This window comes from Gossypium arboreum, chromosome 9, assembly GCF_025698485.1.
Source record: "Gossypium arboreum isolate Shixiya-1 chromosome 9, ASM2569848v2, whole genome shotgun sequence".
In the NCBI taxonomy this organism is placed as follows: Eukaryota; Viridiplantae; Streptophyta; class Magnoliopsida; order Malvales; family Malvaceae; genus Gossypium; species Gossypium arboreum.
In genome coordinates, this window is record NC_069078.1 from 57,726,190 (window position 1) to 57,870,368 (window position 144,179).

General features: G+C 33.9%; 1 protein-coding gene, 1 long non-coding RNA gene and 1 other non-coding gene across 4 annotated transcripts; all 3 read left to right on the forward strand.

Annotated features, from left to right (window-relative positions):
• The first annotated feature begins 9,670 nt into the window (after nucleotides 1–9,670).
• Nucleotides 9,671–120,383, forward strand: LOC128280753 (uncharacterized). The gene is made up of 3 exons (XR_008270885.1): nucleotides 9,671–9,823; nucleotides 50,955–50,996; nucleotides 120,122–120,383. It is a non-coding gene; the product is annotated as an uncharacterized LOC128280753 (long non-coding RNA).
• LOC128281198 (small nucleolar RNA R71) lies at nucleotides 48,444–48,550 on the forward strand. Its single transcript, XR_008271411.1, has one exon. It is a non-coding gene; the product is annotated as a small nucleolar RNA R71 (small nucleolar RNA).
• On the forward strand, nucleotides 98,759–110,569 carry LOC108457177 (putative ion channel POLLUX-like 2). 2 transcript variants are annotated; one of them, XM_017756079.2, is made up of 24 exons: nucleotides 98,759–99,099; nucleotides 100,068–100,183; nucleotides 100,566–100,669; nucleotides 101,908–102,197; nucleotides 102,885–102,956; nucleotides 103,944–104,019; nucleotides 104,136–104,234; nucleotides 104,343–104,497; nucleotides 104,764–104,868; nucleotides 105,102–105,188; nucleotides 105,817–105,901; nucleotides 105,990–106,137; nucleotides 106,609–106,685; nucleotides 106,759–106,839; nucleotides 107,442–107,612; nucleotides 107,704–107,817; nucleotides 108,003–108,095; nucleotides 108,175–108,301; nucleotides 108,494–108,570; nucleotides 108,658–108,705; nucleotides 108,800–108,869; nucleotides 108,950–109,023; nucleotides 109,467–109,577; nucleotides 109,987–110,569. In XM_017756079.2, the coding sequence occupies exons 1-24, from the start codon at nucleotides 99,011–99,013 to the stop codon at nucleotides 110,086–110,088; spliced, it is 2,571 nt and encodes an 856-aa protein (XP_017611568.1). In that variant the 5' UTR covers nucleotides 98,759–99,010; the 3' UTR covers nucleotides 110,089–110,569. The 2 variants fall into 2 exon arrangements, with proteins under 2 accessions (XP_017611568.1, XP_017611569.1); XM_017756080.2 differs by lacking the exon at nucleotides 100,068–100,183 and having other exon boundaries at nucleotides 98,978–99,099.
• Nucleotides 120,384–144,179: the final 23,796 nt, after the last annotated feature.

Below are 144,179 nucleotides of genomic sequence, written 5' to 3' on the forward strand. Positions count from 1 at the left end.
TCATCTAATTATATCTCTACTATTTTTAATGATTTTTTAAACTCACGTCACTGCTGCTGTCTTAATCTATTTTATGGTAAATTTTACCTATTTCATGATTTCCATGGAATAACTAGCATTTAGGCATACATAACACCAAATATGTCCTTGATTAGCCATTCCAACAGCTAATCATTATCAAGCATTTCCATACCACTCAATAACCATATCATAAGACTATATACACAAAATGATTATAATGCTATACATGCCATGCTCAAAATATACAAACCGTTATACCAAGATGATACACGGATAGTGTGAGCGAGCCTCCGACCGTTCCTAATTTCCGAGCTGGCTTGTCAAAACTAAAAGGAATGAAAAGGAGGGAGTAAGCATAAATGCTTAGTAAGTTCACATGCAAATAGCAAGTAACACAACTATATAAGCAAACATAAAACATCATTTTCATAATCATCACCGAGACATTCATATCACATTTTCATTTACAATCTTATCATATTGTTGTTATGTCGAGTTTTCAACCCGAGGGTTAAGTACAAACCTGTTCAAAGTATTCATTTCACGACACTTACCAATACGTCCCTTTCATCTCTAGTATTTCTCCATTTGAGTAGAATTTTACCCGTTGAACACATCGGAATATAATTCGGATACATGGAAAGTTTGCACATAAGTGCCACATATGTAGCCAAGCTACCATGTAACCCGCCCATAAGCGAACTTGGACTCAACTCAATGAGCTCGGGCGTTCGCATCCATAAGTGAACTCGGACTTAACTCAACGAGTTCAGACATTCGCATCCATAAGTGAACTTGGATTCAACTCAACGAGTTCGGATGCCCAAATATCCTAGTGACATGTCACTTGTATCCTAATTCATTCCTAAGGTTCAACGGGACCTTTTTCCCAATCATGTGTCTCAACTATCTCCTACGGAATGCTGATACCGATACTCGGTAGTATTTTACATTTTCTAAGTATATCACATAATTTGACATATTATCAAACAATTATCACGAGTATAATATTTCATAATAATTATCATATCATTTAAATAACATAAAAATATTTAAAATAATAACTATGTTACCAACATTTACATATGAACTTACAGGTGATTTGTAGAAGATATTGAAATTTAGGGACTATTCCACAACTTTTTCTTTTCTCGTTCTTCTTTGGATTCTTGATCTATAATATAAAGTATTTCTACTCATTAGCATTTATTTGACTTCTATTTCACTTCACAATTTATGCTGGTCAAATTTCAAAATTGCACTTTTACCCCAAAATTTGAGTTTTACAATTTAGTCCTGCTCATTTCACCCATCAATTGAACTAATTTTTTCTCAATTAACATTTTATTTTATCATTATAAATTATTTCAAAACCTTTGATATTCTGAATTTCAACACTAACATTTAATTCACAACTTTTTTCACAATTAGGTCCTAAATACCATTTTCTATCAAAATGACTTAATAAAACAACCTTAATATGAAATTAGAACTTCAATTTAATAATAATTCATCATATACTACCCTTACTCAGCCAGGGTAACTTCCAATTTCACCCACCAAATCAAAAACTAATGAATTAGATGATTGGACCTAATTGCAAAAGTCTTAAAAATACAAAAATATAAGAAAAGGGCAAGAAATAAACTCACATGCAGTGAAATTGTGCAAAACCAGCTTAAAAGCTCTCTCCCATGGCTGTCTGCAGAAATTATGAGAAGAATGGCCTAGAAATCTCTTTCAATTTCAATTTATTTGTTGAATTTTGTAAAATTTACCATTTTACCCTCGGTTCACGATTCCGATTTTTTCTTGCTTATACCGCCTCACCCATTCCCTTTAGGCTAATTTGCCTTTTAAGTCCTCCTCATTTAACACTTGAGCCATTTAATCATTTTATCAAGTTTTGTACCTTTTTCAATTTAGTCATTTTAATTAATTGACTATCCAAACGTTAAAATTTTCTAACGAAAACTTAATACTAACTTATTTACACTCCATAAATATTTTTAAAAATATTTATGGCTCGATTATGAATTTGAGGTCTCGATACCTCGTTTTTATTCTATTTTATCTACAACTTCCTATACTACATAATTTCATTTAATTCAAAATTATTTCTAAAACCACACTTAACATTTACTTACTAATATCTAAACTCACATGTCAGATTTAGTGATTTCAAATCACTGTTCCGATATCACTGAAATTTGGGCCGTTACATCATAAGTCAAATCAGATTGAATTTCAATATCTTTAGTGGGAAAACATGAGAAGGATCCGATCTATATCTTCGAAGCATCAAAACATGAAAAGCATCGTGAATATTCTGTAAGTCTGAAGGCAAAGCTAATCGGTAGGCAACCGGTCCAATTCTTTCCACTATTTCATACAACCCAATAAAATGTGGACTACCTTTTCGAAAAAATCTCAAGACTTTCTTCCATAGAGAAACTTTAAGAAATACCTTATCCCCAACTGAATATTCAATGTCTTGATGTTTTAAATCAGCATAAGACTTTTTCCTGTCGAAAGCTGCCTTCAAGCTATCTTTGATCTCTTTAACTGTTTCCTCTGTCTCTTGAATCAATTCCGGCCCAATCACTTTTCTTTCATTCAATTCTATCCAACATATCGGTGATCTACACCTTTGACCATATAAAGCTTCATATAGGGCCATTTGAATACTAGATTGGAAACTATTATTGTAGACAAATTCAACTAATGGCAAATAACGTTCCCAACCTAATTCAAAATCAATGATGCAAGCTCGAAGCATGTCTTCTAATATCTAAATTACCCGTTCAGATTTTCCGTCAGTTTGAGGATGGAAAGCTGTACTTAAACTAAGTCGAGTACCCAATGATTTATATAGCTGCCTCCAAAATCTTGATGTGAACCGAGGATCCCGATCTGAAATTATTGATATTGGAATTCCATGCAATCTAACAATTTCTCAAATGTACACCTCCATAAGTTTCTACAATGACCAATCGGTCCTAACTGCTATAAAGTGAGTAGACTTGGTAAGCCGATCAACAATCACCCAAATAGCATTCTTTTTACTTGCAGACAATGATAATCCCGTAACAAAATCCATCGTGATACGATCCCATTTCCATTCGAGAATATTAATAGGCTGAAGTAATCCAGTAGGAACTTGATGTTCTGCTTTTACTTGCTAACAAGTCAAACATTTACTCATAAATTCAACTATATCTCTTTTCATCCCTGGCCACTAATATAGTTCTCGTAAATCACGATACATCTTCTTGCCTCTGGGGTGCAAAGCAAATGAACTGTCGTGAGCTTCTTGAAGATTCAATTTCTTCAACTTAGAATTAATTGGAACACAAATCCGATTTTGATATCTCAAACATCCATAATCATCAATGCTAAAACTTCCTGCCGTACCATTCTGTATCATCTCTCTTTTCTTTAACAATTTGTCGTCTTCCAACTGTGCTAATCAAATTTGATCAAACATTACTGGCTTTACTCTCAACTCAGCCAAAAGACTCCCATTATCACTGATTCTAAGTCGTGCAAACATCGCTCTCAATTCAATTGCAGCTTTTCTACTTAATGCATCAGCTACAACATTAGCTTTTCCTGGATGGTAGTCTATAACACAGTCATAATCCTTTAGAAGCTCTATCCACCGTCTTTGTCTAAAGTTCAATTCTTTTTGAGAAATAAGATATTTCAAACTTTTATGATCGGTATAGATGTATCATTTCTTACCGTACAAATAATGTCTCCAAATCTTTAGAGGCAAAATCACAGCTGCTACTTCCAAATCATGAGTCGGATAGTTACGTTCCTGTGGCTTCAATTGACGATATGCATAGGCTATTACTTTTTCATCCTGCATTAGTACACAACCCAGACCACTCAAAGAAGCATCACTATACACTACAAAATCTTTCCCTGACTCTGTTAATGTCAGAACTAGTGCCTCTGTTAACATTTGCTTCAACTTTTCAAAACTTTCTTGGCACTAATCATCCCACACAAACGATACATTCTTTTGTAGCAACTTGGTCATCGGTAAAGTTATATTTGAAAATCCATTTACAAATCTTCTATAATAGCCATCTAAACTAAGAAAACTACATACCTTTGATACGTTTCTTGGTAGTTTCCATTGAACAATCGCTTCAATCTTCTTTGGATTAACTCGGATTCCATCTGCAAATACCACATGTCCCAGAACTTCTAATAACCAAAACTCACATTTGCTGAGCTTTCCATACAACTACTTCTCCCGTAATATCTGTAGTACAATCCTGAGATGCTAATCATGCTTTTACTTTGACTTTGAATAAACCAATATATCATCAATAAAAACTACTACAAACTGGTCTAAATATGGCTGAAAGATACAATTCATGAGATCCATAAAAGCAATTGGAGCATTTTTCAACTCGAATGACATTTCTAATATGTAACGCCCTAAAATTTTAATTTTTGATTTCGTGTATGTGTGACATACAAGTGTGTATCTTCTTCAGTGGTTAAGTGTTCTGGGTGTGTGTGAGAGGTCCCAAGTTCAAGCCTTACTTGGGGAAATTTTGGTATTTTTATAAATAAAGCATTAACCTTGTGCAAAGGACTTAAGTTTAATTGTTGGTAAGTTCATATTAGAATGGGCCTGCTGGTCTGGTGGTTTAGTGGAGTGTTGGAGTGTTGGAGGTCCCGTGTCCAATTTTCTGTAATGGCGTGGAGATAGTATTTTTGATCCAACTTTAGCTAAGAGTTGTGTTGGGGAAAAATTCTGAGTAGTTGTCTTTTAGTGGGTTAATAAGGAGTGATTTTAGGAGATAAGTGGGGAGAGGTTATCAAAAAATAATTTGATTATCTTTTTGTTGCAAAAATAATAATAATAATAATAGAGTTTCGATTTTCTCTCCAATTCCCCGAACTTTTTTTGACGTTTTCTTCTTCTTTTTTACTCTCTTCTGCCGATTCTTTCCTCTAGTTACTGCCGAAATTTCCATTATTTTTTCCCTTTCCGTTTCTTTCCTTTTTTTTTCCAATTGATTCGATTGTTCATCGTTGGTTGCGCGTGTTCAGTACGTAACAATTTTGTCTATTGTTAATCGGTCTTGGTTAATCTCTAAAAAGAGATTCCTTTTTGGTATTTAGGAGTTAATCAAGGGGCTGGTGGTTTTGAATCGACGCAGTGATTGCGCGAAGTCGAGGTTACTCAAGTGAGGTAAGGGTTTTGTTAGGTTTTTAGTCTATTTCCTTCCGAAATTGGCTGATTAAAAACTAATTAAGTGATTAATCTGGAGATATGTTGGTCGATTTTTAGGTTCTGGAGGCTTAAGAATGCTTACGCATCAGAAATGATACTAGGTGTGTACCCGAAATGCAGAGGGATTCGATGAAAAGCTGATATTGCTTGCTATCGAGAAATAAGAGAAAATGATGTGAAAAAAATTGTAGAGAAAGGAAATAAAGGTGTTATAAACTTGGAAATCAACATTTTGCACTAAAATAGTTTTGGACAGAAGCACTAGTCTAAATTTGAAAAATCATCAAAAATATTGGAAATTGAGTTAGAGGTTTAATAAAATATTAAATTAAATTTTATTGAGTCTAGTTTTTCATGGAAGAAACAGTTTAAGCAATGGAATTGTAAATTATTAGATATAATAAATTTTGTGAGACAAGGTCAGAATGATTTCGGGTTCCCCTGGCCTGACTTTGGAAAATCATCAAAAATTGTAAAAAAATAATTATATGTTTAAATCCTTAATGAGTCTATTTTCAAGAGAAAGAAACAGAAACTTCATCCAAATTCCATATTAAAAGATAAAAAATTTTTAGTAAGGAAAGGTTGAAGCTGTCAAATAATAGAATAGGGATAAATTTGAAGATTTTACTGTACTTATTTAATAAACTATAAATTCTAAAAAATTTATGGTAGAAAGGTATTTGAGTCTAGTTTCAAAAACATCAAGCGGATCTTAATTTAGAATTCTGTAGCTCAAGATATAAATAATTTAGTGACAATGACTCAAGTAGACAACTTTGAATGAACATATAAGTAAATAGTGAAAACATATATGAATATTTAGCTAGCATAGGTTACATTAAAAATGGATCACAAGGCCATAACCAATTTGGGCCGAGTGGACCACATGGGCAGATCACATGGGCGTGTGAGCCCATTTTTACCAAAATGTTTCTAAGGTTGCACGGGTCGCCCAAGTCGAATGTAAACCCACTGTAAGGTCGGTAAGCGCTACTTAGACCCATAAATGTGTGAAATTGACTGAATGATATCTGTACTTAGCATGTTAAGATATGAACTGAATAAATGTACTGAAATTTCATAATAACATATCATCCATTGTATGTTGCATTGTATTGGGTTGGGGGTTGTTATTCGGAGGAAGTGTACAGAAAGGCTTTAAGCCTAATTTATTGGCAACTCAGCTGCAAACTATTGTTTTGTGCCGCATTCGGTACTACTTGGAGTGTAGGGATGGGTGGGTTGATTATATCCCCACATGGAGTGTAGGGTTAGACGGAGATGGTGTATAGAGGCTAGTTGGGTAGGATTTTGCTACTGCATAACTGTTACTACTACAGATACTGTGATGGGCTAAGGCCCTACTACATTTTTGACATTGTACTGAGATGGGCTAAGGCCCAAACTGTCACTGATACTGAAAAGGGCTTAGGCCCAAGACTGTTCAACTGTGCACTGTGAATACTGATTGTTTGTTTGTTTCTACAAGATTACACACTAAGTTTACATAAACTCACCCTTTTTGTTTAATGTGCACAGGTAATCCCTAGACTTAGATGGATCGGTGCGACAGAGGACTCAGCGGTGACCACAATAATTTTTGGACTTTATGGTTTTCAATTTACGATTTATAATTTGATTATTATTGATTATTTGGGTTGTAATTTAAGGACCCTCTGGGACTTTGGTTTTAAATTTGGCTTTTTATTTATTTATTTTACTTTACGGATTTATACCTACTAGTCGTAGGAAATTCAATTTTCAAAAATTTAAAAGTATTTTTTAAACGTATGATCACTTAAACTGTTTTATTAAAGCTTCTGCAACAAAGGATGTTTCAAAACAAATGTTTTAAATGAATAAAGATGACTTCTAAGTTCTAAAAAAGGTTTACTAAAGATAATAACATGGAATGTTTTGACCGTAACAACGAGGTTTCAAAAACACTATCGTGTGACATTGCCAAATATGACCATAACGTCTAGGTCGGGTTTGGGGTGTTATATAAGAACTCATAGTCACCATACCTCGTATGGAAAGTTGTCTTCGGTACATCACTTTCTTTTACCTACAACTGATAGTAACCTGATCTTAAGTTAATCTTCGAGAATATAGAAGCTCCTCTCAACTGATCAAACAAATTGTCAATGCGAGGCAATGGATATTTGTTTTTAATTGTTACCTTATTCAGCTGCCGGTAATCAATACAAAGTCGCATATAGTCATATTTCTTCTTAACAAATAATACTGGAGCTCCACACGGTGATATGCTCGGTCGAATAAAACCACGATCTAATAAGTCTTGCAACTGTATCTTCAGCTCCTTTAACTCTGTAGGTGACATTTGGTACTGGGGTATGGATATTGTAACTGTACCCGGATAAACCTCTATTGCAAATTCAACCTCTTTGTCAGGTGGTAAACCCAGTAATTCTTCGGGAAATACATCAAGAAACTCGCAAACTATCCGAATTTTACTGCACTGGCTTCCAACTGAATCTGAATTAATAACATATGCCAAATTTGCTGAACAACCCTGCTGCAGTAATTTATTAGCCTTTATTACTGAAATAGTACATGCTGGCCCATTAGTACGGATGCCATTTACTTCAATTCGATTTCCACCTTCTGTCTGAATACTGAATTTCTTTATATAGCAATTCAAAATCATTCCATATTTAGATAATCAATCCATCCCCAGTATTATATCAAAATCTCCAAACAGTATAATCAACAAGTCAACAGGGAAAGTTTCATTCTATATATTCAACGGGCATCTCGAACATACTTGATTTACTAATACTGTTTACCCCAATAGACTCGACACCTCTATAGACACTCTAGACATCTTAGATTTTAATTTCCCCAATTCAACTAGTTTTGAATTTATATAGGAGTGTGAAGATCTGGGATCAATCAAAGTATAAACAGGCTCAGAATACAATAAAAATATGCCTGTTACTACGTCGTGGGCATTGCTTTCTTCACAAGTTTTGACCACATAGGCTCTGGCTGGTACTCTGGCCTCAGACTACTGGGTAACAATGTCACTGCTCCTTCGAATGCCTCCTCATCTGGATACCGAACCACCTCTGCCTGAACCTTTGCCTCTAGCAGTAGACACTGATCTCTGTGATACAAGAGGAGTAACATTTTTATTCTTCGGACAGTCCTTAACAAAATGCTCTATCGACCCGCAACTAAAACAGCTTCCAGTCACTTTCCAACAATCACCCAAATGTTTCTTCCCGCAATGTCCACATTCTGGAATGTCTACATCCTGGGGTAGACCTCTTACACTAGTAGTAGATACCATCGTCTGTTTTCCCCGGCTTCTACCACCTCTGTCCGATCTAAAACTGGATCTCCATCCACCTTGAGATTCCTTTGATCTTTTTGGCTGAGGATTCAAACCGGTAATTCCCATACGTTTCCCGGTTGGTCTAACAACTTTAATCTTTTTGTCGAGGCCCAGAACTTATTCCACCATTTTGGCTCGTTCAATCAAATCTACAAAATTAGTAATACGGTGAGATACCAACTGTACCTTGATCTCGTCTCGCAAACCCTGTAAAAATCTTTTGCAACTATCAACTTTTGTTGGTATAAATTTTAAGGTGTATCTATTGAGTCTCGAGAATTCCCTCTCATAATCTATTACTGACATATCACCCTGTTGTAGTATTAAAAACTCCTGCTTCTTGTCTTCGATATACATCTCTCCGATATATTTCTTTTGAAACTCTTTCTGAAATAGGTCCCATGTTATCTCATCGTCCAGTAAATGTCGAACCACTGGTTCCCACCATAAATAAGTTTCCCCTTATAGCAATGATACAGCACAAATCAAACACTCCTTGGGGGTACAATCAATTTGCTATAAAATTCTTTTAGGCTGCCTTTGGTTCACCGTTTAATGCCAGTGAGATGCACTTGGGCTACCAACCTCACTGGCAACCTGTTTGGTTGAGCATTTCTGTAACGCCCCAATTTTCGGGAATACTGTGAATGTTGACAAAATTTCATGCTTTAATTTTGTCATTTGTGAGTGAAATTATGAAATAGGACCTATGTGAAAATGTTTGAAAATGCTATAGGCTAAATTGAAGTGACCAAATAAATAGGAGTGCAAAATAGGAGGATTTGCATGACAAACCTCCCATTTTACATGAAGTGGCCAGCCATCATGTTGTTGTAGACAAAATGTGCACTTGATATCCATAATTTATAGTACAAATTGATACAAATTGATAATAGGTTAGGTAAATGTTCCATGATAATAGGTTAGGTAAATGTTCCATGATAATGGGTTAGGTAAATGTTTCATGATAATGGGTTAGGTAAATGTTTCATGATAAGAATTTCATGTCTTTTGTACTAAAGAATTAAATGGATGAAATATGAAGTTTTATTAAAAGAAAAAGGGGTGAAAAGAACAAAGTTTTGTCCATCTTTGTTCATCATAGCTGAAAGTTAGAGAAGAGAAAGGAGAGGAGAAAGCTCTTGAGTATTCGGTCATTAGGAGGAGGAAAATTGAAGGTAAGTTCTTGGTATCTTGCTTCTATCTTGATGTTCATGAGTTCTTCTTGATTCTACCTTATCTCTTGAAGCATATTTTGGTTTTTAGTTGTGTTGTGAGCATTTAGTCATGAATTAAAATGAAGGAAATGGTTGTTGTTTCATGTTCTTTTGATGAAAAAAAATGGAAGATAGGTGAAGTTGAGCCAAACAAATGAGCATGCATGTGCCTTAGATGTTAAAGGGAAAAATCAGCTAACATGTTGTGCTTTAAAATGATGAAATGGAGATTATTCTTAAGTAAAATCATAGATATGTGATGATTTATTGGTGATATACATGTTTAAATAACATACATGCAAGGTATGTGTGAAAGAGTGATTTGGTAATAAATCTGCTTGGGACAGCAGCAGTAACGTAACTTTGGAAAATCACCATAAATTGTGGGAGATGAATTAGAAGCTGAATAAATTATGTAATTAAAGCTTATTGAGTCTAGTTTCTAATGAAATAAATAAGAACATATTTTGAATTCTGTACAATGAGAAATTTGATTCGTAATGAAGAGTGGTCAGATTAGTCAAACAGTGAAACATAGGAAACTTTGAGAAAAATCTGGTATTGATTGGCTAAACCAAAAATTCTGAAAATTTTATGGATAGAAGATATATGAGTCTATTTTCAGGGAAAATTAATGGAACTTGATTTGGAGTTTCGTAGCTCCAGTTATAAATAATTTAGTGACTGTTGCTCAGGAAGACAGCTTGCAGTGAAATTATGATTATGTGGTAAACATTGACAAAAATTTGTTAATGAGTTGCTTATTGATTTCTTATAAGCTTACTATGATCTGTAGGTGTGGTTGGGCAAATATTGTAAGGGGTTAATACGTAGTTTGTATTTGAATAGTTAGATTAACGTGTTAGTATTCCAATTGTAGACGGTTCGTATGTGGATCTCGTCAGCATAACGTCACAAACAGGTGTGTAACTAACACCCTCTTTCTTAGTCTAGATCGGCAAAAGCCGAAAAGTCGAAATGCCGAAAACCGGTATTTTGTAGATTTGCGAGTGTGCGAATGCTCGTGAGGTAAATCGATTAATGTTTTTGGTAAGCTGCAATGTTTGGACTGCAAAGTGCATGATTTACGTGCCCTCGATATTTTTGGGCTTAATGGGCCAAAATTGGAATGATGGGCCAACGGGCCCAATTCGGTAAGAACCCTCGGTATGTGATTCTGTTAGTACGTGAAAAGTAAGAATATGCATGAAAAACCCTAAAATAGATAAATTACTAAAATACCTTTAAAAGTGGAAAATTTACGTTTACCCTAAGAGATAAATTACCGAAATCTAGGGTTAAATTGACCTAAATGCATGTTTGACTGTTGTTATTTACTGCATGCCATGTTGTTATTATCTGATGCATGGGATGGGATATTGACGGAGGAAGTACTGAAAGTGGCTTGTCCACATCTTGGAGGCTTTGCCTCAATTTATCGTTAACCCGACCGGCAAGGTCGCAACTATGGAGTGTTAATGGGTGGGTTAAGCTATTCCCACATGGAGTGTATGGCTGGTACGGTGGAGTGTAGTGGTTGGTGGGTTGAGTAGTCTCCCAAATGGGCTTGCATATGCTTACTGATGTTGCATGTATTTTGAAATGGGCCTATGGGCCATCTGTTATCTAAATAAGGGCTAAGGCCCGGTTTATTGTAATGAAAAGGGCTCGGTCCGATTACCATGTTACTTGAATGGGCTTAGGCCCAATAGGCTTGAGTGACTTAGGCTTTGAATGGGTTTTCCTTACACACTGAGTTTCACCCTTTTATTTTCATCCACGCAGAAATCCCCAACCATAGTGGGCTTGGAGTCGTGAGGGAATTTGAGTGGCCACCGTTCGAAAGTTTGATTTTCTTCGGTGAACTAGACATCCTTTTATTTACGTTTGAAGTTTTGGGCTTTTAAATGTAATAAGGCCGCTTAATTATTTTGATGGTTTTAATATGTATTACTAAGATAGGTAATACTTATTTTAACTGTTGAAATTGGATAGCTTTAGGCGTTTTCAAAAAAACAACAATTGATTTCAAAATAACACGACAACAAGCAAAGCTTACGCAATGAAAGTATTTTCCAAAATTAATCACTTTTCCTAAAATGACTTAATCAAATCGGTTTTCTAGAAATATCCATGACGTTAAGGTGTGGCAATGGCGATATGCATGTCTAGGATTGGATCCGAAGGAGCTTGGTACTTAAGCGATCGATGGACTCACCACCTATTTTTCGGTTTCCTACACGGTGCGACTTCCATTCACTTTAACCTTTAATGAATTAATCTTTTGAACATCAAATACGATTTTACGGACTTAGAATGGAAATTTTTTTTTACGTTTTTGATGTGGCATGCCGGATCCGGCCATAACTTCTGGGCCGGGTTTGGGGTGCTACAATTTCAGTGCAACCAAAATTAATTTTCACCATACTGATATCCCAAAAACCAACTGGAGCTGAAAGCAGTCGTAAGTTCACTGGTGCAGCGGAGGTATTACTTTTATTTATTAATTTACCATTTTATCCTTGAAAGTTTCTTTATCAATCTTATTTTTTTCTAGATTTGGCAGCCAAATTTTGCTGATAACAGGGAAGAAAAACCTCTGCTGCAAGCTGTGTCAACTCCTCCTCAATCGAGGACCGATAAGCCTGTGATTGTAAGTGTTAAGCTCAAATTTATCCCTTTGGTTTCTTCTTGATGCTTTCTGTATGTCATTTCTTTTCATTCTTTCATTTCTTTACCCTTTTTTATGTTTTTATTTCTACTGGAATGTTGGGGGTCTATACCTAACTTTGAGATTTCTACTTGTATGGGTTGCAAGCTGAGATTTCTACTTGTATGGGTCTGTACTTAACAGTGAGATTTCTACTTGTATAGGTATCAAACCCCCCTTGTCTCCCAATCTACTTTCTCCCCTATGGCTTATGCTTTTATGTAAAAATCCCTCATTTTTTCCATCCTTAAGACAGACTTCATTTATTGAGCCAACTTCATCATCTTTCTTTGACCATGGCATCGGTTAGTTCTTCTTCTTCTTTTTCTTTCTTTTTTTAATTGATTTCTCCATTTGCAATATGATTTTTGTTCATAGTTTCTTTTCTGCTGTTTCTTTTGTTCCAAACTTTGGGTTTTCTTCATTTCTTTGTTGATCCAACAATTGGTGTAACTTTCTGCTTATTCTAAGACTGAGGTTAATTGGATCCTTGGGAAGTACTTAATTAGAGATGGATTTTTTTATTAATGAGCTAATACTGCAGAAAAAATTGAATGGAGACTTGAATTTATGGGAATAAAGACAAAGAAAATTGATTGTAGTTTGCCAACATTAATAGCAAATTAGCAATTATAGCTTTTAATCCTTTAGGTGTTTCATCTTTCGCTTAGGCAGCAGTGTTGTTGAGGCTTAAGGGTGTTGCGTATGTATAACTTTTAGTTTAGTCTCCCATTTTAGGGTTTTAATAAAACTTTTAATTTGCCAAAAAAAATCAAGGTTTTTGCTTCCATTATAAATTAATGCAATTTTGAAACTTTAAGGAATACTCCTGTTGTCTGTTGCAAGGCTGGAAATCAATAGAGACCTTTGAAACTCCCCTTTTTCTGATTTTGAGAAACTATCGATATCTGAATCGTCCCAAAGAGGTATTTCTTTTCCCGATTAAATTATGTTAAGAATAGATTGCATGTTCATTCCTGGACTTTATGCTAAGCGTCTAGCTTAAAGTTGATGTTGAAACAAAAACAAAATCCAAGTATATAATGTGATTAAGCCCATGTGCATTGGATTATTACAAGCAATAAGTTATAAGCATGAATAACTAGAGTTTCGAACCCCATCTTTGGGCCTAGGCACTATATTCACCCCAAAAACCCATTTTGTGGTGAATCACAGAGGCAGTAGTCATGTTTGTGGTGTGTGAGTTGGTAGTGGTTTACTTACTGGTATCACTATTTCTCCATAACTACATCTTTCTACTGATGATATATTTTCTAAAGTTTATGCCATACTTGGCTTATATCTTATAATCCATCAATACATCAACATGTTCATTGGGCTAGTTTGGAGCTAAATGAACTCAGGTAACTAGATTGGTATGCAATCTTAGATATGATATGCAATCTTAGAAGATATGATTTTGTAATCTTAGAGATTTAATTTGTAGATACCTTTTAATCTTAACCGTTGATGTAATTGATCTGTACCGTTGGATTTGAGGAGGTTTAACTATAAATAGAGGCCTCTCCCTTCATTGTAAACACACTTGAGTTTTGGGAAGCAATAAGAATTCTTGAGAGCATTCACTCAAATTTCTCTTCCTCTTGCGTTCTTACTCTCTGTGGTTTGTTCTTATTTTATTCTTCGTCTATCTTAGTTTTTCAACCTTTTTTTATTTTAATTTCTTCATTTTTCAAATATGTATATTTATTCCTATCTTTTATACATTTGATTATGTATTTTATATATTATAATATTTAACCTTTTTATATAGTTTATTTTCAAATATATATTTTCTATGCATGTATATATACTATATTATCATTTCATGTATTTTGAACTATTGCATTATATTTTTATAATTTGTAAATGTTCTATTTATTCATTTTTTAGTGTATGTCATTTATCTTATTTGTGCATAGTTCCATTTTTTTATATGCTATGTTTAATTATTTCTTTTATGTGCTATTTTATGATATATATTGTTGTATAATTTTGCATGTATTATGTTTTTCTTTTAGTTTACTCATGTTTTTATTTGTTTATTATCTTATATTTACCTAGTATGATTTTTTTATTAAACGTATGTTCATGTAATTTAGTTTTGTCTTCATGATATTATTTATGTTTGTATGGAAATGTTAGAATATTTTGTACATCTATGCTTCATGATGCATTAATATGTCATCCTAAAATGTCATTTAAAATAATATTCCAAGGTTTTTTAAAAAAATAAAAGGCAATGCTTGATGTTTGGAAACTTTGAGAAAGGTAGTGCCTAACTTCATTGGGTTGCGACTTTTCTCGTTGAATTGAATAGTCAAGCACCCTTCTAAGTGATTTTGAGTTTTCAAAACTTAAACAATTATTTCAAGATTTCAAAACATAGTGTCCTAACTTACTGGATATGGCGTTTTGTTGTTTCGAGATAGAAATTTTCGAAAGACGAGCTTAGTTTCAAAGGTTTTAAAATGTTGCGTCCTAACTTACTGGATGTGATGTTTTGACTCGTTTGAAATAAGTGAGCCTTAGTTTTCAAAATTGAAACATTCTAATTAAAAGAGGTTTACATCTTAAAACTTTCAAATTTCCAACATTAAAGACACTTGATAATCAATTAGGTACCAATTTTTGGGCGTTACGAGGGTGCTAACCCTTCCTCGTACATAATCGACTCCTGAATCCATTTTCTCGACTTTCGTAGACCAAAATTAATGTTTTAAAACAAAACATTTTATAAGGTGATCCAATCACACCTAAAAAGATTGGTGGCGACTCCCGTTTTCGTTTTTCTTAAAGTCGATTCCCATTTTCCAAAACTCGATTTAAAAATGGTTTTAAAAATGGTTTCGACAGCTTGGCGACTCCACTGGGGACTAATAAGAGAGTCATGCCGTGTAATTGATTATCTCTTGTCTTAATGTCGGAAATTAAAAATTTTAAAATTTAATCCTCTTTGCATTACATGTGTTTGTATTATTGCATGTGTTGCTATATTCTGATATGCATTGCATTTGCATGACTGTTGTGGTCACACCCTTAAGTGGGAGTGAGAAGCTACGCCTTCGTGAGGTTTTCGCCTCCGTGCAGGATAGTGGATCACTTTCAGGATACATCCGTACCTATGGTTTCGTGAGATTTTCATCTCCGTGTAGCCATAGGGAAATGTATTCCCTTGAACTGAACTCGATTCAAATGAGCCTATAATGGGTAAGGATCGAGGAATTTGCTGGTTCGGGTACCTCAAACTTTAGAAACAAACCACATATAGAAAAACTGTAAGAGATCAATATAGATAGAATTATACTTAGGTTATCTTTGTGTTTATTAATATCATATGATACTGACTGTTTTCTTTCTTTTGTGCATGTCATTTTGCATTTAAAAGGTATCGATTCACGGTCAGTTTCTAAGTTAGAAAGTTTTATTATGGAGAACAGACTTCTTGATAGAATGGAGGGCAACGCTAACGTCCATAAATGGTCAAAGGAAACGCTGAAGGATACACATCAGAATTATGGGATTACACTCGCATCAGCGTGACGCAAAATAATCTCCAGGAGTTAAAGGAAATATGGGATCAATGGAGTAATGAAGCCAAGCAGTTATTCTACAATAACTAAGGGGACTTGCAGTATTTGCTTGACAAGAGGATAGATGAGCAATTCAAAGTGAGTGTGGGAGTATTGATGGACACTTCTACCATTATAGCATTTCTCTTTCATATGAAGACGGTTGCCATGTGGATGGTAAGGGTATTGGAAGAAAAGTGATTGATAGAGTGCATGAAACCTACAAAAATGAGTTGGATGGAAAGAATTTTGCCTATGATGGTAAAAAGCTCATTTACTATAGGACCGCTACCAAACAACAAGCTTGAGTTTACTGTTGTACTTATCAGAAACAATGGAAATGCAAGCCCCGATGGCCTGGATAGCTCAAGTAAGTGTGAAAGAAAGCGATTAAAGAAGACCGTATCATACAAAGACCTTTAGAGATTAGCTATGCTGCGAAGGTACCGAGGCAGGATGCTCTGCGTGGGTAGAAATCTGAAAGCTCTCGAGAAACATTGAGGATATAGGATATTATTTTAAGGTAGCACACTGCAGAATGGGATACCTACCTGTTCGCTAATCTATCTCAAAATAATCAGAACAACTTCATAGGTATTGGAGGAGGTGCCCTTAGCTGCACGGATTACCCCATGGGTGAGGTCGTAGCTCAAACTCAGGAGGCAGCTGATTATTTACAGACATTGGCAGCACAGGCTGACATATTGAGCACCAATATGAGCTACAATCTGATCGTGGCCAAGAGTTTGTTTTGTTGTTAAAACTTTAGGCATTAGGGCGAAAGCGTATTTGTAATCCATTTATATGTAAAGATATTCTTTTTCTAAATAAAGTTTTCTAAATAAGATTGAATCGAGATCGATACCTTTTGCATTCATTTGCATCTTATAGCATTTCATTGCATCATTTGCATTCAAAATTAAAAAAAGACCCTAATTAGTTAAAGTTATTAAAAAGAGAAAGAAAAAGAGAGAGAGAGAAGAGGGTCACGGCTGAGTGAAAAAAAAGTTGAATGGGAATTAACGACATCCCCTTACATATCCCCGACTTTTGTGTCAGGAGGGATAGCTTACTCGGAGAATAGGGTGTTTGGAAATGAAAATCATCCCATCAATGTCATACATGAAGAAGGGACTGAACAAAGAAACCTTGAGGGCATTCGCCCTTACGAACCGGGAAGTTCTTTAAACAATTAGACTGCAGAAGAACTTCCTGTAATCTTTAGAAGTTTTACGGAGTAATATTCAGAACACTCTTGTTGCTCTAAAGCCTAGGAGTAATGAGATTTCTTTTGAGAAGTGAGCTCATGTTCAGACATTTTTATTTTCAATAAAACATACTTTTATTATTTATACGAGTAAATATTCTTTCATTCTGATTCTTTTGACCTTTGACATTCTTTATAAATTTTCATTTCATGTAAATAGTCATTCTTGAATTCATTTATTCCTTGTATATTCTTTTGTGTGCCTATCATAGATCCCTAGATATCAATGACACGAACAACGATACTCTGATTCGAGTTCCTTTTGAGTGCGATATGTGTTTAGAGGAATCTCAAGACTTTGAAGGTGAAATTGTGACTTGTTTCGAATTTGTTGAAAATGGTTTTACCCCATGAAGTGGTGGTAGGAAATATAGCCTTAGAGGAAGGAAAGATTACGAAATTGGAATTAGGCGAGGAGACAAAACAAGACCTTGTTGAGACTATTATGGGAATTCAAAAATGTGGTCCAAAGACGCATGCAGGAGGATTTGCAATTGCCAGGATAAACATGAGGTTTTGGGGCACTGTTGGTCCACCATGGAAAGCGATCGCATCAGTTGTACAATGAATGCCAAATTTAAAGGAGTCAAGACTTATGGGGCATGTATGTTATAGACCCGAGCTCGTCAAAAGTTTCAAGCTGACAATGACTTATCTTTGTGGACATCAACTACTCCATTAAGAGGGGGAGATAGCTTCATATGCCAATATTACAAAGTCAAAAGTCATCCATTTCAAAAAAAAAGATTATATATAACTGTACAATGCCAAAAGTTTGCAGTCTTTTCAAAGATAATGCGCCATACCACAGTATAACAAAGGTTGCCAAAAGAAAAGAAAAAGAAGAAAAAAACAAATTACAGAAGATGACCGAGACTGGTAAAAATTGGCATAAGAAACTACCGCCTACTCTCTATGCTTACGCTGGGGCAAACACCTTTAATTCCAGTTGTTTCAAAGGTTCCAACCATCATCCTTGGAATGGGTGCATTGTTTGGCTTTCCTGAGCAGTCTGATGTGCCGTCAATAGCCGCGATGGTTAGCTCCAGGCGGTGGCCATTGATTTCCAACTATGAGGCATCAGGCTGTACATAGTCTCTGAAGCTTAAAATGATAGATTCTTTCTTCAAAACCAGTTTCTGACAAAGTGGATGACGGTATCATGAAGGAAGCTCTCTTAGACTTCTATACAAGTTCAGGGAAGAGGAAACTTGATCAAATCATTATTTTTAGGGATGGGGTTAGCAAGTCTCAATTCAATCAAGTTTTGATCAAGTTATTGAGGCTTGCAAGTTCCTTGACAAGAAGTGGAACCCTAAAGATTGTGGTTATTGTTGTACGAAAAACCATCATACCAAGTTTTTTCAGCAGGGATCTCCTGACAATGTGCTACATGGTACTGTCATTGACAACAAAGTATGCCATCCAAAGAACAATGATTTTTACCTTGGTACCCATGCTGGAATGATTGGAATCACGAGGCAGACCCACTATCATGTTCTCTTAGACCAGGCTGGGTTTTCAGCTGATGATCTGCAAGAGTTTGTTCATTCTCTATCCTATATGTATCAAAGAAGCACCGCAGCCCTATTTTTTGTGGCTCCTATTTGCTACGCTTATTTGGCAGCTTCACAGTTGGGGGCAATTTATGAAGATTAGGGATGCTTCAGAAACATCATCGAGTCATGGTGGGATGTATGCTCCGGGAGTAATCTCTGTACCTCAGCTTTCCAAGTTGAAGGATAAATTCAGCAACTTCATTCTTGTCTGCTGAGAATCATTGAACCATCTTTTTGTAGGGTTTGACAAACAATAGCCAGGACTACCGCTCGGGCAATCCCTTTCTCATGGGTTTATGAATCAAGATTTTTCCTCCAAGCTTTGATGGAGTCAAGAATTGAACACCTCTAGTAAACTTAACTTGAAAGTATTCATCCTAAGAAAATGTACCAAGAATGGATGACACAGACTTATGACAAAGAAGGTTCGTCCAAAAGAATTTCATAAAGGAAACCTTGTGCTGAAAGAGATCCTTCCCATGCAAAAGGATGCAGAATTGGGAAGGGCCATATGTTGTGAAGAGGGCTTTCTCTAGAGGTGCACTGATTTTGACAAGAAATTGATAGGAAGAATTTATCAGATCCAGTGAATTCGGACTCGGTCAAGAAGTACTTTGTCCGAAGGAGAAGGAAGCCAAGGTGAAAACCATAAAGGGCACTTTGGGACTTCTATTTCAAAAAAAGAGGAAAAAGAAAAGAAAAGAGAAAAATAAATAAAAGAAAAATAGAGAGGCCAAGGTGAAAACCCGCAAAGGGCGCCTTGAGACCAAAAGGGTTTTGACTTGAAAACCCGAAAGGGCAGCTCAAATTTGGAAAGTCATGCAGTGGCCTTGCTATACTGGATTCGACGAGAAGTGAAGTATGTTACATATCGAGGCATCAGCGAATTACTTTGGATCTTTTAAACACATGTTGAACTCAAGAAAGTCTTCATGGAGCTGGTGTATAGACGCTCAAGCGGCGGTATCTGGGGCATTTGATTTCTATCCTATTTACTATCTTTGGATTCTTTTTCTTCGTAAAGATATGTTCTCAAGTTAATCTTTTTGCATTCCTTCCAATAATTTGTCCAAATCTAATTATCCTCATGATCAATTTATTTGTCTCCCATTATTCATAAAGCATGTTGCATTGAAATAATGATAGATGAACTAAAATATCTTCACAAATGAAGTTTTGCTTATTACTCTGGAAATTTCTAGATAATACAAGAAACTGAAACAAGACAATTGTTTAAGGAATTTCCATATGTATGGGTTGGAAATACTCAAGAGATTTTCTTCTTCAGTCCAAAAGGTGGTTGGACGTTTTAAGCAATATTGATCTTGAGAAAGGATCATTTCATAAACATCTTCAGTGGGTCGTAACATTTGGGGAATGGTACAGTAAACTAAATTGATGGAGAAGATTCGAAGCATACGAGCAGAGTATGATTGATATGTCGAGAAGAACGAGGTGGAAAGCTCGATAGATGAATGAGTGATGACGTCAGAAATAGGAGTTATTTTCATAAACATTTTGCATCATAATATGTCTAATTAGGAGCATTTGACTCATTTCGATCATGGCATCTTAATTTTTTGGAATAAGCATAAATTCCAGAAAATCAATTCTCTGTGGATTCCCCATTGGACAATGTAGCAAGATTGATTGAAAATTACAAAATTCAGCGTCTTAATCCCCTAGCAAGAGGGTAACAAAGTTAAATTTGCAGATCTTATCTCCTAAGCAGTAGTGGAGAAGATCAAGACTCGCCTTAATCCCTAAGCGGTAGGGTAATGAGTTAAATTTGTAGATCTTATCTCCCTAAGCAAGAGTGGAGCGGATCGAAGACTCGCCTTAATCCCTAAGCGGTAGGGTAACAGAGTTAAATTTGCAGATCTTATCTCCTAGCAAGTAGTGGAGTAGATCAAGACTCGCCTTAATCCCCTAAGCAAGAGAGTGAGTTCGCAGATCTTATCTCCTAGCGATGCAGAGCAGATCGACGACGACTCGCCTTAATCCCCTAAGCAGTAGGGTAACAGGTTAAATTTGCAGATCTTATCTCCCTAAGCAGTAGTGGAATAGATCGAAGACCCGCCTTAATCCCCTAAGTAATAGGGTAACAGGTTAAATTTACAGATCTTATCCTTAAGCAGTAGCAGAGCAGATCGAAGACGATGCACCTTAACCCCCTAAGCAGTAGGGTCCAAGATGATTTGGTATCTCTGTAATGACAGGGAACAAGTCGAAGATAGCAAATCGGGCATCTCTATATTCGACGGAGAGCAGATCGAAGACATAGCAGATCTAACCTTCGGATGTTTTCGCATCGAAGCAGATCCAAAATGATTTGGCATCCCTGTGTTTACAGGGAACAGATCGAAGGCATAGCAGATCTAATATTCTTGTGCTTACAGCGAAGCAGATCAAAGATTTTAACATGGCATCCCTGTGTTTATAGGGAACAAGTTGAAGATAGCAGATTTGGCATCCTTGTGTTTACAGGGAACAGATCGAAGACATAGCAGATCTGACATTCCTGTGCTTACAACGAAGCAGATCGAAGATTTCAGCATGGCATCCCTGTGTTTATAGGGAACAAATCGAAGAAATAGATTTGGCATCTCCATATTCGACAAAGAGCAGATCGAAGACATAGCAGATCTAACCTTCGGATGTTTTCACATCGAAGTAGATCCAAGATGATTTGGCATCCTTGCATTGACAAGGAGCAGATCAAAGACATAGCAGATTTACCTTTTACGTGTTTACGCTGAAGCAGATCTAAGATGATTTGGCATCTCTGTACTGTCAGAGAACAAATCGAAGAAACAGATTTGGCATCTCCATATTCAACAGAGAGTAGATCGAAGACATAGTAGATCTGACCTTCATTGAAGCAGATCCAAGATGATTTGGCATCTCTGTATTAGACGAGGAGCAGATCGAAGACACAGTAGATCTGACCTTCATTGAAGCAGATCAAAGATGATTTGGCATCTCTGTATTAGACGGAGAGTAGATCGAAGACATAATAGATTGGACCTTCATTGAAGCAGATCCAAGATGATTTGGCATCTCTGTATTATATGGGGAGCAGATCGAAGACACAGCAGATCTGACCTTCATTGAAGCAGATCCAAGATGATTTGGCATCTCTATATTAGACGGGGAGCAGATCGAAGACATAACAGATTGGACCTTCATTGAAGCAAATCCAAGATGATTTGGCATCTCTGTATTAGACGAGGAGCAAATCGGAGATAACAGATTTGGCATCTCTGTATTAGACGGGGAGCAGATTGAAGAAGTAGATTTCGCGTCTCTGTATTAGACGGGGAGCAGATCGAAGATAACAGATTTGGCGTCTCTGTATTAGACGAGGAGCAGATCAAATATAGCAGATATCGCCTTCCTAAGTTGCAGTGAAGCAGATTGAAGCCGTCAAGAGGCCATTTAAAGAAGATCAAGGATCAAGAACTCAAGACTCGGCGAGCCCGGGCAAAATTGGTCCTTTTATAGTCTTTGCTCTATTCCTGTTACACAAAGAATGAGCAAAGAGGGCAGTATGAGACACTCAATTTTTCACGGCCCGAAATAAGTCCAAAAACCAAAATAATAAACCCAAAAAAAAAAACAAAGTCCAAGTCCAAAATTACAAATATAATTTGGCCCGATCAGAATGGCCCATTACTTGAAAAGATTTAAGGTCCATCTACAAGCTTGACTCATATGGAAATATAATCTTCAATGATATGCAACCTTAGATATGTTATGCAATCTTAGATATGATATGCAATCTTAGATATGATACAATCTTAGATATGATATGCAATCTTAGAAGATATGATTTTGTAATCTTACAGATTTAATTTGTAGATACCTTTTAATCTTAACCGTTGATGTAATTGATCTGTACCATTGGATTTGAGGAGGTTTAACTATAAATAGAGGCCTCTCCCTTCATTGTAAACACACTTGAGTTTTGGGAAGCAATAAGAATTCTTGAGAGCATTCACTCAAATTTCTCTCCCTCTTGCGTTCTTACTCTCTGTGGTTTGTTCTTATTTTATTCTTCGTCTATCTTAGTTTTTCAACCTTTTTTTATTTTAATTTCTTCATTTTTCAAATATGTATATTTATTCCTATCTTTTATACATTTGATTATGTATTTTATATATTATAATATTTAACCTTTTTATATAGTTTATTTTCAAATATATATTTTCTATGCATGTATATATATTATATTATCATTTCATGTATTTTGAACTATTGCATTATATTTTTATAATTTGTAAATGTTCTATTTATTCATTTTTTAGTGTATGTCATTTATCTTATTTGTGCATAGTTTCATTTTTTATATGCTATGTTTAATTATTTCTTTTATGTGTTATTTTATGATATATATTGTTTTATAATTTTTCATGTATTATGCTTTTCTTTTAGTTTACTCATGTTTTTATTTGTTTATTATCTTATATTTACCTAGTATGATTTTTTTATTAAATGTATGTTCATGTTATTTAGTTTTGTCTTAATGATATTATTTATGTTTGTATGGAAATGTTAAAATATTTTGTACATCTATGCTTCATGATGCATTAATATGTCATCCTAAAACTTCATTTAAAATAATATTCCAAGGTTTTTTTTAAAAAAAAATAAAAGGCAATGCTTGATGTTTGGAAACTTCGAGAAAGGTAGTGCCCTAACTTACTGGGTTGCGACTTTTCTCGTTGAATTCGAATAGTCAAGCACCCTTCTAAGTGATTTTGAGTTTTCAAAACTTAAACAATTATTTCGAGATTTCAAAACATAGTGTCCTAACTTACTGGACATGGCGTTTTGTTGTTTCGAGATAGAAATTTTCGAAAGACGAGCTTAGTTTCGAAGGTTTTTAAATGTTGCATCCTAACTTACTGGATGTGATGTTTTGACTCGTTTGAAATAAGTGAGCCTTAGTTTTCAAAATTGAGACATTCTAATTAAAAGAGGTTTGCATCTTAAAACTTTCAAATTAAAGACACTTCATAATCAATTAGGTACCAATTTTTGGGTGTTACGAGGGTGCTAACCCTTCCTCATACGTAACTGACTCCCGAATCTGTTTTCTCGACTTTCGTAGACCAAAATTAATGTTTTAAAACAAAACATTTTATAAGGTGATCCAATCACACCTAAAAAGATTGGTGGCGACTCTCGTTTTCGTTTTTCTTAAAGTCGATTCTCATTTTCCAAAACTCGATTTAAAAATAGTTTTAAAAATGGTTTCGACAACTATCATTAAAGAAAAAGCTTCTTTTAGGAATTTTATGGCTCTTGATCAGGACTACCAGAAAAATAAAAGGGGGGGAGTATAACATTCAAAGAGAAAGCAATGGGTAGATAAAACAAGATGGCTATAATTAATAGTCATATTGAGAATCCAAATCTTGAGTTGATTCTGGTGACGCGAGCCAGCCAGCAAATGGCTACAATTAAAGGGAATATAAAGAATCCAGATCCTAATTTTATCACTATAGAATGCTGATCAGGGTGAGACCCTAAAATCTAATCAAAGTAGCTGATAGGAATAGATAGGAAGTTGTTCAGTTTTTTATTTAAGAACATCAGAAATCAACCTCTGCTACATGAAAATTGAATTAAATATGAAATGAAAATTGATTGCAGAGATTTTAGATAAACATCTAATCTAATCTAATCTAATCTAATCTAATCTAATGATTGTAGCTTAAGAATTGAATTGAATATTCCAGGTTTCAATTAATAAACAATCCCAGCATTGTATCTTCCTGTGCTAAATGATCAAGAAAATAATAAAGGGATCAAGAAAATAATCTATTTACCATGGAATATTCCCTGAAAATAATAAACAATCCCAGCATTGTACTTAAACCATCTTTCTTTTGATACAATATAATTTTTTCCACTACAAATTATATTAAATATAGAGTGTTGAAATAAATTTATAAACAATAGTTATATTAGCTCATGAAAATATAATTGCATCACCAACTATAATTGCAACTATAATCATAATCAACATGCTTAAATGTAATAATTTTAATTTTAATGTATGACCTCTATTGTTTCATTATTAAAAAATAGAGGTTTATGTTTTTTATTATACTTCTATTTTATTTGGTAAAAAATAAAGACTAAACTAATTAAAATAATAAAACAAAAATTAAATCGATCCAAAATTTAAGATTACTCAAAGAATGAGTTAATTGCACTAGAAATCTTTAGACCATGACATTTATTCTAAGTTGGTCCTCAAATTTTAAAATATTCTAATTACATGTTTAAATTATTTATATTATATAAATCAAATCTTTTCGTTACTAAAATTAAATGTGACATAATTTAAAATAAAAGCTTTAAAGAAGATTGATATTATAAAAGTGAATGTTATGAAAATCTTGATTATGAGGTTTTTGAAGTTTTTACTGAAAGCATATTTCACTCTCTTTTCTTAACTTCATTTTTAGTTATAAATTTTAAAAATTAAGCAACATTTTACTTTTATGTCATATGATTTTGCATGTCATTTAATGATTAAATTAAAAATAAAAAAATGAAAATACCTAATTGATATAACATAAATAGTTTGAGAATATAATTAAAATGTTTTGAAATTTAAGAACCAATTTAAAGAATGCTTTGGTGCAATTAGGTCTTTAAAGAAAATTGTCTGAAACCCTATATGTTAAATACTATATTTTAACTTTCTTTTTTTGTCTGAAACCCTCCTGTATCTAGTAAATTGAATCAAGTTGAACCTTTAAACGAGATAAATATTTTTTTTTTCTACAGTCTCCACCTATCTCCCAAATACCAATCATCCATTGAGTAATAAATTCAATTATTAGCTCAATAACAATTGACACTTAAAACATAGCGCTCAAATAGATTATAGGTCATAGCTCATAATCAGTTATCTGTTGGTCATCACAGTTGTTTCAAGAAAAGAAATCAAGACTTTATCTTTGGTTATAGTTTTATCACATTGATGTATTGGACAAAGCAATTCTTGATGACTAATGTTGCTAAGAAAAACATAAGGAATGAAGTTTGCTTACACTTTTGAAAAGATAGTCATAATCAATTATCTTTTCTATATCCTCGTTATTGTTTACCATGGATCTTTGAGAATTTTTTCTTTAGTGTTCATCTTATGGCTTTCATCTTTTTGTGATGTGTTATTCTTAAATTTTATGAAACTATATTATTTCATCTAATTATATATTTATGGTTTTATGCCGGTTGACATTTAAAATCAAAATAATAAAAATAGATGGTAAAGACATAAAAATTTGTGGAGGGAGATAGTACCTTAGCAACAAAAGCTGTTTGGGATGATGAGCTGACGTTGATATTTTGTGAACTTTATGTGAATGAAGTCAATGCTGGTAATAGACCGACAACTCATCTGAACTCAAAAGGATGGGAAAATGTCGTTGCTCCTTTTCAAGCAAAAACACAAAAAAATTATGGAAAACCTCAATTGAAAAATAAGTGGGATACATTAAAAAAGGAATAGAGGTTATGGAGGGAGTTGCTTAAGGAATCTACAGGTATTGGATGGTGTCCATCTAAAAAGATGGTCGATGCTACCGAAGAATGGTGGGTTGAAAAAATACAGGTTAGTGTTAACTTTATCATTATTTTAATGCATAAAGTTTATTGAAATTAATAATTTACAAATATAAAAATATGAGTATAACATTTAACATTTAACATGTTTTGTAGGAAAATCCTGATTTTAAAGGATTTAAGAAGAAAGGAATTGAACCATGATTGAATGATTTAATGTGGTAAATATTTGGTGGCATTGTAGCCACTGGAGAGAATGCATGGGCACCTTCGTCTGGTGTTCTTCCAAGTGGGGTTCCTATGGGAGATGATACACCTAATGAGGGATTTGGTGATTTAGATGAAAATAGTAATGAGAATGAAGGTATCCCTCCTAATGAGGTACCATCAAACCCTTCTCATGAAACTCCTAATCGAAGAACGGAAACACTTGGGGTTGTACACGGTAAAGGAAAAAAATCAAGTTCAAGTAGAAAATCATCAAGAAATTTATTAGCTACTCATATTGAGAAATTGTGTAAGAGTATGGCTAGTCCAAGGAAGTCAGTGAATGAAATTATTTTTCCTCACACTCAATATACTATTTCAGGATGCTTTGTGTGATTTGGGAGATGAAATTCCAAAAAAAGATGAACTGTACTATTTTGCCATCAAAATGTTCCAAATACTAGTGAAACGAAGAGTGTTTTTGAACTTAGATCCAGATGTTAGGGTTTGGTGGCTTCAACGTGAGTATGCTAAACAAAATCCAATTGCATCATTTTCATCCTTGGTAGCAACATCCTCATATCCCTTCCAACCGTACCATCCACCACCTCCACCATAAGCTCCTTAGAATTATCATTATAATATAACTATACTACTTTTTTATATGTAAAACTAATGTATGATCTACTTTTTTATATGTAAAACTAATGTATGATATTTTTTATGTTTGGTATTTTTATGCTATGCTTTTATTCAATTTTTTGTGTTGTATAAAATGTCACAAGTTATTAATTTATTTTATTTGATTACTTTTTCAGGTTATGGATGAATTTAACAATATGTATAATAGTTTTTATCTGAATTATGATACCCCTGAATTAAGTGAAGAAGCTCAACGAAGAATAGCCACAATTGTTATACAAGTTGAGCACAACAATTATCATGAAGAGGAATAACAAGTGTTAAGCAGTGTATTGGTACACCATGGAACTTATTTCACTATGCAACCGTGTATGGATTCAAATTATACAGGTCAAATGTGGGTGGACTAAGTATTAAATGGGCATGATGATCGTTGCATGAATAGTTTTAGGATGCCAAAAAATATATTTCACAGCTTGTTGCATAAATTGCAAACAAATTATGGATTAACGCATGGGAAGGTATCTGCGATGGAGAAGTTAGCATTATCATTGTATATTCTTGGAAATAGAGAATCAACTTCAAATACAGTAAAGTGATTTCAACGATTTAGGGAAACTGTTAGTTGAATTTTTACTGATATGTTGCATATATTTGTTCGAATAGGAATAGACACAATTAAACCCACTGAAGGTCAATTCGAGGAAGTACCGAACCATATTTGACATGATACAAGATATTGGCCTCACTTTAAGGTAAAATTTACACAATCTTTATATTTTTAAAATATAAATTATTTCTAACTTTTATCTCATTACTTGTATTTATTTTAAAGGATTGTATTGGGGCCATAAATGGAACACACATAAAAGTATGCATTTCGCCTTCTTGTCAAATACCTTATATCGGACGGAAAGGTGAGCCAACTCAAAATATTATGACAATTTGTGACTTCAACATGTGCTTTATTTTTGCATTTTCTGGTTGGGAAGGAACAACACATGACAGTAGAATTTTTTTGCACGCACATAGAAAACAAGAGTTAAAGTTTCCACACCCTCTACCAAGTTGAACTTTAATTTTTTAATTAATCTTTACATAAAAACAATATTAAAATTTTTAATTTATTTTTAAACTTGATATTATGTTTTACTTTTTTGTAGGAAAATATTATCTTGTGGATTCAGGATATCCACAATTGGCAGGTTTTCTAGGTCCATATAGGGGGAACGATATCATTTACCTGACTTTCGTCGAGGTAATCATCGAGCATCTGGAAAAAAAAAGAAATCTTTAATCATGCCCATTCTTCGTTATGCTCTGTGATTGAACGGACATTTGGAGTGTGGAAAAAAATGGCCAATATTAAGAGATATTCCAAGCTATTCATTCGACAAGCAAGTTTTAATAGTTATTGCAACAATGGTTTTGCATAATTACATTCGAAGACATGCTTGGTCAAATGACGAGGGTTTTTGACAATTTGAGAATATACCTGACATGCCAATCTCTTCAGGCCATTTTGATAGAAGTGAATCGAGTTCTTCTAACAGTGAAAGTGTAACACCCCGAACCCGAGACCGTTACCGGAGTCGAACACGAGGTGATAACCGACTAATTCATTTACTCTCGCAGTCCAATTAAAAAATTTTTCAGACGACTGGCTAACTGCGTCACTGTCACCTTAAAAATCATAACTTGAGTTCCACAACTCGAAAATCAGATTCGTAATTTTTCCCTGAAACTAGACTCATATGTCCATCTACAGATTTTTTTATAGAATTTTTGGTCAAGTCAATTAGTACAGTTTATTAGTTAAAGTCTCCCCTGTTGCAGGGATCGACTACACTGACCTTCGTGTGTTACGAATTGGATATCTCCTGTAAAGGGCTTCAATACTGATGCCGTTTGTTTCTATAGAAACTAGACTCAGAGAGGAATCTATACATGTATGGCATGACTCCTAATTATCTCTGGTTAATTTACAATGAATTTCCAAAGTTGGAACAGGGATCCAGAAACCGTTCTGGCCCTGTTTCACGAGAACTTTAATATCTCTTAACATACAACTCATATGACCGTTTAGTTTCTTCCATATGAAAGTAGATTCATCAAGGTTTATTTACATAATTTATTCACTATTTAATTCCATTCCTACAAATTTTAATGATTTTTCAAATCCACACCACTGCTGCTGCCAGCATCTGTTTTCAAGGTAAACTTTACCTATCTCTTAGTTTCCATGGACCAACTAGAGTTTTGTCATACATAGGTCCACATATAATCATATTTAGCCATTCCAATGGCTAATCATTTGCCCAACACTTCCATTCAGTCCGTAGTCACATCATGAAACCATACATATATACATAAACACAAATGGTCTAATGCCATACTCCACTTTTACGAGCCATTTTCGCATGGTCGTACATACATACATCACAAAACGCACTTGAAAAACAGCAAAGGGTAGTCCTATACATTAACCATGATATCCTCTCACTACTAGTCTATTCTATACATGCCATAAGATATTCCAAAACGTAGCAGTACCAAACAGTGGATAGCGATAGTGTGACTAGTTGCTGACGATCCCCGAGCCTGTAGCTTCGCAATGAGACCTATAAGGCAGAGGAAACAGAGTAAACGGAGTAAGCATTACAATGCTTAGTAAGTTTTAAGCAGGTCAACAGATAACAATCAAATTATCACATAGTTGTTCGTATTTTTATTTCACTCTTCCTTCGGGCATACCATCCCTTTTTCCGAATATGCACATCTCATCATAATCATGGGAGTAGCCTCATAGATTTCTCTCATATACATCACATAACTACCTTATGGTTTAGTTTAAATTAAGCTCACATGTAAACTTGGAGTACATACTGTTTAACCTTTCGCATTATATATTTACAAGCAATTCTTATTACGAAGTCTTACCGGACATAATCTCCACACGTAGTCATCGGGTCGCATGCCGGACATAATCTCCACACGTAGTCATCGGGTCTCACCGGAACATATTTCCAAGTTTCATGTACACTTAATCACATGTTACAACATTCACATTAGCCATTCGGCTTTACCACATATATATATACACTTTCACATTCATCACATCGGCCATTAGGCCTTATCACATATACATACACTTTCACATTCACCACATCGGCCATTAGGCCTCATCACATATACATATACTTTCGATTCACCACATCGCCATTAGGCCTCATCACATATACATATACTTTCGCATTCACCACATCGGCCATTAGGCCTTATCACATATACATATACTTTCGCATTCACCACATCGGCCTAATTATACTTTCGCATTCACCACATCGCCATTAGGCCTTATCACATATACATATACTTTCGCATTCACCACATCGGCCATTAGGCCTTATCACATATACATACATTTTCAGATTCATCGCATCGGCCATTAGGCCTCATCACATATATATACATTTTCGCATTCATCACATCGGCCATTAGGCCTTATCACATATACATACATTTTCGCATTCATCGCATCGACCATTAGGCCTCATCACATATATATACATTTTCACATTCATCACATCGGCCATTAGGCCTTATCACATATACATACATTTTCACATTCATCACATCGACCATTAGGCCTTATCACATATACATACATTTTCACATTCATCACATCGACCATTAGGCCTCATCACATATATATACATTTTCACGAATCTTGATATCAGAGATCCATCTAACACTCATGTATCATTTTACACTATCACACTTTAGAATTCAATATGGGATCAATCAATAGCTTATGAGCAACTAAAACAAAATCACAACAAAATCACATATTCGCTACGAGCTGTTTTCCTGAGCAATGGTCACTAAATTATTTATACCTGGAGCTACAAGACTCCAAATCACTTGCCGTTAATTTTCTCAGAATATAGGCTCACATATATTCCATCCATGAAATTTTCAGAATTTTTGGTTTGGCCAATTAATACCAGATTTTTCTTAAAGTTTCCCCTGTTTCACTGTTTGACGAACCTGACCAGTCTTCACTACAAATCAAAATTCTCATTGTACAGAATTCAAAGTATGTTCTACTTGATTTCATTTGAAACTAGACTCATTAAGGAGTCTAAGCATATAAATCTTATCTCATAACCATTTTTCTACAAATTATAATGATTTTCCAAAAACAGAACAGGGATTTCGGAGTCATTCCTACACTGTCCGCACAACTTTAGATATCTCTTCATAGGAATTTTCTTTGCTTCCACGGTCTCTTTTATAAGAAACTAGACCAACTAAGCTTTGATTACATGTTTTATTCAGCCTATAATTCCACACCAACAATTTATAGTGATTTTCTAAAATCACATTACTGCTGCTGTCCAAGCAATTTATTACAATTTGCTCTTAACTTTCCAAGTCCAAACACTTATGAACTTACCATTTGGGCTTAAGACATATCATAGCCACATCATATCTTATCAAATCAACTCATTATGTCCTATTATGAGTGAATTTACTCAACGATTAATCGCTTAAAACTTACCTCGGATGTGGTCGACGATTAGATGTCCACGGCTATTCGTTTACTTTCTCTTTTCCCCATCCGACTTGATCCTCTTTGCTCTTAAGCTTAAGTAAAACAATAGATTTGCTTAAGTACTTAACTAATATTAGTCACTTAACAATCACATTTGGCACTCACATATCATTTAATCTTTGATTGACCAGTTTAACACATACCAAAATCCAATCATACATCTAACCTTTATCTCAAGTACCAAACCGAAGTTATAAGATCATACATTATACTAAGCATATCATTAAACATACCTATTCAATTTAGCTAATTTCATAGCCGATTAATCACCTTGAAACTTACCTTAATACACATTTTATCCCATTGTCGAATACATATATATATATTCAACCCAAATCCTTTCTTAACTCGTGATTCACTAACTTGGGAGTTATTTTCTAACAAATTTTAACTTACTCTAATACCGAATGCTACTCAAGCTTTAAGCTCATGTCCTTTCCTTATTAAACAAATGTTATAACATAACTAACATCCCTTTTTCAATTTGAGCATCAACACATAAAGAAATTAAACACAAAGATTCATAGTCGAAACTTATACATAACATCATTCAAGGTTTAATCCCCCAAATTCATGCACAAAGCCGAACCCATTGAGAGATGTATATACAACAATATCTAGTTAGTACATTCAAGCACCTATGGCATTCCCTTCAATTTAATACTAAGACAAACCAAAAGATTTATTCATGTAAATTCAAAATTTCAAGTTCATCTCTTTCTCATATAAATACCAAAATTAAGTATTTACTAGCTTAAACTCTATTAAACCTTAAAACATCAATCCACCATCACATGCATCATTACAAAGCTTCATTTTTAGCATGTAAATGACATCAACACCAAGCAAGAATGATGCATCCATGGCGAGTGTCATTTCCATGACCTAGCAAGATTTAGACCATGGGCTAGGTAGAACTCAAGCTACCAACTAAAACATGCATGCATCTCATGGACAACATCACACATACCTTTGTCTAGCAAATCACCATAGCCGATTTTCTCAAGCTCCTCCCCTTCCTTTCTTTCCTCTATTTGGCCAAGGATGTTCAAGGATGAACAAAACATTTTTTCTTTGTTTTCTTTCTTCCATTCACGGCAAAAGGGGGGCATGGATGAGACCATTTTTTTTTCATCACTCCTCCCTTTCATTATTTAATTCTTCCTTACATACATCACTAACCCAACATGTTTGTGACATGTTTCCACCCATAGCATGGCTGGCCACTATGCTTCAATTTGGCTAATTTGACATGCAAGGACAAACACTTTCCCACATGTATTGATAGGCCATTTTACATTTGCCTAGCACATTTCTAAATTTTCTCACATAAGTCCTATGTACTCCATTCACATGTAATTAACTAAATCGAAGCTTAAAAATTTTTTTGCACATTCATATTCACATATTTTAGACCATAAATATCACATCCAAATAATTTGGTGACTCGGTTTAGCGGTCCCAAACCGCTTTCCGACTAGGGTCACTTTAGGGTGTCACAACTCTCCCCACTTAAGAAATTTTCGTCCCCGAAAATTTCTACCGATGCATAGTTTAGAATAACGTCCTCTTATTGAATTATATTCATATAAACATTAGCTCATCGATAGCAATTGTAATTCATTATTGATTTCACATCGATCTATAAAATCATTTTCTTATCTCAAAACAAATACATAAACATTTCTACAAGTATGAACATATATCTCATTCTCTTGATTTCATAAGCAATAATCACTTAATTTAATTCACAAATGCATTTCAAACACATATCAAGCACATACTAACATGTATAATTCACATCATCAACCCACATATTTGTAACCCATATTTTCATCCATGTATAAGTCGTAACTCGGCGAAATTACACATATACTCAAACATCCCAATAAATATCCTTTATAACTCCATCGTATCTCAATATTCAACTTCCACACACCGAACATTTAATTCATTAAGCACATACGAACATACCTCATTGCTGGAATTTTTGCAAGCGTATTAACTGAAATTTTACAGCAAGATTGCTCATCTCCGAATCACGTACCTTTGGATTTAACCGGATATAGCGACTCGCTCGATTGTCTTGGGACATAGTCCGGTTATAGTGATTCGCACAATTGCCTTCTGAATTAGCCGGATTTAGTCACTTAGCACAAAAGCCTTGGGACTTAGCCGGATACCATTGAATAACCAAGCACATATATCAACAAATCAATACACATTCTTATTACATTCTCATTACCAAAGCTCAAACACAAGACACTTATCATATTTACAATTTAATTTGAATAGCCACACACCAAGAGCATGATTTGATTTGCTTAAAACATGATCTAATCAAATCATAATTTAAGCTCTATTTACTCAAAACTTACTTCACATTACCAACCCTTATGTTCATACACAAAGATCAACTTAGCCAAGGGCGGTAGCTCGTTTATCAAGCTGGCGACTACTTACTTGTAAGGGCTCAACTAATTCAAGCACATATAGCTCTTACAATGCCATATCCTAGATATGGTCTTACATATTCTCATATATCGAGTTTGCCATGTCCTGCATGGTCTTACACATTATCTCAAATCAATGCCTTCGTCCCAGCACGAGGTCTTACATGAATTCCACTTCACACACTTAGTGCCCATCGACCGATCTCGCACTCATAGTGCTCGGTTAAAGGATTTACACACACAGTGCCTCTAATCATTCACACACATAGTGCTCTTATTCATTCGTTATTACACATTGAAATGACTTACCCAAGTCTATAAACATCACGTATGTACACTTTTAAACATATCGTCTCATATAAATTTGAATTAGTATAGTAATGAACACTTAAACTTTGCTCAATTTACCGGCACGAAGCCTACTAGGCACGAAGGCGAATACACGTCACCAAGCATGATTGCTCTTGGGACCTAGCCGGATGCATCACTAGCACGAATGCTCTTGAACTTAGTCCGGATACATCACTAGCACGAATGCTCCTCGGAACTTAGTCCGGATACATCACTAGCGAATGCTCTTGAACTTAGTCCGGATACATCACTAGCACGGATGCTCTTGAACTTAGCGGATAAAACCACAAGCACAATTGCCTTGGTCTTAACCGGGTATAACAACTCACACAAATACCTTTGGTCTTAGCCGGATATATTCACTAGCATAAATGCCTTCGGGACTTAGCCGGGTATCATTCAAATGCTCACGTACACATATATCAATAATCACGTCACATCCATATTTCATTCTCAATTCTCATGTACACATACACATATAGCAATACACATTAGTATATCATTTACATTACTTGATTACAAACACAACATGCTTATCGACCATTCAACTTCCACTCCATAGCCACATACAAAAATCACATATACCCTTAATTCAATCCGAATCGAAATTCAAATACGAGTACATGATACGCACTGATCAACTTAATAGTTTAGGCATATCTAAGTGAAGTTATATCGCAAATTCTCATAGTCGAAGCTTGCTACTGACTCGATCGGGATCAAGATTCATTACAATGCAACAACCACCTTTTACTAGTCAAAATCATCACACTATCATTTTATCACTTTATGGCATGTATAAATAGACTCACACGTGCACGTTAGTCCTAGAATCGACTAAACCGTAGCTCTGATACCAATAAATTTGTAACACCCGAACCCGAGACCGTTACGAGTCGAACACGAGGTGATAACCGACTAATTCATTTACTCTCGCAGTCAATTAAAAATTTTTCAGACGACTGGCTAACTGCGTCACTGTCACCTTAAAATCATAACTTGAGTTCCACAACTCGAAAATCAGATTCGTAATTTTTCCCTGAAACTAGACTCATATGTCCATCTACAGATTTTTTTATAGAATTTTTGGTCAAGTCAATTAGTACAGTTTATTAGTTAAAGTCTCCCCTGTTGCAGGGATCGACTACACTGACCTTCGTGTGTTACGAATTGGATATCTCCCTGTAAAGGGCTTCAATACTGATGCCGTTTGTTTCTATAGAAACTAGACTCAGAGAGGAATCTATACATGTATGGCATGACTCCTAATTATCTCTGGTTAATTTACAATGAATTTCCAAAGTTGGAACAGGGATCCAGAAACCGTTCTGGCCCTGTTTCACGAGAACTTTAATATCTCTTAACATACAACTCATATGACCGTTTAGTTTCTTCCATATGAAAGTAGATTCATCAAGGTTTATTTACATAATTTATTCACTATTTAATTCCATTCCTACAAATTTTAATGATTTTCAAATCCACACCACTGCTGCTGCCAGCATCTGTTTTCAAGGTAAACTTTACCTATCTCTTAGTTTCCATGGACCAACTAGAGTTTTGTCATACATAGGTCCACATATAATCATATTTAGCCATTCCAATGGCTAATCATTTGCCCAACACTTCCATTCAGTCCGTAGTCACATCATGAAACCATACATATATACATAAACACAAATGGTCTAATGCCATACTCCACTTTTACGAGCCATTTTCGCATGGTCGTACATACATACATCACAAAACGTACTTGAAAAACAGCAAAGGGTAGTCCTATACATTAACCATGATATCCTCTCACTACTAGTCTATTCTATACATGCCATAAGATATTCCAAAACGTAGCAGTACCAAACAGTGGATAGCGATAGTGTGACTAGTTCTTGACGATCCCGAGCACGTAAGCCGCAATGAGACCTATAAGGCGGAGGAAACAGAGTAAGCGAGTAAGCATTACAATGCTTAGTAAGTTTTAAGCAGTGTCAACAGATAACAATCAAATTATCACATAGTTGTTCGTATTTTTATTTCACTCTTCCTTCGGGCATACCATCCCTTTTTCCGAATATGCACATCTCATCATAATCATGGGAGTAGCCTCATAGATTTCTCTCGTATACATCACATAACTACCTTATGGTTTAGTTTAAATTAAGCTCACATGTAAACTTGGAGTACATACCTGTTTAACCTTTCGCATTGCGTATATTTACAAGCAATTCTTATTACGAAGTCTTACCCGGACATAATCTCCACACGTAGTCATCGGGTCGTACCCGGACATAATCTCCACACGTAGTCATCGGGTCTCACCCGGAACATATTTCCAAGTTTCATGTACACTTAATCACATGTTACAACATTCACATTAGCCATTCGGCTTTACCACATATATATATACACTTTCACATTCATCACATCGGCCATTAGGCCTTATCACATATACATACACTTTCACATTCACCACATCGCCATTAGGCCTCATCACATATACATATACTTTCAAGATTCACCACATCGGCCATTAGGCCTCATCACATATACATATACTTTCGCATTCACCACATCGGCCATTAGGCCTTATCACATATACATATACTTTCGCATTCACCACATCGGCCTAATTATACTTTCGCATTCACCACATCGGCCATTAGGCCTTATCACATATACATATACTTTCGCATTCACCACATCGGCCATTAGGCCTTATCACATATACATACATTTTCGCATTCATCGCATCGGCCATTAGGCCTCATCACATATATATACATTTTCGCATTCATCACATCGGCCATTAGGCCTTATCACATATACATACATTTTCAGCATTCATCGCATCGACCATTAGGCCTCATCACATATATATACATTTTCACATTCATCACATCGGCCATTAGGCCTTATCACATATACATACATTTTCACATTCATCACATCGACCATTAGGCCTTATCACATATACATACATTTTCACATTCATCACATCGACCATTAGGCCTCATCACATATATATACATTTTCACGAATCTTGATATCAGAGATCCATCTAACACTCATGTATCATTTTACACTATCACACTTTAGAATTCAATATGGGATCAATCAATAGCTTATGAGCAACTAAAACAAAATCACAACAAAATCACATATTCGCTACGAGCTGTTTTCCTGAGCAATGGTCACTAAATTATTTATACCTGGAGCTACAAGACTCCAAATCACTTGCCGTTAATTTTCTCAGAATATAGGCTCACATATATTCCATCCATGAAATTTTCAGAATTTTTGGTTTGGCCAATTAATACCAGATTTTTCTTAAAGTTTCCCCTGTTTCACTGTTTGACGAACCTGACCAGTCTTCACTACAAATCAAAATTCTCATTGTACAGAATTCAAAGTATGTTCTACTTGATTTCATTTGAAACTAGACTCATTAAGGAGTCTAAGCATATAAATCTTATCTCATAACCATTTTTCTACAAATTATAATGATTTTCCAAAACAGAACAGGGATTTCGGAGTCATTCCTACACTGTCCCGCACAACTTTAGATATCTCTTCATAGGAATTTTCTTTGCTTCCACGGTCTCTTTTATAAGAAACTAGACCAACTAAGCTTTGATTACATGTTTTATTCAGCCTATAATTCCACACCAACAATTTATAGTGATTTTCTAAAATCACATTACTGCTGCTGTCCAAGCAATTTATTACAATTTGCTCTTAACTTTCCAAGTCCAAACACTTATGAACTTACCATTTGGGCTTAAGACATATCATAGCCACATCATATCTTATCAAATCAACTCATTATGTCCTATTATGAGTGAATTTACTCAACGATTAATCGCTTAAAACTTACCTCGGATGTGGTCGACGATTAGATGTCCACGGCTATTCGTTTACTTTCTCTTTTCCCCCATCCGACTTCGATCCTCTTTGCTCTTAAGCTTAAGTAAAACAATAGATTTGCTTAAGTACTTAACTAATATTAGTCACTTAACAATCACATTTGGCACTCACATATCATTTAATCTTTGATTGACCAGTTTAACACATACCAAAATCCAATCATACATCTAACCTTTATCTCAGTACCAAACCGAGTTATAAGATCATACATTATACTAAGCATATCATTAAACATACCTATTCAATTTAGCTAATTTCATAGCCGATTAATCACCTTGAAACTTACCTTAATACACATTTTATCCCATTGTCGAATACATATATATATATTCAACCCAAATCCCTTTCTTAACTCGTGATTCACTAACTTGGGAGTTATTTTCTAACAAATTTTAACTTACTCTAATACCGAATGCTACTCAAGCTTTAAGCTCATGTCCTTTCCTTATTAAACAAATGTTATAACATAACTAACATCCCTTTTTCAATTTGAGCATCAACACATAAAGAAATTAAACACAAAGATTCATAGTCGAAACTTATACATAACATCATTCAAGGTTTAATCCCCCAAATTCATGCACAAAGCCGAACCCATTGAGAGATGTATATACAACAATATCTAGTTAGTACATTCAAGCACCTATGGCATTCCCTTCAATTTAATACTAAGACAAACCAAAAGATTTATTCATGTAAATTCAAAATTTCAAGTTCATCTCTTTCTCATATAAATACCAAAAATTAAGTATTTACTAGCTTAAACTCTATTAAACCTTAAAACATCAATCCACCATCACATGCATCATTACAAAGCTTCATTTTTAGCATGTAAATGACATCAACACCAAGCAAGAATGATGCATCCATGGCGAGTGTCATTTCCATGACCTAGCAAGATTTAGACCATGGGCTAGGTAGAACTCAAGCTACCAACTAAAACATGCATGCATCTCATGGACAACATCACACATACCTTTGTCTAGCAAATCACCATAGCCGATTTTCTCAAGCTCCTCCCCTTCCTTTCTTTCCTCTATTTGGCCAAGGATGTTCAAGGATGAACAAAACATTTTTTTCTTTGTTTTCTTTCTTCCATTCACGGCAAAAGGGGGGCATGGATGAGACCATTTTTTTTTCATCACTCCTCCCTTTCATTATTTAATTCTTCCTTACATACATCACTAACCCAACATGTTTGTGACATGTTTCCACCCATAGCATGGCTGGCCACTATGCTTCAATTTGGCTAATTTGACATGCAAGGACAAACACTTTCCCACATGTATTGATAGGCCATTTTACATTTGCCTAGCACATTTCTAAATTTTCTCACATAAGTCCTATGTACTCCATTCACATGTAATTAACTAAATCGAAGCTTAAAATTTTTTTTGCACATTCATATTCACATATTTTAGACCATAAATATCACATCCAAATAATTTGGTGACTCGGTTTAGCGGTCCCGAAACCGCTTTCCGACTAGGGTCACTTTAGGGCTGTCACAGAAAGTGACCTTGAAATTGCAATGTTAAGGGAAACCATTGCAAATAGTTTAATGAATCAATATTTGTAAAAACAATTTTGTATCATAGCCTAATTTCTAGTAATAATGAAACTTGTTATGTCTTATGTTACTATTTTTTTTTAATTAAAAATCATTCGTTTAGATACTTCAAAATTTGATCCAAGTATAATGTTGCTATTTGCGAAAATAATTTTTATCATTGTTATAAAAGAATATTTAACTATAAAAAATTAAAAATAATTATCATTTTATCTAATAAATAATTTAAATTGATTATATAATTCATTAAAATATTTATAATAAAATATTGGAAGATAAATTTTAATATTTTATTAAATGAATTTATAAATTCACATATTTTATAATTTTATATAAGTACAATAATTTAAAAATTCTATTATATGTCAATTTTAATCTGATGTCCTTAATAATCATTTTTTATTTTCACCTCACCGCTACAGCTGCGTTTGAATCCAAACACATACTCCACCATTGTTTCTAATCTCACCGCTACAGTATCCAATCTCACCGCTATAGTAACTAATCTCACAGCCACCGCTGTTTTTAACCTCACCGGAGGTAAACACGCCGCCCATCCAAACTAAGCCTTAGTCGACTGCATCCAATTTTCAGCTACAGATGGATCGACTCCTTTTAGACCCAAAAATTCAGTAGCACCATATTTTCTCAATTCTTTTATCGGGGCCTGTCTCTAAGTTGGTATTGAAGTCGTAGTAGGAGCAGTTCTCGCTACTCTTTGTAATGCATCGGCAATTACTCGTAATATATTAGAATCATCTCTATCATTTCTTCTATCAACTCTAGGAGATGGATTTCTTACTGGATTTATGCTAGGTGTAATTGACTTCGTTTCATCTAATCCATACGACTTTTCGTCTCCAGTATACATTTCTTCACCAATATCATTTATTCTTTCATCAGACAGCTTTAACCTATAAAACAAAAACAAACAAATAGGTCAGCATCCAAATCCCGACTCAATTTTGACTCGACAGTGACATGTACATCTAGACTCAGTTTCAGAGCTTGATTTAGTCCGAGAGTTGACTAAACCTAATAGCTCTGATACCAATAACTGTAACACCCCTTAGCAAACAGGGATACGAAGCATTACAGAACATATCAGACAGTTTACAATTAATTCAAATAAATGACATACATATCTTGATTTAATCATAAAGTCCCTATAACGGACCCTCGAAGTCCAATTCACACGTTAGAATCAAATCAGAACTTGTTTGGGTATTTCGGAATTTTTTTTTGTGAACTCAATATAACCCCTTTATAAATATCTAACCATCCCTGCAAATTTCAAATTGAAACCAATCCAAACAAAAATCACAACCAGTCCAATTCAGCTTTAAATACACCTAAATTATACCTAAAACATTAATTTAATATTTTAATTAAATAAACATTCATAATATCATTCAAATTTTACTAACTAGCTTTATTCATTTTTCTTTCGAAGTGTAATACCAAACTTACCAAATTTGTCAAACCATTTTATTTAACTTAGTACCAAAACACCAAATATCATTTATTTCAACTAAAATCATAAAACATTTTAAAGTGACCATTACAACACCTATGTACATGCCACTTTTACCAAAAGAAGAATACATCACCAAAGTTTGATGCTGGAGTTGGGATCATTCTAGATGCTGGACCGGAACTCTAGACTCCTATCGACCTGCGCACGGAAACAACTATACGCTGAGTATTTTAATACTCAGTGGTATTACCATAATTCAAATTATAGTAAAAATAGTAGAATATAATAATCAAGCATGTAACGATTAAATTTCTCAAATATCAATTCATTCTTAAAATTTCATTTATTAACAACAACAATAGAATTTTGTTTTTTTTAGCTATTCTTCAATTTCATTCACATATCATATGCCTCAATTTCAATTACTACATGAACATTTAGTTCATGCCTTTCATTTCTAATCTCAATTTCAATCCACAATTCAACTTTCTCATTTCCTTCAATATTTTCAATAGTATAATCAATCAATTTATTTTAAATTTCTCATTTTAGTTGTTCACCCTATTAACAAACCCAAACTTTGGCGGATACGCAGATTTCAACCTAAACACACCAGTACGGTACATTGTGCCTAAAACGGTACTCAGTACCTGATCAATATATCATAAGCAGTATACGACACATAAAATGTCTGAAACGACACACGTGGTGCCTAATACGACACATATAGTGCCTGATGACAAAGCTGATAAATTCTCGTACTCTTCCAATCCTATGGCATGCCAACTATATCCGACTCAACCCGACTAGTTAATAAGGTGTTCAAATCATTTCTTAATTTCAATTTTACTTTCAATGTACAATTCAATTCGATACAATTTTCCACTTTCCAACAATATACTATCAAATATTCATATACATAATCATACTTCATCTCAATTTCATTCAATTTAATATTGGTACTTACCTTATAATTTTACTTACATACACATAAATTTAAATTTAACATTTAATAAATAGTAGTTTGAACTATAGTAATACAAACCGTGAATTTCTCTTTTTAGTCCTCGATAGCTTTCTCCTTTCCTTTGTGAGCCGATGCCTCGAATTCCTTGTTAGCTACGAAAACAATAATTTACACTATTAATTACAGCACTAATTTACAATTATTAATTGAATTTATTTTCAATTTATACATTAATTCCAATTTAATCCTAATTAACTCATTTACTTTTCTAACTCAATTCACTTTTCATTTCTACTTAATATTTTGCCATATTCAACTTAAATTTTCAATGTTCATATTAAAACCTTAATTTTAAACTTCTTTCAATTTAATCCCTACTATGTAAAACTTATAACTTACTTTACAATTCAATCCCTTTTTTCAATTCTATCTTGAAATTCATTCAATTAAACCCTTAATTCATTATTTTGTTCAACATGAACTATGTACAAAAACCTAAAAACCTCCAAAAGCTCAACTTAATTTCAACAAAACTTTATTCTAAAGCTTCTAAAACATCAAATTTAAGTAAAAAAGACTTAACTGACTTACCAATTAAAGCTTAAAACCTTCAAACCCTAGTTTTTCCTTTTATTTTTCTTTTTCTCCTTTTCCCTGCTCTGTTTCGAAATGCTCTCTGCTTCTTTCTCCTTTCTGTTTCTTTTGTTTTGTTTTTATTTCTTTACTTTATATTATAATAATATAATTTATAATAATTATTTAATTAATAAATATCTTTTAATTATAATACAAGTGTATATACATATTTTACTACATTTGTACAACTTTATCACCCTACATTTGGCACCATTTGATTTATTTATTTTATATTTATTTAATTAATAATTATAAATATCTTTGTACTTAAATTTTAAGTAATTATATATTTATTTTACAAGTGTATAAATATATGCATGAGACATGTATGATTTTTACACCTACATATATCTTTTCTTAATTTATTCCATAATATAATAATTATAATAATTATAATAATTATAATAATTATAATAATAATAATAATAATAATAATAATAATATAAACAATAATAATTAATAATTATAATAATAAATATCTATTTAATAACAATATATGTATTACAAATGTAAACATCTGTATTTTACATTTGTACATTATCATCACCATCCACTTGTCATAATTTCAATTTATTTATCATATAAAAATCTTGTAGTATAATTATTTTAAATTAACTTAACATAATTTATATCTAAATAATTAATTATATAATTAAAATATAACATAAAAATCTTAGATTTTTATTACATATATGCCGCCTCATTTCTTGTTAATGGCTTAATTGCCAATGTAATCCTTTTTATTTTCTATTAATCTATAATTCAACTTTTACCCCTTATTCAATTTAGTCCTTTTTTACTATTTTCTCTAAATTGAGCTAATTTCACTTAATTAAAGCCTAATTAAACACACTACTAGACTCACAAATATTCCTAATAATTATTGACGAACTCTGTTTACTAAGACAGAGGCCCGATACTATACTTTTCTGATGCCCGTGAATTTTTGGGTCATTACACAAAGTCTTGCCATAATAGGATTCTCAAATATTATAAGGTATGATGAAACTTCCTGGATCCTTCAACTTAGGAGGCAACTTATTCTGAAAAAATAAGCTACATTCTGTAGTTAGGGCAACAATTTCAAATTCCCCAAACCTACTCTTCTTGGACAAAAATTCCTTCATAACTTTCGCATAGTTCAGAATTTGCTCCAAAGCTTCCACCAACTAAATGTTGATACGTATCTATTTCAATACATCCAAAATTATCCTAAATTGAGTACCCTGTTGTTGCTTATGTTACTGGAGTCTTTGAGGATATGGAGGTTGTGGAACTTTGGTTTAGACTAGATAGCTTTTTCGTGGTAACATCTCTGCATCTGAGATAGATGTTAGATTACCAGAGTTGACAAGTTTAGATTTTACCTCCTCCGAATTTGTAGAATCAGATGTAAGAATTTCAACTGTGTAACCTCCCAAACCCAGCCTAGACATTATGACCGAATCGTGAAAGTCATATCAGTCACCTAATCGTCGAACCTACTATATCGATAGTTGAAACCTCAAAAACACTCTCTTTTTATAAAATCGCAGTTGCCTTCACTAATTTTGGAAACCATTCATTTAACTAATCCAACCATTATTAAGCCAAGATAGTGAATTAGGTGTGGTTTTCGAAAAACTCAATAGACATCATTGCCTTTGAAAAATATTTTGTTTATCTTGGTTACAGCAGAAAATATACCATACTATCCCAATTATTAACTTAGCCAAATTACATGCATAGTTCAATTTCTATATATATAAATCCAAAAATCCATCTAAGAATGAAAATCATGAAAAAGAAAGCAGTCCAAAACCATAATTTTAAATAATTTTACAGTCTAAAAATCGAATAATAATAGAATAGAAAACTAAGTAAATAAAATCACAATGTTGTTTCAAGTCTAAAGCACGTCCTACATCCACATGCCAATTCAATCCTAAGTTCGTTCATTACCTGAGAAGTTGAAGTAATGGAGTGAGCTTAAAAAGCTCAGTGTGAGTCTAAACAATCAAGCATATCACATACATTCAAGCATTTTCTCATAGAACCAAATAACATATTCAATATCCATAATAACATCCTTATGTAACATGATCATAACATAATGTAATATGAATTCCTAACCAAACCATCCACTACACACCATGAGTTCCCTAGAACCCATTTGTTGAACTCCAATATATGCGAGGAAAGCTCAATGTGGTAGAAACCACCATATAACATAAATGCAGAAAATCTGTTGTATAACATATAATGCGATAAAATCTCCAATATCAAATAATGCGATAAAATCGCCAATCCCCTCAGTACTCTAGGTGTAGTTCATTGACTACATATAAATGTGAACTTAATATTCCACAAGAACTCTATGGAACTCCTCCGTCATCCACATAATCTCACCCCATGCACATGCAATATGTCATATTATCTTATACATAGCCATTAATCAATATTTTTCACATTTAGTTGGCATTCTCGATACATGCCCTCAATTATCACAATACTTTCAGAATATGGAATCAATAATCCAACTTTAAAACTACCATAAAGACGATATTATTCCCAAAACACAATTTCATGTACTTTTATTTTTTTTCTGTGTGCATGGATAGCAGTCTTTCAAACATATCATAGCAATTCACTTGTACGAATACATCATGCATAAGCCTTATTTTCATTCATAAACATGTCATACCTACCACCAATCATACATTAAATTAACCAAACATTCATGGAAATGTCAATCATTCAATCAATCTAGCAACAATGCCACCATGCCAAATAATTAAGGCTCGTAATGTACCTGATTCGGCCACTTACAAATTTAATTTCTTAGCTATTAAGTCAAGACCAATTAGAAAGCTAAACCATCAATTTAATCATAATATTTATTATTATCAAACAAGTTATGGAGTTTAGGTCCCACACCTTATTTACGCTCTTTTGCAGCACACTAGCGAATCTTGTGGTTTCTTTAATAAACTTTCAAGCATACCTAAATTAATTAAATTAAAAGAAATCAATATATAACTCAATAATTACACCTCTTATAAATCCTCTAAACACCCACTTATGGTTTCAATCCAATCGTCACAATTACAACTATTTTTCAAATCCAAACTAGATAGATTTCTCACACTGTTTTTATGCAAATCATACGCACGAACAACTTTTGGCTTTACTATTGATTTAGAGCATTTGGGTCAGCACCTAAAACATTTAAATACTATAAAACCAGTATCTAATCTTGATTAAAATACTACATTTAATCAATCCATAACATTTTCCCAAAGTCTATATCAAAACAACTAACTAGTTTATAATTACCCACACTTACACTTCTCGAATTATCATATCCAATTTGCTGATTGGTCAATAACGATTTTTTATAATTAAAATTTTTCTCAAGGCTTATTAGAAGGGGCTCAAGAACCCATAATAACTATGGAAAAAGATGGGAAAGAATTAAAAAAAAAAAAACAGCCCCCTTTCTTGCCCATAAGTGCGCACACCACCATCCTCAGTGGCCAATTTTGCGGCTGATCTAAAACCAATTTAGGAATTGATTAAAAGTATGAAAAAATTCCATTAAATTTTTAAAAATCCCCCAAATTCTAGATCTAAAAATTTAGCTTTTTATTTAACAATATTTAACAAGAAAACAAGAGAGAAAGAGATCTTACACAAGCTAGATGTTATAGACGATAATGGAACTTCTTCGCAACGTTAGGAATCAATATTGGAGACTCAAGATTTCATCATGGAAGAAATATGATGGAGGAGATGATGCAAAATCTTGTGGCAAAAATAAAAGAAAAAAGATGATAAAACTAGGTGTTATGGGTGACGGCAATAATAGAGGAAGAAAGAAAATTTGAAGATCAAGGAAGAGATGAGAGGGGAGGGACGGCTAGGATGAGAGAAAAAGGAATAAATTCTTATTATTTTGTATAAAATTAACATTTATACCTAGGTTACAAGGGTATGGACGGCACATATATTAAAATCAATGGATTTTTGCAAAATTTAATTATTTTGCAATAGAAGGGATTTGAACTTGGGACCTCAAATTAACTTTCATGCTTTCACATTTAACAAATAACTACTTAGCTAACTCATTATTTTTTATGCAATTCTACATTCTCATTAAGCTAAATTTTGGGATGTTACAAAATGTCGGTTGATTTTCTTACTCGACAGTTTCATCTTCAACCTCAACTTCTTTAGGTTCCAAAGTCCTTTCATTTTGTAAAGCAACTCCTTGCAATGTTCCTTACCCACACTCCTTGGATTTTTCATGTCACTTGGAAAGGCTCCTTGTGGTCTATTGCAAAGCTCCTTAGCTAACTAACCTACTTAGTTTTCCAAATTTTTCAGTGTTGCTGCTTAACTCTAGATTAAGGCGTAATTCTTAGCTATGTACGTCTTTAAAAAATTCTCCAAATTGTTGGACGGTTCAGCTTGAGGTGGTTTCTGAACTTGTTGATTGAACCTAAGAGGTTGATTTGATCTATGTTGCATGTAGTTGTTGTTCAATCTAGCTCCTTGGTTACTCTACGAAAAGTTTGGACGGTTTCGCCATAAAAGGGTTATAGAAGTTAGACTGTCATTCTTGTCCACTTCTATTCTGGTTTTGATTCCCTACATAATAAACAAACTTGAATTTCAAAAAAAAATAAACAAACTTGGGATTTGAAGGACAATTTTTAAACCAATATCCGTCCCCACAGTATATAGAAAATAATGTCAAATTAACTCGGTGGCTGAGTTGTAACATTGTTTAAACCGTTAGTGAAAAAAATTTAAGCATTGAAGAACTAGTAGATACTTGAGCTGCAAGTGAAGTGAGAGCATCCACTTCATGCACTCTTACTACTCATCTTCCTGCAGTTGCTCGATTTGTCAACTACTGGTAATTGTTACTGGCTATTCTCTCGACGATTTCGTAAGCCTCATTATAATACTTAGAATGGAGAGCACCATATGCAGAAGCATCTACCACCATCCTAGTGTGTACGTTGAGACCATTATAAAATTTCTCTAATTGAATACAATGCGGAATCCTGTGGTGAGGGCACTTACATTGTAACATTTTGAATATTTCCCATGCCTCATATAAGAATTTTTCATCCATTTGCTAAAAAGTAGGGATCTCATTCCGTAACTTAGCGTTTTTTCTAGGTGGGAAATATTTTACCAGAAAGCGTCAGCTAATTCTAGCCAAGTAGAAATTGAGCTTAGTGGCAAAGAATTAAGTCATGCCCATGCTCTATCTTGCAACGAGTATAGAAACAACTTCAATCGTAATACGTCTTGGTTACACCGGCTATCTTGAAAGAATCACTTTCCTCCATGAACAGTTGAAGGTGAAGGTATGGATCTTCTGTGGGTAATCCACTAAACTGGCCCACTGTTTGAAGCATCTGGAACATTACAGGCTTTAATTCAAACTGTCTCCTAATTGTCGGATTTAACTCATTAAAAAGTGGCACAACGTACTGCCTTATAGCTCTATCTTTATCATCAACAATAAGGATTGAATTGCGAGCATTAGCAGCTCCATTTCCTTAAACTTCGTTTTGATTTTCAAGGTCCATTTCTACGGCTTGTATCTAGGTTAGTCTTTCTCGTCTCTTTTGTATAAATGCTCACTTGATTTCAGGGTCTACAAGGAGTAAATCGATAATTCGATCTATGCTCATAAACCCTTGAAAAAATAATTAAAAAATTAATTAAATAAAAATAAAAAACCAAAATGCAAGAAATAATATCACTATCAATTATTAAATTAACAGTCCCTGGCAACGGCGCCAAAAACATGGTTCCAACAGAATGTGCAAGTGTACATAGTCGTTATCAAGTAATAAGTAAGTTAAAGAGTTATCGTCTCCACAGAGACTGTATCTGTTAATCAATAATTGTAAAATTAAGAATTTACAAGTTGGTTAATAAAACACAATATTTTAAGGTGATGAATGTTAAAATTAAATAAATTAACTAAATGCAAACTAACCTAAATGCAAATGAGTGAAATAAAATGATGTAACGCCCCAATTTTCAGGAATTCTGTGAATGTTGGCATAAGTTTAATTATGTTAGTGGGCCTCTAGAAAGCCAAGCTTAAGATAGAACCCGACAATTTTAGTTAATTTTTGTTCCATAAGAAAAAAGGGGTGAAATTATGAAATAGAACCTATGTGAAAATGTTTGAAAATGCTATAAGCTAAATTGAAGTGGCCAAATAAATAGGAGTGCAAAATAGGAGGATTTGTATGACAAACCTCCCATTTTACATGAAGTGGTCAGCCATCATGTTGTTGTAGACAATATGAGCACTTGATATCCATAATTCATGGTACAAATTGATAATGGGTTAGGTAAATGTTCCATGATAATGGATTAGGTAAATATTCCATGATAATGGGTTAGGTAAATGTTCCATGATAATGGTTTAGGTAAATGTTCCATGATGGGCATTTCATGTCTTTTGTATTAAAGAATTAAATGGATGAAATATGAAATTTTATTAAAAGAAAAAGGGGTGAAAAGAACAAAGTTTTGTCCATCTTTGTTCATCATAGCCTAAAGTTAGAGAAGAGAAAGGAGAGGAGAAAGCTCTTGAATGTTCGGTCACATGGGGAAGAAAATTGAAGGTAAGTTCATGGTAGTTTACTTCTATCTTGATGTTCATGAGTTCTTCTTGATTCTACCTTAACTCTTGAAGCATATTTTGGTTTTTAGTTGTGTTGTGAGCATTTAGTCATGAATTAAAACGAAGGAAATGGTTGTTGTTTCATGTTCTTTTGATGAAAAATGGAAGATAGGTGAAGTTGAGCCAAACAAATGAGCATGCATGTGCCTTAGATGCTAAAGGGAAAAATCAGCTAACATGTTGTACTTTAAAATGATGAAATGGAGATTATACTTAAGTAAAATCATAGATATGTGATGATTGATTGGTGATATACATGTTTAAATAACATGCATGCAAGTTATGTGTGAAAGAGTGAATTTGGTAATAAATCTGCTTGGGACAGCAGCAGTAACGTGACTTTGGAAAATCACCATAAACTGTGGGAGATGAATGAGAAGCTGAATAAATTATGTAATTAAAGCTTGTTGAGTCTAGTTTCAAATGAAATAAATGAGAACATATTTTGAATTCTGTACAATGAGAAATTTGATTCGTAATGAAGAGTGGTCAGATTAGTCAAACAGTGAAACATGGGAAACTTTAAGAAAAATCTAGTATTGATTGGCCAAACCAAAAATTCTGAAAATTTTATGGATAGAAGATATATGAGTTTATTTTCAGGGAAAATTAACAGCACTTGATTTGGAGTTTCGTAGCTCCAGTTATAAATAATGTAGTGACTGTTGCTCAGGAAGACAGCTTGCAGTGAAATTATGATTATGTGGTAAACATTGACAAAAATTTGTTAATGAGTTGCTTATTGTTTTCTTATAAGCTTACTATGATATGTAGGTGTGGTTGGCCGAATATTGTAAGGGGTTAATACGTAGTTCGTATTTGAATAGTTAGATTAACGTGTTAGTAATCAAATTGTAGGCAGTTCGTGTGTGGATCTCGTCAGCATATCGTCGCAAACAGGTGTGTAACTAACACCCTCTTTCTTAGTCTGGATCAGCAAAAGTCGAAAAGTCGAAATGCTGAAAATCGGTATTTTGTAGAATTGTGAGTGTGTGAATGCTCGTGAGGTAAATCGATTAATGTTTTTGGTAAGCTGCAAAATTTGGACCAAAGTGCATGATTTACGTGCCTCGATATTTTTGGGCTTAATGGGCCAAAATTGGAATGATGTGCTAACGGCCCAATTCGGTAAGAACCCTCGATACGTGATTCTGTTAGTACGTGAAAAGTAGGAATATGCATGAAAAACCCTAAAATAGATAATTTACTGAAATACCTTTAAAAGTGGAAAATTTACAGTTTTACCCCTAGTAGATAAATTACCGAAATACCGCTAGGGTTAAATTGACCTAAATGCATGTTTGATTGTTGTTATTTATGCATGCCATGTTGTTATTATCGATACATGGATTTGGGATATTGACGGAGGAAGTCTTGAAAGTGGCTTGTCCACGTCTTGGAGGCTTTGCCTCAATTATCGTTAATCGAGCGATGAAATTCGCAATCGTGGAGTGTTAAATTTGGGTGGGTTGAGCTATTCCCACATAGAGTGTATGGCTGGTACGGGTGGAGTGTAGTGGTTGGTGGGTTGAGTAGTCTCCCCAAATGGGCTTGCATATGTTTCTTGATGTTGCATGTATTTTGAAATGGGCTTATGGGCCATACTGTTATCTGAATAAGGGGCTAAGTTCCGGTTTATTGTAATCTAAAAAGGGCTCGCCCAAGACCACTATTACCCAAATGGGCTTGCATATGTTTCTTGATGTTGCATGTATTTTGAAATGGGCCTATGAGCCATCTTGTTATCTCGAATAAGGGCTAAGGCCCGTTTATTGTAATCTGAAAAGGGCTCGGCCCAGACCATCATTACTGAATGGGCTTAGGCCCAATAGGCTTGAGTGACTTAGGCTTTGAATGGGTTTTCCTTACACACCGAGTTTCCCCAAACTCACCCCTTTTATTATCATCCACGCAGAAATCCCCAACCATAGTGGGCTTGGAGTCGTGAGGGAATTCGGAGTGGCCCCTGCTCGAAAGTTTGATTTTCTTACGTGAACTGGACACCCTTTTATTTACGTTTGAAGTTTTGGGTTTTAAATGTAATAAGGCCGCTTAATTATTTTTATGGTTTTAATATGTATTACTAAGATAGGTAATGCTTATTTTAACTGTTGAAATTGGATAGCTTTAGGCGCGTTTTCAAAAACAACAGTTGATTTCAAAATAACACGACAACAAGCAAAGCTTCCATAATGAAAGTATTTTCCAAAATTAATCACTTTTCCTAAAAATGACTTAATCAAATCGGTTTCCTAGAAATATCCATGACGTTAAAGTGTGGCAATGGCGGTATGCATGTCTAGGATTGGATCCGAAGGAGCTTGGTATAGCAAATCGATGGGCTCACCACCTCTTTTTCGGTTTCCTACCTGGTGCACAGCTTCCATTCACTTTAACCCTTAATGAATTAATCTTTTGAACATCAAGTACGATTTTCTAGACTTAGAATGGAAAATTTTTTTAACGTTTTTGATGTGGCATGCCGGATCCGGCCATAACTTCTGGGCTGGGTTTGGGGTGTTACATTTAGTGGTATCAGAGCCCAGTTACAACAACTCGGCTATGGATCGGGTCCAAAAAGGGTTTTCAAAATTTTATGCCAAAACAAAAAAAAAGAAGGTATTTTTTTGAAAAAAACCTGACTTTTGAAAATAAATTTCCTGTTTAAAGGAGATAATCTCCGAACTTGTTTTTTTAACACAAATGTTTGGAAAATGGATTTTAAAAAAGCCTTAATCTTTTGAGTTTATCTGAAAACTGATGAGGTGGCACACTGAATCTCCGGCTCAAATCTGTAAGTATTATTCTAATTTTTTCTGAATATTTTCTTGAATTATCTGTCTGTACTGAAACCCTATTAGGATACTCTAGATAGGATGATACTGAAACCATAGGAAAATCTGATAAGAGATTGAAACTGTAGCTAGATTCGATTCTGCGAAAACAAACTCTAAACTACTGTCTGATTCATAAAACATCTGTAATAAACACTGGAATATTAATTGATGCATAAAAATTTGTAATCAAGATAATACGATATGAGTACAAGAGGCCATGAACGTAGCCGAGGAAGTGCTCGAGCGAGATCTTCGTCTTTGAGACATATGCCGGCGGTGGATGCACCGGTACCACCGGCCACAGAGGTAGAGTCTCATGACCGTGGTGCCGAGGATGATGCCCTATCACAGGCAATGCTTCGTGTTCTGGAAAGGGTTGCCGGGGTAAGTTCGGGCAACGAAATTCAGGGATCTATTTCTGAATGACTTCGGGACTAACGGAACGGAGATCTTTAAGGGCATGTCTAGTATAGCCCCGAATATGGCGGAATATTGGTTGGAGGCCACAGAACGGATTATGGACGACTTGGACTGCTCTGAGGAGATTGTGAGTGGAGTATCTGTACTAAGTCCCTTGGGTCACTCGGTTAGGGTAGAAAAACTGTATAGAAATGTACTCTTAGAAACTCAAGGCAAGGTTTTTCCTGGAGATCTGATAGAGTTACCGTTCGGAGAGTTTGACCTTATTCTGGGAATGGATTAGCTTGTTAAGCATAAGGCGACTCTGGATTGTGCTACTAAACGAATAGTGTTAAGGACCACAAAAGATGAGGAGGTTATGGTGATAGGTGAGCGAAGGGATTATTTGTCCAATGTGGTGTCAGCATTAAGAGTCAAAAAGTGGATTTGGAAAGGTTATGAGACCTATTTGGCATTTGTAAGTCAGTCGGAAGAGAAGGGACTGACAGTGGATAAGGTTAGGACCGTAAAGGAGTTCCAAGATGTTTTTCCGGAGGAGATTCCAAGATTGCCTCCGAATCGAGAAGTTGAGTTTGGAATAGACTTGTTGCCTAGAATGGCGCCTGTGTCTATCACACCGTATAGGATGGCACCGAAGGAGTTAGTGGAGTTAAAGGCTCAAATTCAAGAGTTGTTGGATAGGGACTTTATTAGGCCAAGCGTGTCTCCATGGGGAGCACCGGTGCTATTCGTGAAAAAGAAGGATAATACGATGCGGATGTGCATTGATTATCGCCAGTTGAACAAACTGATGATTAAGAATAAGTATCCACTGCCAAGAATTGATAATCTGTTCGACCAGCTTAGAGGAGCTTCTGTATTTTCCAAGATCGACCTTCGATCTGGATATCATCAGTTAAGGGTCAAGGAGGCAGATATCTATAAGACAGCATTCAGGACTCGATATGGTCATTACGAGTTTCTGGTTATGCCATTTGGACTGACGAACGCTCCTGCAGCGTTTATGGATCTGATGAATCGTGTGTTCCAACCATTTTTAGATCAGTTCGTAGTCGTCTTTATTGAAAATATCCTGGTATATTCTGAAACTGAAGCAAAACATGATGAGCATCTCCGTATAGTGCTACGAGTGTTAAGGGAGAAGGAACTCTTTGCGAAGTTCAGCAAGTGTAAATTTTGGTTGAGGGAGGTAACCTTCTTAGGACATGTGGTCTCTGCCGAAGGGATTAAGGCGGACCCTCGAAAGATTGAAGCAATTTTGGAGTGGAAGCCACCTAGGACGGTGTCGAAAATTCAAAGTTTCCTAGGGTTGGCAGGATACTACAGAAGGTTTGTGGAAGGTTTTTCTGTGATGGCAACACCTTTGACAAAACTCATAAGGAAAGGAGTACCGTTTGTATAGACTAAGAAGCAGCAGGAAGCTTTTGAGAAGTTGAAGAAAGTTCTGAATGAAACACCTGTGTTAATTCAGCCAGAGTTTGGGAAGGATTTTACTGTGTACAGTGACGCATCACACATGGGTTTGGACTGCGTGTTAATGCAAGAGGGTAAGGTGGTTGCATATGCATCACGACAGCTTAAGCCTCGTAGGGGGAACTATCTGACTCATGATTTAGAGTTGGCAGCAGTGATATTTGCACTTAAGATTTGGAGACATTACTTGTACGGAGAAAGGTGTATTATATACACAGACCACAAGAGTCTTAAGTATTTGTTGACTCAGAAAGAGTTGAACCTTAGGCAAAGGAGATGGATTGAGTTGCTTAAGGATTATGATTGTTCGATCGAGTATCACCCAGGCAAGGCTAATGTGGTAGCCGATGCTTTAAGTCGTAGAACAATATCTGATCTGAGAATAATGTTTGCTCGTTTGAGTCTGTATGATGATGGCAGTTTGTTGGCTGAATTGCAAGTAAGGCCAACCTGGGTGGACCATATTAAGGAAAAGCAGTTGGAAGATGAGTCTTTGGTTACTTGTTTTCAACAAGTTAAGGAAGGGGAAACTTCTGAGTTTGGTTTAAATGGTGATGGAGTTCTGTGTTTCCGAGGAAGAATTTGTGTTCCGAAGGACTCTGATTTAAGGCAGACAATATTGAAGGAAGCTCATGGGAGACTATGTGCCATGCATCCTGGAGGGAATAAGTTGTATCACGACTTGCGAGAATTGTACTAGTGGCCTGGACTTAAACGAGAAGTAACGGAGTTTGTAGGGAAATGTCTGACATGCTAGCAAGTGAAAGCTGAGCATCAATTACCCTCTGGACTGTTACAGTTAGTGAAGATACCACTTTGGAAGTGGGAGAGGGTAACCATGGACTTTGTGAGTGGGCTGCCCTTGACACCATCAAAGAAAGACTCGGTGTGGGTGATTGTGGATAGGTTGACCAAATCGGCCCATTTTATACCTGTTCGTACTGACTTTTCACTTCAAAAGTTAGCCAAGCTGTATGTGGCAAAGATTGTACGACTTCATGGAGTCCCAGTTTCAATTATTTCTGATCGGGATCCTAGATTTACATCTCAGTTTTGGCAAAGGTTGCATGAGGCGTTGGGGACGCGATTGAATTTTAGTACGGCTTTCCATCCCCAGACTGATGGTCAATCGGAAAGGGTTATTTAGATTCTGGAGGACATGTTGAGGGGATGCGTGATTGACTTTCGAGGTAGTTGGGAGGATTACTGTAACACCCCAAACCCGTGACCGTCACCGGATTTGACCACGTGGTGTTACCGGTCTTACTTCCCTTATTACTCTCTTTGCAATATTTGATTGCTGTTCCAGGCAAGCTAGCTAACTGCGTCACTGTCGCCTTAAAAATCATATCTCGAGTTTCAAAACTCAAAAACTGATTCCGTAAATTTTCCCTGAATTTAGACTCATATATCTATCCATGGATTTATTTCTAGAATTTTTGGTCAGGCCAATTGGTACAGTTTATTAGTTAAAGTCGCCCATGTTACAGGGGTCGACTACACTGACCTTCGCGCATTACGACCTGGATATCTTCTCGTACAGAGCTTCAATGCTCATGCTGTTTGTTTCTAATGAAACTAGACTCAAAGGGGAATCTGCAAATATAAGGCACGACTTCCAATTCCTTCTGGATAATTTATGGTAAATTTTCAAATTCGAGACAGGGGATCCAGAAACCATTCTGGCCCTGTCTCACGAGAACTTTAATATCTCTCAGTATGGTCGTTTCGTTTCATCCATATGAAAATAGATTCATCAAGGTTCAATTTCATAATTTATTCACTATTTAATTCTACTTATACTATTTTTAGTGATTTTTCAATCTCATATCACTACTGCTGTCCGCAATAGCGATTCGCAGAGACTATGCCAATTTCATGAATCTTTCCTTGACCTTACTAATCATCCATCATACATGACACAAATTATGGCCACCTTATCAAAATTAAAGTTTCTAAGACTCGTGGCTATAGGTTCTAGCATCCCACTCAACGACCACATAGGCCATTTTTCACATGGCTTAAAGTTTACAACCCACAATTCAACAAAACATAATAGCCTATACATGCCAAATGTTCTCCTAGTTCAACTACGAAGACAATACCAAAAGATTTCCAGCCGGTGTGATGACTTCAACGACGGTTCCAAGCACGCAAACAATACGAGTCCAAGAGACCTAAAATGGGTGACAAGAAAACACCGAGTGAGTTTATAACTCAAGAAGTCATAAGCATTCAACAACCATCCATTAATAAAGTTACCACAACATGAAACAATAAACGAGGCTAGGTACTCATCCATATCAAAACTATACCATAATTCCTCGGACCTTTCGGTTCAATCTCATACCAAGTCATACATCCACATTTCATATTCCACACAACAAGATATTTAAGGCATTTTCACACACTAACTCATTTCCACCACAACCATACAATTTCAATCATCACATAGATTTAAAGCTTACCAAGCTCAACCCCGAGCATGAACATATTGCCTATTCGTCATGAGCTCAAGGTACTTACCCGATCCGCTGCCCATACTCAACTCGATGGAGACACACCCTCCATATAATTGTCCGATCGGAGATATATATATATATATAGATACGCACACACACAGTGCTTAATACTCGATTTCGCACACTTAGTGCCATGCGATTTAAGCCCGCACACATAGTGCCATACCCTTCGAGCTCGCACACTTAGTGCCATATATTTCCAGCATGCACACTTAGTGCCATATATTTCCAGCATGCACACTTAGTGCTAATCTCGTCACCGTATCCATTTATACCCGCACACTTAGTGCCGAGACTAATGCTTTAAGCATTTTACTACCTTTATACATTCAACAATGGCATCATTCCATACACATACATTTCCATTTACACATCAACTCATTAAACACAATTGCATATATATTATGATCATTTAAATCAATACCAAATATATGCTTAATGACTTACCTTATATTGGATGAAACGATTTCCAATCGGCTACTCGATTATCTTTGCTTTGCCTTTGTTTGATTTTCCCCCTTTGATGTCTTGATCTAGAATAAATACATTTAGTAGTAAATTTTTTTATTCTAATGTACAACATCATGAATCAACTCAACCGAATTATCTCTATCACCCGAACTAAAATTCGCACCTTAACTTCATCTCATTTCCCCTTAAAGTCCGAATTCACACATACACAATTTATATACAAATTTCATCCTCACAATGTATATAATTCATTCGGCCATTCACCACTCACCTAACAAAACTTCATATCAAATTTCCATGACCGATCACACCTATACTTACATTCCATATAGCCGAACATTACTTGTATATGTACCCATAAATTAAATGTGAGAATTTAGCAAAGTTACCTTTGAAAGACTCACCAGAACAACATGGAAATGTCCAACTTTGGACAGCATTGAATTTTCAAATGAGACATGCATTAAACTTAACCGAATTTGTCATAAAATTTACAATATTGGACAGCATGTAAAAGCAAATTAAGGTAGCATAATAAGATAGTCACAATTGCACACGTCAACACATATTTGAGCAGCCATACCACACCATTTACTTCACCATTTAGCCACGGTTTCCAGGAGCAAATTAATCTACACTCACCAAACAAAACTATCAAAATCTTACATGCATGTCGCATGCAACAACAATCTCAAGCATCACAACACTTAAAACCGATCAGCTTAGGAAGAAATATAAAATATTTGCAAAGAAGCGTGAAAATTCCTCCAAGATGGAAATCACCTATTTGATTTGCTCCATTGTATTTCTCTATGATTGCTTCCTCTTCTTCTTCTAGTTACAACAATTGCAAAAGAAAGAAAACATGAACACTCCTTCTTCTTCTCAAGTCATGGTAATTGTAACAAAAATGAGAATGGATGAACAACAAGGATTTTTCTTTCTTCTTCCTCAACTCACGGCAATGGGGGACATTCACCATTCTCTTCTTTTTTTTTATTTCTTTACTACTAGCTTTCTATTTTATTGTTTCCTACATACATCACTAGCCTAACATGTTGGAAACATGTTTCCTTGCCCATCACTCTTGTCATGGCGGCCATTAGCTAATATCAAAGGGAATTTGACATGCAAGTCCACCCTTTGATTACATGCACTAATAGGCCACTTACATTTGCCTAGCACATTTCTAAGTTTTCTCACATAAGTCCTAATCACAAAAATTCATCTACAATTAAGCAAAATCCAAACATGAAATTTTCACACATTCATATTCACATATTCTAGACAATAAATATTACGTTCCAACATTTCGGTGACTCGGTTTAGCGGTCCCGAAACCACTTCCCGACTAGGGTCAATTTTGGGCTGTCACAACTCTCCCCCACTTAAGAAATTTTCATCCCCGAAAATCTTACCGGTAAACAAGTTTGGGTATCGCTCTTTCATAGAGTTCTCGGGCTCCCAAGTAGCTTCTTCTATCCCGTGTTTGAGCCATAACACTTTCACTAGTGGAACCTTTTTGTTTCGCAACTCTTTCACTTCACGTGCTAGGATACGAATCGGTTCTTCTTCATAGCTCAAATTAGGCTGAACCTCGACCTCAAATAGAGTAATTACGTGTGTCGGGTCAGACCTATATCGTCGAAGCATCGAGACATGAAAAACGTTGTGAATCTTTTCAAGCTCAGGGGGCAAAATTAATCGGTAAGCGACTGGCCCAACTCGTTCGGATACTTCATACGGCCCGATGAACCTCGGACTCAATTTGCCCTTACGGCCAAATCTAAGCACCTTCTTCCAGGGTGAAACTTTGAGAAATACTTTGTCTCCAACCTGATATTCAATGTCTTTTCTTTTCAAATCCGCATACGACTTTTGGCGATCCGAAGCAGCTTTCAAACTTTCACGAATTACTCGAACTTTCTGCTCGGCATCCTTAATCAAATCAACCCCGAAGATTTTACTTTCACTAAGTTCAGTCCAGAATAATGGGGTACGGCATTTACGATCGTATAAAGCCTCGTAAGGCGCCATCTTAATACTTGATTGAAAACTATTGTTGTAGGCGAATTCAATCAAAGGTAAATACCGTTCCCATGACCCACTAAACTCAAGGATGCAACATCTCAACATATCCTCGAGTATTTGAATTATCCGTTCGGATTGACCATCGGTTTGGGGATGAAAAGTAGTGCTAAAATGCAGTTTGGTACCCAAAGCCTCTTGCAATTTCTTCCAAAATTGCGATGTAAATCTTGGGTCTCTATCCGACACGATAGAAATAGGTACCCCATGCAATCGAACAATTTGGGAGACGTATAATTCTGCCAATTTATCAAGCGAAAAATCCGTGCGGACAGGGATAAAATGAGCAGTCTTGGTCAGTCTATCAACAATGACCCAAACCGAGTCTTTCTTATTCTGAGTCAATGGTAACCCAGACACAAAGTCCATTGTTACTCGATCCCATTTCCATTCGGGTATCATGATTGGCTGAAGTAATCCCGATGGCACTTGATGTTCCGCTTTCACTTGTTGACATATCAAACACTTTGAAACAAATTCTGAAATGTCCGTTTCATACCGGGCTACCAAAATTGGCGTTTCCGGTCATTGTACATTTTAGTACTACCCGGGTGGACTGACATTCGACTACTATGAGTCTCGCTCAAAATCATCGAAACAAGTTCCAAATTTCTTGGAATACATAATCGACCCTTGAACGTCAAGCAATCATTGTCATCAATCGAAATTCGATTCCTCATTCGAAACACATTCGCTCGCTTAGCGACCAATTCGGCGTCGACCTTCCGAGATTCAAGTACTTGATGAATCAATAACGGTTTGGTCTCTAATTCGACTACTAGCACCTCATCGGGTGAAAGCGGATAGATGAGCATCCATCGCTCTCAAAGCAAGCGGTGCCTTGCGACTTAAAGCATCGGCCACCACGTTGGCCTTTCCCGGTGATAATCAATGATGAGTTCATAGTCTTTCAACAACTCAAGCCAACGTCTTTGTCGCAGGTTTAAATCTCTCGAGTCATCAAATATTTTAGACTCTTGTGGTCCGAATAAATGTGACACCTTTCTCCAAACAAGTAATGCCGCCATATCTTCAAGGCGAACACTATGGTCGCTAGTTCAAGGTCATGGGTCGGATAGTTTCTCTCATGCGGTCAGTAGTTGTCTCGACGCGTAAGCCACAACTCGACCTTCTTGCATCAACACACAACCTAACCCAAGCAAGGATGCGCCATCAGATATGACAAACTCTTTCTGGGACTCTATTTGTACTAATCTTGGGGCCTCGGTTAAGCAGGTTTTTTTTTTGTCGATCGAAACTTTCTTGACACGTTCGACCACTCGAACTTAACATCTTTTGAAGTAGTTTTATCATCGGTGCAGCTATCACCGAAAAACCTTTCACAAATCGTCGATAGTATCCGCAAGCCCCAAAAAGCTCTTAACCGGTAACATTCTTGGAGGTTTCCAATCGACTATGGCGAAATTTTGTTCGGGTCCACCCGACACCGATCACGGACACCACGTGCCCCAAAAGCTAACCTCTTTCAACCAAAATTCACATTCTTGAACTTTGCGATAAGCGCCTATCTCGTAAAATTTGCAACACTAGCCTCAGTGCTCTCGGCATGTTCGGTTTCATCTCTCGAATAGACCAAAATGTCATCGATAAATACAACTACGAACCGATCCAAGTATGGCTGAAAATTCTATTCATTAAATCCATAAATACCGCAGGGCATTAGTGAGCCCAAACGGCATCACCAAGAATTCGTAGTAGTGACCGTACCTCTTTTTCACAAACAATCTTGGTGCGCCCCATGGAGAAAAACTTCGGTCGGCGAAACCTCTATCCGTCAATTCTTGCAATTGAACATTCAATTCCTTTAATTCCGTTAATGCCATACGATAGGGGCTATTGAAATCGGCGTAGTACCGGTACAACCGATGTCGAATTCCACTTCTCGAGCCGGTGGCAATCCGGTAACTCCTCGGGAAAAACATCTGAATACTCACAAACCACTGGTACCGATTTGAGTTTCCTTTCCGTCTCTTTACTTTCAAGCACATACGCAAGGTATGTTTCACACCCTTTTCATATGTCTCCGGCGGTCATAGAAGATATTATCGCGGCACTCCTTTTAAATCGATGAGACTCGACTCGGACTACCTCATTATTTGCACTCCTCAAATCAATGGTTTTCCTTTTGCGATCCACCTTGCATCATGTACTGTCGACCAATCCATACCAAGAATAACATCGAATTCATCAAATGGTAGAAGCATCAATTCGGTAGAAAAGCAGATTCTTGAATTATTAGGGGCATCTCTTGCACACTTTATCAACGAGCACGTATTGACCCAAAGGGTTTGACACCGAATACGAACTCGAGAGACTCAGCAGTAGAGTCTTCTTGGATGCTAAGGTTTCACATACATATGAATGAGTAGAGCCGGGTCAATCAATGCAATCACACTAGTATCAAAGAGAGTAAAAGTACCGGTGATAACGTCGGAGGAGGATGCCTCCTCTCGTGCGCGGATGGCATATGCTCTAGCGAGAGCACGGGTCTCGGATCGGACAGCCAGTATTAGAGGCTCCTCTCGATTACCACCCCTACCTCCAGAAATTCTCGGGGCCTACCTCCGGCCGTCGTTCCACTAGGTCTTGCACCTTGCGTCTTATTCCTCTCATCTAGCTCCGTGCAATCTCTAATGAAGTGGTCCTTCGAACCGCATCCATAACAGGCCCTATTAACAGACTTACCCCAACATTCACCTAGGTGTCGTCTTCCACATTGTGGGCATTCAGGTCTCTCTTGAAGATTATTGCCCACACTAGCTACCGAAGTAGCTCGGAAGTCCGTCAATGGTTGAGCTCTGATGGAAATTCCCACAGTCGCCCTCGTCTTATTAGTGTCCTCCCTGAACTTCTTTACCCGAGAACGGAGCTTTACTCACGATCTTTTACGATAATCTCTTGCTTCAAATTCAGCCTTCTTCTTTTCCTTTCCAAGTTCTTCCGCCTTGCGAGCTCGTTCGACTAGTGTTACGAACTCCTTTATCTCCAAAATACCCACTAGCGACTTTAAGTTTTCATTCAATCCTTCTTCAAATCTTTTACACATAGCAACCTCATCACCACACACTCCGGGCATACCGACTAAGTCTTACGAACTCATGTTCGTATTCGAATCTGATCATCCGGCCTTGCTTGAGTTCCAAGAATTCCTTACGCTTCGATCGATGAACAGTTGACTAATGTATTTCTTTGAAATTGGATTGAAAGAAATCCCAAATAACGTGTTCATTTGGGACTATGGAAATTAAAGTCCTCCACCAATAGTAAGTCGAGTCTCGCAACAAGGATATAGCACACTTAAGACATTCATCGGTGTGCATGACAGTTCATCTAACACTCGAATGGTGTTATCGAGTTTAATTTGGCTCTTTCGGCATCATCGGTGACTATGGCCTTGAACTCCTCGGCCCCGCTTCCTAATCAAGTCTACGGTGGTTTGCTTAGCCTCACGGGATCGGTAACTAGAGGCATTGCGGACTCTTGGGGCGGAGTATTTAAATTCGGGAATGGTTGGACAGTAGGGTTGGTTCGGGCATATTCGCGACCCACTCATTCATCATGGTGAAGAAGGCTTGTTTCGCCCTTCATTTTGATTATTCGCGGATGATCGAGGCTCAACAGCGGTGTCCCTTGCGCGGAGCAGCCGCTACACTTTCAACGTCATCCGCCAAGGGTCTCTCTACCGGGCTCCATTTGCTACCCAAGACAAAAATTTCAACCGTCAGAAGCCATCACATTATTAAGCACTAACAATTTGGCATGTATAGCTAGACTCACACGCGCTATGGTAGTCCTAGAACCGACTAAACCATAGCTCGATATCAATAAATGTAACACTCCAAACCCGTGACCGTCACCGGATTTGACCACGTGGTGTTACCGGTCTTACTTCCTTTTACTCTCTTTGCAATATTTGATTCTTTGTTCGAGCGAGCTAGCTAACTGCGTCCTTTGTCGCCTTAAAAACCATATCTCGAGTTTCAAAACTCGGAAACTGATTCCGTAAATTTTCCCTGAATTTAGACTCATATATCTATCCATGGATTTATTTCTAGAATTTTTGGTCAGGCCAATTGGTACAGTTTATTAGTTAAAGTCGCCCATGTTACAGGGGTCGACTACACTGACCTTCGCGCATTACGACCTGGATATCTTCTCGTACAGAGCCTCAATGCTCATGCCGTTTGTTTCTAATGAAACTAGACTCAAAGGGGAATCTGAACATATAAGGCACGACTTCCAATTCCTTCTGGATAATTTATGGTAAATTTTCAAATTTGAGACAGGGGATCCAGAAACCGTTCTGGCCTTGTCTCACGAGAACTTTAATATCTCTCAGTATGGTCGTTTCGTTTCATCCATATGAAAATAGATTCATCAAGGTTCAATTTCATAATTTATTCACTATTTAATTCTACTTATACTATTTTTAGTGATCTTTCAATCTCATATCACTTGCTGCTGTCCCATAGCGATTCTTTGCGATGAACTATGCCAATTTCATGAATCTTTCCTTGACCTTACTAATCATCCATCATACATGACACAAATTATGGCCACCTTATCAAAATTAAAGTTTCTAAGACTCGTGGCTATAGGTTCTAGCATCCCACTCAACGACCACATAGGCCATTTTTCACATGGCTTAAAGTTTACAACCCACAATTCAACAAAACATAATAGCCTATACATGCCAAATGTTCTCCTAGTTCAACTATGAAGACAATACCAAAAGATTTCCAGCCGGTGTGATGACTTCAACGACAGTTCCAAGCACGCAAACAATACGAGTCCAAGAGACCTAAAATGGGTGACAAGAAAACACCGAGTGAGTTTATAACTCAGTAAGTCATAAGCATTCAACAACCATCCATTAATAAAGTTACCACAACATGAAACAATAAACGGGGCTAGGTACTCATCCATATCAAAACTATACCATAATTCCTCGGACCTTTCGGTTCAATCTCATACCAAGTCATACATCCACATTTCATATTCCACACAACAAGATATTTAAGGCATTTTCACACACTAACTCATTTCCACCACAACCATACAATTTCAATCATCACATAGATTTAAAGCTTACCAAGCTCAACCCCGAGCATGAACATATTGCCTATTCGTCATGAGCTCAAGGTACTTACCGATCCGCGCCCATACTCAACTCGATGGAGACACACCTCCATATAATTGTCCGATCGGAGATATATATATATATATAGAGTACGCACACACGTGCTTAATACTCGATTTCGCACACTTAGTGCCATGCGATTTAAGCCCGCACATAGTGCCATACCCTTGAGCTCGCACACTTAGTGCCATATATTTCCAGCATGCACACTTAGTGCCATATATTTCCAACATGCACACTTAGTGCTAATCTCGTCACCGTATCCATTTATACCCGCACACTTAGTGCCGAGACCAATGCTTTAAGCATTTTACTACCTTTATACATTCAACAATGGCATCATTCCATACACATACATTTCCATTTACACATCAACTCATTAAACACAATTGCATATATATTATGATCATTTAAATCAATACCAAATATATGCTTAATGACTTACCTTATATTGGATGAAACGATTTCCAATCGGCTACTTGATTATCTTTGCTTTGCCTTTGTTTGATTTTCCCCCTTTGATGTCTTGATCTAGAACAAAAACATTTAGTAGTAAATTTTTTTATTCTAATGTACAACATCATGAATCAACTCAACCGAATTATCTCTATCACCCGAACTAAAATTCGCACCTTAACTTCATCTCATTACCCCTTAAAGTCCGAATGCACACATACACAATTTATATACAAATTTCATCCTCACAATGTATATAATTCATTCGGCCATTCACCACTCACCTAACAAAACTTCATATCAAATTTCCATGACCGATCACACCTATACTTACATTCCATATAGCGAACATTACTTGTATATGTACCCATAAATTAAATGTGAGAATTTAGCGAGTTACCTTTGAAAGACTCACCCGAACAACATGGAAATGTCCAGCTTTGGACAGCATTGAATTTTCAAATGAGACATGCATTAAACTTAACCGAATTTGTCATAAAATTTACAATATTGGACAGCATGTAAAAGCAAATTAAGGCAGCATAATAAGATAGTCAAAATTGCACACGTCAACACATATTTGAGCAGCCATACCACACCATTTACTTCACCATTTAGCCACGGTTTCCAGGAGCAAATTAATCCACACTCACCAAACAAAACTATCAAAATCTTACATGCATGTCGCATGCAACAACAATCTCAAGCATCGCAACACTTAAAACCGAACGACTTAGGAAGAAATATAAAATATTTGCAAAGAAGCGAATGAAAATTCCTCCAAGATGGAAATCACCTATTTGATTTGCTCCATTGTATTTCTCTATTATTGCTTCCTCTTCTTCTTCTAGTTACAACAATTGCAAAAGAAAGAAAACATTAACACTCCTTCTTCTTCTCAAGTCATGGTAATTGTAACAAAAATGAGAATGGATGAACAACAAGGATTTTTCTTTCTTCTTCCTCAACTCACGGCAATGGGGGGACATTCACCATTCTCTTCTTTTTTTTTTATTTCTTTACTACTAGCTTTCTATTTTATTGTTTCCTACATACATCACTAGCCTAACATGTTGGAAACATGTTTCCCTTGCCCATCACTCTTGTCATGGCCGGCCATTAGCTAATATCAAAGGGGAATTTGACATGCAAGTCCACCCCTTTGATTACATGCACTAATAGGCCACTTACATTTGCCTAGCACATTTCTAAGTTTTCTCACATAAGTCCTAATCACAAAAATTCATCTACAATTAAGCAAAATCCAAACATGAAATTTTCACACATTCATATTCACATATTCTAGACAATAAATATTACGTTCTAACATTTCGGTGACTCGGTTTAGCGGTCCCGAAACCACTTCCCGACTAGGGTCAATTTTGGGCTGTCATAATTACTTGCCGTTGGCAGAATTTGCATACAATAAGATTACCGGTAGTATTCGAATGGCACCGTATGAAGCATTGTATGGACGAAGGTGTCGTACACCTAGTTGTTAGACCGAACTAGGAGAGCGACAAATTCTTGGACGAGTTGGTAGGCGTCACGAGGATAAGGTCGAATAATTAGGGACCGGTTAAAGAAGCATCGATAGGAAAAAGTCATATGCGATTTGAAGCATAAGGAGATTGAGTACTCGATGGGTGATATGGTCTTCTTAAAGGTTTCTCCTTGGAAGAAGATATTAAGGTTGATAAGAAGGGCAAGTTGAGTCCATGATTCATTGGGCCTTATCGGGTTTTGAAGCGAGTAGGCCCGATGGCTTATCGGTTGGAATTGCCTCTAGAGTTAGACAGATTCACGATGTTTTTCACGTCTCCATGTTAAGGTGTTATCGTTCTGACCCTGCTCATGTCCTGCCAGTTGCAGAAATTGAAGTTCAGACTGATTTGACCTTTGAGGAAGAACCCATACAAATTCTAGATCGAGAGGTTAAAGTTCTAAGAAGGAAGTTGGTTCCGTTGGTAAACATACTGTGGCGTAATCATGGAAGAGAAGAAGCTACTTGGGAATCAGAAGAGACTATGCGTCAACAATACCCTCAACTATTTGGATCAAGTAAATTTTGAGGCCGAAATTTCTTTAAGGGGTAGAGTTGTAATGCTCTAATTTTCGGGAATTCTGTGAATGTTGGCATAAGTTTAATTATGTTAGTGGGCCTCTAGAAAGCCAAGCTTAAGATAGAACCTGACAATTTTAGTTAATTTTTGTTCCATAAGAAAAAGGGGGTGAAATTATGAAATAGAACCTATGTGAAAATGTTTGAAAATGCTATAGGCTAAATTGAAGTGGCCAAATAAATAGGAGTGCAAAATAGGAGGATTTGCATGACAAACCTCCCATTTTACATGAAGTGGCCAGCCATCATGTTGTTGTAGACAACATGAGCACTTGATATCCATAATTCATGGTACAAATTGATAATGGGTTAGGTGAATGTTCCATGACAATGGATTAGGTAAATATTCCATGATAATGGGTTAGGTAAATGTTCCATGATAATGGTTTAGGTAAATGTTCCATGATGGGCATTTCATGTCTTTTGTATTAAAGAATTAAATGGATGAAATATGAAATTTTATTAAAAGAAAAAGGGGTGAAAAGAACAAAGTTTTGTCCATCTTTGTTCATCATAGCCTAAAGTTAGAGAAGAGAAAGGAGAGGAGAAAGCTCTTGAATGTTCGGTCACATGGGGAAGAAAATTGAAGGTAAGTTCATGGTAGTTTGCTTCTATCTTGATGTTCATGAGTTCTTCTTGATTCTACCTTAACTCTTGAAGCATATTTTGGTTTTTAGTTGTGTTGTGATCATTTAGTCATGAATTAAAATGAAGGAAATGGTTGTTGTTTCATGTTATTTTGATGAAAAATGGAAGATAGGTGAAGTTGAGCCAAACAAATGAGCATGCATGTGCCTTAGATGCTAAAGGGAAAATCGGCTAACATGTTGTGCTTTAAAATGATGAAATGGAGATTATACTTAAGTAAAATCATAGATATGTGATGATTGAGTGGTGATATACATGTTTAAATAACATGCATGCAAGTTATGTGTGAAAGAGTGAATTTGGTAATAAATCTGCTTGGGACAGCAGCAGTAACGTGACTTTGGAAAATCACCATAAATTTTGGGAGATGAATTAGAAGCTAAATAAATTATGTAATTAAATCTTGTTGAGTCTAGTTTCAAATGAAATAAACGAGAACATATTTTGAATTCTGTACAATGAGAAATTTGATTCGTAATGAAGAGTGGTCAGATTAGTCAAACAGTGAAACATGGGAAACTTTAAGAAAATTCTAGTATTGATTGGCCAAACCAAAAATTCTGAAAATTTTATGGATAGAAGATATATGAGTTTATTTTTAGGGAAAATTAACGGCACTTGATTTGGAGTTTCGTAGCTCTAGTTATAAATAATTTAGTGACTGTTGCTCAGGAAGACAGCTTGCAGTGAAATTATGATTATGTGGTAAACATTGACAAAAATTTGTTAATGAGTTGCTTATTGTTTTCTTATAAGCTTACTATGATCTGTAGGTGTGGTTGGCGAATATTGTAAGGGGTTAATCGTAATTAGTATTTGAATAGTTAGATTAACGTGTTAGTAATCAAATTGTAGGCGTTAGTGTGTGGATCTCAAATCGAGATATCGTCGCAAGCATGTGTGTAACTAACACCCTCTTTCTTAGTTTGGATCGGTAAAAGTCGAAAAGTCGAAATGCCGAAAACCGGTATTTTGTAGATTTGCGAGTGTGTGAATGCTCGTGAGGTAAATCGATTAATGTTTTTGGTAAGTGCAAAATTTGAATTTGTAAAGTGCATGATTTACGTGCCCTCGATATTTTTGGGCTTAATGGGCCAAAATTAGAATGATGTGCCAACGAGCCCAATTCGGTAAGAACCCTCGATGCGTGATTACATTAGTACGTGAAAAGTAGGAATATGCATGAAAAACCCTAAAATAGATAAATTCTTGAAATACCTTTAAAAGTGGAAAATTTACGGTTTACCCCTAGTAGATAAATTACCGAAATACCGCTAGGGTTAAATTGACCTAAATGCATGTTTGATTGTTGTTATTTCTTGCATGCCATGTTGTTATTATCGATACATGGAATGGGATATTGACGGAGGAAGTATGAAAGTGGCTTGTCCACGTCTTGGAGGCTTTGCCTCAATTTACTATTAATCGAAAGGGAAGGTGCAAGCTGTGGAGTGTTAAATTTGGGTGGGTTGAGCTATTCCCACATGGAGTGTATGGCTGGTACGGTGGAGTGTAGTGGTTGGTGGGTTGAGTAGTCTCCCAAATGGGCTTGCATATGTTTCTTGATGTTGCATGTATTTTGAAATGGGCCTATGGGCCATCTCATTATCTGAATAAGGGCTAAGGCCCGATTTATTGTAATCTGAAAAGGGCTCGGCCCAGACCACTATTACCCAAATGGGCTTGCATATGTTTCTTGATGTTGCATGTATTTTGAAATGGGCCTATGGGCCATCTCATTATCTGAATAAGGGCTAAGGCCCGGTTTATTATAATCTGAAAAGGGCTCGGCCCGATACCATGTTACTGAATGGGCTTAGGCCCAATAAACTTGAGTGACTTGGGCTTTGAATGGGTTTTCCTTACACTTGAGTTTCCCAAACTCACCCCTTTTATTATCATCCACGCAGAAATCCCCAACCATAGTGGGCTTGGAGTCGTGAGGGAATTTGAGTCGCCACGATTCGAAAGTTTGATTTTCTTCGGTGAACTGGACATCCTTTTATTTACGTTTGAAGTTTTGGGTTTTAAATGTAATAAGGCCGCTTAATTATTTTTGATGGTTTTAATATGTATTACTAAGATAGGTAATACTTATTTTAACTATTGAAATTGGATAGCTTTAGGTAGCGTTTTCAAAAACAACAGTTGATTTCAAAATAACACGACAACAAGCAAAGCTTCCGCAATGAAAGTATTTTCCAAAATTAATCACTTTTCCTAAAATGACTTAATCATATCGGTTTCCTAGAAATATCCATGACGTTAAAGTGTGGCAATGGCGGTATGCATGTCTAGGATTGGATCCGAAGGAGCTTGGTACTTAGCGATCAGATGGACTCACCACCTCTTTTCGGTGTCCCTACGGTGCACGACTTCCATTCACTTTAACCCTTAATGAATTAATCTTTTGAACATCAAGTACGATTTTACGGACTTAGAATGGAAAATTTTTTTAACGTTTTTGATGTGGCATGCCGGATCCGGCCATAACTTCTGGGCTGGGTTTGGGGTGTTACAAATGAAATGAAGTGATTTTAGTAATAATTTCACAAGTTTAACAACAATAACATGAATAAGCTAGAACAATCACAACACTTGACTCGATTCAGTCTTCATCATGTTTAACAATGTTCTAGAAAATATTCCATGGTAACTCGATCATTAATTAACTTGGAATCTTATATAAGTTCTTTTGAAGTTTTATACTTAGAAAAAAAAAATATTTTTATCTCCACATTTAACTAAGAATTCCTTAAAATTTATGTGAAGTAACAGGGACAGATTAGGTTTGAAATAATTAATCACATAAACCTAAAGTTATGCAAGGTAATAGTGCTTTCTTAGATTATTATGAACCTTTAATTTATTCTAAATAGGATATAAACTAAGTATGCAACTTCCAATTATCGCGTCCTTTAGCACAAGGATTAAGCAACTAATTCTAATGCCTCCAAACATATTTTAATGCATGAATAACATGAATGATTTTAATTGGAAGCATGAATAATTGAGGCACAAAACATAAACATGAACCAAATGAATTTAATCAAATCATTGCAATTATTCTAGCAAAAACAAATTTAATTCATTACCATTAATGGAAAAACATTCAATCAGGTTTGAACAACTAAGAACACTTGAAAAGAATAAGGAAGAAGAAACTCTTTGATGAGTTCAGCAATTCCCCTAAGACTGATCGTGTTGGCTTCCTCCCATTCTCGTGGTGGCTTCCTCCAATTCTCGCGATTGCTCCTTCGCAAATTGCTTCTCAAAGTGGTCAGCCAAGAGAGTTTTTCTCAAGGAAATGTATTTGAGGTCTTGGGTTCAAGTCTTACTTTTGGAAAATTTTGTTATTTTTTTATCCTACCCTTATCCCTGTTGGGTAGGCATTTGTAATATTCTTTGTAAACTCATATCAACATGAGCCTGCTGGTTCGAGTGGTAAGGAGTTAGTGTGTTGGAGGTCTTGTGTTCAAATCCCTGTGTGAGCATAGGTGATAATTTTTACTTCGGGTGTCTGATAAAGGTTTGGAGGAACTGAAATTCTGATGTGGTTGAGAGTTAGTAGATTAGTGGGGGTGGGAGAAAAATTAGGGATAGGTTATTAGATTTTCTTAATTTTAATTTTAGATTTTCTCTTTTCCCAAAATTTTTCCTTTTCTAACTTCTTTTTCTTTCTGTTTTCCCATTTTCAACTTTTGTTTTCTTTTTCTAATTTTTGTAGAAATTTCTCTTTCAAATCGCGATACTTTATAATTTCGATTCCTTCGTGTTGTTGAGTAAGTAAGGGGTTCGTTGTGTTTTGTGATAGTTTTGATTTATACATTAGCCTCTGTTGGTGTATGAGATTAATTCGGTATACCATTTTGCTAGATGTTCTTTAGGAGAACTGAAACCCTTCGATTGCATAGTTAAGTTTAGAGGCCGCCGTCGTCGAGGGTAAGTTTTCAAAACGTTTTAATACAGTTTTTCTTTTGAAGGCATGCGTTTGGTTACGTGAATTTGAATGAGGATTCGTTTGGAATTGTGAATCCACTTTGATTGTAGGCGTTTTGTGATAATTTTAGGTTCTGTTCACTCTGGGGTTGTGTTTGTTTCGAAAATGAACCAGGTGTGTACTCTTAACACGAAAAATTGAGCTTCGGCGAAAGGCAAAAATGGAGTCTGTCGACTCCAAACTAGCGTGTGGCCAGCCGTGTTGTTGGCCTTGTGACTGACGAAGGCGTTGTCGTGTACAAGACATCGCCATGTGACAGAGTGAGTGTCGCCATGTGGGCTACACGGGTTAGGCCAGTTTGGGCGTGTGGGTTTTAGGCCAATGCGTGTGGGCCCAAAATTCTAAAATTTTCTCAGGGTTGCACGGGTCCTTCTGATCGACCGTGGGTCTATCGTAGGGTCGATAAGGGCTAACCAAACCCTATTCTATGTGATATGATATTCTGAACGACTAATTTTAGTAGGATACTATATGTATGTCTGACTATACTATTTAAGTATGTATCTATCTGTATGCAAGCATGTTAAGCATGTTTACTCTGATATTTCTGCATCTGAATTCTGTATCTGAGTCTAGGGTGGGAGTTGTATATATGAAGGAAGTGGTCTGTATGGCGCGCCTATATTCTGGCAACTTGTTTGTATATTATCTGTTATCTGTCGCATCAACACTATATGGTATGTAGGGATGGGTGGGTGTTTTTAACCCCACATGGTGTGATGGGATTGATGGAGATGGTGTGTCAAGGATAGGGGTAGGATTCTGTATATCTGTTTTGTACATCTAATTCTGATATCCATTTCTAGGATGGACTTAGGTCCGAATCTGTATGTGACTGTATATGAAACTTTGTGTATGTTGCATGCCTATTTCTATTGGGTTACACACTGAGTTTACGAAAACTCACATCTGTTTGTCTGTTCTGTAAAGGTAATCCACAGTCTTAGGCGGGTCGGTACGACGGAGGCTCAACAGTGACCACTCTATCAATATCTGTTTTTATTTAGTAATAATGATTTTATTTTAAAATCTAGTTTTCTTAAGAGTTTGTAATTTTTGGGACTCTCTGGACTGTATGATTCAACCTTTGGATTTGGATTTTGTTTTGTTTTCTTTTCTGCAACGTTGACAAAAACACTTTAAGCAAACAAATGGTTTTAACAAATGGTTTTTGGAAACACGAGCTTGGTTTTATTTTAAATAATTTTCAAAATTCCGCTGCGAAATAAATGGTTAACTTTAGAGAACAACATATAACGGTTTCAGAAATGAATATGTTTTATAATACCTAGACGTTTTATTAAATAACTAAACATGGTTTTATTGAAGTATCGCCAGTTTCAAAACCCTTCTTCGTAACACTCCCGGACTCGACCATAACGTCTAGGTCGTGTTTGGGGTCTTATAGCTGCTCTTCATGCCTTAGCCGAATTGGGCTCTTCACCCTCCTATTGGAGGGTTTTGGAAACCTAACTAGTTAGCAGATTAGCCCTTCTTAGCAAACAACTTTCAACTAGTTTTAATCAACTTTTTCTGGGTCAAATTTTCTTTCTTGTCATCTATATGAAGTGGATATTAGTTCATGTCTGTGTGTATGTTTTTATTGGCTCCCACATTTGTTAATTCAGTGGTCCAACTATAGCAAATTAAGCAAACAAAAATTAACATATAGCATAATAAAGTGAAAATGTGTTAAATAAACCTATATAATTTAGACTTACCAGTAAGTTGGAAGTTTCAAAACATTCATTCTCAACAAATCAGCTTGGGAATCATTTCGCTACCTCTTTCAAAACACCTGGGTTGTTTTGGGCCATGTTGTTTAAATGGTCATTTTGGTATATTTGATATTTGGCCTATAAAGTTTTATAAGATGAAATTTAATATTTAATTAGTAGATAATTATGTTAGTTTATATAATTTTGATAATGAGAAATAAATGGTTAAATGATTATGCGTTTGTTGCTATAATTTGATGATGTTTGATTATGTTTAGATGTGTTAGATTGAGGGTATTACTTTGATGTAAAGTTTAGGTTTACTTAAAATGTTATTTGGTTTAGTTTGATCCCTTAAAAATGTTCATTTAGGGTCATTTTACCATTATGTCTTGAGATAGTACGATCATGTCTCAAAATCATAAGAATAAAATTTACCTTATATTTTGACCTACTTAGTGTTTCAAGACTTGGTAAGCTAATCTCAATACAATGCTATTTAAGTCTCCAGACAAGTGGCTTTCATTTCGAGGCAAAAAAACTTCGAAGCTAAATTAGTTTTGTCTAGCTCTAGGTCTCGAGAAAAGAACCCTTTATCTCAAGACATTCAAATATCAAAGCTAAAATAAGAAAACAATAGTGGTTGGTCTTGAAACATAAGGGACCTTGCCGCGAGACACCATATCTAGTGACCCAAGACTTATTGATATCGAAACAAAAATACCTAAATAAAATGAGGCCTGTTTTGAGACAAAAAGTCCGTTGTCTCGAGACACAACATAGAAATTTGATAGTTGAGTTGAATTTGAGTCCTACCTTTAAATTTGACCTTCCATAACTCTGTAAAATGATGAATTTGAAACTTATACATTATGATTGTATATTTTTTTATATGTTTGATGAATAACTTGGTTTAAATGATAATTAGGATTTAAATTTTATGATTATGAAAGGAGTTATCCTGAGTTGCTTCGGTAATGTAGTGTAACATCACGCATTTGGATCCAGCGACCGGGTTGGGTGTTACACCTAATGTGTGTAACAGTTGTATGAAAGCCAAACAACATCGTTAAAAGCATCAAAAGATGGCTCATATTCAAACCAAAGCACTACTTAAACTTTTGCACATTGATTTGTTTGGTCGTATGCAAACAAAGAGCCTAGAAAGGAATAGATATGTTCTTGTATGTGTTGATGACTACTCCGGGTATACATGGGTAAGGTTTTTTAAAGATAAATCAAATGTATTTGATGAATTTAAAAGATTGTGTAGAGGGTTGATGAATGATAAGGGAAGAACTATTGGCATGGTAAGGAGGATCGAAGTGATCGTGGACACAAGTTCGAAAATAATGAGTTTGTTTAGTTTTATGATCAAAAGGGAATCCAGTAGGAACTTTCTACACCAAAGATACCCTAATAAAATGGAGTGGTGGAACTGAAGAACATGACAATGTAGGAAATGGCCAGAGTAATGCTCAATAGCAATGGCGTTGCTTATTGCTTTTAGGGTGAGGCAGTTAACATGCTACTCCTGTGATCAACAGAGTGCTTATCACACCAAAGACACTTGTGACTCCATATGAGTTGTGGAAGGGAAAGAATCTTACAGTGAAGTATTTTCATGTCTTTGGGAGTACATGTTTCATTCTGAAAGACAAAAAATACCAGGGTAAATTCGATCCTAAGTTTGATAAGGGGATATTCCTTGGTTATCCTAACAACAGTAAAACCTTTATAGTGTTCAATAAATGCATCCAAAAGGTTATCGAGTCTTGCAATGTGATAGTTAATGATGTTGGAGTACAAGAGATCAAAGTGATGATGAGGATTATAAACCTTCTGAAAATGTGTCTGAGGCTGTGCCCACTCCTCTTGGCACTGGGAAACTTGAAGAACAGTCAAAAATAGAAAGCTAAAAAGTTTAAGTTGTTAATTAAACTTATGACCAGTCTATTGATGCTAAACCACTTCAACCTTTTTCAAGGGTCAAGAAGAATCATTCAATAACAAATATTATTGGTGATGTCCATAATGAAATAAAAAAAGAGGCAGACACCAAGATAGAATTATAGAGGCATGGTTTGATTAGCCTGCTACATTTCTCAAATCGAGCCAAAACGAGTTGAAGAGGCCCTAAATGATGTTGATTGTATTTAGGTTCTATAAGAAGAGTTACAACAATTCGAGAGGAATGAAACATGGGAGCTGGTACCTAGACCATCTAGTTGCAACATTGTAACAACCCAATTTTCAGTGGTTCTGGAAACGGTGGTTTCAAAGCCCCATTCTTTAATGATTGACTCCGTAAATATTATTAATTAATATTTACAAGTTAATTATAATTTTATATTGAATTTTGGTCTAGTGAAATTTGTCAATTGGATAGTTAAAGTACAAGTGTACTGACTCTAAAGTCAGTGATATCGAAAAATAAGATATCAGGACCTCGATTTCATAAAACAAGCTTGTAAATTTTTTTATTAAATGTTTATGGAGTTATTGTATAGATTAATTGAATTTTGGATTAGTAATTTTGTCGATTAAGTGATTAATTCATGTATAATGACTAAATTGTAAAAATGTAAAGTTAATCTCATTGATTTTTACTAGTTAGAATGATTAATTAATAAGTTTTAGGGTTTAAATGAGAATTAAACATTTTTGAAGGTTAATAGGCGGTGGAATGATGATGTTTTAAAAGGATATTATTTTTAATTAAATTTTATATTCTTTTTTATGTTAAAATTTGTAATACCTAAAAAGACAACCATCATCTTCATTTTCCTATTATCTTTACCTGATTCCCCATGGTTGAAGCTAAAGAAAATTAGGCCAAAATTAATCTCTTGCATGTAAGTCCAAATTAAGCCTGTTTTTCGTAAATTTTATGTTTTTTAGATCACTGTAGCTTAATCTAACTATCGCGGGTACTAAATCATAAAATTGTTAAAGTTTTGAAATATTTCCATCCATGATTTTTTTTTTTTGTTAAATGGATCGGCTGTAAGCTTAGAATTGATTAAGGACTGATGTGTAAAATGACTTTTGTTAGTTTTGAGCTTTGGTACTAAAATGAAAATATTTTAGAATTGACATGAAATTTCTATAATTATTGAATTTAGAGGGCTGTATAAGGATGAACTTGAAATCATATTGAAAAATGAAGATTAAAATTTAAAGATATAGCTATTTTGATTTTAGGGACTAAATTGAATAAAATGAAAAACTTTAGGCAAATTGTGTAAAACTAAATTAAGTTGTTATATTCATATACTAAGATGATATAAGGCTATTGGAATTGATAAATTATAATAAATTATTATAGATTTAGGTTTGAATCAATCGATAGATAATCGTGAAAAAATAGAGAATTTGCATATTAGTCCCTCACACTTTGTAGTTGTCGTTTTCAAGGTAAGTTCATATGAAACTTACTGTAATTTCTTATTATGCTTGAATTGTGTGATTGTATTTATTAATTATATATGTAAATGTAACTTCAATGACTTATGGCATTAAAAGGACTACATCAGAAAATGTGAGATTTGTGATAAATACAGATAGATATGCAGTATTGAATGAATGTAAAATTTATTATCTGAGTGTATGATATATACATGGTGATGTTATATTGTTAAAAGGTATATATATATATTGTTTTGACATCAAGTGGACAAGAATTGATGATATGTGATTATATTTTGAATTGTGATTGGAATTGTATAAAATGTAAGCAATGGAATGAATTGTAATAAATGATACTGATCTGTAAATCATGCCTAAATGAACAATAGGATAGGATACAACTGGCATCCCAATAGGGTTAGTAGCACACTTGTACTAGTTACCTGCGTATCTAAATTTGTTATTTTAGTTCATTGGGCTACATGGTTTTGGTTAAAAGGAATTGAATGATTGATATTGTATATTGTGATTGGAAATGGTTAAATGAAATTGGAATGATGTAAATGTTGCTTATTATGCTCAACGGTTCGATGCAATGGTATTGATTTGGATTGAATTGTATAAATTGGGTATGTTATTTGACAATTGAATAATTTATCTGAAGCATATAAATATTTGATGATACTAATTAAATGACATCGAATTGAGTACATGGTATTGTATAAATTGAATTGCTTGAGACTTGCATCTAATGATCTCACCTTATTATAGTTAAATGTGGAAACGGGAAATTTGTATAGTAGTTAATTCGTTATATTAATTATAATTGAGGTGAGTTTACTGTTTTAGTTCCTATGAAGTTACTACGTATTCATAATTCTTACTATGTTTTATTTTTTGTTTCTATAATTGCCATTTTGTTGAACATGTCTGTCGGATCACTCCAGAGCTCACAATATCCAGCTTTAGCTTTAGTAGACTTTCAAATTCGTTCCAGACTCATTTATGTGGCATGTTTTTAGGTTTTGATGTGAAAATTTTGAATAGTAATGAAATGGTCCACATAATATGCTTATTTTGGATGTGTATATGATATGTTGTAACACCCGATTGTTTTTAATTGACCTAAAATTAAGGAAAGCTAGGACTAAATTACAAGGATTTGCGAATTGTTGGGCTCTATTGGGAATTTCAAAATTTTAATGGCTGAATCGTGATTAGTTGAATCTCAATTCTAGTTTAGTTAGATGGGAACTGGCTGGTTCTATAATGGGAGACAAAATTATTAAAGATGAATGGTTGTGACGATAGGTGAAGATCGTGCCACAAGAGTATATATATGTGTATGTGGAGACAAAATTTCCTAATCGCTTTGAAGAAGAAGAGGATGTAGCTAAAGGAAGCTCTGCATGTCGTAGTAGTCTTGTGTGTTGAAGCCTAGTAGTAGAGAAATTAAGGAGCTATTAAGCTTCTTTACCTCTCTTTAGTCGTGGACTGAAGAAAATAGTAGAGTAAGAACCTTAAAAGCTTTTATACAATGATGGATTCTGAGTTTTAAGGGTTGAACACCTTTAGTTTAACTAATAAATGGTTATCATCCTTAACTGCCAGGACAAAGAAGGCTCTAGCGTTTGGACAAGCTAAGTTGACAAGGATAAGAAAGTGAGGTGAATTTCTACACCTTGCCTTTGGATGATAGATAATGTTATGTGGCTTGCATGTATCACGTTGATGATGTACTGAGGCTTCCTAAGATATGGTGTGCATATGCTTGAAGAAAGAGTAGGTTATGTATGTGCACAATACTATGTGAGCTCTTACCATTTGTCTACTGATTGTTTTATAGTAGGTAGTTGGTGATAGATAATTTGGCATGATGTTTGTTTAATGATAAATTGTATGATAAGCTTAAGTAATGTATGCGTAGTATGGGGGAAAGTGTTAACAGGATAGATGAAGTTATGACTTGGGAATGAGAATTTCTATTAGATACCACCATATGGTGTTCCTGAGTGCAAATTGTGATTTGCAAATCTCTGGGTTTTGCAGAAGGGACACTGTGGTGTTTGACCATCAAGTTTAGGAATGGAAAAATGGAGGAATAGGAGGAGGAATAGGGAAAATGGAATTCCTATTAAATACCGCCATACGAAGTTGCTGAAAGAAAACCATGATGCGCAAACCTCCAGGCCTTACAAAGGGGATGTTTCTATGTTTGAGCATCAAGGTTGAATAAGAAATGAAATGATCAATTGGTCCTTTAGGGCGACACTGTGAAAACGATTATTAGGTTCCATAAAGCAACACTGTAATGGTGGTCAACAGGCTTTATGAGGCGACACCGCGATGGCGGTAAGGTCCTACGAGGCAACACCTCAAAAGAGGTCTAATGTACCATAGCTCAACTATGGCAACCAATAAAGTCTGTTAAGACAATAAACACGGGGTAGTCCACTAGGACAGTAAACATGAGGTAGTCCATTGAGATAGCTAACACGAGGTAGTCTATCGAGACAGTAAACACGGGGTAGTCCGCCAAGACAGAAAACTCAAGAAAGTCCACCAAGGTGTAAAACATGGGAATCACAATTCGAAAGTCTGGAGTTCAAGAGGAACACCAAGAATTACAGTAGAGTTTGCAGTGTGACTGGTGTGATAAGTCACAAGAATGAATGAGCTTGGCGTGTCTGAGGAACTCAAACCACAGGGATAATAAGAGAAATCGCCAAAGACGATGATGAATGGGACCAAGGAAACGCCTCAACCCCAGTTAGGATGAAAAAAGGAAGTGACTCCTTAAATAAAGATGTATATATAATGTAAATCAAAACTAGTGCACCAGGGAAGCTGTGGATCCAACTTGGTTTAAGCAAACACAGATTAGGCTATAATAGGATGCAGTCATAAATTAGTAAGTCAACAAAAAAGTCAGCCAAAAGATTGAATAAATAGATAACAGACTTCGTGGGAGTAAATGCTTGCTCAAGGTTGAATGGCTAGTAAAATCCGTTAAAGAATAATGGAATGCGGAGGTCCGTTAGGACCATGAAATATGGTAGAAATATTTTTGATCTATCAAAGGTAGGAACTACATGTCTAATGAAGCCCTTTTAAGGAATGGATCAACAAAGCGAGTAATATAATATTTTTTTGTAAGCATTAGTACTCCAAGGTAATGAGGACATTGTATTTTGGTAAAAGCTATAGTTAGGACAATTACTTGGGTGGTTGCCAAGCGTCGCTAACCAAAAGTAATAAATGCGAGTATCAGGGAGATGGAACAATGAGAAATGGAAAGGGTTGAGACCCAATAGTGAACATGGTCGAGATCAGACCAGGATCTAGTCCACAAATTAACGGCTTAGAACACAAAGGGCATGGGCCTTCGCAACTAAGTTCACAAATGCTCCTATGAAATTCAAGAATTTTAATTCTAAACTAGAATTCTCAAGTTTTTTTTTAATTTCCGTATACAGATCTCACTACGTTCCTTGGAACTTATAAATTTTTTTCTCGATTGCATGTTAAACAAAGACTCAAAATAATTAGGAGGGACTAAGCCAGACTTTGCCAAAGTGAAATGGCGTGCAGTAGCTATTCATGTATATAGTGTTGGATCTAGTGCCTTTAAGTGTAGTATTTTCGTCAATATACACTTGTAATTTTTTGAACAGATTGGTTAATAAAACAAATTCATTTATTACATTAATATACTTTGTTTTATTGTCTTCAAAAGGTTCTTGCATGCAAAGCAAAATGAAAGCAAATGTTGCTCATTAGTTGTCTAAATGCGAGAAGTGTGGTAATGAGAAGGTGCATGTCTAGGATTGGATTTGGCAAAGAAAGGATTGGTTTTTAAGTGGTCAAATACAACTCACCTCCCTTTCCTGGGAACCTTTCTAGTGCACAGTTCACATTTACTTCTTCGAGTTTTCCCTTAAAAGAAAAACTATAGAGAATCAAAATTGTTTGACCGAATCATGTAAATAATTGAATGTGAATATTATAAAATTGTCATAGCATGTCTTGCATACATGAGGTAAGCATGCCATATAGTTTAGGAAAGAATGTCACATGTACTTGTCATGCATATATTGATCATACATGATTCAAACCAGAAATTATAAAAACTTTGCATGTTTTTTAATATATTGAGTGGGAGAAGGTCTCTAAACAAGACCTACGACCTTCATTAATAGTCTCTTGTAATGGCATAGCAAGTGCACTACCCTACGGTAAGATTTCTATATGGATTTCACTGAGGAGATTTCTTAAAAGTAAGAAGAATTCTATTGTGATCAAATGATAATTGGAATGACCCTTGTAATAGGACTTATCATGCGATAGCTCGAGAAATTCTATCTTCAAAAGAGGGCAACTAATCAAAGCACGCTACTCAATAAGATTGTCCCATGATAACTCATTTATGGTACATGATGCGATAGGTATCGAGTTGATTGTTATACACTCAAAACCTTCTAGTTAAATAACTCCCCATGGAGCTCTACTTAAGTTAGAATGATGTTCAAACAATACATGATTATTAGTACATGTGAATGCCTAAGGAATTAGGTACCTATACTAATTGGATGTAAATCCATGTTCTTATTAGTTTATCATGATCACCCCATTGTGGCTTGATTCAATTGGAGTAAGAATTATCATTGTAATGGCTTACAAATGTTTTCAAGGTTTAATGTAAGACACATGCATCATCTTAATGTATATCGTAATGTTGCAAAATGTTTTCAAACATTTTCTTAATACAAAGATATTAATATATAATTTTCTTTTATTTTCAGTTTGAAAATGGAACCAACTCAATAATTAAGCATACTCACTGAAGACAAACTAAACGAAAACAATTATAAGGAATAGAAAAGGAACCTAATAATTGTCCTGAGTTGTGGGAAACGTAAAATAGTTCTTGATACTAAGTGCCCTCCGGCCACTCAAGCTGAGGCAATAAAATGCTAAGAGGAGTGATGAGATAGCTTGTTGTTATATACTGGTAAGCGTGACCAGCACTCTGTATAAGCAACTGTAGAGCTATAAGACTGCTAAAGAGATTCTAGATAAGCTAGAAGACATGTTCGGAGGCCAAGTTGCCTTGTCTTGATAGCCTTCTATAACCAGCTTAATGAATGCCTCGCAAAAACCTGACACTCCAGTCAAATACCATATGATCACTCTTATGGGCTACTTTGCTCAACCCGCGGACAATGAGGCCAATTTGGACCAAAACACCTAAATAAAGGTGGTATTCAAAAGCTTGTCCAAGGATTTTACTAGTTTTCGAGCCGCATATAAGCTTGGAAACAAAAACTTGACGCTTACCCAACTCATAAACGATTTACAATCCTATGAATTGATGTTGACTGACGGTCAGCCGGTCTGAAAAGCAAAAGCGAATACAGTCATTGCTTCTTCATCAAAAGGGAAAGGAAATCACACTAAGAAAGGCAAGGCTAAGGTCTCTAAGCCACCACAAGTGGAAAGGAAGAGAACCAGAAAGCCTACAGACTTATCTAAGTTTAAATGTTTCTTTTTCAGTAAGAAAGGGCACTTCAAGGCAAACTATAAAAAGTGGAAGGAATACTTGGCCACTAAAGGCAAATCTATGGAATTCTTAATGATAGAAGCTTGTTTAGTGGAAGACTCAATTGATTACTAGGTTTGTAATATCCCGAATTAGGGCCTAATCGGAATATTGGTTTCGTGACCACAAATCTGAGATAGAAATAATTATTTTATAATTATTTTTATGTTTATGATATGATTGCATGATTGTGTGAAAATTTCGTTATGAAATCCTATGCCTAAAGTGCTTAAATTGAAATTAGGGACTAAATCGAATAACTTGCAAAACTTGCATTCTAGGAGTTTTTAGTATGAAATTTCTTTGGAATATTAATGAGGAGGTCTTAAATAGCAATTTGACCAATTTCTATGTCTATGGACAAAAATTGGACATGGATGGAATTTTTAAAAAGTTTAGTAGTAAGGGCATTTTGGTCATTTACATATTAAATGAAATAAAATGGGAAAAATAACACAAAATCATCATCTTCTCCATATTGTTGCTGCCGAATTTTACCTCTCCCCATAGCTAGGTTTTCTTCAACTTTCAAGCTTCATAGTAAGTGATTTCATGCCCCGTTTTTAATGATTTTTATGTTTTTAAAATCCCAGTAGCTCGAATTAACTTATGCTAGCAATTCTACCTAGGGTTCATATTTGGAAAAATACCCATACATTAAATTTGTGTATTTTGGTGTTTTATGATATAATATGAGGTTTTAAATTATGTTAGACAACTTGTGCTACTCGGTTTTAAGCGAAAATGAGTAAAAGGGCTCAATCAGTAAAAATATCTAATAGTCATAAGTACATGTTAGAGTGAGAATTTGATGTTGTCATAGAAGGGAAAAATGATCAGCATGTCATAAAACATAAGAATAAGGGATGAAGTATAATTCCCGAGCCTAGGGGCAAAAGTGTAATTATGTAAAAGTTTAGGGGTAAAAATGTAATTTTGCCAAAGTTCATATTAAATTCTATTTTGATGAATATATGTATTAAATAAGATTAATTTGGCATTATAGATCAAGAGAAACGAGATTCAAGTGGCGATCGAGGGAAAAACAAAGTTTACGAATAATAGGCTCGATTGCTAATAATTTTGTATCGAGATAAGTTCATGTGTAAATGTAGTAACATAATTGTCATTTTGAGCAATTTAATGTTGTTTATATGATATGATGCTTATTATTATCATGAAATGTTATGTTTTGTGGTTATTGTTGAATAATATGTAATTATGTGAATTACTTGATGAGTATGAACTATCACCGAGTATCGGTTCTGATATTCCGTGGAAGACGGCAAAGATGTGAGATCGAGGAAAAAGCCCGTTTGAACCTTAGGAATAGATTAGAATACAAGTGAAATGTCACTAGGATACTTGAGTTCCGAACTCGTTGAGTTGACTCCGAGTTCGTGAGATGTAACTAGGCATCCGAACTCGTTGAGTTGAGTCCGAGTTCACTTATGGATGCGAACGCCCGAGCTCATTGAGTTGAGTCCGAGTTCACTTATGGGCGGGTTACATGGTAGCTTGGCTACATAAGTTCTGCAGGCTATTGAGTTTGTCTAGCTGCGGGTAGGCACTTACGTTCATGAAATCCACATATTCGAATTATATTCCGATGTGTTCACCGGGTGAATCTTAAGTGAATGAGAAGAATGCCTAAAACGAAGGTGACATATTGGTAAGTATGGTGAATGAGAAATTTTGACATGTATGTGCTTAAATCCTAGGGTTGAGAACTTGGTATGATGAAATCGTAGAAAGATATTAAATGCAAATGAAACATGAATGTCTTGGTGTTGTTTATGCAAATGATGTTTTATGTGGAATTTCATGATTATGTTACTTGCTATTTGCATGTGAACTTACTAAGCATTTATGCTTACTCCCTTCTTTTCATTCATTGTAGTTGTTGACAAGCCAGCTTGAGAATCGGGATAGGTCGAAGATTCGTCCACACTATCCGAAGGCCTAAATTGGTAAAATGGCTTGTGTGTTTTGAATGTGGCATGTATGGCAAAATACTCACTTTGTGTAAATGATCTTATGATATGGCTATGGTTTGGAAAGAAAAGGGTTTGTAAATGATTAGCCATTGGAATGGCCAATCTAAGTCATATTTGATGTTATGTATGTTTAAAATGCTATTTAGTCCATGAAAATCTATAGTAAAGTAAAATTTGCCATAAAAGCAATCGATCAATCAAGAAAGTGATGTAAATTTGAAAAATCACTAAAAATAGTAGAAATGGAATTAAATGATGAGTAAGTTATTAAATTGAAGCTTGATGAGCTTATTTTCATATGGATGGAACAAAACTGGTATATGAGTTATATTTTGTGAGATATTTAAGTTTTGGTGGAATAGGGTCAGAGTGATCTTTGTATCCCCTGTTCTGACTTTAAAAATTCACTATAAATTGTACAAAAATAATTAGGAGTTTTATATTACATGTATGAAATCTTTATTGAGTCTAGTTTTATAAGAAACAAACGGCGTAGTCATTGAAACTCTGTACAGGAGATATCGATTAAGTAATACACGAGGGTCGAGTAGTCGAACCCTGAAATAGGGGAAACTTTAACTAATAACTTGACCAAAAATTCTAGAAAAAAATTAGTAAATAGATATATGAGTCTAGTTTTAGGAAAAATTTACGAAATTGGATTTTGAGTTTCGAAACACGAGATATGAATTTTTAAACGAAGTTGACGCAGTTGGCCAACTTGTCTGGAAATTTTAAAAATTAATTGTTTGGGCTGTTAAATTGATGAATTAAGTTTAGTAACACCTCAAGCTCGACTCTGGCGACGGTCTCGGGCGTAAGGGCGTTACATTTGGTGGTATCAGAGCAAGTTTAGTCGGTTCTCAGACTAATGTGTTGTATGTACGGGTTTTGCTATACATGACATATATATATATATATTGTGATAGTGTGACGACTTCTGACCTTTTAAATATTTTTTATAGTAAATGGATCCCGATCCAGTTGTGGCTGATGATGTAGGGAGTAATGCACCAGCTCCGCTAAAGGCGGTGCCAATGAAAATCCACCTCCTCTTGTTGGTCAAGGAGGAGGAGAAGGGCTCGAAGCCTTTCTCCGGATGATGAGTGCACGGTATCTTGAGTTCGTTAAATCACGAACTGAATGCACAACCTCCCCACCTCCCCGATTCCTCAACCTGTACCCCGATGCCTCAAGGTGTAAATCGATGAAATTTCACGAACTCTAGTTGATGAATCTGTAAGCAAGGGGTAGAAGAATTGAGGGCAAATATTGATGATGATGCCGAGAAAGCAGAGTTTTGGCTTGAGAATTCTATTCGAGTATTTGATCAATTGTCTTGTACACCTGAGGAATACTTAAAATATGCTATATTATTGTTGAGGGATTCAGCTTATCATTAGTGGAAGACATTGACTTCAGTAGTACCGAAAGAGAAAATAACTTGGGAGTTCTTTCAAGAAGAATTTCGGAAGAAATACATCAGTGAAAGATTTATTGATCAGAAGTGTAAAGAGTTTCTTAAATTAAAGCAGGGGAACATGACAGTTACTGAATACGAAAGGGAGTTCGTCAGGTTGAGTAAGTATGCTAGAGAATATATTCCTACAGAAGCTAAAATGTGCAGACGATTTGAAGACAGACTCAATAAAGACATCAAAGTATTTGTTGGGATTCTTGAATTAAAAGAAATGGTAGTACTGGTTGATCGAGCTTGCAAGGCTGAAGAACTACTTAAAGAGAAGAAAAAAGTAGAGGCCGAGACTAAAAATTGGAAGAAAAGACCGACGAGCAGTTCATTCTCACAGCAATCTAGAAAATCTAGAAATATGAATCCTCGTTCATAGGTTTCGGCTGAACAATCATATGGAAATTTTAAGAAGCAAAATGTGGGTCTTAAATCTCAGAATACTTCTGCGGCTAGTGTGGGAAATACAAGATTCGTTAAGCCTGAGTGCCAGTGGTGTGGCAGAAATCATTTTGGCCCATGCAGAGCGAATGAATATTTTCGGTGTGGTTCTTCGGATCATTTTATTAGAGACTGCCCAGAGAGAACTGAGAAAGAAAAATTTTAGAGTGTAAAAGCTAGTGGTACAGACTCGAGGGGAAGATGTTTGAGAAAAGCTAGAAATGAAGCAAGCAGCAAGAATGTAGCCAGAGATTCAGCAGCTAAATCTGAAGTAAGGGCTCCAGCTAAAACTTATGCTATAAAGATACGTGAAGATACTTCATCACCCGACATGATTACTGGTATATTTTCTCTTTATGATGTTAATGTTATTGCTTTGATTGATCCCGATTCTACTCATTCATATGTGTGCATGAAATTGGTGTCTAGTATGAATATACCTGTTGAGAACACAGAATTTATGATTAGAGTGTTGAATCCATTAGGCAAATGTGTGATAGTTGATAAAGTATGCAAGAAATGCCCTTTAATGATTCGGGGTCATTACTTTCCGCCGACTTGATGTTGTTGCCGTTTGATGAATTTGATGTTATTTTGGGTATGGATTGGTTGACATTGAATGATGCTATAGTAAATTGCAAAGAAAAGGTTATAGAATTAAAGTGTGAAAGTGGTGAAATTCTGCGGGTTGAACCAGACAATTCAGAGGCATTACCTAGTATGATTTCTTTGATGTCGGCTCAGAGATATTTGAGAAAGGGTTATGAAGCTTATTTGGCATATGTAATTAATAAAAAAGAAGTTGAAAAGAAAGTTGAATCAGTCTTGGGTTGTGTGTGAATTCTGAACGTATTTCGGAAGAATTGCGGGTTTGCCTCTAGTCGGGAAGTAGAATTTGCTATTGATTTGATCTACGGAACACTCGACTGGATTGCTCCATATAGAATGGCACCAGCAGAGTTGAAAGAATTAAAGTCGCAGTTGCAAGAGTTGACTGATAAAGGCTTTGTGAGACCGAGTTTTTCACCTTAGGGTGCTCCCGTGTTATTTGTGAAAAAGAAAGATGGTTCTATGAGACTGTGTGTTGACTATCGACAATTAAACAAGGTGACAATCAAAAAAAAGTATCTGTTGCCAAGAATTGATGATTTGTTTAATCGGCTAAAAGGAGCGACATGGTTTTCAAAGATTGACTTGAGATCTGGGTACTACCAGCTGTGAGTAAAAGAGTTGGATGTGCCTAAAACTGCTTTTAGAGCAAGGTACGGTCATTATGAATTTTTAGTTATGCCATTCGGGTTGACAAATGCTCCTGCTATGTTTATGGATTTAATGAATCGCATATTTCGGTCATACTTGGACAAATTTGTTGTGGTGTTTATAGATGACATCTTAATTTATTCAAAAGATGAGACAGAACATGCTGAGCACTTGAGGATAGTTTTGGAAACTTTGAGAGATAAGCAGTTGTAAGCTAAGTTTAGTAAAAGTGAATTTTGGCTTCGGTAAGTTGGATTTTTAGGTCACATTGTTTCAGGTGATGGTATACAGGTTGATCCTAGTAAAATTGCAGCCATTGTTGATTGGAAACCACCGAAAAATGTAACCGAGGTTAGAAGTTTCTTGGGGCTAGCTAGGTATTATCGGCGGTTTGTATATGGATTTTCTATGATTGCTGCTCCTATGACTAGACTACTCAGAAAGGATGTTAAATTTGAATGGACAGAAGAATGTCAACAGAGTTTTGAAGAATTGAAAAAGTTATTAACTGAAGCACCAGTGTTAGTACAACCCGAATCAGGTAAAGAATTTGTGGTGTATAGTGATGCTTCACGAAATGGCTTAGGATGTGTACTTATGCAAGAAAGAAAAGTGGTGGCTTAGGCTTCGAGGCAGTTAAAATCTCACGAAAGGAATTATCCGACTCATGATTTGGAATTGGCTGCTATAGTGTTTGCTTTGAAGATTTGGCGACATTATTTGTATGGTGAAAAGTGCCGAGTATATACCAAGCACAAAAGTCTTAAGTACTTGATGTCACAAAAATACTTGAATTTGAGACAGCGAAGATGGTTGGAGTTATTAAAAGATTACGAGCTTGTTATTGATTACCATCCGGGAAAAGCGAATGTGGTTACCGATGCTTTAAGCAGAAAGTTGCTATTTGCTTTGAGAGCTATGAACACTCGGTTAAAGGTATCAGATGATGGTTCGATTCTAGCAGAGTTAAGAGCAAGACCGATGTTTTTACAAGAGATTTGTGAAGCTCAGAAAAATGATCAAGATTTGCAAGCCAAGAGAAAGCAGTGTGAAACTGATACGGGATCAAATTTTAGAATTGATTCTAATGGTTGCTTGATGTTTAAAAACCAGATTTGTGTACTGAAAAATGATGAGTTGATTCAAAAGATTTTGCATGAAGCACATAATGGTTGTTTGGCGGTTCATCCGGGCAGTACGAAAATGTATAATGACTTGAAGAAAATGTACTGGTGGAGTGGAATGAAAAAGATATTTCGAGTTTGTATCAAAGTGCTTAGTTTGTCAACAAGTGAAAGTGAACACCAAGTACCTTGGGATTACTCCAGCCTATCATGGTTCCTGAATGGAAATGGGATCGGATTACTATGGATTTTGTATCAGGGTTGCCGTTAACTCCGGGGAAGAAAAATGCCATCTGGGTAATAGTTGACAAACTGACTAAATCGGCTCATTTTATTCCGGTACGTACGGATTATTCTCTTAATAAGTTGGCTGAATTGTATATCTGTGAGATTGTTAGACTTTATGGAATACCTTTGTCAATCATTTCGGATAGAGATCCGAGATTTACTTCACGGTTTTGGCAAAAGTTGCAAGAGGCATTAGGTATGAAGTTAAATTTCAGCACAGCCTTTCATCCACAAACTGATGGACAATCAGAGAGAGTAATTCAGATTCTTGAAGACATGCTTAGATGTTGCGTATTGGAATTTCAAGGTAGTTGGGAAAGGTACTTACCGTTGGTAGAATTTGCTTATAATAATAATTATCAGACGAGTTTGAAGATGGCACCTTATGAAGCATTGTATGGTCGTAAATGTCGGACACCATTGTATTGGACTGAACTTAAGGAAAATTAGATTTATGGAGTTGATCTAATAAAAGAAACCGAAGAGAAGGTGAAAGTGATTCGAGATTGTTTGAAAGCTGCTTCAAATAGACAGAAATCTTATGCGGATTTGAAACGAAAAGAAATCGAGTTTCAAGTTGGTGATAAGGTATTTTTGAAAGTGTCTCCATGGAAGAAAGTCCTTAGATTTGGACGGAAGGGTAAGTTAAGTCCGCGTTTTATTGGACCGTATGAAGTAATTGAAAGAATTGGACCAGTAGCTTATCGGTTAGCATTGCCATCTGAATTACAGAGGATGCATGATGTTTTCCACGAATCTATGCTACGTCGGTATCATTCGAATCCCTCACATATAATTTCACCGACAGAAATTGAACTACGACCAGATATGACTTACGAAGAAGAACCGATTAAGATTTTAGCTCGAGAGGTAAAGCAACTAAGAAATAAAAGTGTCGCTCTCGTGAAAGTATTGTGGCAAAAGCACGAGGTAGAAGAGATTACATGGGAACCTGAGGAAACTATGAGAAACCAATACTCAGACCTGTTTACTGGTAAGATTTTCGAGGACGAAAATCCTTAAAAGAGGGGAGAGTTGTAATATCCCAAATTAGGGCTTAATCGGAATAGTGGTTTCGTGACCACAAATCCGAGATAGAAATAATTATTTTATAATTATTTTTATGTTTATGATATGATTGCATGATTGTGTGAAAATTTCGTGATGAAATCCTATGCCTAAAGTGCTTAAATTGAAATTTAGGGACTAAATCGAATAATTTGCAAAACTTGCATTCTAGGAGTTTTTAGTATAAAATTGCTTTGGAATATTAATGAGGAGGTCTTAAATAGCAATTTGACCAATTTCTATGTCTATGGACAAAAATTGGACATGGATGGAATTTTTAGAAAGTTTAGTAGTAAGGGCATTTTGGTCATTTGCATATTAAATGAAATAAAATGGGAAAAATAACACAAAATCATCATCTTCTCCATATTGTTGCTGTCGAATTTTACCTCCCCATAGCTAGGGTTTCTTCAACTTTCAAGCTTCATAGTAAGTGATTTCATGCCCCGTTTTTAATGATTTTTATGTTTTTGAAATCCCGGTAGCTCAAATTAACTTATGCTAGCAATAATTCTACCTAGGGTTCATATTTGGAAAAAATACCCATACGTGAAATTTGTGTATTTTGGTGTTTTATGAAAGAATATGAGGTTTTAATTTATGTTAGACAACTTGTGCTACTCGGTTTTAAGCGAAAACGAGTAAAATGGCTTAATCGATAAAAATACCTAATAGTCATAAGTACATGTTAGAGTGAGAATTTGATGTTATCATAGAAGGGAAAAATGATCAGCATGTCATAAAACATAAGAATAAGGGATGAAGTATAATTCCTGAGCCTAAGGGCAAAAGTGTAATTATGTAAAAGTTTAGGGGCAAAAATGTAATTTTGCCAAAGTTCATATTAAATGCTGTTTTGATGAATATATGTATTAAATAAGATTAATTTGGCATTATAGATCAAGAGAAACGAGATTCAAGTGGCGATCGAGGGAAAAACAAAGTTTACGAATAATAGGCTCGATTGCTAATAATTTTGTATCGAGGTAAGTTCATGTGTAAATGTAGTAACATAATTGTCATTTTGAGCAATTTAATGTTGTTAATATGATATGATGCTTATTATCATCATGAAATGTTATGTTTTGTGGTTATTGTTGAATAATATGTAATTATGTGAATTACTTGATGAGTATGAACTATCACCGAGTATCGGTTCTGATATTCCGTGAAAGACGGAAAAGATGTGAGATCGAGGAAAAAGCCCGTTTGAACCTTAGGAATAGATTAGAATACAAGTGACATGTCACTAGGATACTTGAGTTCCGAACTCGTTGAGTTGACTCCGAGTTCGTGAGATGTAACTAGGCATCCGAACTCGTTGAGTTGAGTCTGAGTTCACTTATGGATGCGAACACCCGAGCTCGTTGAGTTGAGTCCGAGTTCACTTATGGGATGGTTACATGGTAGCTTGGCTACATAAGTTCTGCAGGCTATTGAGTTTGTCTAGCTACGGGTATGGCACTTACGTTCATGAAATCCACATATTCGAATTATATTCCATGTGTTCACTGGGTGAATCTTAAGTGAATGAGAAGAATGCCTAAAATGAAGGTGACATATTGGTAAGTGTGGTGAATGAGAAAATTTGACAGGTATGTGCTTAAATCCTAGGGTTGAGAACTTGGTATGATGAAATCGTAGAAAGATATTAAATGCAAATGAAACATGAATGTCTTGGTGTTGTTTATGCAAATGATGTTTTATGTGGAATTTCATGATTATGTTACTTGCTATTTGCATGTGAACTTACTAAGCATTTATGCTTACTCCCTCCTTTTCATTCATTGTAGTTGTTGACAAGCTGGCTTGAGAATCGGGATAGGTCGAAGATTCGTCCACACTATCCGAAGGCCTAAATTGGTAAAATGGCTTGTGTGTTTTGAATGTGGCATGTATGGCAAAATACTCACTTTGTGTAAATGATCTTATGATATGGCTATAGTTTGGAAAGAAAAGGGTTTGTAAATGATTAGCCATTGGAATGGCCAATCTAAGTCATATTTGATGTTATGTATGTTTAAAATGCTATTTAGTCCATGAAAATCTATAGTAAAGTAAAATTTGCCATAAAAAGAAATCGACAATGACGGTGATGTAAATTTGAAAAATCACTAAAAATAGTGGAAATAGAATTAAATGATGAGTAAGTTATTAAATTGAAGCTTGATGAGCTTATTTTCATATGGATGGAGCAAAACTGATATATGAGTTATATTTTGTGAGATATTTAAGTTTTGGTGGAATAGGGTCAGAGTGATCTCTGTATCCCCTGTTCTGACTTTAAAAATTCACTATAAATTGTACAAAAAGAATTAGGAGTTTTATATTACATGTATGAAATCCTTATTGAGTCTAGTTTTATAAGAAACAAACGGCATAGTCATTGAAACTCTGTACAGGGAGATATCTGATTTGTAATACACAGGGGTCAGAGTAGTCGAACCCTGAAACAGGGGAAACTTTAACTAATAACTTGACCAAAAATTCTAGAAAAAAATCTTTAAATAGATATATGAGTCTAGTTTCAGGAAAAATTTACGGAATTGAATTTCGAGTTTCGAAACTCGAGATATGAATTTTTAAACGACTGTAACACAGTTGGCCAGCTTGTCTGGAAATTTTAAAAATAAATTGTTTGAGCTGTTAAATTGATGAATTAAGTTTAGTAACACCTCAAGCTCGACTCTGGCGATCGTCTCGGGCTTGAGGGCGTTACAAGGTTATTAATTTGGGAGCCACTAATCATGTTTGTGTTTCTTTGCAGGGGTTCGAGGAGACGAAAGATCTTAGAGATAAAAACTTATTGTTGCGGACCAGGAATAAGACAAGTGTGACAGTTGAAGCAGTGGAAGATGTACATCTTTATTTTTATAACTTTAGGAAGATTATTTTAAGAGACATTTTCTATGTACCAAGTTTCAAAAGAAACTTAATTTTCGTTACATGTTTAGATAAAGATGGCTTAACCGTGACTTTTAATAATGGAATTGCAATATTTAGAAATAACAATCGTATCTGTATTGGATGGATGTCAAATAATCTCTATTTTATCAAACCAAAAATGCACACACTTCTTGAGATTGAAATATCGAATAAAAAACTTAAAAAAATTTCACTTTAATGAGACGTACCTTTGGCATTTGAGACTTAGTCATACTAATCGAGAAAGAATCACTAGACTTGTGAAAGACGGTATCTTAAGTTCGTTTAAAGAAGTTGATCTTCTACAATGTGAATCTTGCTTGGAATGTAAGATGACTAAGCAATCTTTTAATGCAAAAGAAACGAGGGTCGAAAAACCCCTAGAACTTGTGCACACTAACACATGTGGCCCTATGAATGTTAGTGAAAGAGGTAGTTATGAGTATTATGTAACTTTTTTTATGACTATTCTAGATATGGGTATGTATACTTGACGCACCGCAAGAGTGAAACGTTTGATAAATTCAAAGAGTTTCGTGCGGAAGTGGAGAAACAACTAGGTTTAACCATGAAGGCACTTCGATTTGATTGAGGTGGGGAATATTTATCTGATGAGTTCTTAAGGTATCTCATAAAGAATGGGATTCTATCCCAGTTAACCGTGTCAGACACTCTACAATAGAATGGCATAGCAGAAAGAAGAAATCTAATGTTGTTAGACATGGTACATTCGATTTTAAGTTATTCGAAGTTGCCAATTTTTTTTGGGGATACGTTGTACAAATAGCTTGTTATATTTTGAATGATGTGCTAGCTAAGACAGGATCGAAAACCTCATACGAATTGTGGCATGGCAGGAATCCAAATCTTAATTATTTTAGGATTTGGGGATGCCCAACCCACGTATTGGATAAAGATGCAAAGAAGTTGAACTCACTGACAGAATTTTGCATGTTTGTAAGATATCCAAAAGAAATAAAGGGTGGTTTGTTTTATAACCCGAAAGAGCAAATTGTTATAGTCTCAACTCATGCTACTTTCCTTAAAGAAAGTTACATGAATGAATTCAAACCTCGAAGTAAAAAGGTACTCGAGGAGCTTTTTGGAAATATACAAAACCCCACGGAAATGATTCTAGAACCAACTCTTAATAGTAGGCTTGCAAATGATCAGCACCATAGGGAGCCTCATTGCAATGAGAGGGTCTCTCGTAGGCCTGAATTCTTCCAATATGGAAGAAATGTTTTTAACACTTGATCTGTTGAACAGGAAGATGATAACCCACTCACATATGATGAAGCAATGCAGAGTGTTGATTCCATGCTCTAGGAAATAGCTATGAAAGCTAAGATGGCTCTATGTATTCCAACTCAGTGTGGGAACTTGTAGACTTACCGAAAGGAATAAAACCCATAGAGTGTAAGTGGATTTGCAAGAGGAAAACGAATATGGATGGAAAAGTGGAAACTTATAAGGCTAGACTTATAACAAAAGTTTATTATAAAACAGAAGGCACCGATTACGGAGAAACCTTCTCTTTGGTTGTCATGCTCAAGCCAATTTGCATATTATTATCCATTACGACGACTCTTGATTACGAGATCTGGAGAATGGATATCAAGACAGCATTTGTGAACGAGTATCTTGAAGAGAGCATTTACTTGATGCAACCCACTGGATATATAGCTAAAGGAAATTGCTTAGATCCATATATAGAATTAAGCAAATGTCTCACTCATGGAATGAAAGATTCGATCAAATGATGAAAACTTTTAAATTTGAGCAAAACTTAGATAAACCTTGCGCTTATAAACATTTAGGGATGGAAATATGGTTTTTCTCGTTCTATATATCAATGATATTCTACTCTTTGGGAATGATGTAGGGACATTGTCATCGGTTAAACTATAGTTAACCCAACAGTTTAGCATGGACTTGGGAGAAGCTAATTTTGTTCTAGGAATTCGAATCCTAAAGGATTGAATAAACAAAGTGATAACACTGTCTCAGGCTTCATACATAGACAATATATTGGAGCATTATGCAATGATTGATTCAGAGAAGGAAAATCAACCCTTCATATCGAGATTCTATCTCTCTTTAGATGATTGTCCTAAAATAGCAGAAGAAAGAGAGAACATAGGAAAGGTTCCTTACGCTTCGATAGTAGGAAGTCTCTTGTATGCTATGCTATGCACACGTCCAAATAACTATTTTGTAGTGGGGTTGGTGAGTTGATATCAAGCGAATCCAGGCACTGGTAAGAAGTTAAGCATATACTCAAATATTTACGGAGAACGAGGGATTATATGCTTGTGTATTTCGGAGGAGTAGCATCGGCTACATTGGTTTTCTGCTTCTCTTTCTCGTTGATTTCAATGACCCTCTTAATTTTATTTTGAAGTTTATAACATTCAACTTTGATGTGACCCTTCTTTTTACAGTAACCACATTCCTTGTCACAGTTTCTTAACTTAGATATCACCCTTGATTTTCTCTGACCTAAATCTTTAAATTGTTGCGTTCCTCTAGCAACCAAACCAAGACTTGCTCATCTAACTTGTTCTTCATGCCTAACTCATTTTTGAGTTTATCCTACTTAAAAGATTTCCTTTCACGTCCTCAAATAAGAGTCTCTCTTTACCGTAAATCAGGGTTTCCCTGAAAGTTTTGTATGAAGGGGGCAAAGAACAATGCAATTAACATAATTTGATCTTCATCATCTATGTTAGCCTTGACATTTTTTAGGTCATTAAGGAGAGTGACAAATTATTGATGTAAGCCCTAACAGACTCACCTTCTACCATACAGAATGTATATAATCGTTGTTTCAATACCAAGCGATTTGCGCAGGACTTTTTCATATAAAGGGCTTCAAATTTCCTCCATAAGGCTGCTATTGTCTTCTCCGTAAGTACATCTTGCAATACATTGTTAGTGAGGCACAACTGAATTGTTGACAGTGTCTTCTTATCAAGTTCCTCCCACTCTGTTTGATTCGCATCTATGGCATTTTGCCTTACAACGACCTTTTTTAGACCATTCTGAACCAGAATTGTTGTCATCCGAACTTGCTACAAGCTGAAATTTGTAGTCCCATCAAACTTCTTGATATCGTACCTCATTTCCATCTCTGAACAGGTTGAATACGAAAATCGAATCGAGCTCTGATACTAATTTGTTGGGACGAACCCAAATTATGTAGCAAATACAAACAAAAACCAAGAAAATTAGACAAAAATATTTATGTGGAAAAACCCCTCCGAAGAGGATAAAAAACCATGGGCAAAGAAAACATCACTAAAACAGAAAAAATTGAAAAATGGGAGTTCAAAATGGAGAAACAAATAAACCATGAACCCGAAATATTAAGATTTCTCGAAATTCTCACAAACTCTCGCTTAATTTTGTTATTGTTATTCTAAACTATCTAGGGTTGCTAAGAAGCCTATTTATAGGCTGAAATTCATGTACAAATATGACTAAAATATCTCTAAAATAATTAGAGTTAGACTGGAAAAATATAACAAAGTTTAACTAGGAGAAAAAAACCCAATTAAGTGAGGATCATGTCATGACATGGTATTCTGTCTCTTCAGGACGCCTTTCATCATGTCGTCGAGCGTGGTGAATCTTCTCATTGTCATGTCTATGTCATGTCGTCAGAACATCGACTCTTTCTCGTTCCGACATCAACCATATTTTATCTGAAATACAAGGTAAACTCTAAACAACTACAATTGTTTCCTATTTACCATTTTTTATAATTTCTAAACTTATTGTTCCATTCCATTTAAATTATCTTTTAACTATTAAGTATTCAGAAAAACAAATACAATATATGCTATACAACGATCAAAAAATTAGTGTTGCTACTTACGTAGTCACAATGCCCGATGTCGAATGATAATTAAAAACTACGCATTTCTCGATAATATATTTTTATATGTTTGTAATGAATTCAATTAAAACACTATCTTAAATTTCATGCACCATATTGCATAGTAACATAATAATTGATTTATCCTAATTTATATTAATTTATATAATACATAATATTAAAGTAGAGTAGTGCAAGTGTAACTTCTAATTCATCATAAGTTAATTTGACACTAATTTAATTGTAAAATTATTAAAATATCTTTATTTTAAAGATAATTAATATTATAAAATATTTTTATTTTTATATTTTTATATAATTTTAAACTATTAAATGTGGAATCAAATTATTAAAGCACAAATGAACTAAAACTAGGACAATAATCAAAATGTTCTTGCATAAGCATTCTATGAACCGATTAAGCGAACTAAAACTTATATATGACAACAACTTATGGTGGGATTTGAAATTCTAAACATTTAACTACAAATGGTAGTTATCGAACCAAGGCACTTAAGACTAAGAGTCTCTACTTTCGCCAACTACGACAAGGCCTCATTGTTAATTAAAACTTTTGTTTTTTTTAATATTATGTAATAATAGTTAAATTTCAGCTTTTGATTTTTTATTATTCTCAAGTTTGAGATTTAACCTTGATGCTTTAATTTTTTACATAATTTGATACTTCAATTTTATAATGTCATTAGTTTGTCTAATACTTTATTTTGATTAAAATATTAATATTAATTTTAAAATTATTAACCATATTAAAATTCTTTGTTAAATTCAAATAGATTATAAAGTCATTTTTCTTTACATGATTACTAGTTGATTTTTTTTATTTTAAAATGCCAGACCAACATATTTAAGTGAAGAAATTTTAAAATGTCAACAATTAGACCTGAATTTTTAAATTAAACTAAATTCTTAAAAATAAAAGATGAAAATTAATTAAAATATATGAAAATATAAAATTTTTATTATACAATTTAGCCCAAAATATAATTATAAATACAAATATAATCCTACCAACTATAAAGTAGAGTCCATTTAATACAATGAACAACGGATGAAAAACTGAAAAATTGAACAAAAACTCACACAAAACATTGACTTAAAATGAAAAACAAACCTAATCATTACAATTAGGGACTCAAATCTAATCTGGGCCCAACCTTTTGTGAACAATTACGGACTCGAATCTAACCCGGGCCCAACCTTTTGTGAAGAATATGAATCTCACTGGGTATTTAGATACAATTATAGTGTATCTTATCTCAAATTCTACAACGTGGCTAATTAATAAGTAATGAGCACATGCTTATTGCCTCTAAGTAGTGGTCCACTTTCACTTCCATCCAAAATTTTTTTGGCTCTCATTTTTGTCTTAAAACTTCATATTTCGTATTTCTAACTCCACTTTCTGTCCATATTTTTCTTATAACAAAAAGTTTATCTACTTTTCAAGTTTTCTTTTTTCTAATAAATTTTATTTTGTTTCTCTTTTCGGCCCTCTCACCAAGAAAAAAGTGAAGCAAAGATGATCCATCTTTGTCAGTTTCAAAGCCCTCAGCCATGGTTGTTGTCTCCAACAATTTCCAAGTTCACTCAAACATCCTCTTCTACTAGGTACTTTTGTATCTTTTTCTTTGCTCTGAACATGAGTTATTGAAGTTGGGTTTCATTGAATTTCTGGTAATAATGCATTACTGCTCGTCTTATGAACTTAAAACACTCCATTTTTTAAACCCTAAACTTACTTCAATTAGTTCATTCAGTTGTCCTTAAGTAGGAAGTGGGCTGAATTTTAGTTCAATTGGTTTGTATCCAGTTATCCTCCCCAAACTTAGTTTAAATGATTCAGACAAACCCTATTTTTTTCTTTAATTCTTCAATGTTAATGGACTAATTCTCTATATAATTATGTATGCTGTTATAGGTTTGGTTTTTGTTGGGGGTGGTGGTGGTGTGCCTTTATGAGTTTTTGGTCTGCCAAGTTTGCTAACTCTCCGAAACATTGACATTATATAACATGTTCTATGATGCTCAAACTCTTCAATTTTATGAATATATTTGACTGTTGTACGCTTTTACACCTTAAAGACTGCTCTAAGGGCACTCATTATCGAAACCCGAATAATAACATTACAGTTTTCTAAACGTATATCACAGTAGCATGCATTATAGTTAAACCGAAGTACTCATGTCCTCCACATGGCCAGACACAAATATGGATATGACTCTCAAAGGACTCTTCAAATACATGGAAAACTTAGAAAATTAAATATACTTTTGTTGGACACATCCATACTCGGGACTACACACCAACCCAAGTAACATAGCAAGTTTTTTTACTGTTGCACTTTCTAAAAGCTACAAAATGGTTGACCAGTTCTTGTAGCATGGCTGTGCTGGTTCTGCAAGTAGTGGATTCGAGGTTAAAACCGTTCCATCATAGACAAAATTGGTTTTTCTTCCCTTGTCTTTTTGCCTGATCAATTGGATAATTATTTAGCTTATCCAACATAGCATGTGGTCTGAAGTTTTGCTCTTTCTTTTTCAGTTTATGTAGTTGCCTTTTCTTTTTTCTTTTGTAGAACACACGGGATTAGAGGCTCGAAGAATATGATATTTTTCCGGAAATCAGTACTATGCAGTTTTTGGTTGAACAATTCTTCATCTAACAATGTGCATAAATTTGTAAACGGTAGAGGTGAGTCCAAGCCATCTGCATCAAGAGTTTGTCAAACTGATGGTTGTGCTTGGTCTTTATCTTTTGATGTTAACTGTGGAACTTTTATTGTTCTAATCACCCTTTGTTGAAGATCTATCACATAGGTGAATCATTAAATTTGGAATTTCGGATTTTTATGTCAAAGGAGTATGCATAACATTTGTGGTCGGTTGGTAATTGTGCAAGCTAATCCTAGCTTGTTAGTGTTCGATAAGCTTATGTTTTACAGGCTCATAATTACACTTCTAGTTGTGTTTTCTAGTTTACATTTATGCCTATTTGCCTCACGTTTTGTTCCTTCGGAAAGTTAAAAGATCATTTTTCGCTTTCCGTAAGAATCATGATAGCTTTTCTCTTACAGGAAAATGGGAAGTTACTTGTAGAAAAGAAACATATAATTCAGAGTGCAGTTCAAATAACTCGAATGTCAAACTCTTTAGGATGGACTTACTGGATGGTTCTCAAGTAAGGATTAAATCTCGGATTCTAAAAGTGTTAATATGAATATGCTTTCTTGATGTTGTAAATAGATGTGTTCTATCAATTTGTTGCAATGACTTAGAGTTATTATATATTTTTCTTTTCCATTCTTTGAATATCTTCTGTATTAATAGATAGTTTTCATTATGAACGTTGCATGCATCTACCAGTGGATTGTTTGTTTTCTGAACGTTGCATGCATCTACCAGTTGATTGTTTGTTTTCTGTCTTTCTTTATTTTCCGGAGTGGAGCCAAGTGGAGCAATTTCTGGTACATGCTACCATAACATGACTCTGGTTTGGTTTCGAAAGTGTCTTCCTCTATCCATCCATAATGATAATCCTCTTAAGTAAATAAAGGTGAAACAAAAGAGGAAAAACCCAATCAAGGAAGGTAGTTTGGTTTAAGGCAACTTGTTCTGGACTTGATCAGATATGAGCTTAACCATGCACAATGACCCCTGTTGTTCAATAAACTAGTGACGGACTAGCCACCCTACATGTGAAACTGATGGAATCATGCAACATGAGCATGTCTTGGAAGGTCATATTTCCATACCTATTTTCAAATATGTGTTCGACATGGATGTTGAACAAAAGTCCTTCAAGCAAAATGAAGAGTTAGAGCAACATACTTGGAAGGAAAAAAACAAATCAGGGTAACTTGTTCAACTATGGATTATGGATGTAAATCAGAGAAAACCAAAAGCAAGGAGATCGTTCTTGCCACATAAGATCTTTCTTCCCAAGAAAACGACTAAAGAAGTCTTCCAACATTTATTGCTATTGGACTTCTTATTATAATGCAATCTTGCTATTTACGGAATCATGTGGTGATGCTCGAAATTACCTTGTTCATTTGGCTGCTGTCATTGTAGTGGAAGCTTGCACTAGTAAACATTCATTTATGGAATTATTTACAGAAAATGAATATTGAAGTCTCTGTTGACATTATTTATTACAATATTCCGTACATCTTACAATAATGCAATTTTGCTATTTACTGAATTATTTGGTAATGTTCAAAATTACCTTGTGCATTTGGCTGCTGTCATTGAGTGGAAGCTTGCACTAGTAACTGTTCATTTACAGAAATATTTCTACATTACCATTATTTGACTCATAGAACTTGCTGCTTTCTCATTCGTTTTCGATTCTTGGATGGTATAGCGATGACTTTACAACTTTTAATGGCCAAATTTTCTTGATTGTCATCACTGCAGCTGCAGGGTCATCAAGCTAAACCGATCAGGACTTTGTCGGCATTTTTCTTACTGAGATTAATCCAAATAGATTTTGCCAGCACATTAATAAAGATGGTCCAAGACTTATTTCCACATCTATTTCGGAATTTGGCTGTTAGAAGCTTACCTCTTGCATGCATATCTAATTCCTTGAATAAGCCGACGCCTCTTAACTTGAACATGTCCTTACCTTCGGTTCAAGATATTAGGTGGAATTTTTCTCGGATACTGTATTTATTCAACATTCAACTGGACAAAAATATTTCTACGTAAGTAAAATTTATCATCCTAGATATTTTTTGGGTTTCATTTGCATTCATGGTGCTTTTTGTTGTTTCCAATGATCAATTTCTATGGCCAGTGGCCAGACTTAGTAATAAGGCACTATTATTGACCAAAAGTCTGATGGTGATCGGTGCAAAACTGCCTATTCTACAGTTAAGAATGATCAGTTTATGCAACATTACTTGGACATTGGTCATGTGTAGGTGACCCTCCTTAGCTATCTCACTCAAATTTGGGTGTAACTGTTGGACGTGGGTATGTTCAGTTTTTTCAACACCGGAGACATGGTGTTAGGAGATTGTCAATTTAAGCTGTAGTATGATGTTTGATTATTAATTATGACTGAGTAGTAATAAACAAAGTATGCTTCAAAGCCAATATTGACTGAATAGTAATAAATTATGCCAAGCAACCAATCTTGATTCCGTGCTGCTCGAACTTGGGTGTAAGTGTCAGATACCTTAAAATTTTCTATTCTTTTCCTGTGTATTTGGAGAGTTATAGAAAGGTTACGTTTTCATCCTCATCTGGATATGTATCTGACATGGGTGTCGGACTTGGGTAAGAGTCGAAACAACATAGCTTTTGTTCCCATCTCGATCCACATGGACTTATAGTTCTGAATTTATGTTATAAGATTGAGTAATTCATTTGTTTCCAACTTTTTGTAGGTTTCTTTTGGCTCTCCTTGTAGCATGCTTTTCATTCGTTGTTGTAGGTGGAATCCTCTTCTTCAGGTTTAGGTAATGTACAATTAATCTTGATTTTTTAAATATTATTTTATATATAATTGTAGCATGTTATGGCAAATGCAATGTTAGGGTTTCTGAAGTTTTATTATGTTTAATTTTGCTGCAATAACTTCTGTACTTCAGACTATGTTCGATTTTAGCCTCTCATTCAGTTTTATAATCTGATCACTACTAAAGAGAAACAAAAGAATAAAAGGAAATTATACCTGTTATATTGTAATATTGTTTGTCTTGACATGGTACTTGAAACTCCTATAGAGGAATTTTTTTTTTTTTGTGTGTGTGTGTGTGAAAATCATGCTAAAGGCAAGGTCAGTCAGGTTTTTTTATTACAATTTTTGGGGTTGAGGAGAGGTGTGTTGAGATAAAATCTGCTCACCATGTCTCGGAATATTTACTAAAATGCTCATTTAATTTTTTTATGCATATTATTTTATATATTTTACTTATAGCATCTAAGTCTTGTAAGACAACATATAATTGGTCTTGGATTGTTAAATTAGTATAACACAAAGTATTATCAAAATTTTGGGGTGGAGCGGCATAATACAGATTTTTTCTTTCTGGAGTCGGGGTTTGAGGGATAAAGTGTTAAATAAAATAAGTTTTGGGACAATTTAGGTATATATACATAAAAACTGGGTTGTTAGAGGCGAGCCAAAAACACCCCGTCTGTCTCCATCCCTGCTTGAAACCAAGAATTTCTTCTACCATTGTGACATCTTCTATTCATTTTAACTTCAATATATCTTGAATTTATCAAATTTATAAGAATATGTGTGAAAGGTTGTATAATTGTAAGTATTTTTTGTGGTGAATGTTGTAATTAAGTTGTTTCTCATTGATTCGGCATCAGACTGTTCATCATTTTCCACCATTGTTGTATGTTCTAGCTGCCAATTTGCAACTCCATCATGGAAAATAGCTACAATGCTACTTTTGTTTGCTAATCTGGTAGCTATGGCTTGAAAACCACAGGGGTAAATCACAATCTCTTGAGGATTGCTGCTGGGAGGCGTGGTCATGCCTTATTTCATCTTCATCCCATTTAAGAGTATGTGATCCATTATGAATCTAATCACTTGGTTGCTTTAAGATATGATCAAATATGTTTTGCCTGCATGATTACAAAATTGAATTCGAAAAACATATTCATGTATTGAACTACAGCTAAGAACACGAACCGAACGTATTATTGGCTTCGTACTTGCTATATGGGGGATATTATTTTACTCTCGGTTGTTAAGCACAATGACAGAACAATTCCGAGTAAGCACTTTGTCTATTGCAATTTTTACCTTCACGTCTTTTGTTTTTGTTTTTTTGAGTGCTTGTATTATTTACTTAAGCTCATGGCATTTTGATTTCGGGCAATAGAACAACATGCAAAAACTCCGGGAAGGTGCACAAGTGCAAGTTTTGGAGAATGATCATATCATCATTTGTGGTGTAAACAGCCGTCTGGCTTTCATACTACAGCAGCTAAATAATTATCACAAATTTGCCGTGCATTTAGGTACTGCTACAGCCAGGTAAACTGTTATGCTGCTGCCTATGATACTCAGACTCAGGTCTGAGTGTCTGATACAACTATATGTCCGGCATGGGTAGTTTTATTTTTTTATAAAATATTCCATTTATTTGGAGAGTCGTTGGAAGGTCATATCTTGATACTTATGTCCAAAGATTTGTTAAACACGAGTACTTTAAAAAAATGAAGAGTTGGAGCGACATAGACTGCCACTTTTGTTGTGTGTTTGTGTAATTATCGGTTTCTACTTGTATAATGCTCTCATAGGAGGCAAAGAATTCTTCTTTTGGCGGATGTTCCGAGGAAGCAAATAGACAAGCTGGCGGACAACATTGCCAAGGATCTTATTCATATTGATATCCTTTCAAAGAGGTATAGGAATGATATCCACTTTCCCCCTAATTTACAAACCCCAACTAGTTTCCCTTTTATAGTCATTCCTAGTCCCAGATAAAAATTTAGCTGTCATATCTTTTAACTTCAAGCGAATTACTCACTTCTTTGCTAAATCTGTTAACTTTTGATCCCTTCTGGTTTTCACGAGATATAAAATTTCTAATTGGCATTAAGCTTCCATATTTTAAATATTAGTTCTACTTGTGCAGTTGTAGCCTTAGTTTGACGAAATCATTTGAAAGAGCAGCAGCTAATAAGGCACGCGCCATTATCATTCTTGCGACAAAAGGAGATCAGTAATACATCTATCAACTTAAATGAAATTCTTTTGATGATCGTCTCTTGTTAGTGTTACATTATGTCATTTCCTATTACTCCAAGATTATTTTAACTCTTGAATGCTGCATGATGCAAAGTTTAGCCTTTTTTACCCGATAATTTGTTTAGCCAAAATTTACTTAATAGTATTAGTTGTCAGATTACTAGTAGTTTCTAAAATCAAACCTACACTGCAGTGATTGACCCTTAAACTCGGACTTGAGGGTTTGGAACTACGTTACACAGACTTGGACTTGTCAGATATGTTCAATTTTTCTAATTTGAATGTATTTGAAGACTCTCTCTTCTTTTTTTTTTTTTTTTTGGGGGATATTCCCATACCTATGTCTGGATATGCAACAGATACAGGTACTTAAAAAAAAAAATTTAGACTCGGAGGAACATAGGCTTTAAAAGCTATGAATGCTGGAAAAGTTGCACACTGCATTGAGGAATGAAGTTAAGATAACAGCTGTAGCAGAAGCTATTAAGCTCTGCTATGCTAGTTTCTAGCAGATTCTTTTGCATGTTTGTTTCTAATTAGTGCATAATACAGATGACCTTCTTCAGGGGAAATTTAGTGACTACGGTTCCTTAACTGATTAGGTATGGAGTTGATACAGATGCGTTTCTCTCTGTACTAGCACTTCAACCTATTCCCAAGATGGAATCCATTCCAACGATTGTCGAGGTCTGCACATTTGCATCACCATAGGATCAAAATATTATTCTACTAAGATAAATCGAGTTTAATTTGGCAAAATTTTCCCCTGATGCAGGTTTCGAATTCCAATACATGTGAGCTCTTGAAGTCAATCTCTGGACTGAACGTAGAGCCAGTGGAAAATGTTTCTTCTAAACTATTTGTTCAATGTTCTCGGCAAAAGGGGCTCATAAAGATCTACAGGCACTTGCTTAATTACCAAAGTATGATATGAGTTCTTGTTGAGAACTTCTATTTTCCTAATGTCCGAAAGACAATTAAAGTTTAAATATTAAAATTCCCTGTTTATTGCTGCTTTTAAATAATTTGGGATGGTTGTAAATCTAGATACCTTTTAAAACTAGGTAGTTCTTATTCTTGGTCAATAAAACCGTATGAGTGTTGGATAGATAATGTGACCAAGATGGGGTATGTGCAATATTTAAGTCTTTTCATGTCTCTGGAGGGTCATATCTATGTGCCCATGTTTAAAAATGTATCAGACAATGTGTCAAATACGGATACTTAAAAAACAATAGAGTCGGAAGAACATAGGCTTGACCTACAAAATGTCACCACTTCTAATAGTTTCTTCCCTTAGGGTCTTTTCTATCGGTAAATGAAACTCTATGGGTCCATTTCTTGTTCTTGTCGTAGATTACTACTCGAAAAATAATTATATCATGATATTGCAGAAAATGTATTCAGTCTTCACCATTTTCCAAGTCTAACCGGGTTGACATATAGACAAATACGACAAGGGTTTCAAGAGGTAATGCTAAAACTCGGTATTTGTTGGTATGAAGAACTTCCATGCTATTTGTCTTATGTTGGTTTCTTTTCAGGCAGTTGTTTGTGGTCTTTATCGGAATGGTAGGATATACTTCCACCCTGGAGATGATGAAGTTCTTCAGGAAATGGACAAAGTATGTAGACTATATGACTTTTCAAACTTCCATCTTGATATGTAACTTTTTTAAGCTAGTTCCATAATTCGGCATCATAAAATGTTATTGTACAAAAAATGTCAAGTTCTTGGGGACATTATTTAGAAGAGGAAATAACCATTTTAATTCGAGAATATCTTGCTTGCTACACGTATATTGACTTTTCTAGCAAACCTATTGATAGTTTGAGTCTTGTAAACTTGAGTAAATCATTCAAAGTTTTCCATACTTATGAATGTATGCAACTATAGATAGTCTCACGAACTACTTGTGTCCTAAGTTGCTCAGGCTTTTCCTTTTTCTTTGAAGTACCTTGTGTCTGACACCTAGTCTGAGGCTTATCTTGACATGGGTATGAAGATATGATCTTTCAATAACCCTCCAAATACACGCCCATCATGGAAAAAATGAACATACCTTTGTCCGACACAAATCCGGGTCCAAGTAATGTAGCTTGTGTCCATTTCTTAACTTGGAGTAGTAATACAAGTACTTACAAAGTTTTTGTTTGGAAAAAATTGCTTTACCGAAATTTCAGGTCCATGCATCCTTCCTAATGCATTTCTCTTTTATTCATGCAGGTATTGTTAATTGCCCCTATTAACAGGACGGCAAAACAACAACTTGTAACCAACATGCAAAAAGTTTCAGAAGTTTCGAGAAATAATGTAGAGACCCCAACTCATGCTTTAGAATTGCGAAAAGAACGAATGTTAAATATTGTGAAACGTACCAAGAAACGAGGATCAAAGGTATGTTTCCCGAAGAGATAAGTTCCATAACTGATAGCATCTATTAAATGCTCCAAAAGACCAGTTATATGTTCTTTTGGTTTCGACGTAGGCATCAGACCAAAGTCTGGGGCCCAAAGAATGCATACTTTTGCTGGGGTGGCGACCAGATGTTGTTCAAATGATTGAAGAGTACGATAATTATCTCGGACTGGGAAGCATTGTGGTATGCTTTTATCTTCTTTTTCAGATTTTAAGCGTCACGATTTCATAGTATCTTGTCTTGGAATTGGATGCTTTTTCTTCTTCTTGACATGTTATTTCTTCGACCTTAACACTTGATGAAAAACAACTCCGATACATTTGCATCAGTTAAGTTTTAGATAATTCGTGTCGATACGCAATTTACAGGAAATATTATCAGACGTACCGTTAGAAGAAAGGAAGAAGGCAAGCTCCATGTCTGGTCAAAGAAAACTAAAAAATGTCGAGGTTATCCATAGGGTACGATCTTGTTCAGTCAATCATGTTGAACTTCTCAAGGTTTCTGCCTAATCTATTGTTTCATTTTTGTGCACTGCAGATCGGGAACCCAATGAACTATGATAACTTAGAGGAAACCATAATGGATATACAAAATTCTCGCAAGAAAGGGGGTCATATTCCTTTTTCTATTCTTGTGATTTCCGATAGAGAATGGCTTCTTGGAGGTAATAATCTATGTTACTCAGGTTCTTCATTTTTCTTAAAGTATGGGATATGATCTTAAAGAAAAAATTGAACATATTTGTGTCAGACATGTACTCATATCTGACACTCCCGCTGATGTCTGAGTAACAGAAGTAATGGTAACTGATAGAGATTGGTAACTAAATCTTCCGGCTAAGTATTTTTCTTTTCAGATCCATCAAGGGCAGACAAGCAATCTGCATACTCACTTCTTCTTGCAGAAAACATTTGCAACAAACTTGGAGTGACGGTGCGTTTCGTTCGATATAATGATAATGCCATTGTCGTGAACTTTTGATTTCTGAGTTAAGTATTAAGAGGATTGATTGTTTGCCAGGTGCAAAATCTAGTTGCGGAGATTGGCGACTCAAAATTGGGCAAACAAGTAACACATTTAAGCGATTTATGAATTTCTTATAATATGATCATTGATTTTTTAAGGTTTTGCACATATGGTTGATATCCCTCCTTACCCGCAGATTACAAGATTCAAACCAACCTTGACGTATATCGCAGCAGAGGAAGTGATGAGTCTTGTAACAGCTCAAGGTCTCAAAGTTATATTTCTATAGCAGTATTTTACATTCAATGTGTTGTCTTAAGAAATGACTCTGTTTTGTGCATTGCAGTGGCCGAACACAGCGAACTGAATGAGGTTTGGAAGGACATTTTGAATGCTGAAGGCGATGAAATATACATAAAGGTATCAAGTTCGGAACATGTTTGATATGGGGATATTCAATTTTTTTTCTAAGTCCTATTTGGAAGATCTTTGTAAGGTTATATTCTTACATTCATGTCCGAATATATATCGGGTATTGGTACTTCAAGAAAAACTAAAAGTTGGAGTAACTCTTATTTTGTCGGTGAGGCACTGGAATCCTCTTACCCTTTTAGGCTAGTTACTCAGACTTTTCATTGTTTTTAAGTATTTGTGTTTGAGATTTATAATTGAGACATATTTGGACATGGATATGGTATTATGATCCTCCAAATATATGAAAACTTCAAAAAGAAACAGAGTATACTTGTTTTGGGATCGGGGTAACGCATCTTATTTGTCAGTATAGTGATGGAATCACCTTTTTCGTGTGGTAATCCAGCATTTCTTGATGTCTCAGGTTACTTAACTATGTTTCTTGACAGGATATTGGCCTCTACATGAAAGAAGGGGAGAACCCGTCCTTCACGGAGCTATCGGAAAGGGCATGTTTGCGGCAAGAAGTTGCCATCGGATATATAAAGAACAACAAGAAGGTACAGTACACATCTACTCGGCTATGTTAATCTAGACTTGAGATCAGTGTCTGATACTACGTTCTAAACAAGACACCTGAGCTCACAAGCTACTTAGGTATGATTTGAAAGAAAGACAAAAAGTTAAACTTAGATCAATCATTGTCGATTCTAACTCGAGGTTGAGCAGTTGAGTGAGCTGAATTCAAGTATCTAATGCTTGACTCCAGTAGCTTGTGAGCTTAATTGAGTTTTTTTCATTCTTATTTGAAAAAAAACTCGGGTAGAACTCGATCTCAATTGTAAAAAATCGAGTTTGATGTCGAGCATAGATACGAATACTTTTAAGAAAAATAAAAAAGTCCGACTAACACAGCTGCAAACCCAGATTTTTTTTAGTAGCTAATACATGATTTTGTTACAAATGCAGGTCATAAATCCAAATCCTAAAACAGAACCTTTGTCCTTTGAAATGACGGATTCGTTAATAGTGATATCGGAGCTTGAAGGAGAGCAACCTATTGTTGTTTAAACTTTACCCATTTTGTTGTTTAAAATTTCATTAGTTCATTTATTTCCAATCAATTTTATGGTGTCGGCTTCATAACTCTTTGCATGGCTGAGTTGAATAGGAGATGGACAGAAATTAGCCAAAAGGTAAGTATTTTGAAAATTCATGCTCTACCCAGTCGAGAATTGGACACTTTTCTGAACTGAATCGGCATATCCATTCGGAATAAGGGTTGGATTGGTTGACCTAAAAATCGGTTGAACCAGTTGATTTGGTAGTCTTTAGTTTTCAAATATTTTTTAATAATTTATCTAATTGAACTGGATGGATCGGTCAAATCGATTGAATTAGGAATTTGTGGTTTAATCAATTCGACCACTGATTCAATTGAGAAAACCTTGTAAGAGCTGATATTTATCAGTTCAATTGTTAAAAATAGAAAAGGTTGGTTTATGTTAATTTTATTATGATAATCAAGTTCTTAGATTTGAATTTTTAATTATTTTGGGTGTTTAGAATTCTAATTCTGTAGATATGTTAGTAGGCTAGTGTAATTATATTGTAATTTTTATATCATATTTGTTAGTATAAATTGTAGTTATAAAATTGTATAATTTTAAATTTTAAAAGGATATTAATTATTATAAAAGTTATTACGAGTACTTGGGAGAAAAAAGTATGTAAATATATATATTACATGGTCCAAACAAGTATTTAAAATACAATTAATAAAACAAATTAACATTGTAAGTAATTTTATCTAATTACTCTAAATTTTTGAGTTATTTTTCTCTAGTATTAAATATATATTTGTTATCAGCCATTAGAATTAGGTGGGATAACAAAGGTTTTTCTATTTTAACTAGTGGTTAAGGGTATGATCTTTGTCTTAGGTATTGAGAAATTTTAAAATTCATGATTAATATCTATTTCTTTAATATAAAAATTTATTATTTTAAACGAGATTAATAAAATAACATGTATTATATTTCTAAAATATATATTTTAAAATAAAATACTATTATTATGGTGTAAAATTAACTTTTAAAATTAAATTATGTATGGAATGTTTTGAAAAATTTTAGGGTAATTAAATTTGAATATAATTATTTATAATTTTCTATATAATTACTTTAGTTCTCATTTTATATAAATATTGAAATGTAATTGAAATACTTAAAATGTAATTAATTCAATAAAACTCACTAATTACTGTGATTATCCCAATACTAAAAAAGAAAATTGTAATGTTTAGCTTCATTTGGAGGAAGTAGTGAACAGAGTTAACTAAGTGCTCCCAATGGCTTCTTCTCACATGTCTATGTCTAGGAAAATTGATTTTTTTTTTTCATGCTGGATTTTAGTCTTTTGATAATGGTGCAAAGAAGATGATGAAGACGATGTCGATACCATTTTTTTTATTTGAAAAATGGGAGTCGACTTAAAAACAAAAATAGAGTCACCACTTATCTTTTTTGAGGTGTGATCGGATCATTTTGAGATTGATCATTTTAATAAAACATTTTGATTTATTAAAACAATGATTTTGGGTCTATGAAATTCGAGAAAAAAGGGTTTGGGAGTCGGGTATGTACGAGGAAGGGTTAGTACCCTCGTAACGCCCAAAATTGGTACCAATTGATTAATTAATGTCCTATTGTCTAAAATTTAAAAAAATATTTTGAAATACAATTACTTTTAAAACATTTGAATAACTCAAATTGAACATTAAAAATATAATATTACATCCAGCACGGTAGGACATGATTCTTTAAACCTTCGAAACCACGATCAATTCTTGATTTCTAAAAACTCATACATTTGAAAATTACAAAAGGATATTCGATTATTTGGTCCAACGAAAAACCGAAACCCAACACGTTAAAACACGATTTCTCGGATTTCCAAACATAGAATATTGCCTTTATTTTTTTAGAAATCCTTATCTCGAGATACAAAATGTTATATCCAGTGAGTTAGGATACAACACCTCGAATTCCTGAAAATAAGCTTTTATTTGAAACTTATGCGTTTTGATTGAAAAAGGGGTACTCAGTTACTTGATTCAACGAGAAAAATTGGAACCCAGTAAGTTAGGGCATAAACTTCTCAAAGATGTCAAATACCGAGTATTGCCTTATTTTGAAAACTTTTGAATAAAATGATTTTAAAACTTAAACGATATTAAAACACGACCTTTTAAGCGAATAAAATGCGATAGAATAATAATGTACAACGCAAAGTAATAATTCATAAACAAAATGTTATAATAATGAATCACAAATAACAAATAAATACAAAAAGATCTAAAATAAAATATAAAACAATTCTAAGCAAATGATACATAAAAAGAATTTAAAATGGATGTTATAAAAACAATCTAAAGTATATAAAATAATTTTAAAAAAATAGTATCCATTCAAGATAAAATAATATTATAAAACTCTTTAAAAATAATATATAAACATTCAAAATATATAATGTGTAAAAAAAGTTTGAAATACATAACATATGAAAATATTAAAGTAAATAATGTATAAAAATTTGAAATGAGAGTTATATAAAAAGTTAAAATAGATAATAACAAAAATGTAATACAAATAAATAAATAAATAGAATGTTAATAACAAAAGTAAAAAACATATATAAGAAAAATAATAATGAAAATAATATTAGTATATAAACGAAATAAAAATATAATAAATAGAAATATAATAATAGTAGAAATATAAATGGATAAATAAAATTAGATAAATAATAATAGTATTAGAATAACAAGATAAGTATAAATAGAAACATAATAATAATAATAGCAATAATATATTAAATTAGTTAATTTGATAATAAAATAGCGAAAAAAAGAAAGATTAAATCGAACCTTAAAGCAAAATTCTGGGGCAAATCAAAAATAAATAAAAGGAAATTGACCAATTTGAACATGCGAATAACAAGGAGGGACCAAAAGGGAAATAATCTCCACCCTCCAAAATGCACAGCTTCAAGGAGGACCAAAATGCAGTCAAAATAAATTTTAGGGCCAAAAAAAAATAAGAACTTAATTGTAAAACAATAAAAAACGGAAGAGCTAAAAGCAATTGGACGAATTTAGAAAAAATAAAGAAATTAAAATGAAATGGACAAAACTCCCACGTAATTAAAAGAGAAAAAAAAATAATTCAATTCCAATGGAAATAGGAAAAAAGAGAATAATTTAATTCCAAATTGAAGTAGGAATACAAAAATCCTCCAAGTCTTTTTCATTCAAAGAACAAAATATCCCTATTTATATACACGAGGATTACTAAAAATAGCCTAAATAATTTAATAATAAAATAAAACAAAAAAAAAAAAACTATATCTTCCTATTTTTAGCCTTTTACCAAGTCAACAAATTTTGAACTCCTTGGCTTTTTCCATCTTTTTGATTTGGCCACAATTTAATGATTGGCTTTCAATTTAGTCCTTTTTAACTCGTTTTTGACCGATTGTATCCTTTGGCTTTATTTATTCGGTTATTATTTTTTGGGGGCCCAGGCCAAAATTAGCCTATTACAGATTTAATTTTTAAAAAAAAAATTATATTTTTGATTTTTGAATTTTTATTTGTATATTTTGGATTTTAAATAATTTTTATCTTGATATATTTTTAATTTTGTTAATTTTGAAATTATAAATTTTTATTTTTAGATTATGATGGGGTGCAATATTGCAATTACATGTCAAGACATCTTAACATTGTTATAAATTGTGAAGTTAAAAGGTCAAATTTTGTTTTATCTTTTTTAAAAATAAAATAAATTGGAGTTTGTTTTATAATTTTGAAATTATAATATTTAATTTTTAAAATTTTAAATTTATTAATGTGACATTAACAATGAAATGTGAAGGGTCAGTTTGTTCTAGATAGAATAGTAGGGCCAAATTGATTAAATATGTAAGATGAAAAATTAAATTTATTATTATACCTTACATATAAAACACGAAAATATACTTTTTAATAGCATAATTTTAGTAAATATATTATTTTGCTCCATCTAACATATAAAGATTATTTTTTATATAGGAGACCAAGATACAATTTAAGATATATTATAAAAACTTTATTGATACTTTTACTTGTTATATAGGCTCTTTTTATTTGTTTTATTTGCTCTCATGTTATCTTTGGAGGCAAAATAGAGCTCGTCTTGAAAACAAAATTGAAGTAAATATCACACTTATTTGAAGGTAAAGCAGAACTTGAGTACATTGCTTAAGTGATATTATACTTGTAAGACTGTTGTTTAAGGATTAATTTGGTATTGCTGGTTGAGAAGTGTTTTTAAAAAACGTTTTCAAAGGAGTGTTGTGAAAAATGTAATTTGTTGATTTAAGGTATTGGATATTATTATTAAAATTATAGTGAAAAATTCAAATGTTCATGATGTCAGTTTTAAATGCTTTTTAATAATTAATAAACTATTCGTAAATTTAAGTATACATAGAAATATTTTAAAATTTTAAATATACATTAAATATTTAAATCTAATATATATTCTATTGTTGGGTTTTTTTTCGCACATTAAAATTTAACTTTGTTGACACAATTCAGTTAATGACACCTGAATGCACCCACTGTTGTCACGTGGCAATAGTAAGTATGTTGTTATTAATAGCATATTTTCAAAAATTTTAGGCTACTATTATTGTTGAATTTAATTGGCTCCATAATTACTTTTATGGGAACTTTATCAGCAAATTTTCCGTTAAATAGTGATATCGTTCTGCCAAATGATATTATTATTCAAATCCTTTGATTTATTTGGCAATTTTTGGTTAATTTTTAGTTTTCCTTTAATTATATTCAACTATTCGATTAAATTATTTCTAGATAATATTTAAAAGTTATCTAATAATTAAATTTAGGAGTAATTAATTAGTAATTACGTCTGTGGTATGTTTGGGTAATCATTGTAATTGATAAGTCTCTTGAATTAAAGTATAATTTGAGCACCTAATTACACTTTTCAATTCTTAAACGAAGGGTGAGAATTTGAGTAATTACACAAACAATTACATTCAAACCAATTTTTTAAAAACTATTTTTATACAACTTATAAAAATTATATTCTAAGCATGAACATGTATAAGTATTTAGGATGATTATGAAAAAATTTATTATATTATAAATCCTAAAAATATATGTTATAAAAATAATTTATTTATTTTATAAAGTTATAACAAAAAATTGTATTATCTAAAGCTTAAAAATCTAAATTTATGACAAAAACATTATTATAAAAATAATTTATATGTTATAAAAGTGTTAGAATATATTTATTTATAAAAGTTATGGTCATGGACATAACTTATTTATGTGTCCATGTTATATATTATGAAAATAATATACTTACTTAAAAAATTTATAGTTTTTTAAGCTTAATGATAAATTTAGTCACTAACATCTTCATGTTTTGTCAAAATTTTCATGATTGTATTTTTAGCCTTTTTGGCCAAACTTTTTTTTAATCTATTTTTCTAATGAGCTTAATGAATAAATTCAAGGTTTCAATATTTCTTTTCTTTTAATAGGTTTCAATTTTTCATACGTTTTTTACTAAAAAGCTTTTCTCTTGAGTTAATTTTTTAGATAATTACGTTTATTTTCTTTAAATTAAGAATTATTTTTAATTTAATGTATTATTTATTTGTTTTATTTTTCCACATGTAATTATGTTATCGGGTTATCTAAGTAATAAATTACATCTCATTAAAATATTCCATATATAAAAATTCACGTCATCCTCGTTAACTTTTTAACAGTACATTCATTAAATCTGTTAGAAAAAACAGATTAAAAAAAGAACAAAGGTTGATGGCAAAAAAAGACTAAAAAATATAACATTTTAACAAAACATGCAAACGCTAATGGTCAAATTTGTCATTAAGCCTTTTTTAAAAAAGTTATGAAAAAAATTGTATTATTTGTAAGAAGTGTTATGAAAGTTTTGGATAATTTATAAAATATTTTTATAAAAATTATATGTTATATATTATTTTTACTTAATTTACATATTATAAAAGGGACTTAACCTAATATAAGTTTTTCTCCAAATTAAGCTTTTATAATTAAAGCTATAGATTATTTGGACTATGAACTCAAATTTTATAAGGTCAATGCTAATTATGCAGATAAAAAAGTTTTCTTGCACCGTATTTGAAACACCCCAAATTTGGCCTAGAAGTTATAACCGAATCTGGAGAAATTACATGAACACGCTTGGAAAACTGATTTCAGTAACTATTTAGCAAATACAACTTTCACAAATAGTCATTAAAAAGCTATTTGTTCACTTTCAGAAAACACTTAAGAAATTACTTAATTTACAGTAGAAAACATTTTATGGAGTTTTAGTTTTGAAAATTGAAGTTCGTTTTGTCAACTTACGTGATTTTGTAGTCTCGTGTTAGAAAATATCAATTACTGACGAGTTAATCAAAAACCCAAAACAAATTCAGAAACATATTACAAACCCAAGAGATCAAAACAAATAATTATGAAATTCACCATATTTATATTAAATGCAAAAACAATCTGAGCTCCCACATGTCATCTAATCCTAAGTCAGAGGTTTGCCTGAACAGACAAAGATAAAACAAAAGGGGTGAACTATGGAGCTTAGTGTACAACTAAACTCAAACAGAGATCAAACAAAACACAATATACAAATTAGAGTAACGCAGAGAATTTCATAACGATCATCTAACCAGAGCAGAACAAATTAGATTATCACAAAGATTTTCATAACGATCGTATAACAAAACAGAAGATGTATGATTAAGCCAATTCAGAAAACCAGGATGCAGGTTATCAGAAAACATCCTACCCAACTCCGTTGCAAATCAAAATAGAGTTCTCCAGAACTCATCCAACCAAATCACACCAACAGATAATTGTCGACAGTGCCACTAGAATTGCAAACTAGCTGCTAGATAGAATTGTGGATAAACCACCAGATAATTCAGATCATTAAACTGCCAGAAACTTCCTCCATTCATATCATCCCGAACCCCATGCAATGTATCATGGCACACATATTCAGAATCAAAATGATAAGCATGTAAGACATGTTGTCATACAATAACAGAAACAGAACGCACGAGATTCCACACTTTGCAGAACAGATTGATCAAATCTTAATTAATCATATTAGATTTGCCATGAAGTCACATGCATGGTTACTTACCAAAATCAGTATCAGACACAACAACATATTCGGATATCACATATTCTCATCCAGCTCAGTAACACATAAATTAATCATCAAAGTTAACAAAGCACAAATCATACCTAAATAAGTTACATACCTTAAACACGTCCCAAAAAAAACACAGTATATGCTAACAAATCATATTAACTTATATCATATCAGACATACGTACAGATAACGGATTATTCATCAACAGATCATCAAAATTTAAGTTTTGTATCTTGTTTCAGATCATACGGACCCCACGGAAGGCCTACATTCGATTCGAACGATGTCTACGGCCTAAGGAAAGAATTTTGATTTTTGGCCCACACGCCAGTGTAACGCCCCAATTTTCGGGAATTCTATGAATGTTGGCATAGGTTTAATTATGTTAATGGGCCTCTAAAAGGCCCAAGCTTAAGATAGAACCCGACAATTTTAGTTAATTTTTGTTCCATAAGAAAAAGGGGGTGAAATTATGAAATAGAACCTATGTGAAAATGTTTGAAAATGCTATAGGCTAAATTGAAGTGGCCAAATAAATAAGAGTGCAAAATAGGAGGATTTGCATGACAAACCTCCCATTTTACATGAAGTGGCCAACCATCATGTTGTTGTAGACAATATGAGCACTTGATATCCATAATTCATGGTACAAATTGATAATGGGTTAGGTAAATGTTTCATGATAATGGATTAGGTAAATATTCCATGATAATGGGTTAGGTAAATGTTCCATGATAATGGTTTAGGTAAATGTTCCATGATGGGCATTTCATGTCTTTTGTATTAAAGAATTAAATGGATGAAATATGAAATTTTATTAAAAGAAAAAGGGGTGAAAAGAACAAAGTTTTGTCCATCTTTGTTCATCATAGCCAAAAGTTAGAGAAGAGAAAGGAGAGGAGAAAGCTCTTGAATGTTTGGTCACTTGGGAAGAAAATTGAAGGTAAGTTCATGGTAGTTTGCTTCTATCTTGATGTTCATGAGTTTTCTTGATTCTACCTTAACTCTTGAAGCATATTTTGGTTTTAGTTGTGTTGTGAGCATTTAGTCATGAATTAAAATGAAGGAAATGGTTGTTGTTTCATGTTCTTTTGATGAAAAATGGAAGATAGGTGAAGTTGAGCCAAACAAATGAGCATGCATGTGCCTTAGATGCTAAGGGGAAAAATCGGCTAACATGTTGTGCTTTAAAATGATGAAATGGAGATTATACTTAAATAAAATCATAGATAAGTGATGATTGATTGGTGATATACATGTTTAAATAACAAGCATGCAAGTTAGGTGTGAAAGAGTAATTTGGTAATAAATCTGCTTGGGACAGCAGCAGTAATGTGACTTTGGAAAATCACCATAAATTGTGGGAGATGAGTTAGAAGCTGCATAAATTATGTAATTAAAGCTTAATGAGTCTAGTTTCAAATGGAATAAACGAGAACATATTTTGAATTCTGTACAATGAGTAATTTGATTCGTAATGAAGAGTGGTCAGATTAGTCAAACAGTGAAACATGGGAAACTTTAAGAAAAATCTGGTATTGATTGGCAAACCAAAAATTCTGAAAATTTTATGGATAGAAGATATATGAGTCTATTTTCATGGAAAATTAACGGCACTTGATTTGGAGTTTCGTAGCTCCATTTATAAATGATTTAGTGGCTGTTGCTCAGGAAGACAGCTTGCAGTGAAATTATGATTATGTGGTAAACATTGACAAAAATTTGTTAATGAGTTGCTTATTGATTTCTTATAAGCTTACTATGATCTGTAGGTGTGGTTGGCCGAATATTGTAAGGGGTTAATACGTAGTTTGTATTTGAATAGTTAGATTAACGTGTTAGTAATTCAATTGTAGGCGGTTCATGTGTGGATCTTAGTAATTCAATTGTAGGCGGTTCATGTGTGGATCTCTTTAGCATATCGTCGCAAACAGGTGTGTAACTAACACCCTCTTTCTTAGTCTGGATCGACAAAAGTCGAAAAGCCGAAATGCCGAAAATCGGTATTTTGTAAATTCTTGATGTCTGAATGCTCGTGAGGTAAATCGATTAATGTTTTTGGTAAGTGCAAAATTTGGACCAAAGTGCATGATTTACGTGCCCTCGATATTTTTGGGCTTAATGGGCCAAAATTGAAATGATAGGCCAACGGGCCCAATTCGAAGAAACCTCGAGACGTGATTACGTTAGTACGTGAAAAGTAGGAATATGCATGAAAAACCCTAAAATAGATAAATTCTTGAAATACCTTTAAAAGTGGAAAATTTACGTTTTACCCCTAATAGATAAATTATCGAAATACCCCTAGGGTTAAATTGACCTAAATGCATGTTTGATGTTGTTATTTCTTGCATGCCATGTTGTTATTATCGATGCATGGGATTGGGATATTGACGGAGGAAGTACTAAAAGTGGCTTGTCTACGTCTTGGAGGATTTGCCTCAATTCTTCGTTAATCGAGCGATGAAGGTGCAAGAATGTGGAGTGTTAAATTTGGGTGGGTTGAGCTATTCCCACATGGTGTGTAGGGCTGATGCGGGTGGAGTGTAGTGGTTGGTGGGTTGAGTAGTCTCCCAAATGGGCTTACATATGTTATTGATGTTGCATGTATTTTGAAATGGGCCTATGGGCCATATTGTTATCTGAATAAGGGGCTAAGGCCCAGTTTATTGTAATCTGAAAAGGGCTCTGGTCTAGTACCACTGTTACCTGAATGGGCTTAGGCCCAATAGGCTTGAGCTGACTTGGGCTTTGAATAGGTTTTCCTTACACACTGAGTTTCCCCAAACTCACCCCTTTTATTTTCATCCACACAGGAAATCCCCAACCATAGTGGGCTTGGAGCTGTGAGGGAATTGGGAGTGGCCACCCGTTTTGAAAGTTTGGTTTTCTTCTGGTGAACTGGACATCCTATTATTTACGTTTGAAGTTTTGGGTTTTTAAATGTAATAAGGCCGCTTAATTATTTTTGATGGTTTTAATATGTATTACTAAGATAGGTATTACTTATTTTAACTGTTGAAATTGGATAGCTTTAGTAGCGTTTTCAAAAAAAAACAACAATTGATTTCAAAATAACACGACAACAAGCAAAGCTTCCACAATGAAAGTATTTTCCAAAATTAATCACTTTTCCTAAAAATGACTTAATCAAATCGGTTTCCTAGAAATATACATGACATTAAGGTGTGGCAATGGCGGTGTGCATGTCTAGGATTGGATCCGAAGGGAGCTTGGTACTTAAGTAGTCCGATAGACTCACCTCCTATTTTCCGATTTCCTACGGTGCATGACTTCCATTCACTTTAACCTATAATGAAATTATCTTTTAAAACACTAAGTAGGTTTTTTCTGGATCAACAATATAAAATGTTTTGAACGCTTCAATGTGGCATATCGAATCCGGCCATAACGTCTGGGCCGGGTTTGGGGTGCTACAGCCATGTGGATTCACACGGCCTGGTATACGCCCATGTGACTCAAGTCAGAAAGTTACATGGTCTAGACACACTCTCGTGTCATTTGCCCATGTGACTCACAATCAAAATAGTCTCTCACATGGTCTGAACACACGCCCATGTGACCCAAGTCAGAGAGTTACATGGCCAACCATACGGCCTGGCACACGATCGTGTGGTGTCGACAGTCACAAATTTTGGCTTTCGCCATTTGCAAAATTCTCAATTTTTGTTACACACCTAGTTCAATTTTGACGTGGAAGAAACAAAGATGAATTTCAGACCCTAAAAACAACAATAATCAGACATCAGTCAAACAATTTTAGTATCCATTTCACTAACTAATAGATTTACTACCAAAGTTTGATTAAAATCTTTCAACACAAAGCCCAAATCGGACTTCAATGCTTACCCTCACTCGTATCCAACAATAAAAGTACTTAAATAGGTAGAGAATCTTGATATGCAATCCCTTCACTTAAGAAAGAGAACCAACTAAACCCTCAAAAAGGAATTGGGCAAAATGAGCAAAACAATTTTAGTTTTAACAAATAATGAACGAGAATGAACATTAGTAGAAATTTGACAACAAACTTACGTTGTTAACCTTTTTGTCAAAACAACGAAATATGCAATCTCTTCAACAAAGCCAGTTGAGAAGTTATAAAAAAGGAATAAGAAAAAGAATCAAAAGAAGAAGAAAAATAACAAACATTTTTTGAAAAGGAGTTAGTTATTTTAAAATAAAATAACTAAAATAAAATAGAACAATTTCACAAGGCAGCCTAAAAATTTATTTTTCTTATCGCTTTCTTAGAGACTTGAACACAAAAATAAAAGGTATATAAAATTTAACCATTAAACCAGTAAACTCATTCTTAATATCAATTGGTCAAAATTATTATTTATGCTATACGATTAGGGATAGAGGTTAAGACAAAATTAACAAAAATTTTAAAGAGATTTGAACACAAGACCTTAGGCACACATTTTAAAGCACTAAACCACTGAACCAAATCAAATTGCTTTGCAAAATTTTCAAAATCCTAACTCAAAATCAAGACATAACCACTCTTGGTTTCGTTAACCTAATTTCTTCAAACCCGATTTTTGGGAGGTTGCAGTATTATAGGGTATGAGACCATTTGAAAAAATGGTGCTAGAACAAACAATATAAAAAACTCGCAAACTCTTTAATTTTAGATATTCAATACATTAAAATGTAATTGAGAAGACATTTATGTTGTTCTAAAAAGACATTTCTCATATTAATAACATCACCTTAGTATAGCATAAAAAATTAAGTTTGAATTGTACTAGCATGTTGCATATTTCATAACTTCAATCATAGAAGGAATTGAGACAATCCATACTTCAAAGATTATAATTTTAATGATGCTAGTTCAAATGATAATGAACTCAGTCAATGACTAACATGTGATGATAATGAGCATGTGTTAAATTAAAGAGGAATAACCTAACAAATATGCACTAGAACAATTAGATAAAATTGCATATGATGTATACTTTTCTTGCTATTCTTATTAGTAATCATATTATCAACTACTTTTAGACTAACATAATATATATGATGATTTAATTTTAATATTAGATTACTTGTTTAGAAATTATTTTTATCATACTAATAATTTTTTATAGTAACAAATATTTTTAAAAATATAAATTATGCAACGTGTAATTATAACTTGTTCTACCGAACATAACATAGGGAATTACAATGTAATTACATTTTGACAACTACACACAATTCTTTTTAATTACAAGATAGTGTAATTACCACCTTAATAATTACACTTTCATTCAATTACTATGTGTCCCTTAATATTTATTAAAAAGTAAAAAAGAATTATTTTTTTAATTACAAAATTATGTAGCACATATTTTCCCACTAATTATTAACTTACCAAAACTTTTAACAATTCACATCAATAATTGTGTTGTTATATTTTTAAAATTAAATTAAAAATAGTATGTAAACACACCATATAAATATGATTGCATGGTATTCAAAAGCATACAATTTATTTTGACCCTAAAACAATCATAAAATAGAGAACGACCCATCATAAAAAAGAATTACAAATTTTGTTATTCTGAATTTGCTAAATAGAAAGTTGATTATGATATTTATAATCATGTAAAGAGAAAGAAAAGGATTGCAATAACAAGGTTAGTTTTTATAAAATAAAAGTATAATACTAAAAATAGCCCCTAACGTTTGGCTGTTTGATTACTTTGGCTTTTTATCTTTTTTTTTTTTTGGAACATTTTAACTCATAACATTTATATTTTTTATCAAAATGATATATTTTTAACGGACATGTTAATGTGGCCATTAGTTGGCTAACGATCAACATTAACCGCTGATGTGGTAGTCCAAATATAATTAAATGCTAATGTGGCATGATTTTGTCTTATATGCCACATCATAAAATGATTTTAAAATTATTTAAAAAACAATTAAAAAACCCTTAAACACACACAAACACAGATAAAACGCCCTAAATCTCAAATCCTCTCCCTTTCCACTGAAATTCTGTAAAAATCGAAGCTTGAAATCTAGTGGTTCAATAAAAGAGTAAAAAATATTGTCTGAAAATTGTGGTTGGAAGCCATCAATGGAGAAGTTGCCTTAATTGAAGTTGGTTTCTTCATCACAAGAGGAGTTCATTTATGATGGAATGAAAATAACATGTTTCTATAACAAGTTAGCTTCGAGAGAAACTTCATGGAGTGATTTAGACCCAGACAGAAGATATTATGGTTGCTCAGATTTTCAGGTAAGCATATATTTAGTAAATTTGTTTTAAGGTTCATATGAAATCGGGAACTTTTTTTAGTTTGTTTGATTTTTGTGTAGATTAGACTAAATTGGTGCTATGTTTCATCCTAGCATTAGATTTCTTAGTGAATTGTAGGGTTTATATAATATAATATCGAATCTTTTTGTGCGAATTGTAGGTTGATGGATGTGGATTTTTTAAGTGGTATGATGATAAGCTGTGTAACAGGACGAATGAAGTAATATGTGAATTACGTGATAACGAAAAAATACTTGCAAAAGAGAATATGAGACTTAGGAAGCAAATTATGAAGTGTGGGAGTCTATGTGGTAGTAAAAACAGTAATGTTGAGATGTCTGAAAGTGACAATGTGCAAAATGTGGGCAAGGAGAACAATTATAAACATGTCAAAGATGATGTTGTGGAGCACATTGAATTAAGGGCAGAAATTAAAGGGTTGAAGCAAAAATGTAAATCATTCAAGAAAGAGAAAATTTTTTATAAGAAAATGTTTATTTGCAGTGTATTATTTATCTTATGTTCCACATTATGTAGTAATGTTATAATTTGAAAAGTATGGTGTCATGTTCTTGTGTTTTGTATATCTAGTACCTTCAAACTTTGTTGTTGACATAAATTGTCACATTCAAATTGGTGTTTGTAGCTAATTTGAGGGAAGTATAATGAAAGGGAACAATTGGAGATAGAAGAGAATGTTACATGTACTAAAATATTGGATATTTGAAATTGTATGTCATGTACAAAATAGTTGTTTGTATGGGTAATTATAGGCACCATGAACAAAAGTAACTAACAAAATGACCCTAAACCCACATAGTTGCCTATAGCAGTAATGGTATATCATATTAGTTTGTTACATATACCATCATTGTTATACCAACTTCAAGCAAGTCCTAGAACTTGAAATACAAAAAAAAAATCTTATGCAACTATTACATGCAATGACAAACAAAACATATCTTAAGCAACTATTTCAATAAACAAACAAAAGGTTTAGTCAGAACAACATCTTAATTCATTTCTTCATCTTCTCTTTTGTAGTGGATTCTTGTGTGTTGATAGGATCTTGATATGCCATCTTTTTTGGCTTCTATTTCTTGTACTCGTACTAGATTGTAAAAAAAATTACAACCTCAAATTACATTAAAATATTTTGGAACTTGATAGTGAAAAAGTGTTTACAATATATCTGTGATCCAACTATGTTAGGTTGATTGCATGATCTTCTGTTGTGACCTTCACCACCACATTTCCTGCATCTCATATTCAAATTACCCCTACTGAGTTGTTCGGGCCTTACTTTTTCCAACTCATTTTTTGCTTTGCTTTTATTCTTCTTTGGCCTACTAGGCATTGTTTTCTCAACTAGTAGAAGCACATGCTTAACTTCCAAACCTAGTATAAGTCTGCACTCTTCTTTCCAACATCTTTTCAGTGCTTCGAAACAAACATAAAACCTCTTAAAATATGGTGCAGATTCAAGTGTTACTCTATTCACTGCCATATTTATAGTACTTCCAGGATTCTTTAGTCTTAACTCATCAACATAATCCCACAGCATAGCATATTCCTCTACAAGGTTTCTTACCAACTTATGCTTCACTATTTTCTTGGCCCTTCTACACCTTGTCATATTAACATTTACATTCATTTTTGAAGCTACCCTTCTTTGTATCTCTCTTAGCTTCATTTTTGGGTGGTCCCTAATAGTAGCTTCAAAATGTTCTACAATTACTTTTGCATTAACCATTTTGTTTCTAAAACTAACATAACAGTTGTGCTCATCATGAAAACTTTTCACTTGCAGGCACCTAAACATGCTACTGTAACTTGCAAATATTTTCCTTTTACACTTTTTAGATGCAATGCATTTAACTCTAATCCTATTTGGTTCAGTCTTGATTATCATAAGTTCTCTTTTACAACACATTGAATACTTACAAATTGTATATTTGAATTATTCACCATCTTTAAATAGCATCCCAATACAAAAGTGTGAACTTGCTAGGTCTGGATTGTAAGTGGGGAACCTACTTATTCTTCTATAAGCATCATTATTGCCATCATCATTTGACCCAAGTATGCTCCCATAATCATCACTATCAAAATATTCAATCCCATTTCCCTCTTCTTTCCTAGCAACTCTATCATTTAATCCTTCACCCTCAACTTCTTCAGGGACCTCAGCCTGAATCTGGTTTTCAGAGCTTTCATTTTCAGTCTCATCAACTACTATTTCCTTAACTTTTCCATTTCCCTTCCACTTCTTTCAACTTTTGCCTAGCTTCTTAAAGCTCCTTCCTATCATTACCATCTGAAAAGTACATCACCTTCATCAAATAAACATTCTCCTTCTGTAAATCACTATCACTTTCATCCTCAAACCTCTCCTCATTGGCTTCTTCAACACCACTATTTAAACCTCCAGCATCCTATTCAAACCCTTCAGCAGATGCATCTAAACCATCTAAACCTTAACTTGCAGCATCAACCTCACCATCTTTACTGCCATCAACATCAACACCCTCCCTATTTAAACCTTCAACACCCTCACCACCTTCATCAATTTCAACCTCACCACTTTTACTGCCAACAACCTCAACACCCTCCCCATTTAAACCTTCACCACCCTCACCACCTTGATTACCATCCCCAGAACCTTCAATAGATGTTGCAGTTAACAGTAAATTATCAGCAACAAAAAAAGTAGTGTCAATCTCATGCTCTACATACAGGTCTATCTCCTTATGCTTAACCCAGTAGTTCAACATGTCAATAGTGCTACTATCATTCCACACAACCTTAAGGTTATTCTGCAAAGTCCCACTACGAAGTACATGGAAATAAATTAGCTACACTGTATTGGACCTTAATCTTTTTTAACTATTTTACACAACTCAAAATATAATATCGTATCTGGATACTCTTTAATCCTAATCATCTCAACACCAAAATACCTAACATGGGGACCACGTACAAATTTACCTCCCAACATACAAGTTTATGTAGTATTCCTCCTCTACAAACATATACAATTTAAACAATAAAAAAATTGTAACATCCCAAAAATTTGGGGTTAGTAGAATCGAATTTGTGAATTGAGAGAGAGTGGTCATACCTTAATTTTTGAAATTTATCTATTCATTTTAGGAAATAAATGAGGTATTGGTTTGTTGGTTAAGTGTTAGTGAAATGTTTCTTGAAACCCAAGTTCAAATCCCTTCTCTCTCACCATTTTTATTATTTTTCAAATTTTGCCGTAAATCCTAATATGTGACATGCCTTATTTTTAAAATAAATATTGCAAAATTATTTCAAGAATGAGGAAAAATTCTAATGGTTAAAAGAAATATGAGAAAGCATGGAAATTAAATGAGGTCCCAAGTTCGAATCCCTTCCCTTGCAAAATAATTAAATTTTGCAAAATCCCTTCTTTTTTTTTAATGTGTGTGCCATCCATACCCCTGAACCCTAAGTATAAATATAACTTTTTATTGTATTTTTCAGCCTTTAATTTAAATTTTACCAACCCAATCCGTTCACCCTCTTCCTCTCTTCTTTTCTCTTCAATTTTCTTTCTTTCTCCCATTGTTGTCGTCACCTACACCTAGTTTTACCATCTATTTCTTTTCTTTTGGCCACAAGATTTGCTAACATATTCTCCACCATATTGCTGTGATCTTTCCTCATTAAAATCAGCCCCAAATCTGAAATCTTGAATTCCAAGATCGATCCCGAATATTGCCAAGAAAGTGTCGTTGCCGTTTCTCTCGACTAGCTTGGGTCAGGTCTCTTCTCTCTTCAATTTCTTAATTAATATTGTTCATTCAAAACCTAAATTTCCAGATCTGGAATTTTGGGGATTTTAAATGATTTTAAAGGTATTTTTCCAGAATTTAATGAGATCTCAAACTATTTTAAAATTTAGCCCCAATTTTGGCTACTGCGAGTGGTGGTGCGTGCACCTATGGGCAAGAAAAGGGGTTGTTTTGTTTCTTGGTTCTTGCCTATATTTTTCCAGGATTAATTTGAGTTCTTTAACCCTCCTAATCAGATTTTAAACCCATATTAATTATGGAAAAACGTTCTTGATAGATTGGCTATTCGGATCCTACAAATCATGAAACATAAGTGCAATTAAGAGTAACTAGTTTGTTATTTCGACATAGTTGTTGGGTAAAGGTTATGATTGGATTAAATAAAGGAATTTAATCATTAATTAGCTACTGATTTTCCAGTATATTATTGAAGTAGGTGCAGACCCAAACGCCTCAAATCATCCGTAAAGGTGAAGAACGCTTGTACGTACAGTTTGCATCGATATAGTGTAAGGAATCTAACTAGTTTGGATTCATAAAATAGTTATAATTTCAACGATTCGTTTGAACTCATAAGTGGGTGTTTGGGGTCTGGTTTAATGGTAAATTGATTGAATTCTTACTGAATTTTGGTTTAGGTTCGTTTAAGGAATTATTAAGGAAAATTAGAAGATTCGCTAGTGTGCTGCGAGGAAGCGAAAAATAAGGTGTGTGTCCTAAACTCATAAAATTGTTTGAAAATGTTAAATATCATGTTATATATGATAAATTAGCTTGTTGATTGGATTGTATTAATAGCCAAATTATTAATTTTGTGAGTGGCCAAACCAGGTATGTTTTGAGTCTTAAAAGATTGACATGTTGGCAAAATTGCTAGTTGGTAGTATGAATGTTTGATTGAGTTTGTAATTGTATACTTGAGTTAGGAGATATGAGAATGTTTGACTGAATGATATAATGTGTTGAGATATTAAGCTTATGTATGATTTAAATTCATGAGATATTTGTTATATTGTGTATTGAAAAGGTGCTATTTATGCACAATGAAAATCCGTAAAGTATGTGAAATTGAACAATATTGATTGATACCAACACAATGGTAATTTGAAAGATTGGAACACTATTTTCATTTACTAAAAGTATGTGATTATTAAGGACATGCTGAGCATGTCAAATGAATGTGAAAGTATTGAGATATGATTATGTATGAGATTGTGTGACATATTGCATATGCATTGGTTGGGATTTTGTGGTTGACGTAGGAGTTCCGTGGTGTACCAGCGGCATATTAAGTCTGTATTATTCGTAGTCAGTGAACTGCACCTGGAGTACCAAGGGGATTGGCGATTTTATCACATTTTATATGTTATTAGTGATTGTATCGCACTATTTGATATCCGGCAGATTTTCTGCATTATTGATTATTTTATGGTTTTATCACATCGAGCTATGCTCATAATGTTTTGGAGTTTGGCAGACGGGTTCTAGGAAACTCGTAGTGTGTAGCGGATGGTATGGGTAGGAACCTTTTTGCATTGCATCATGTGCACGACATTTTCGAGTGTTATTGATTTATGCTACGCATTATATTTTGTTGTATTGAATGGTATCAAAATTAATGATAGTTACTCAAATGAATGATGACCTATGCTCATACACCATTTGACATCAATTTGATAATGGCTATGTAATGACATGAAATTCATATGATGGTTCTGTTTTCTTCTGTTAATCCTAATATGTTTCACTGTGTTTGATGTTTTTTCCCTTTAAATAATTATTTGACTCACACTGAGCTTTTCATAAGCTCACCCCCCAATAATGTTTAACTTTTCAGGTAAACCTCAAAATTAGGATCGGGCTCGGCATTCGGAGAATCACCTTGGACCTTAGACTATTCTTAATAAGTATTATTAAGTCTTTATTGGGTTTAGCTTGTAAATTTTTAATTATCTCTGATCTGTGGCTTGGTAACTTTTCTTTTGGGAATTTTTGCATGCATGAATTACTCAAGCATAATAACCGGATAATGCATGATATCGGGTTTAAGTAAAATTTGATATTGTTCTCTAGTTTCCACTACACTGCAAATGAATTGTTTTTGAAAAACAATTCGATAAGGCAACTAATTTTCCAAAATGACTTGAAAAATGGTTTTTCCGCTGTATTAGTTTAACTTCGAGGTTTTTTTTTAAAGAAGAGCAACAAGCAAACGGTTTTTCTAAAACAACATTGTCAACAATAAAATGAATCCTAAGCATACACGACCTAATGAATAAATGCTTTTAAGCTAACTCAAAGTACAACTACGATTTTCTCTAAAATGAGTTTTTTTTATGTCTTAAAAAGTAACGTAAGTTAGCTTAGCCATTTCGGTGGCTAATGTAGCCTTCTCAATCTAGCCATAACGTCTAGGCCGAGTTTGGGAGGTTACAAAAACGTATTACAAAAGTTAGAAAATAGTAAGATTCCATACTAACAGACAAACAAAGTGCAGCTAAAAAAGGTGTAAACAAACAAAATATTGAATAATATAAACAATAGAAAATGCATATAAGGTTAAATGATTTAATAATTATATAATCAAATCTTATAAAGTTAATATAAATAATAACAAAACGACAATAAAAGATGGAGAGACCACTTCAATAAGTCCACCTACTAAACTCTGCCTAGAACTAATGCCCTCACCAACCAACATTATAACCCCAAATAAATATCATGCATTAAACCAAAAAGTATAATGAAACATGTAGATTTGAATGAAACATGTAGATTTGTCAAATTTTAGGGTCAACCACTATCACTAAGAAAATCAAAAACCCTAAACCAAGACCCAAAAATGCAAAAAGTCCTCTTCTTTTCAGTAACCAAATCGAAAACCCTAAACAAAAAAAAACTAAAGTACCCAAAATTCCTCTTTTAATTAGTAGCCAAATTAAAAACCCTAAACCAATATCTTAAAAATCAAAAACCTTAAATAAACCCTCCAAAATTAGAAACCCTAAATAAAAATCCCCAATTTTGACTACCTTGAACCAAAATCCCCAAACTCCAAACTCCAAAACTCTAAACCAAAATCAAAATAACATAAATAATGTTTTCAATATGAAACCTTTTAAAAACATACCCAAAATATCATCGAAAATCAAAATGCGATTTTGCAACATGCTTCGAATAATCTTCTTTCGCACAAATTTTTTTACTTTCTCAACTTAAGGTTCAATTTCTGCTCTCCTTTTTTAGATTATCTAATCAAGTGTTTGTTCTTTTAGGATCGACCTTCTCATTTCTAAAACGATTCAGTGCCTGTGTGTTTTATGTTATTTGTTTTTAATTGTTTTTTGAATGAATAAAAATTTTTTTGAATTATTTTTTATTTTAATTACGTGTGAAATGTATTGGCACCTAGTTGGAATAAAAAAAAATTCACATTAGCGTAGTTAGACAACTAACGACCACGTCAGCATGTCCGTTAAAAATAGATCAATTTGAAAAAAAAAATAAACGTTAGGGGTTAAAGTGCTCCAAAGAAAAGATAAAAGAGCCTAAGTGACCAAACAATCAAACATTAAGGACTATTTTTAGCATTATGCCTAAAAAATCCAAAAGAATAATATTTACTTATAATATATATATTTTTAAAATATACCAACCTTAATTTTTAATCGGAATACTTCATAAGCATAAAATTTGTACAATAATTAACTTGTACCAAATTTTCAAATAAATTATACATAATTAAAATGCATTATTTTATATAATTCATACATTGTTTCATATAATTTCATACTATTTTATTTTTTAGAGAATATATATTGATTAAAAATATTAATTTTAAAATTGATTGAGTCTTAGCTCAATTGATATGAACATTATTGCCAATGTAGAAGGGTATGAGTTCGAGTGCGTTGAAGCGCATTATCCTCCTATTTATGGGTTGGAGAGGGACTATGTCTAATTCTAAATATTATGTCAAAAATAGCAGATATGATTAGAACCTATAATAAATGTAGTTGGAATAAATTTAAAAATTTAACATTTTATATTCACTTTTCATTAAAATATTATTTAAAATTATTTAGGTTTCAAGATTATGTATTCTTATTTTAAGTATTGTAAAAGTTGAGCAATTTTAGAAAAATCATTGAATTCAATAATTATAATTATTTACATAATTAGTACCATAAGAAGTTTTTGTTTGATTAATTACGTAACCAATAGTTTAAAATTTGAGTTATTTTATAAAAAAGATTTTACATGTTTTTTTATTAAATGCAATATAGTCCAACTTTATATTTAAGCAATTTAGTTTTTTTATTCTTAATTTTCAGATTGAAATTTTTATGAATTTTTTTTCAAATTAAAAAACTTGATGATTAAAAATTTAAATTTATACATATATTTTTTTTTCATTATAATATAAGATTATAAAACTAAATATTTATATTATTATGTTTACTTTTTATTGCAATTTTTTAAAAAATAATCTATTCTAATTGATGCTTTTCAGTATAAAATAGTTGAATGACAGTTTGTCTAATTAGGTATCAAATTGTAAAGGCTTAATACAATATTCGGTATATATGTTTGATTTTTTTCTAATGTTACACATATATTTGGTAAAAGCTAAAATAACAGTGTAAACTCTGTACTATTTAATTTTGACTCTAGAATTGATTTGATGAAAATTTATAATTTATTACTAATATTAGTAATTAACTTTCATCTTATCAACTCTAAAATTAGGAAAAAAAATCAAAACTAAACACTATCAAATAATAAAGTAAGTAAAAGTTATTTAAAAATAGATTATGTAAAAATTTACAAAAGTTATAAATTAATTTATAAAAAATTTATATAATTTTAATTTTTTATAGTGTACAATCTATAGTACTTTTACAAGATTAGAATATAGTATGTAAATAGTATATATTATACAATATTTTATATAGCAGTAGAATACATCATTTTATATTATTTTGAAAAGTACAAACTTTTAAAAATGCAAAAATTAATATACAATAATTAATATATACAATTAACCCGTGCATTGCACGAGATAAAAATTAATAATTTAATATAATGATACCAAAATATATAAATTAATCTAAAATTTTAAATACATTTTAAAAATTAATATAAATAATAGTAGTTTGATAATTTCCACTTTAAAAGCATAAAGCATAAAACTTAAAACACCTAAACCCTAATTTTTGCATTTGGGTGAAAAAGTACTTTTCCACCTTAAAAGCATTGTCAAACGACCAATTCCTTAAGTTTATGGTTTAAGTCTTTATGGCGCCCAAGTGATCTTGTAACGTCCTCTAACCCTATATCGTCACCGGAACAGGGTTACGAGACATTACCAGTCAGTACAGTCCAATTTCGGTTATTAATTAAAATAAATATTCACACACATCCTAGTTTTAAGATGTCGTCCCTTTAATGGGCCCTCGCGGTCCAATATGAACAGCAAATTCAATTCGGGACTAATTTAGAATCACTACAAATTTTTAGTAAATTTCAAAATTCATACTACATACCGTTGCCAGCCATAATTTACACATTTCATCAATACTTTTACAACCTAAATGACTCTCATTAAACATCCTGGGTACATGCCATTATCAATACTCAACATACTTTACCTTAATGAATTCGGGATCATCTTGGGATGCTGATTCAACGTACTATCTTTACTTAACCTGCGCACGGAAATAAACCGTACGCTGAGTATGTTATACTCAGTGGTATTTCTATAATCCGAACACTTAATAATATAACAATTAAACTTAAAATCACAATAACAATTATAAGTATTCATTTATTTGTTTTATAGATAAATTTCATTTACTTACCATAAAAATTCTATACAAGTCATATAACAAACACAATAACATATTTGTTCAATTCTTTTCATTTACTTACCGTATAAATTATATACAATATATTCACAATTTACTTGTATTCACACTTTACTTCTTAACAACATACCATTTTAATCCATTCTAACATCAATCATCATCCATTTGAACTTCACTCATTTCATGAACCTTTTGGTTCATGTTTTCAATCTCATATCTCAATTTCAATTCTCAATTCAATTTCTCATTTCATTCCAATAGCTCAATCGATCAAATTCACTCGATTTATCTTTCACTTATTTACCCCTATTAACAAACCCAAACTTTGACGGATACACAGATTCCAACCTAAAGACACCGATCGGCACATTGTGCCTAAAAGCGGTACATAGTACACGATCGAGTACGACACATAAAGTGCCTAAAACGACACACGAGGTGCCTGAAATACGACACATAAAGTGCCTGATCGATAAAGCCGGCAAATCCCGTACACTTTCAGATCCTATGGCATGCCAATTATATCCGACTCAGCCCGACTAGTTAATAGGGTATTTCATTCACTTTCTCAATTTAATAATTCTTTCATCAATATACCATTCTGATAATCACATATATTCACCCATTTTCACAATTCATACAATTTCATTCAATTCAACAATATATTTCAATTATTCACATTAATTCATAATCCAATATAACTCAATTCACTTTTCAATATCAAATATTCAATTATCACAAATCTCATATATTCATATCAATTCCTCATATTTCCAATCAATATAATTTTTCAATATAACATTCATTCAATATTCAAATTTTTACATAGATCATATATATATATATTATAATTTCAATCAATATAAATTCAATCAATATAAATTTGATAAATTCATCACATACCAAAATCAATCCATTTCAGTAGTAAAACATCATAATTCTAACACTAACAATTGTCATATGTATATAAATATAACAAATAATGAGTGAGTTCGGATTATAGAAATACAAATCGTATTTTCCGAGCTTTTCTGAGCTTTTCCTCGTCAGCTTTGCTATTTCCTTACTTAGCCGAAACTTCTTGAGACAACATTAGCTACGAGAATTAAAACAATTCATATTCGTTAATTCACTACTAATTTATATCTAATTAATACAATATTTATTCAATTTCTACTTTAATTTCAATTTAATCTTAACTAGATTCACTTACTTTTCTATCTCAATTCATACTTCATTTCTATTCAATTTTAACCAAACTTAGACATAATTATCTATTTTTCATAATAAAACCATAATTTTGAAATCCTTTCAATTTAGTCCTTAAAGCATAAAACTTATGAATCACTTTACAATTTAATCCTTATTTCATTTCTAACTTGAATTTCTATCAATTTAGCCCTTAATTCATCTTTTTATTCAAAAAGAACAATATCTAAAAATCTAACAACTTTCAAAATTTTCACTTAAATCAAGTAGTATTCATCTCTAGGATTCCATAAACTCAAAATTTACAAGAAAAGGGGCTAAATTGCCTTACCAAATTAACTTTGAACCTTGAAACCCCAAATTTTTCTTTTTCTTTTTCTTTATTTCTTTCTCCCTGTTTCTTCTCTATTTCGTTTCCACATTCATTTCTTTTCATTCTGTTTCTTTCCTTTATTTCCTTTTTATTTACTTTACTTTTAATAATAATATATAATATACTTATATAATAAGCAAACATATATGTGTATTACAAGTATATGTATATCATTGGTACACATATAATTTTTTTTACCACACACTTGTTTTACTTTTATTCATTTTATAATATAATATCAATTTAAATAATAACAACAATAACAATAATAATTAAATATAAAACTATAATAAATAATAATAATTTAATATATATTTTAACACATAAAATCTGATTTTTATGTTTATGCAACCTCACTTAGGACAAATGGCATAATTGTCATTTTGGTCCTCTTCATTTTCTTTTAATCTATAATTCAACTTTCATCCTTTATTCAATTTAGTCATTTTCCTAATTACTCTTAATTAAGCTAAATTTACTTAATTAAACTCTAATTAACCACTCATTTTACTTCGTAAATATTTTTAATAAATATTTACGAATCCATTTTTCAGAAATGGAGACCCGAAAATACACTGTTTCGGTAACGGTAAAATTCGGGTTATTACAGATCTGCTAATTAATATCACGTCCAATAGTAACAATTTTCCTTAAGTCTTGTAGGTTGTTTTCTCTTATCACCACTAGGGGAGGTACCCCATTGTAAACCATACATGGCTTTGATAGATGTGAGGGACAAAACCTCAACATGAAGACAAATAAATTTGTTTATTAGAGGCTCGACTGGCTATTCAACGAACGACACTTTAAAAATTTCTCTAAAAAAAGTTAACTCCTCAACAAAACTTTTTTTTTTTCAAAAATAACGGTTAGGTGATCATGAATTAAATTTTTTACCATGGATTTTTGTTTTCTAATCCCTAATTATCTATAAAAATAACGTGAATTTAGATAGTAAATATCTGAATTATATATTATATTACAAGGTCGTAGGATTTCAGTTGACATGTCTACCTAATTTTTGACATATAATATATTTATCCTAGTGACACATGATAGCATAATCTACCTATATATCCAATTTTTAAAAATAATAGAAAATAATATTTTAAAATTATAATATGTTTTAAATTAATAAAAGATAATCTTAAAATTATAATAACTTTATCTTAATCATGATGGACATCCACTTAATAAAATATTCATAACACTCCCGTTTGGATGTCCATTAGTAGATAATATACCTCGTTAAAATCTTATTAGAAAAAATTATGTGGGATAAAAACATAACATAATATGTTTCCTCATTAAAAACCTTATCATGAAAACCTAATGGGACAAAATCTCGATTAAAGAAAAAGAGTGCAACGCGTATTTACTCCCCCTCATGAAAACATCACATATTTTCTCATATTTTACATATTCAATCTTGAATACTAGTTTTTCAAATGACTATTTGAATGTATTTGTTAAGTATTTATATTACCATTGTAACAACCTAATTTTTAGTGGTGTCGGAAATAGTGATTCGAGAACACTAAATCCGACAAGTGAGTTCAAAGATTTAATAAAATAATATATGTGAAACAAGTATGACATTAGAAGAATTTTTGAATTAGTGAAGTTGGAGAATTAGAAGAATTTATTAGATAAACTGGGTTGAAAGCGAGGCATCGAGACCTCGAATTCATAATCCGAGCCATAAATATTTTTATAAATATTTATAGAGTGTTATTGAGTTAGTATTAAATTTTCGTCGGAAAATTTTAACATTTTGATTGTTAATTAATAAAAAAGAACTAAATTGTAAAAGGTGCAAAACTTGCAAAAGTGATTAAATAGCTTAAATGTCTAATGAGGAAGGATTTAAAAGGAAGTTGGACCCAAATCATTTGGGCTGGACGTATGGGTATAGAAATGGACAAGAAAACACTGTGAACTAAGGACAAATTGGTAATTTGGTTAAAATTAAATATAAAACAAGTGACTAAAATTGAAAAATCTAGAGAACTCTTCATAATTCATCAGCCAAAATGCCATAGGAGGTCTGAAACAAGATTTTCTTTCATATTTTTGCACCATGTGAGTTCAATTCTTGATTTTTCTTTGAAATTTTTATGTTTTTGTGACTTGTACAATTAGGTCCAACTATTGATTACATTAGTTTGTGATTCTATGGGTAAAATTGAAAGTTTCCAGGGATAATTTCTATATGTTTAAGAGGAATTATCATGGATTTGAAGCTTTTAAATAATTATAAGATGATTTTATTAAGTGATTTTAATAGAAATTGATTTTAGAACCTAATTGTGAAAAGTTGTGAATTAGGGTTTAATATTTAAAATTATGTATATCAAAGGTTTTATAATAGCTTAAAGTAATTATATAAAGTGTTGATTGAGAAAAATTAGCTCAATTGATGGGTTAATTGAGCAGGGACTAAATTGTAAAAATTGTAAATTTTGAGGTAAAAGTGTAATTTCAAAAATTGAAGGGCATAACTTGTGAAGTGAATTAGAATTGAATTAGATGCTAATGAATTGAAAATTTTATATTATAGATAGAGAATCCGAAGATAAATGAGGAAAAGAGAAAATTATCGATAAGCCCCTGAATTTCTACAACTTTCATAAATTAGCCCAGGTAAGTTCATATGGCTGAATTTTTGTAACACCCCTCACTCGTATCTGACGTCGGGATAGGGTTCGAGGTGCTACCGGACTTAACTCAAGCATACGCATGTAAAATCGGGCCATAAAATTTCTTTTAACTTAAACTTCTCGTTCACATGCATTACCCCTTAAACATGCTCATGAGGCCCAAAACATACATTAAAGACGGTTCGAGACTAAACCGAGAACTTGAGAAAAACTTGAAAAAAAAATTCATGCTTTAAAGCTCCACACACCCGTGTGGGTATAGACCGTGTGGTCACACACGCCTGTGTGGCTTGGGACACGCCTATGCCCTTAGCCTGTGTGCAACACTAACTTTAAAACACGGCCATGACACACGCCCGTGTGGCCTGCTCGTGTACAACACTGACTTTAAAACACGGCCATGACACACGCCCGTGTGGCCTACCCGTGTACTAAATTGACTTAAAACTTTAAGTGCAGGGGATGCACGGCCATAACACACACCTATGGGAGTGAGCCGTGTGTCACACACGGTCTAGACACACGCCCGTGTGCTTTGCCCGTGTGGACAAAAGGAGGCCATTTTTCCAAGCTATTTTGTCACGTATTTTACACAACCTACACAAGATCATTTCAATATACTAATTTCACCATAATAGACACCAATTCATCGATAGAAAGAACATTATATATATTTGCCAAAATGAATAATAGCCATTATTCTAGACTTGATACAATATGAAGGGCTTTTGACTTAAGCCAAAGTACATAACCAATTTCTCATTAAAACGAACATCCTAGTCTAGCCCTATACATGCCATACTCAAAAGAAGATTTATACTATACCAAGTGCTTCGATTGATAGTGTGATCGATATCTCCAACTTCAAGGGATCCTTGAGCTAATTAAGCGGCACTCGATTTACAAAATGTACTCGACTAGTCGGTTTAGTCGGATTGCTTGGCTTTTCCCCGGTCTAGGTTTGGTTTTGGAAATCTTGATCTTTAATAACAAAATGCACTCATTTAGTCACTAATTACCATTAGGAAATCATAAATTCACATCTTTGGTAAATGACCATGTTGCCCCTAGACTTTGGCAAATGACCATTTTACCCCTATGCTCAAAAATTGATTTTTATCGAATTTGTTCGTATTTCAAGCCTATCCAAACTATTTTTACTCTTATAGCAACCCCAAAATTCCACTATTTCCTACACTTATCACCTATTTTGCAACTTATGCAAAATAGCCCTTTTAGGTGTTTTCATGCTAACACCTTTCACAAAAGTTGTTTATAACACAACTAGGACTCATATTCTTCCATAAAAACTCAGCAAAAACTACAAATATATTCATGGCAAAACCCTAAACTCTTAATCATTTTGTAAAATAGACCCTTCATTTGAAAGCTCATGCTTCAAGGGTCTCAAAAATGTAAAAGTCTTTAAGAAAACTCATTAAAATCACTTACTTGTGAAAGGAACAAGTTGCTGAAATTTTTTAAGCTCAAAACCTTTAACAATGGCTGAAAAATTGGTGGAATGAAGAGAGAATGAAAGAAAAAAAAAATGATAGCTAGGCTTAGGTATTATTATATGACACTTTATGTCATCAATTTCACCTAATGTTAACTTTTCAACATTTCCATCTACCATGGCCGGCCATCATTCAATTAATGGCCCAATTTTAATTTAAAACCCCCTAATTTAAGATACATTGCAATTTGGCACTCTTAGTTATCAATTTAAGATTTTTACGCTTTATGAGATTTAATCCTTTTTCGCAATCGGGCTCACAAACATTAAAATTGACTCACCAAATTTTTGATGTACCAATATAATCATACTATAACCTCATAATATTAATAAAAATAATTTTTCCCAACTTTAGATTTGTGGTCCCGAGACCATTGTTCTGACTGGGCCCTAAATCGGGCTGTTACAATTTTTATGTCCAATTGTTAATTTAGGGTGATACAATATTTATAATTTATATTTTTTTCTATTGAACTATGATAATTGTAACAATGTAAAAATCGAATGGAAATTTCAAATTAAGGGAAACGCAGGATTGAGTACGTTCATTCAGTGATCAGTGATGAATTGATGGATAAGACCATGGTTAAACCATATCAAAGTGTGAAGTGTAAGACCATAGCAGAGTTATGGCATAGTGTGAAAGACCATAACTAGGTTATGGCATTGTGAAATTGAACGTAAGACCATGATTAAATCATGACAGTTATATGTGTTTGCAAGTCTAATACCATAGCTAAGCTATGGCAATGTGATAAAGTGTAGAATCATGGCTAGGCTATGTTAAAATGTGTGCAAGACAAAAGTGAATGTGGCATTAAGCTAATGTCGTACTCTATTCCGTAAGACGTTCCCTAATTTGACAAATATTGGTAAGTGTTATGTGAATTTAAGTGTTGGGATTTAATTAGATATTGTTATTGAGCTCAATCAAGTGAATTCATCGTTTGAAATTGTGTGTGACAGGAAACATTAGTGAAAAACTTATTATTTGAATTGCTATTGTAATTCGGTAATATTTATGTTTTAAGCCTATGAGCTTCCTTAAGCTTTCTTAAGCTTACTCTTGTGCATTTAACGTTTTGTGTAGATTGACAAGAGTTTAGAAAATCGGATCAACACATCAAGCCACACTATCCAGAATTATTCTAGTAGCTCTTGTTTTACACCTTAAGGTTTATATGGCATGTATAGTATGGAATGAAATGAAAGTAAAATTGTAATAGGGTTATGAATGACTATTCTATATATATATATATGTGTGTGTGTGTGTGTGTGTGTATGTGTGTTTAATAGAATTTATTATCAGTCAATGAGTGGAATTAAATGATAAGTTTTTGTAAGAGAGTAGTGTAATGACAGGTATAAAACTTGATAATTGACTTGAATTTCTTTATACCTTATAAGTCAGAGAGTTATACGGGGTAGGTACACGAGCGTGTACAACTACACGGCTTGATCACACGGGCGTGCCCCTAGACCACATGGGCATGTGAGCATTATACATAAAGAAAATTTTGTAAATTCGTGAAAAATTCTTAGGGTTTTCGACTTAGTCCAGAATCATTTCTACTGTTCATTTTGGGCCTCGAGGGTCCATTAAAGGGACTATATAACTATTGTCAAATGTGAATAGTATTTCTGATTTGAATTATCTGTAAACCCCAGTAATACTTCATAACCCTGTCTGGCGACGGATACGGGTTAGGGGTATTACAACCATTCTTTTAAAAGTCATGAGTGAGGAAAATTTAGAGAAATATATTTTGATCTCCTCAGAAGATTCAAAAATAATCATAACAAACTTTAATAATGATTCTTTTATAAAAACACAAATAGGTATTTTTTTATCATTTTATAATCCTCCTTCAACTATTCACCAAGTCAAATTTACCACATATGTTTTAAACTAATAAAAGATAATCTTAAAATTATAATAACTAAATTATAATGAATTTATCTTATATTTATATTAAATAATTATTATATTTTAAAATCTATGCAAATAAATTAAGAAAGATATTCGAATGAAATAAAATAAACTGAGAAATCAAAAATTAAAATAATGTATAATTTGTCAGACCCTTTAAATATTTCTAATGAATCTCTAAAATAAATATTTTAAATAATACAAAACAAACTCTCAAGTAATACAAATTCAAAAATAATAATTAAAATACAATCCAAAAAATCTACATAACATGAATAAAAGATAATATATATTAAATTATTAACTCATAATAAATTTATACAAATTTATTCTTTTAAAATTTAAAATTTTATTTTTAAGCAGACTTTGTTGAAAGGAACAATGATTATTGATTATATTTTTGAAATATGCTACTCAAAAAATTTTCATACATTTTAACATTTTTGGTTTAAACTTAAGGTTTTTTTTTAAAATTGCTTATATCTTCCAAATATTGTTTCATGAACAATTTTAATTAATAGGCCAGTATTTAAATAATAAAATTTTATAATACAAAATGAAAACCAAAATTAATTATAGATATGTTTTCTATTTTGGATATAATTAAAATCTTTTCTATTTAAGTATTATTCATGATTTTGATATTTTATATTTTAATCCTACCTCATTCATCTCACTATATAAGTTACACCTCAGACAAATATATAAATTACATATATTAATACTAATTTTTAAATCTCATTTCAATATTTATTAATTCAACCTGATTGAAAAGAAAAACATGTTTGTCCTAACAACAACACGACTATTGCAGCTACAATTCAAATCACACTTAAAACAATAAACACCCTAACCATCAGACCAAAACACAAAGTTCACAAACATTTACATTTTGAGCAGTGCTTAATCACTAAAGTCGCTTATGTATTTTTCTTTCCTTTTATCGATTTAATAAAATAAAACAATCCTATTTTTATGGTATATTGAAGTTTCTATATTAGATTTTGTGCAATATTATCACTAATTAATTTTATTATTTCATTAAAAATATTATCTTTTTATTTTCTAATATTATTTATAAAAATTAAAAATCGATACATACAATAATCATGCATTACACCAGATAAAAAACTCAAACAAATAGCGATGCACAGTACTACATGAACTCGAAAAATCCAAGGAGGTAAATAACTTGTGAAGCCAAAATTTAACTATTTGAACCTATTACAAACATGTTGAGTAATATTTTCTATTGATAGGAATGTTGGGGTATCTATATATGCGGTTACAAGTCTATTACAGCTCATAACAGGGCCCCATTACTTTGTCTTGATTCTATTGCCTCTGGTACTGACATTCTCTGTGAACTCCAAGCCTAGTAGACACATGTCTATGGAGTATGCGGTCATTTCTGTTTCTAAGATTGATATCCTGAGTGGGCTCCGTACCTATTGCACATGTGTTTGGGTGGCCTGCGGGGCACACAGTCTTTTCTGCGCACTCCTTGGGTGTATGCGAGCTGAGGTCATGGCCTTCCCTAGATTCCTGCGAGCTCAATCGTGACTTGTGCTCGCAGACCCCTTTTGTGAGTCATGTCTACGAGCTCTCCTTGTGAGCTATATCTGCGAACTTGACTTGCTGTCCTCTTGTGATTTTCCTTACACTTAGTTTTCGAGTGGAATCTATCAGGGTCGTGGGTCAAAAACCCAAATCCTTTCTAGGGCTCCAGTCGATGGCTACTAATGTATAACAATCTAGTCCCCCTTAGTGGGCCTAAGGGGTGTTATAAAGTGGCACACCTTAGGTCCATTTTGTCAAACTTAAATGCAGCTTACTGGGTACACTGCGAGTTGTGATACACAATGGTTGTTTTGCCACTTGCACGTGCGAGTATCGAGTGTGCGTATCTGACTGTTGAGAGTTGAAGCGTTTCTATTTATCCGCCTCTGAGTTGTCGATCTTCCTTGGTCATGTAAACTATCAAAAAGCGGGAAAGGAAATCCCTATTTAAAAAGAGGACAAAAGGTAATTACTTAACTTTTAACACTTAGAATTTTCAAGAATATGAGACAAAAGGTAATTCCCCAAAAGACTTGCTCTTTGGTTTTTATTTTTGTTTTCTTTTATCGATAGTATGGTGAGGATGAGAGGAACTGGTAACCGCATAGTCCTAGTCCGTCTACAGCGGGAACGACCGTCTTCAGTTCTAGTGACAAAGAAATCCTATGCTTGCACCACTAAATGGAAGAATCTAGAACAAGTTTTGGAGGTATAGGGAATAAAACTCCCTAACTTTTCATATAAGTTCTCCCTTTAGGAGGGGTCACATCAGTTGTGTGAGACCACCGAAGATAGCTTCCTACTTCTAATACACGCACTTGAAGCTAGGTTTCATTTACCGCTGCACCCTTTCTTCTACAACCTTCTAGATGACTACAATATTGCTTCTGGCCAACTCTCGGGCTTCTCTTGGTAGCTTATTATGACGTACTTCCTTGAATACAGTTAGTGCAGTGAGGTACCTATGCTCGCCATTTTCCAGCATTTGTAACAGTTGAATGGTCGTGATTTGGAGAATTCGTCAGGGTTCTATTACTTCTCCCCTCGCAAAAAATATGCAAACAATCATTTGAAACTATTATTCCAACCTTCGCTTGACCTGGGGAAAGTACGTCTAATTTCACAATTTGCTTGGCGAGGACTTCGGGTTCTCCATAAAATGGTCATCACCTAATAAGGATATGTGTAACACCCCAAACCCAGCCCAGACGTTATGGCCGAATCTGACGTGCCACATTGAAGTTAAAAACCCATGTTTCATTTTAGTGCGTTAAAAAGCGACTTTTGTTAAGCTAACAAAGTGAATTGAAGCTGGGCACCAGGTAGGAATCCGTAACAGAGGAGGTGAGCCATGAAGGCTACTTAAGTACCAAGCTCTTCGAATGGATCCAATCCTAGACATCCTCACAACCATTGCCACACTTGGTTATATCGATTTGAAATTTATTTGAGTGGATATCTTTGAGAAATTGAATAATCGTAACATTGTGTTGTTTGGAAAACAAGTGTCATTTTGAAAACGCGTCCTAAGTCTAGCCCATTTAATATCAACCAGTTTAGAGTTATTAAAAGTAAAATAATCCCAGAAAAGAAAAGAAAATAAAAGAAAGTTAGAATGGCCTTATTACAACCCAAAGAAAATAAAATAGTAAATAAGA

Bases quoted from the DNA above. Each gene is read 5' to 3' on its own strand.
- LOC108457177 (XM_017756079.2), top strand. From the start codon at position 99,011: ATGATCCATCTTTGTCAGTTTCAAAGCCCTCAGCCATGGTTGTTGTCT. The intron at 102,957-103,943 runs GTAATGTACAAT...TGAAAACCACAG, and splicing joins ATCCTCTTCTTCAGGTTTAG to GGGTAAATCACAATCTCTTG. The intron at 108,302-108,493 runs GTAATAATCTAT...TTTTCTTTTCAG, and splicing joins TAGAGAATGGCTTCTTGGAG to ATCCATCAAGGGCAGACAAG.